General features: G+C 43.8%; 1 protein-coding gene and 1 long non-coding RNA gene across 3 annotated transcripts; one reads left to right on the top strand and one right to left on the bottom strand.

Annotated features, from left to right (window-relative positions):
* Positions 1 to 60,521: 60,521 nt before the first annotated feature.
* LOC128331673 (collagen alpha-6(VI) chain-like) lies at positions 60,522 to 141,087 on the top strand. 2 transcript variants are annotated; one of them, XM_053265378.1, is made up of 38 exons: positions 60,522 to 60,789; positions 68,011 to 68,106; positions 71,338 to 71,982; positions 73,121 to 73,735; positions 76,286 to 76,843; positions 79,812 to 80,369; positions 81,329 to 81,904; positions 83,897 to 84,460; positions 85,585 to 85,910; positions 86,238 to 86,316; positions 91,522 to 91,667; positions 91,918 to 92,010; positions 94,812 to 94,865; positions 95,444 to 95,515; positions 95,652 to 95,678; positions 98,003 to 98,047; positions 98,132 to 98,185; positions 99,350 to 99,412; positions 101,518 to 101,583; positions 102,916 to 102,969; positions 104,610 to 104,645; positions 106,836 to 106,898; positions 109,615 to 109,677; positions 110,223 to 110,285; positions 111,232 to 111,294; positions 113,420 to 113,470; positions 115,129 to 115,164; positions 116,878 to 116,940; positions 120,199 to 120,261; positions 121,933 to 121,968; positions 122,075 to 122,111; positions 123,705 to 123,716; positions 125,827 to 126,320; positions 128,206 to 128,302; positions 128,400 to 129,071; positions 130,944 to 131,040; positions 135,296 to 135,383; positions 138,868 to 141,087. In XM_053265378.1, exons 1-38 carry the CDS (start codon positions 60,771 to 60,773, stop codon positions 138,880 to 138,882), a joined length of 6,759 nt encoding a protein of 2,252 aa, XP_053121353.1. In that variant the 5' UTR covers positions 60,522 to 60,770; the 3' UTR covers positions 138,883 to 141,087. The 2 variants fall into 2 exon arrangements, with proteins under 2 accessions (XP_053121353.1, XP_053121354.1); XM_053265379.1 differs by lacking the exon at positions 60,522 to 60,789 and adding an exon at positions 62,495 to 62,573.
* Positions 71,225 to 72,807, bottom strand: LOC128331677 (uncharacterized). Its single transcript, XR_008310397.1, has 2 exons — positions 72,731 to 72,807; positions 71,225 to 71,717 (listed from the first exon to the last, which is right to left on the bottom strand). It is a non-coding gene; the product is annotated as an uncharacterized LOC128331677 (long non-coding RNA).
* Positions 141,088 to 144,179: the final 3,092 nt, after the last annotated feature.

The raw sequence follows: 144,179 nt of genomic DNA, 5'->3' as shown, positions 1-144,179 counted from the left end.
CAGCATGGAGGGTCAGGGGCTGGAATGCGTTGTTGCCCTGGAACTCCCATAATGCACTGCATGAGTGCATGGTATATTGTGGGTATCCCCTGGTGCTGGCAGGAGCAAGCAGCCAGGGCTGGTGGATGATCAGAAAAATGGGGCTAAGGGAGCGCTTGCTCCCTTAACCACATTTAAGCTGTGGGCTCCGCAGGTAGGTTTGCCGCTGCAGCAGCACCAGCAGCCGCTTGCCTCCCGCTGCTTCTCACAAGCCGCCAAGAGCAGGTTTGGCTGCCTTAGCCTGCTCTTGGCTGCTCGTGAGAACAGCCTCCTAATACAATAAGGAACTAGGCTGATTCTTAAAAGGGAATTGAACAGAAAGAGAAAAGAGGAAAATAAATGGAAATAAAGATGAACACCGTTTCCTGTCAGTCTTCATAACCTTATACATATAGTATCTTATTCTCTCTCATTCTTCGCAAGGCACCTCTGTTTTTATGTACTTAATTTCTATGTATGAATGTATGTACACATTGCATTGCATTGTGACACTCTATTCTAACTGCAGGTGGGCCAGCCGAAGCTTCCTCACAGTTTTCAAGGGCCGCTGGGCCAAACAGTTGAACCCAGTGGCCTCTCCCGCTCCACCCACTGATGCTGCCACCACAGGTGTGGGGGAGGCCTGCTAGGCTCACCCCCACACTCCCCACACCCCGACCGCACATATGGCACAGCTAGAATTCTTTAAGCTCTCAGTGCCGCGGGGCAGCAGCAGTGTGGGGTTGCAGCAGGAGGCCCCTCTGGGCCTTTGCATGCCCCCTGGATCTTTCAGCAGGTTTAACTTAATTTTTTTTTTTTTTACATTTTAACTTGCGGCGTGTGTGTGTGTGTGTGTGTGTGTGTGTGTGTGTGTGCGCGCCTCCAAAGCCCTTCAGGTCCAGGCACCAAAATTACCTAGGTGTGCCTCTGCCAGATGCTGTAGCCCTGCCTCATAGGAAAGATGTTTCAGGTCCCTGATCATCTTGGTCGCCCTCTTCTGCTCCTTTTCCAATTCTACAATATCCTTAAGATATGGTGACCAGAACTATGCGCAATACTCCAAATGTGGCCATACCATAGATTTGTATAAAGGCATTATAATACTAGTAGTTCTGAATCTCATTGATAGGGAACCAGAGGAACTGTGGAATGAAATAAGCTAGGTTTTTAAGGACGAATGTGAAAAGAGACTGCCAAAGACCAAGAAACAGAAGAAAGCAAGTCAGAACAGATGGTGGAAATTGGCAAGAAGAGGAGAGAAGCCAAAGTCAAGAAAGATAAAGACCTCAGGAAGGAACTTAATAGGGAATTTCAGAAAGCTGTTAGAAGAGACAAAGAACAGTACTACAATGACATCTGTAAGGACCTTGAGGATGGAAATAGACATGGAAAAACAAGGCAAGTTTTCCAAAAGATCTTTGAACTCAGAAGGGTTCCAACCTCGAATTGGTACGTTAAAGGATGCCAAAGGACAGATAGTAACTGATTCAGAGAAGATCAAACAGAGATGGAAGGAGTATACTGAAAATCTGTACAGCAGGGACGTCAACATCCAAGATACTCTAGAAGATATTCTCTACTTGCAAGAAACTCCAGTATGGGAAGATGAAGTTAGATCAGCACTCTGGTCATTACCAAGTTGGAAGGCTACAGGAATTGATGGCATAGCTACAGAAATATGGCAAGCAACAGAAGAAGAATCAGTCCAGACTCTAACCAAACTATGCCAGCATATTTGGAGAACAACACCGTGGCCAACAGACTGGAAGAGGTCAATATACATACCCATACCAAAGAAAGGAGACTTAACAGATTGCACAAACCATCGCACAACATCCTTAATTTCACATGCTAGCAAAATAATGCTCAGGATCATCCAATGCAGATTAGAACCCTACGTGGTAAGGGAAATGTCGGATGTTCAAGCTGGTTTCAGAAAAGGCAGAGGAACAAGAGACATCATTGCTGATGCATGCTGGATAATTGAGAAAGCCAAAGAATACCAGAAAGAAGTCAATAGGTGCTTTATTGACTAAAGAAAAGCCTTTGATTGTGTCGACCATGTTAAATTGTGGAATATCCTTAGGAAAATGGGTGTCCCAGAACATCTCATTGTTCTCATGAGAAACCAATACACAGGACAGGAAGCCACAGTCCAGATGGAACGTGGTGAAACAGAGTGGTTCCAGATAGGCAGAGTAAGACAAGGTTTTATACTCTCTCCTTATTTATTCAATTTATATGCTGAAGCTGGATTGGAAGAAGATGAGCGTAGTTTTAAAGCTGGAGGAAGAAACATCAATAGCCTGTGCGACACTGATGACACCACTCTGATAGCTGAGAATGCAGATGATCTGCAAGCTCTAGTAATGAAAATCAAGGAGCACAATGAAAAAATGGGACCACTACAACTAAATGTAAAGAAGACTAAACTAATGACACCAGGTACAGCAACCAGACTCAGAACTGATAATGAAGACACTGAAGAGGTGGATAGCTTCTGACTTTTAGGATCGACCATCAACAGTAAAGGCTCCAGCAGTCAAGAAATACACCGCAGGCTAGCACTTGGTAGGGTTGCAATGAAAGCCTTGGAAAGGATATTTAGATGCTGTGACATGTCTATACCTACAAATTTTAGAATCATTCAGACAATTGTTTTCCCCGTGACACTCTATGGATGTGAAAGCTGGTCTTTCTTGAAGAAGCAAGATAGAAAAAGTATTGACACTTTTGAAGTTTGGTGCTGGAGAAGACTTTTGAGGATACCATGGACAGCCAGAAAAACAAACAAATGGATCATAGAACAAATCATTCTAGAATTTTCACTCGAGGCACAAATGACCAGGCTCAAACTATCATACTTCGGATACATTATAGGAAAACCCAGCTGCCTTGAGAAGGCCATAATGTTGGAAAAAGTTGAAGGAAAGAGAAGAAGAGGACGACCAGCAGCAAGGTAGATGGACTAGATTATGACAGCAATGAATGCACCAATGAGAGACTTTAAAGGCCACATTGAAGACAGATAATCCTGGAGAGAATCTGTCTATGTGGTCGCTAAGAGTTGACACCGACCTGATGACACTTAATCTATCAATCAATCAATTTGAACAAAAGTTTTCAAAGCAGTTGACATAGAAAATAAATAAATAAATAAATAAATAAATAAGATGGCTCCCTGTCCCCAAAGGCCTCACAATCTAAAAAGAAACATAAGATAGACACCAGCAACAGTCACTGGAGGTACAGTGCTGGGGCTGGATAGGGCCAGTTACTCTCTCCCTGTTAAATAAAGAGAATCTCTTTTTCCCCCCTCTCGTTTAAATTTTTTATTGATTTTAACAATATCTTAACATTCACATCACATTAAACAAATATTGACTTCCCGCTCACACCTCCTCGTGAATCACCAACTATAGAATTAACCCTTGCTATAATAATAATTCAAAACATATATCTTAAACCTTACAAACTCGATTTTGATCTACCCAACCTGCTATATTACTAAATTTCAAACCCTGTTGTAAAATCAATATTAGGAAAATAGTTCTTTAAGTATAATAAGAATGGTTTACAATCTTCTTTAAAGCATTCCAAATTTTGGTCTCTTATCAGTACTGTAAGTTTTGCCATCTCCTCATATTCCAAAATTTTTATCAGCCAATCTTCTTTTGAGGGCAGTTCATTACTCTTCCATTTCTGCGCATATACTATTCTGGCCACCGTGGTGTGTGGTCACTATCTGTGTGGTCACTAAGAGTCAACACCGACTTGATGGTACTCAATCAATCAATCAATCAATCAATCCCAGCATTTTTATTTTCAATCCCCTTCACCATGCCCCGTAGTTCTGAGTGTGAGAGAGGAGGGCAGTGCCCGCACCAGGAAACTGCTGAGCAGTGCCTTATTGGCTGTGCCATCAAAGGTGGAACACTCTGCCTTGTAGGGAGTGAGCTCCTTCACTAGAGATTTACAAATAATTTGGGCCATTTGCTGGGGATGCTGTTGCAAATTCCTGCACTGAGTGGGGCGGGTGGTGGTGGACTAGAAGATTTCAAGGTACCTTCCATCCTTAACATGCCATGATGCCCCTTTTATCCACACAATAACCCTGCAAGGTAGATCAGTGCATGTCACTGGTAAAAGACTGCCTGCTGGTTAGCTTCGTGACTGAGAAGCAAATATGGTCTCGGGTTCTCCTCCCATCAGTCTCTTCCTATCAGTCCTATGCTCTAACCACTACACTACACTTCTAACTCCTGCACATGGACAAAGGTGTGGCTTCAAAAACTCTGGATGTGCTCAGGAACTCTGGCCATGCTCAAATTCGTAAAAACAGATTGGGGTCTTACTCCTGAATAGGTAGGGATGCTGGGGTTGGACTAGATGACCTCCAAGGTACTTCCCAACTCTAAAATTCGATTATTTTCCTTCCAGCCTCACAAATACCCTGCCAGGTAGCTTAAGGTGAGAATGCATGATGGGTACAAGGTCACATGCTTTGCTCCATGGCCGAGATGGGCATTTGAACTGGGGTTCCTCCTTTGAATCTTATTCTTCAACTAGTAATTTGAAGCCAGTTATAATAACGGGCGCTAGCCCATGTATTTCCCCCCGCCGCTGCCGCCGACCGGCCGCACACCCTCCCAGCTGCTTTTTCATCCAACCCCCCTCCCCCCCCACGTTTAAGGGCCAAATCGGCCCATGCACTTACCCCCGCCCTCCACAACGCAGAGAAAAGGGGCCTAACGGGTCCAGAGCGCCGCCGCCTCGCCCATACTCCCGTGGCGGTGGCCGCCGCCATCGGAATCGGCCCATTCACTTACCCCCACCCGCCGCAGCGCAGAGAAAAGGGGCCTGACGGGGCCAGAGCGCCGCCGCCTCGCTCGCACTCCCGCTAGATTTTTTTCTATTTCTTTTTCTTCTATTCTGCTATCCCCTGGTATTGCTATGTCGATTATTTTAACTTCTTTTTCTTTCTTCTCAACTACAGTTATATCTGCTGTATTGTGTGGCAGATGTTTGTCTGTTTGTAGTCGGAAGTCCCATAATATTTTTACATCTTCATTTTCTTCAACTTTTTCAGTTTTATGGTCCCACCAATCTTTGGCTACAGGTAGCTTGTATTTTTTGCAGATGTTCCAGTGTATCATCCCTGCTACCTTGTCATGCCTTTGTTTGTATTCAATCTGTGCGATCTTCTTACAACAGCTGATCAGGTGGTCCACTGTTTCATCTGCTTCTTTACAAAGGCGGCACTTGCTGTTTGTTGTTGATTTTTTACTTTAGCTCTTATTGCATTTGTTCTTAGTGCCTGTTCTTGTGCAGCCAGTATTAAACCCTCTGTTTCTTTCTTCAAGTTGCCATTCTTAAGCCATTGCCAGGTCTTGGTGATGTCTGATTTTCCACTTATATTGTGTAAATATTGACCATGCAGGGGCTTATTTCTCCATTTTTCTGCTCGGTTCTTGACTTGTTCTTTCTTGTAGGCCTGCTTTGTTTCATTGGTGTTGAATAGTTTCTCGTTCTTGACCATTTTAAGTGCATCTTCTTCACTGTCCTTGATATATTCTTCAAGGCCTCTTTTGCTGTTTGATGGACTTGCAGCATTCCTCTTCCACCTGAGCGCCGAGGGAGGTATAGCCTATCTACATAACTGCGGGAGTGGAGAGCATGGTTGATGGTCATGATTTTCCTGGTCTTACGATCTAGCGTCTCTAGCTCTGCCTGGGTCCAGTCTATTATTCCTGCAGTGTATCTGATAACAGGTATAGCCCAGGTGTTTATGGCTTGTATGGTGTTCCCGCCATTGAGTTTGGACTTGAGGATTTTTCTAACTCTCCTGATGTATTCACTTCCAATTTTTCTTTTAACTTCAGTGTGTGCAATGTTATCAGCCTGGAGAATGCCCAAGTATTTGTAAGGTTCTTTCTCTTCCAGGTTCTTGATCTTGCTTCCATTGGGCAGTTCTATTCCTTCTGTTTTTGTTATTTTTCCTCTGTTCATTATTAATGCAGCACACTTGTCTAGTCCAAACTCCATTGCTATATCGCTACTGAATATATGGACAGTGTTTAGCAGTGATTTGATTTCTGACTGGGACTTTCCATACAACTTCAGATCGTCCATGTACAGCAGATGGTTGATTTTACTTGATGTTTTAGATGTTTGGTATCCGAGGCCTGTTTTGTTTAGTATTTGTGAAAGTGGGGTCATGGCGATTACAAACAACAGAGGGGATAGTGAGTCCCCTTGGAAAATGCCTCTTCTAATGCTAACCTGTCCAAGTGTCTCGCCATTGATTGTTAACTGTGTACTCCACATGCTCATTGCTTTTTTAATAAATATCTGAATGTTTTTGCTGACACCAGTTGTTTCTAAACATTTTGGTATCCATGTGTGAGGCAATGAATTGAAGGCTTTCTTGTAGTCAATCCATGCAACACTTAGATTGGTTTTTCTTCTCTTGCAATTTTCTAAAATCATTTTGTTAATCAGCAGCTGCTCTTTTGTACCTCTGGTATTCAGGCAATTTCCTTTCTGTTCAACTGGAAGCTGTTTGTTAGTTAATAAGTGTTGCATCACTTTATCTGCTATTATTCCAGTTAATAATTTGAACATGGTTGGCAGGCAGGTTATCGGTCTATAATTACTTGGAACTGCACCTTTTGCTGGGTCTTTCATTGAGATGAGTTTTCCCAGTTGTTAGCCATTGTTCAAAATCACCTCCTTGCAAAATTTCATTGAATTGTTTTGATAGTTGTTTATGAAGACTTGTTAGCTGTTTAAGCCAAAAGCCATGCAGTTCATCGTCGTCTGGAGCAGTCCAATTTTTAATTTTCTTTGCTCTTTCACTTATTAATTCTGGTGTTATTATTAGATCTTGCATTTGTTGGTTACATTTTTTGACCTCTTTCATCCAGCCTGCTTTTTTATTATAATCTATTGGATTGCCCCATAATTTCCCCCCAGAGGCGTAACTAGGGAAAATGCTGCCTAGGGCAAACACTGAAATTGCGACACACACACACACCCCGCTCTCCCTTTCCAGACATCTGACACACATCTTTCAGAAAACTTGCCTTTTACCATAATATTAGCTCAAAAATGCAAAATACAAAATTACAAAAATACAAAGCTGCTATTTAGTAAACAAAAGCTAAGGGCATCAGAATCAAGGATGCACAACATAATGTGTAGTTACTTGGGGACCTCAAGAAGCACAAATGAAGTGAAACAATTCTGGTAATGAAAGAAATCACTTGGACTACAAGCTGTAATGTTTCCCAGCAGGGAAGAAAATAATATAAAACAAACAGATCAATCGAACAAATAAATAATAAATAAATATAGAGAAAAGAAGTTCATTTTGCCTCGCTGTGTCTTGTTTTAAAGTTCATGCTGAGCTAGTTAGAGCCAGCATAGTGTAGTGGTTAGAGTGCTGGACTAGGACTGGGGAGACCCGAGTTCAAATCCCCATTCAGCCATGATACTAGCTGGGTGACTTTGGGCCAGTCATTTCTCTCTCAGCCGAACCTACTTCACAGGGTTGTTGTGAGGAGAGACTTAAGTATGCACCGCTCTGGGCTCCTTGGAGGAAGAGCAGGATATAAAATGTAAAATAATAATAATAATTTGACCGTTTCTGGGGATGATGGGAGTTGTAGTCCAACATCATCTGAGGACCCAAGCTTGTTACATATAATATAGATTGAATCCATATAAAACACCAGATGAAGACTATGCCGTTATTAGGAGAAACACTGTTTCAATAAACTTTGAAGACGAAACAAAATATCATTTTTTAATTTCCCTCACTATTGCGCTTCCTTACGCTTAGGATTCTTACCCTTTCTTCGCTTTTCATATGCCTTTTAAGAACTGCGTGGCAGGTAAAAAACTAATTGATGGTACCTTTCTGGCATGAGTATGCAGTGATAGGGAAATCCAACTTGAACTACCTATTGGGAAGTCACAGGAAGAGCCTGCCCATCCCAAGGCAAAAGAGTATGAAAATAACTCCAAATGCTTTCAAGATGTGTGGACTGGGGACGAGAAGTCCAACCTAAAACCCCAAAGAGGACTGAGCCGTGAATTGTTTATTTCCCCCCGGCAGGTATTTATTAAACCTAAATGATTTATTTTGAAGGAAGTGATTGGACTGAACACAACTAATACACACGTTTTAAGAAGAACTCACTTCCCAGGAAACAGCCTCTCCCTCTCTCAGCGGAGCTCCCAAGATAACAAGGCTGCAGGTCGTCAGGAGACCCAAAGCGGTCACTCCCCACTCTTAGCCACATGCCCCTCCCTTTTCGAATGCTCGAGGAATCAGCCTCCCGTTCCTTAGCCACAGAAACAAATGCATTGGTTGGATCAACGCTGCCTGGAGGAAAAAGAAAATCCCCCTCGCCGCTCGACCCCCCCACCCCTCTTTGGCGTTCTCCTTTTTTTTTTTATTCCCTCAGGATACAGCCTGAGAGAGACCGAAGTCAGTGAAATCAGGCAGTTCAACGCACGGGGTGGGGGGGGGGAGAGGAGAAACTGCGAGGGGAGAGTTTTAAAAGAAACTTTTCCCTTCCCTCCCTTTGCTAATGAAATTGCTGCCAGGATAAGCAGCAACTCAGCAGGCGTGCTGCCTGGTGGTGCCTGCTCTGCTCTGCTCGTGAGAAGGGGAAGGCTCCTTGTGAGTGCCCGATTCTCTGTGTCTCTCTCACTCTCTGTGACAGCCTTGCCTTGCCCACTCAAGGTGGGGTTTGTTTGTTTTAAAATGGTGGGTTTACAAATAGGCACAGAGAGAGGGAGAGCAGCAAGGCAATGTCGGGCTCATCAGCAAGGTGCGGCGGAAGATCCAAGCTCCGGTCAATGCCCCAAGGATAGGAAAGGGGAAAGACTCTCCATCTCCAGTCTCTCTGCCGCCCACTTGCTTTTTTGTTCTTTGATTACTACAAGCTTAGCCCAGCCCGCATTACCTTTAAGGAATCCACATTAAGGGACTTCTGAGTCTGCATAGAGTAAGCACAAGGACTTTACTTCTAAGTAAACTTGCATAAGACTGAGCTATAAGAGAGGACCTCCCCCCACTGACTTCAAAAGAAAACCCGCTTCAGAGTAGATGCGGCCTCTTTCCTTTCCTCGTCATTCACTTGTTTTCTAATCCATTCTAATTCACTGGAGAGCAGTTTGCTTACTTTTAGTTGGGACTTGGGGGAAGTAAGACTCAAGAGAATGCTGGGCAGGCAGTAAAATTATTGCCCTTTTGGCTCGAGGGCAAAAACAGAAACAGTCGGGAACAACAATGAAAACAGCAGCCCAGCACATGAAGCGCACGCGGCCCAGCAGTTGCTGCTAGTCGCTCACTCTCTCTCCATCCCCTGCCTCAACCCACGTGGTCAGGTTGTGGGCATGCTCGCCGGCCCTCCACCCCGCCCAGACTCGGAGTTCTCACGTGTGCGCTGCTGCTGTGCCTGCGCGAGTGGAGGGGGTGCTGCCGGAGCCGGAGAGGAGATGCCATGCCAGCCACAGTGGCAGTGGTGAGCAGCGGGCTGCCCGGTGGTGCCCAAGGGGAATTAAAAAAAAAATTGGGGGTCGGGGGGGCATGGAATTGCACCCCCTTCAAGTGGCGCCTAGGGCACATGCCCTGCCTCCCCCCCCCCATGGCTACGCCTTTGTTTCCCCGAGAATTGCACTGTTTCTTCTTTATTTGGTGTTTCTACATTTCTTGCAGTTTCTCCTTCTATGCTTTGGTAGAAACGTCTCTGATTCGACTGGAATTGGAGATTCTGCCTGTGTTGTGTAATTCTGGCTTTGTATCTGCTAGTCTTCTTTGACACTGCTGTTATTTGCTACTTTATTATTTCCAGGACTTCTCTAATTTTCCTTGAATCTAGGTGGTATTTTTGGATCAGGTACTGTTTGGTGTTTTCATTTGTCAGCTTCTTGTCTTTCATATCTTTCAATTTACTAGCATCTGATCTGAGCCTGGCGATTTTATTTTCTAATCTAATCTTCCATTTAGGTGATGTACTACTTCCTTTTTTTACAGGTCCACTGATCTTATATCCGAGCTCTTGTGTTGTTATTGTTGCTGCACTGTACAAATTATTGGTTGTTATTACTGCAAGTGCAGCATTGGCATCTTTTAATGCCTGAGCAAGTTGTTTTTTTGGCAACTGTTTATAGAGCTGGAAGTCGAACCCTGGTGGTTGTTTGGTTCATGTGCTCAGTTATTTTTTGCTTTAGTTCTTGTTGCTTTTCTGTTAAACGGCATTCAGGTTTTTGAGGTGAAGGCAAAGGGGATGTTGCCTGGTTTTGATTTTGAAACAGTTCAGCAACAGTGGCATCCTCTATTTCCAGCGCCTCCTCCACCTGAGCAACTTCTTCAGTTGGTGGTCATTCTTCTTCCATATCCTGAGCCTGTGTTGCTCTTTGCCTTTGTTCTGTTATTTCTGTGTCTGGATGCTTCTCTTTCAAATCTGATACATTCTTTTAAAATAACCTCTTCTAGTTGGACTAGACTTGTAATAGCAGATCATTATTTCCTTGTTGGCATTTTTCGTATATTTTTTTCAGTTAAGCGACGTTTCTTCCAGTAACCTTGCAGTCTCCAGCTCTGGTTGCTCAACTGAAGATCCTGAGTCCTGTTGCCCACTTGCCACCAGATGTCCAGGGACTCCAGCACCTGGCGCGGTCCTTGTTGACCCGGGCGACGACCAATCCGGTATAGATTTATTAAAGTTACATCTCACCATATTGTTGATGGGAGAGGCACTCTTTGTCTGGCTCCTCTGGTGAGACCTGTCCAGTATGGTTGGACCTCTGGCATAGCTCTCACCTTCCTCAGAGCACATAAGCCCCACAACCACGCCAAGGTAGTGCCTCACTGGGGGATGATGATGATGATGATGATGATGATGAATTCATTTTCTATACCGCCCTTCCAAAAATGGCTCAGGGCGGTTTACACAGAGAAATAATAAATAAGTAAGATGGCACCCTGTCCCCAAACGGCTCAGAATATAAAAGAAACATAAGATAGATGCCAGCAACAGTCACTGGAGGTACTGTGCTGGGGGTGGAACATAGGGGGCTCTACAAATTTATAGGGGGCTCTACAAACTATTCCTGCCCTGGGCCCCACAAAATCTAGAGGCAGTCCTGAAAATACACATGTGAAGGTATTTTATTTCTTATGATATTTATATCCTTCTCTTCCTCCAAGGAACTCAGGGCAGTATATGGGAGTCTTCCTCTCCACTTTTATCCTCACAACAATCCTGTGAGGTATCTTCAGGCTGAAAAGAGAGTAACTGGCCTAAAGTATCCCAATGAGTTTCATGGCTGATCAAGAAAGGACCTGAAGCTAGGTTTTCCTAATCCTAGTCCAACACTCTAACCACTATACCCCACTGCCTCTCAAGCGTTCCACTGAATGGAGTATTTATTGAAGAAACAGGAAATTCAGAGCCCCATTTTAGGGAGGACCATGATCTCTTCCAGTTAGATTTAAGCTTTTTCACTGCAATGTTTTGTTAATCGGGCCCACAATCACTCATTTTCCAGTAAGTCCCATTGACCATAATGGGGGTTTACTTCCAAGCAAATACATATAGGATAGCATTGTATTATAAAAAGAGAGATATTTTAAAAACACCTAATTATTCTGGGTGGATGGGAGTTATGACTGAGTTTAATTTGAAAGGTGGGGGCTACGGTTCTCTTATGTACCTATCAATGCCTCTGATCTTTTGGGAAAAGAAAAACCTGCAGGATTGAGGCAGGGCTGCTCACATATTTCTTTTTCGAAGAAGAGATCTCGGCTTCCCCCCACCCCCACCCCATCAAAGCACCCCAAAAAGGGTGCAATGATTCCCACATACTGCAGACCCTTCCACAATGGGTGTCTCTTCCTTCCCCATATCTCAAGCAGAAGCAGCCATCCCAAAATTGTTTTTCCCTATTACTTGCTCACCCCCACAGCACCTTCACACTTCCTGGGGGCTAGCTATGGCCAATCAGCAAAAGAAGCTCAAGTGGTTTCCTCCGCACCCCCCACCCTAGTCTTATTCTTTAATTCTGTAACCACTACACCACACTTCTCGCTCACCCCTGTGTGTAGCGGAGCGTAACAGAGAGGAAATAAATCGAGACCTCTAAAGTTGATTGAACAAAGTTACTAAGATTTATTACTTAACTATTACCAAATCATAAACAACAGTCCTATTCTGAGTGAAAGATCATCCTAATAGAAAAATAACACTCAAGCGTACAGTAAGAAATACAAACTGACCAATCAGTCTACAGAACTGATGATTGACACAAACATGCTAAACTCTACTACAAGATATACACAGAGATACATACAATAATCAGTGGCAAGAACAAAGAGAATGTATAAACACACTTCAGCTTACAAGAAGGGTCTCTCTTCTGAGTCATTTACGTCTGTTTGGGAGCCTTTTATAAATTACAACATCCAACAAGGTCTCCATTTGTTCCCAGTGTCGGGATTTGATTTATGATCTTCTGTGTACACAAGGTAAACAAGGTAAGCAAAAATGTGTGTTTTCAGGTGCTTGGAACAAATCTATAGAATTGCTAATGAATCTTTTGTGGCACAAAAAATGTCTAGGCTATGAGGAACTTTCTTTCTCTGATTCTGGAAAGAAAATTGATTTTGTTCATAAACTTGGTATTATATCTAAACAGATTCTATCAGCTGCCTGTGGAGACAAAAATCCAAGAAGTCTCAGTTCTTCCGGTTTTCTTTTTTCTGCTGTTGTTTGTTTTTCATCTTCATTCTCCTGAATGAGGGTAATGCTGGATTTCATTTCCAGAAAGCCAGCTGCTGTGCTGAAGACCCTCATGAGAATTTCAGAGGATATCCAGTAGTTCATCAAAAATTCATCAGAACTTTGCCCCCTCATTTTCTCCCCCTGATAAATTTCAGAGAATATTTGCGGGCCATATTCGCCCCAAGTCTAGTCCTAATCTTAAGGGAGAGGCTAAGATCCCTGCTCCTTTTCCCCGTGGAACTGGATTTCCTTCAGTCAACTTTGTCTTTTATTTATTTGTCTGACTTCTGTTTATTTGTCTGATAAACAGCAATATTCAATCCCAACCCCCGGCTAGAAATACTTATGAAAAACTATGTTTATGAGGAGGCAAAACTGATGATTATTCCTAAAAAGGCCCTGCTGGAACAGGCCCAAGGCTTATCTGGTCCAGCATCCTGTTTCCCATGGTGCCCCACCATATGCTTTGGGAAGCTCACAAGCAGGCGATGGAAGCATGCCCCCAAGGTGGATAACAAGGTTGGAGTGGGCCTAGGAACAAGAAGTGAAGATGGACCCTTCTCCACCTTCTTTGCTTCCCTGCCCCCTTCCTGTATCTTTCCTGTAGAAGAACTATAAGGACATGTTTAAAAAAAAACCCACAAAAAACATTCTCGACATGCTCTTTCTCTCACTCTTGTGCATATAATATCAAATATGCTCCATGCATACATACACTTTTACACACACACACTTGCACACACATATACTGTACCCCCAGCTCAGAAACAGTTAAAACATATATACCTACTTCAGGGACCTCATATATTCATACCTCCCGGGGTGTAGCTAGGGGAGAGGGGGCCTGTTTTTGCCCCTCTCACCAGCAGCTCCTCAGAGTGAGGGAGATAATGATGAAAAAAGGGAGGGGTGAAGCTGGGGGGCCCTCAGGAGCTGGGGAGGGCGCTGGGTTCTTTGAACCCCTCCATATAGTTGCACCCCTGCAAACAACCTCAACAATGCTTCTATCTTTCTTATTTGCCCATTTGTGCGCTCTCTCTCTCTCTCTCTCTCTCTCTCTCTCTCTCATTACAGTTTAGAGCTGCCAGACCTCTGAAAGGGAGCCTGAACTACCAGGGTTACTCTGAGAATTCTGGATATAACATGGGGAGCGTAAAGAAAGGGGAGCTGTTGGGAACTCACAAAGAATGTGCACCAAGGACTACAAAATTAGCCATGGTTGAAGGTAGCCCTGTGTTTCCTAAGACCAGTCTCAAGAAATAAGAAGCACTGAGAATAATGCATACTTCTGAGAGATTTCTAACATCATTTCTTTTGTACAAAAGGAATAATATAGGATAAACTGCTGGAAAACTGAACAGTTACTGAAATAATAATGAAGAAGCCCATGCCCACCTACATGTCTGACAACTCATATTTAGCTTGCTCTTGTAGTCTCTGAAAGCCGAGCCATATCCCTTGCTATCACAAAATCAGTGGCTATTAATCAGGATGAAGCTAGCAGATGAGAAGAAAACACATTCCAAATTATGCAAATAAATGTGCAGTCAGTGCTGCAAATGAGATATGGTGTGTGTGTGTGTGTGTGTGTGTGTGTGTGTGTGTGTCCAAATGAAGAGAACAGAAAGGAACATAAACTCTAGCAAAAGAAATGCAAGGAGACAATAAAGGTAAAGGTAAATTGTGCCGTTGAGTCGGTGTCAATTCCTGATGACCACAGAGCCCTGTGGTTTTATTTTGGTAGAATCCAGAAGGGGTTTACCATTGCCTCCTCCCAGGCAGTATGAGATGATGCCTTTCAGCATCTTCCTATATCGCTGTTGCCCGATATAGGTGTTTCCCTTAGTATGGGAAACATACCAGTGGGGATTCGAACCGGCAACCTCATGCTTGCTAAGCAAGTCATTTTCCCACGGCACCATTAGGTGGCTAAGGAGACAATAAGGGATTCAAAAAGAGAGTCTGAGGAGCATATAGCTACAAGTGTCAAAGGGGAATAACAAAAACTTCTTCAAATATATCAGAAGTAGAAAACCTGCCAGGGAGGCGGTTGGCCCCTTAGATGATAAGCTTGTGAAAGGGATTATTAAGGAGGATAAGGAGATTGCAGAGGAGCTGAATGAATTCTTTGCATCTGTCTTCATGACTAAGGATACTGACCATATACTCTCTCCGGAACTTAGCTTTTGAGGTTTAGTGGCTGAAGAACTGGGCCAATTTAAGGTTACAAGGGAAGATGTTCTAAATTGTCTTTACTCTTTGTGTATCATGGGGAGGGCAAATGGCAATTAAAAAGTGAATGAATGCAGAACCAGCAAGATGTAGTGGTTAGAGCGCTGGACTAGGACTGGGGAGACCCGAGCCCAAATCCCCACTCAATCAATCAATCAATCTTTATTATGGTCACAGACCAGCATAGAAATCCCCACTCGGCCATGACACCCACTGGGTGACTCTGTGCCAGCCACCTCTCCCCCAGCCCACCCCACCCCCACAGGGCCACTGTGAGAAGAAATCCAACCATGTACACCGCTCTGGGCTTCCTGGGGGAAGAGCGGAATATAAATGTAATAAAGAAGAAAAAGAATAATGCCCCCACTTAATGAAATAAAAAGGTCTCCCCAATCACAAAGGCCATAAATACTCCTGATCACAGAAATAAGAATACTCCAAAGTAGTAATTAATGGATTGAAGTAATGAATGGATTAAACTACCCAATTAAAAACCTTAAGGAAATCTCTAATTAATTAAGTAAGTAAGTAATTCCCACTGCATAAGTGAAGTCCACAAACCAGGAAGCAGTGCTCCCACTTAAGGAATTACAAGAGACAACCAGCTCCTAGGGAGGGAGAGGGGGATACTTGTCCAAACCAAAGGGCCCTCGGAGCCCTGCTGCGTTCCTCCTCCCATTGCAGCCACCACTGCTGGGCTACTGCTCGCCCCAGCACAGCTTGCCTGATCCAGCTGCCTCGTAGCCGATGGCTCTGCTGCTGTGCTCGCTGCTCACTCTGCAACCAGGCCCAGTCGCTTCCAGGTGGAAGCTAAGGAGCACTCCCAACAGCAACCCTCCCTGCTGCCAAGCTTGGGCGCAACTGATGAAATGGAGGCAGCTGGTGCCCAATTGACACATCTCCTTCCCTTATTTATCCCGGCCATGTGGAGGGGGAGGCAAGATGGAGGCCTGTGCCTGCCTCATGTAATAGGGGCACAACCCCGCCCCCTGTCTCATCACTCTGGTGCGGCAGCAGGATTTTAAGACAGCTAACACTGGTAACTTTCTTTTTCCCTAAATCAAGCAATTGACTCACATTTTTCATTTTGGGGGGAAAATATCTTATCCTTCCTAATAAATATATGTCCTATTTGACTTTTTAACTCTAGTCTCTGAAGAGTTACAGAGAGGAGAGCTGGTCTTGTGGTAGCAAGCATGACTTGCCCCCTTAGCTAAGCAGGGTCTGTCCTTGTTGCATATGAATAGGAGACTAGAAGTGTGAGCCCTGTAAGATATTCCCCACAGGGAATGGAGCCGATCTGGGAAGAGGAGAAGGTTTCAAGTTCCCTCCCTGGCTTCTCCAAGATAGGGCTGAGAGAGATTCCTGCCTGCAACTTTGGAGAAGCCGCTACCAGTCTGTGAAGACAATACTGAGCTAGATAGACCAATGGTCTGACTCAGTATATGGCAGCTTCCTATGTTCCTATGTACATTATGTGATTTTGTTTGTTTGATGGAAATAGAGACTGATAAGAAATTCTATGTGGATGCTTTCAACTTGTGGTAGAATTAGCTTCTCATTGAACCATGACAATGTATGAGTCATGGATTTCCTGAGAAAATTCTATAAAACTTCTTTTAAAAAAAGACTTAATCCCTCCAATGACCATATTGTATTCCAAAGAGACACTAAAGTTCACAGGAGCAAGTAATAAAGAAGAAATAATAAATAGATTAGATTCAGGGGTGAATTTCTTGTGCATGTACATTACTTGACTTTTCATCCAATGACATTTTCCATACAGTGATTTATTGCTGCTTCACTATGGTCACCCTTGTAAAGTATTCATACAGGAAACAGCCGTTCCTAGCTTTTTGCCCTTGATTATTACCCTCCAGTGCACATAACTTGTTACCAGAACTGCCCCAGAGTGCAGGCTAGACACTCTGATTGTGCTCTTAGCTTAGCGTGGGGAATTAGCTTGGATTGAGGGAGCAATTTTGTTACTGTGTCAATTTGAGCATGTTTGGGGTTTTGGAGATGAAGAGGAGACAGAAATGCAATTCAACAGATTTATTTAGAGATAAAGGGGTACAGAAAAACAAAAAAAATTGGTTATGCAGGCAAAGAAATCTTAACTGATAGTCTTAACAAGAATCTCACTGGGAGAAATTTAGCATAAGGTCCAAATTGCAGGTAAATCAGCTTAAGGCTTGCCGTAGAAAGGGCTTGGATGCAGAAATGGAAAGGAAAGGAAAGAGGGCGAGGAGATTTAGAGGGGCAGAAGGCTAGTCTTACCTATCCTTATCTGGTGTGTGCACTTGTAGATGTGCACAAGAGCAGATCTCCTTGCATGGGGAGGGCAGCAGAAAAGCAGGAAGAGGAAAGGGCAAGTGGCACAGATCTACCACTCGCAAGCTTGAGAACCAGTATGGTAAAGGTCCCGTTGGACTCCCATGAAGATTCCAGTTCTGATTCCAAGGCCATGTGCCTTGGCCAGAAGTACTTATACTCCAAAACATGGATGGGGGCAATGCATAGGCCATGCTCTCTCCCTGGAGGGGCTGAAACAGGTTAAAACAACAAAGTTCATGGTTGCATGAACTGATCAGTTTTGGGTGCAACCCACCAAACAAAAGTGTACTTGTGGAAGTGTGTGGGTAGCTATGAATAGCTGGTGGACTTAAGCCTTCTCTGGAAATGCAGATGCTACTCCAGATGCAAAGATATATGTTTTTAGATTGTAATGAACTGCCTCCACTCTAGTAACTTACCAACTAATTGAGCTGTTAATGGTGGGTTGGGAAATGTCACTTCTTAACTGAGTTGCAGCAGAGAATGTTTGCCAGCTCTTGTGAAACTGGAGTATTCCCTTAAGGTATACCCTTTGAATAAGGTCTACTTGCTGGCTGATTACCTTCTATTGGGATAACATGAGAGAGGTTCGGGGATGACCCTTTGCAGTCTTAGTGATTATGACATCAGGATATATTGCCCCATGCTTTGTTCATACCAGGTGACCAGCTGTGAGCTTTTGTCAAATATGGGCAGGTGAAAAGTTCACACTCTCATGAACTGAAGTATCCAAAATGGAGACTCTGTGTCCACAGTTCCAACTGCATAGGGGAGTGTGCTCTTTGCTCCCCAAAATTAGGCTTTCTAGCAACAAACTGTCAGAAAAAAAGTTGTACCTACAAACTGTTCTAAAAACAGCAGTCCAAGATATAGCACGAGTGTATGTGGAAAAGATAAGAACATAAGAACTAGAGATGTGCACTGAATTGCTGAAGGGCAGCAAGGGGATCCCTTAAGAGGAAATGGACAGGTCCTACCTGCCTGTCCCCCAGGCCTCTGCAGCAACAGCATGCTGGCCCTGCAAATGGCATTGACACATCATCATCATCATCATCATCATCATCACTTGTCGTTAATAATTAACTGCTGTTAATAACTAACTGCTCACTGCTGTTCTCCACCCCCATCCCCAGTTCAATCACATTTAAAACACAGGGCGACCATGTGGTGTCATTCACTACAACTGTACCTAATGTGGTTCAAATAAGTTAGACAGTCCATAAGTTAGCCCACTTGCGCCTCAAATGTTCACGCATCCTCCATCTTGGATTGGGGAAAATGACATCATCACAACCTACGCCATTGAGGTGTCACTGTGTGTCACTCACTGCAGTTGTACCCAATTTGGTTCAAATGGGTTAGGCAGTCTTCAAATTACCCTGCTTGTTGCTCAGATGTTCATGTGGCCACCATCTTGAATTGGAGTGGATGACATCATCACACACCACGCCGTTTGGGCATCCCTATATGCCCCTATAGCTGTGGCAAATTTGGTTCAAATCAGTTAGGCAATTAACAAGTTAGCCTACTTGCACCTCAAAAGTTTATGCATCCGCCATCTTGGACTGGGGTAGATGACATCACCACAAACTATGCCATTGAGGTGTCCCTATGCGTCTCTACAACTGTACCCAATTTGGTTCATATTGGTCCAGGTGTTGCCAAGTTGATAGGTGGGGACACACACGAGACGCACACACGGAATGCCGGGTGATTTCATAAGCCTACTGGAAAGTAGGTTAATAAAAAGTAGAGGTTTAGCTATTTAAAAATCTGTTTTTAAAACTATAGAGAATGTTGATCAATTAAACAGCATCACAAAAAGTTTTTTGAAATTAAAAATATATATTTGTCATCTGTCTGAACATGGAAAGAGAGGAAACCTGTCTAATCTCCTGGGGAAGGAAATTCCATGGTTATTATCTCTTGCCTACCAATGAAAGCCTCCTCCCACCACCCAATTCATTTTTAGCTTGCTTTTCAAAGGCAAATAGTTTTACGCGATCACCCTGTCTGTGTGTCCCTCTAATATAGTTCAATACAAACCAAATTCACAGCACATGGGAAGGGATCCAATGGGAACCCCCACTTTTTAAAACCAGTCCATCGTCTTGTTTTAAGATGATGACCATTCAAAGTATAGACAACACCTCTTTGTGACCTATGAGTTGGCAGTTAGATACAAACCAAATTCACAGCACAACAGAGGGGATCTTAGGGTACCCCAATGAGGAGAGAGAGAGAGAGAGATCTGCCATCTTGGTTCAAGATGATGGCCACTGAACATATAGGCAACATCCCTTTGTAACTCATGAGCTGACAATCAGATACAAACCAAATTCCTAGCACATTACAGGGGAGTCCCACTCTTGGCTGCTCGTGAGAAGCAGCAGGAGGCAAGTGGTGGTCGCTGCTGCGGCAGCAACAAACCTGCCTGCAGAGCCCTCCCCTAAAATGAAGTTAAGAGAGCGAGTGCTGTTTTGGGAGACTATGGGGTGCCTGGCTGGCGTTGGGGGAATCCCTACAATGCACAGTGCATTAGGGGAGTTTCAGGGGGCACCACTTCTCATCTCCCGACCCTCCGCTCTGCTGGCAGCTACAGGCAATGGTGTGGGCAGGGAATCCACCTGCCCAGGAAGAGAAGAGGGATTGTCTGTGGGGAGGTCAGTGCTAGCAGCCTTCCTCCCCACTTTCCCTCAAGCCGTTTCTCACCGATCGTGAGAAAGGGCTCAGAGTCTCATTCCCATGGCAAACACACAGGGTTACAGAAATGGAAGGGTCTCAAGACTGGGGAGAATGCTGGCAAACGAACCTGTAGGAATTGAAGCTGGGTAAAGTACAGTCCGAGCTGGAAGTGAGTGCCATGGAGAGAGACAAGCTGCCACCTAAAGAGAAAATGCAGGAAGAAAAGCCGGAAGCATGTGGAGTCAGAAAGAGATCAGCCACGACCTGCAGACATGATCGAGGGGAAATCCCATATAGGATTTTGTTGCCCTGTGCATCCCATGTGAAGGCCTTAATGGCTAGGATCAGGCCCCTATGATTGGTGACCTGTCATGCTGGCTCACATGTGTTGCTATATATGTGTGCAGCTATATTATGAGATCAAAATGGGGGAAACCCAAATGTGTGAACAAACAGATTGCAGTCCAGACTGTGGCAAGTCACATTAGTGTACCCCAGAGGAGCAAACAAACTCAGAGGCAAGACTTTTGTGTGTATGGGGGGGGGCAGAGAAATATTTTATTACAGAGCAGAGGCATAATGTGCAAATATTTTTATGTGTGTTTTATTTACATCATTTTATTCTATTCTATTATGTAAATTTTATTTACATAAATTATTTACATCATTTTTATTATGTGTGTTTTAACTTTTGTAAACCGCCTTAGAATTGTTTTTAATGGAAGGTGGTATATAAATTTAACAATCAATCAATCAATCAATCAATCAAAATATGGCAACCTCAGTAATGGTGAGACTGAAGAGATCTCCCAGAGAGAAAAAGGATGGGTGGTGGAAAGGGAAAATAAGGCAAAAGAGGGGAAGAGAGAGTAAAGGCCAGATTATACCTGTCATTTAGTTTGCTATCTTGTGAACAAAGCCAAGGGGGTGGATCTCATTGAGAAGATCCAAAAAGTCCTATCCACAAAGGTGCTGCCAAAGTGGCAGGTGAGGAAAGAGAGCAGGGAGCCAGTTTGGCACCAAGTTCCAAATAGCTATGACACTTTGTGGGCCAACAGCCAAACTGGGGAGCATTGGGGTTTTCCAAGGCACTCAGGTACAGAGATTAGCTCATAGCAAACCCACACAAGAATGGCGTAGCCTCAGCAGCTCCATTCCACATTCCAATGATTCAGAGCTAAATTCCAGGGGCTTCCCAGACTGTCAGGTACAGGGATTAGCAAGTCCACACAGGAATGGTCTGTGAGCAGTGATTTCTACTCTAAATTCCAAGGATGTCCAGGGGAGGCTTATGAAGGTATCTCCACAAGAAGCTCACCTAAAGATAGTGATTTCCACTCAGGATTGGGACTCAGCGGTCCAGTATTTTAGCTTAGGAAAAGTCAGGCAAGGCTTCAGAGCAGTAAAGGGCACACCATGCCACCATGGTCCCATGCAGGAACATATCTTACACATGTGTCTAAAAGCAAATAGTATTTACATAATTTTTCCTTCTAGGATTTCCTTGCAGGGGATTCAAGGAGTGGGAAGATTCAAGAGATAGAGGGAATAATAAGCAATTTCTATTGCCAAATTACAGAGAAGTGCATGGGTGAAGATGGATTTAGCGCTATCTACTGACAAAGGTAGCGCTAAATCTGTCCAAACACTATTTCTCCCCCTGCTTTATTTTGAAGGTTCAGAGTGAAGTTTGGCGAGGGAAACCATGGGCCATTTCCCCCTGCAAACTCAATTTCCTCGAGTTCGGGCATTCGGGTTAGGAAACCAGAGGTGGAGGGACCTCCAATTTCCTATTTCTTCTGAACTTGGCCACAGTCTCACCCAGCACCGTTCCTGTCCAGGAAGGAAACAAAAGGGTTGGTCTGGCACCTGGGAGGCGGGAGGAGGCTCCCACCTACCTGGTTGCACTGGCTTCTGCTGCTTATTCTAGAGGAGCATCTGTTCCAGATCTGCTTTAAACAGCAGAGGCCTTTAAAATGGTTAATTCAAGCCACAGGACTGTAATATGCTATGACTGTATAGTCTGACACTTTGCTGTAAAGTTCCAGTCTGCTGCATGAGGGAAAGGGAAATATTTGTAGGCTGGGGAGCATCTGCTACGCCTTGCTACCACTTGGAGCATTCCTGACTCCTTCTAATGTTCAGTGTTTGTAATTAAACCAAATATTACAAAGACGGCAGTGCTCTGTATTCAAAAGGACACCAGAATCTTAGTAGCATTGCATTGCTGGACTGTCTCACTGCTAGGGTTGTGTGTTTTGTTTTTGGCCCGAATCTGAAACACCCCCATTATGTTCTTTGTTCGAAATCAGCCAATCTGAAACACCCACATTTTGTTCTTTGTTCAAAATTGCAAAATCTGAATCTGAAATGTTTTGGATTTTAAAAAATGGCCCTGGGGCAAAACTAGTGGGTGGGGGTGGTAGTCCCCAATGGGTGGAAGCTACTACCCACATTTTAGAGGAATTGGACAAAGGACTGATTCTTGGTGAATTTTTGAAGTGTAAGATTTTCCCCACAGAGAATAATGAAGGTTTCAGCAAAAGTATAGCTTCACGTCGGGGGGAAAGGGGTGACCCAGAGCAGAGTAGGGTGGGTGGTTGTGCCCAGTGGGAGCAAGGAAGCTGCCAGAATTATTTCAAAGGATTTGGGCAGAGGGCTGATTTTTAAAGTAATACATGTCTTTAAGGTTCTTCCCTATAGGGACTTATGGAGGTTTCTGCAGCCCCATAACTGCACTTGAGGAGCACCAGGGTGGCCCAGAGCGAGTGGTGGTGTAGAGCACATAGGGTACCCACCACCCCAATTGGTTGCTAATCCTTGTGGTACTGGGTACTGTCGTTTCTGAGATGTTTGGGGTATAGATTCTCTGGTAGCATATGAGAGTGGATTCATGGTTTGTCTTTGAAAATCTCATATTCTACCAGAGAATCTACACTCAGAACAATTCAGAAACAACAGAACCCAGCACCCCATGGGTTAGCAACCCATGGGGGTGGTTGGCACCCTAGGTGCACTACACCACCACTCGCTACTGGCCACCACAGTGCCCCCCAGGTGGAGCTATGGGTCTGCTGAAACCTCCATTATCGCCTAGGGCGGAAAACCTTAAAGATGAGTAAACTTCAACAATTCCTAAGAAATCAGCCCTTTTCCCTATTCCTTTGGAATCTGGGTTGTGGCAGGCACCCCTTGGGGCACTGCCACCCAACCCACTGTTTTGCTCCTCAGGCCCCCTTTCTGTCCTGAATCTGCCCTAAAGACATGTAAACTTCAGAAATTCTTTAAAAATCAGCCCTTTTCCCAATTCCTTTGGAATCTAGAAGCCTATTGGGGCACTACCACCTGACCCACTCTTCTGCCCCCAAAGCCCCCTTTCTGCCCTGAATCCACCCCAATTAACATCAACATCACACATCATCAACAACAACAACAGAGCTTTGCAAAGAACCTAGCAGATTTCCAAAGGTCATGCACATCCCCATCCCCCCCCCCGAAATGTAATTGTTGTTTCACACAACAGTGTGAAACAACAACAATGAAATGTACACTGCCCCGCACTGTGAGCACACTGCCCCACTGGCTAATGAGGGTAAATTTTACCCTTAAATTTCCTTAAAAGGAATAAGGAGGCAATTGCCAGCAGATCAGCCCATGCTTTCATTGGCCAATCTCCTGGCTGGAAGGGCCAGAAATTCAAACAAATGTCAAAACTCAAAATGGAGACTGAAGGAGAAAGACTTTTCGTGATTGCAAAATGGAGTTCCAAAACAGCCGAAACAACAAAACGTTTTGTATCTGAAACAGGGACATTTTGTTTTGGCTCCAAAATTTTCTGTTTTGAGCAATGGGTATTTTGTTTCGGCTACAAAACAGCCGAAATGGCCTTTTTGGGCACAACATATTTTGTTTCCAAAATGAAATGCACACCCATCTGAACATATCCATCTTTATTTTTGTCCAGAACAGCGACCCCACTCTCCTGGAGTCACAGACCACTGGGGCTCCCCTCTCCCATTATTCCCTATGGCATCTGATCTGCATACGGTGCAAGACTGGTTTGAACCCAGGAAATTTGAGTGAGAGTAAAGATCAGTCCCTGGTCCTGGTGTTCCCCCAGTCTGCCTACCCGGCAACACCCAGACACATGGAGCATCAAATTCTCCTTGGGTGCATCAAAGTCTTCCCTGGAGAGCAGAGGGTACTACATAAAAAGTTCTATCATTAACCAAGGGCCCAACACAAGCAGAGTACCCATTTTTTGGATGGCTCAAGTCATGAGCGCAGAGTGCAATGGAAGACCAAAGGTTGATCCTCCCTAGTAGGCTGGCCCTCTCATGAGTGCTAATCCCCTGGCAGCAAGTGGCCAGGGGGAAGGAGTATGGTTTGCTCTACATGGACTGCTTTGCCTGGCATCACAAGAACATCCTTGATCACAGCAGGCCAAACCCCAGGATCCTTTGCCCTTCCTCATATACATTTCTCCTCCTAGGAAATAATTATGTTCCCTGCCCTTTCCTGAATCACAGAAGAATAATGTCCCTCAGCATCCCTCTGCTACCAGAAATTGTGTTTGTGCAAGAGTGTTCTGTCACAGGGTTCTTATGAGGGTGGCATGCAATCACTGTCAGATGAAGGGCTTGCATGGCATTTCAAGGGATTTGAATTTCCTTGTTTAGGGTGGGCAATCCATTCTGAAAAGGCACGACCATGCTCAACACGCCGCCTTGAAGATCATGGCTAGTGGCTGTTGCCCTCAAGACATTCTGATGCATTACCCACAGTCTGGCGATGTAAGTGCTACAATACTTGCTGGGATGTGGACATGGCAGACCAGGAAAAGGGAGTGACTTCCCTGCCCTGAAACCAGAGGTTGATGGGCTAAGGTTGGACTAACATCTGCAATGAGATTCATGGTCAGAAATGTTAATCGTGGATTCTGCAACCTCTGATTTCATATTACGTGTGAATTTTACGATAATGAAAAGAAGGACTTTCTTCCTTGCATTTGTTCTCTGGGTTTGTAGGGGTTTCTGGATGTTCCTGTTTCTCTTCTTCCTGTTCCTGTCTCTGGAATATGTGAAGCTGCACATTTTGTACTGTCTTCTACCTAGCCAACCTGGTAACCAGAAGAATTGCCTTATTATGTGCTTAGTGAAGCTCTGTTTCAGTTCCCACTCGTTTGTGTTCTTTGGTCTGTTAAGACAGAACACTCTGCAGTACCTCTGATGTTTCCTTTGAGCCCTCATCTTCTTATGTGAATGGCTGTAGAGAGCCATATTCCCCCAGCATACAATCCCCAAACACAAAAAACTCCAGTAAAAACAGAGGCTGCATTTGCATGTAATGCAGAACCTGCGGATCCACACACACCCTGCCCCCACTCTCCTGCCTGCATTCGGACATTCAGGAGATCAGCCTCTCTGCAGTCGATGAGACTGAAGAGGGGGCAGAGGAGCTGGCTTTGCAAGCTTCCTTCTTGCTTGAAGGACAACCCACACAGCCAATCAGAGAGGGACAGAGGGAGGAGCTTCCTTCATCAACGGCAATCTGGCCAAATGCAGCATCCAGTGCTGCAACTGGATGAAAAGGAGGCTCCCTGGATCCTCGATTTGGAGCCGCGAAACTCACTACAAACCAAGGTTTAAACCGGAGTCTCGTCAGTGCAACCTTGGGTCGTGTTATGGACGAGAATGGAGTTGGCTGGGTTTGGACCCAACAGTAAGGAAAACCGCGGGCCCTTCCAACTCTGGTCCCCTGTTACATATGAATGTGGCCAGTGTTTGGCTTGGTGGCTTATGGCAGCACAAAGTTACTCAAGAATCTATTCAGTAACTGCATGCAATTGCTACTGTTGTCCATGCCTTCCACTAGGCAGTTAATAATACTTTCTCAGGAGCTCCCAGTCTGAGGAAACACAAGGCAATCACAGTTATAACTGCTGAAGAGAGAAGTCAGTGGGATAAAGAAGTGTTTTTTAAAATGTCTCTTCTTGTTCCAGTATCTAATAAATAATTGCTGCATAATGTTTATATAAATAATCTATGTAGTGTGGGTGTGTGTGCGTGCATGCATGCGCGTACCTCACAGCCAAGTGAAAGGATATGCTCTGTTAGTACTTCCTTTGGGACACAGAATTGAAGGAGCTGATAAGCCTACTTATTGCTATGTTATTGTCAAAATCGTTCATGCCTATGTATACATGCCTTTCCAAATTATTTTTAAAAATTGGTTTGGGTTGTGTGTTTTTAGTCACAGTAAATTACTTTTACTTATTTCAAACCAGACAATTTATATTTAGCAGGGGGGGGATTTTTGAATTTTCTCATGAATATTATTAATTGTTATTGTTTGTTAATCTGGTCTGTGACCGCAATATTATTATTATTATTATTATTATTATTACATTTATATCCCGCTCTTCCTCCAAGGAGCCCAGAAACTACATACTTGAGTTTCTCTTTCACAACCACCCTGTGAAGTAGGTTGGGCTGAGAGAGAAGTGACTGGCCCAGAGTCACCCAGCTAGTTTTATGGCTGAATGGGGATTTGAACTCGGGTCTCCCCAGTCCTAGTCCAGCACTCTAACCACTACACCACGCTGGCTACTAAATAAACATACTACTGCTAGCAGGGGAAGAACAACTGTCCCTATCCATTCCCAGCACTTAGATGGTGAGCCCTTTGGAAAGCCTTGTTTGTTTGTTTGCTTGCTTGCTTGCCTGCTTGCTTGCTTGCTATGTATTCCTCTTTGAGGTTTGTTGAAAATTGGTATATAAATATTCACAGTAGCTGCTGTGACCTTCCTGTCATTCCTCCACTTCACATTACGTACTGGAGAAAATTGAGTTTCCATGTTGCCCACTTCCTTGGAAGGCTTCAACAAGCCTAGAAGTTTCCAGCCCCTGAACTCCTGGGGCCTTCAGGCTGCCAATGGTGTTCTTCCAGCCAGCCATGTGATCTGTAGTAAGTACTACGAAGTGCAGGGATGAGCATTCATGGCAGGAAGACTGCCGCAGGGTCTTCCGTCAAGGCTCATGAGCAGAGCAATGACAGCGCTGCCATGCACCTGGGCCACTCGCACTGTATTTAATATAAGGTCTCGATTATCTTTTCAGATGTCCAGCAGAAATGTATCTCCTTCCACTGCATTACTTCTGGAACAGAAAGTTCTGCACATCCTCAGTTAACATGCTACTACAGCAGGATTGGGGCTAGTGCCAAGGAAGTACTAAGAGAGAAGCTATCTTCTATATATTTATTTCACTAAGACGGTCCCTGCGTCACAGAAATCTCACGAGAGCCGCAGAACTCTCACAAGGAGCGGAGAGGCAGGAAGAGAAGCAAACTAGCCCAGAAGGTTGCGGGGCGGGTGGCGAGGGGTTAGAGTGAGGAGGAAGTGGCCGCCAGCCTGAGGAGGAGGAGGAGGCGGGCCCTGGCCTGGCTGCCGGGAGGAGGGGGGAGAAAGTGGGGGGGGGAGAAGCGCCCGGTGGGGAAGGAAAGCTCTGCTTGCAGCCAGGGATGGAAAGTTGAGAGGAGGCGGGTGGCGGAGCCGCGTCATCGAGAGGAGCCCAGCCGGGCAGGCAGCAGAGCCTGGCGGGGAAGGAAAGCACTGCTGGGCTGGTGGGAGGGGAGGGAAAGGTGAGAACAGGCGAGCAGCAGCAGGGGAAGGAAAGTATGGCGGCAAACTAGCGGCGTGCGCCGAGTCTGCTAGTCCATGCTTATTGCTCCTAAAAGTAATTCTCTATAGAAGGTGTTATGTGACCTAGCATTTGAAAAAAAAAACTAAAACAAAAGGAAAAATATATATAATAGTTTCAGCTGGGGAAAATCTACACAACTTATTTGGTTCCATATATATACCGAGTGTTCTTTTCCCCTCCCTTGGGTAATAGAATTTCTAGCTACTTTTGAAGACAGTGTTACACTGTTCACTGTTCACTATAACAGTGAAGTGCAGTGTTCCCGAGATGCAGTGTTTTGCCCAGGGGCTGCTGCAGACTCCTGAGCCAGTCCTGACACTGCTCAGAAGCTTCTGCAGCACTTCTGAAGCTTCCCCTATTTGCTGCAGTGGGGCAAACTGAGATAATGCTGCTTCTGTAAATGCTGCTTCTGACCAGCATCAGGGCTGGTTTAGGAGGCTGCAGCAGCTCCAGCACTCACTGTGCATCATGTAAGCCAATGTCTTGTGGCTCCTTAAAGACCCACAGTTTTATTCTAATGCATCTGTTGCACCTGATGAAGTAGGCTTTTGTCTATGGAGGCTTATGCCACTATCTGACTGTTAGTCTTTAGGGCGCTGACTGATGAGCATTTTAAGCACTGTGTAGATGTACTTCTCCATATGTTTTATTCATTCATCCATCCGTTCATTTTCTATACCGCCCTTCCAAAAATGGCCCAGGGCGGTTTACACAGAGAAATAACAAATAAATAAGATGGATCTCTGTCCCCAAAGGGCTCACAGTCAAAAAATGTTGTTGAGGGGGGTAGTGATTTGCAATACTGGCCTCACCCCTTCTATTCTCCCAGCCTCCACACAATGATCAGAATATGGGTATAGTGGCCCGTAGGAATGTGCAAGCCTACTTTAGTTTGACTCCAAACCAGCCAAACTATGCTAAATAAATATAAATAAATCTGGACCGAATTCGAAGTCCAGTTTCAGGCTTGGCCAAACTGGGTCCATTTCTATTAGAACAGCATTTTGAATCAAGCTGGCTTGCACACCCCTAGTGACCTGTGCACAAAGACAGGAACCATGTGAACAGTACATCCCATTTTTTGATTTACCACTCATATGATTGTCATCTACATGCATGGTCTTCTGTGCACACACTTCAATGAACATGTGCAGGCCAGTTGTGTGGAGGGGAATGATCTGCTGCCACCATTATGACAGTAAATTCAATAGCAAAAGGCTGTGCATTTTAAGCATTTGTTATGATTATTTCACAATAGTCAGATGTGTGCAAGTAATTTCAAAGAGTGATGAAGAGAACTCTGTGCTTACAAAGAGTTATGAAGAATTATAAACTGAGAAATGAGCGACTAGCTTCCCTAAATGGCAACCCTCCAAACAAATCTTGTTTTTCACTTCAGCAGATGTTGAGGCAAGTCCAGCTTTGAATGTTTCAGTGCCTTCAATGTCCATGTTTGCTCTTGTGAGATTAAAGATGAAAGTGAAAACGTTGGAAAGACTCCTAAAGCAATTGGAAAGCATTATAGCACCTATTTCCAAATTGTGTACACTACTGTGTTCTGCTGTCACAACAGACGCCATCAACAGCAGTCCAGTAGCTGAACTTCAAGCACAATGTAATAAAATCACAGCTTGAAAACCAAGATACACTTGAGTCTGAGTCTCGAGAAAGTCCATCTAATCAATATTATATTAATAACACTGTAGGTAGCAAAACAGTTATTGTTGTGAGAAAAATATGTCCTGGGAGTAGGGAGGGCTTGAACAGTTCAGCAACTGTATTTTATTTGATGTGTTCTGGTGCCCTTTTCAGCTGGACAAACTGAACTTCAGTGGATATAGCATTTTTCAGAATGGAAAAGTTATTATGGGAAAAGCTTGGCCTGTTTAATCTCTACGTGTATTGTGCATTGAAGGTCATTAAATCCATTCTAGAGGAAAAAATACTACCTTTGTCCTAGGGAAGAGAGTCTTCTAGAAATACATGAAGAGTTCCTCATTCATTGGGTTTTCTGTGAAATTCAGTGCAATAGCTCAGAAAAGATTCATACTTCCATTTCCTAGTATTGCTGGGTTTTTCTTTTATTTGTTGCTTTTTGTTTTGCTATGTGCAAGCGGACCTAGAGGACAAGTGAGATGGAGACTTCTGAGAGGGACTGGTTTTCTGGCTTGTAGAGTGGAGATATGCTGATCAAATCTGGTCTTCTCAAGAAAATGTGGTCTGACCTGAAAACAATTGACTTTTTCAAAGTCTCACAGGGGTTTTCCATTCTATTCTAATAGTTGAGAGTGCCTCATAGATTATGAGGCCTTTAAGTATATTACTTTAATATGAAACTCAATTATTGCTAATCTGGTTTCATTTTATGAGTCTGCAATGAATGGGGTACTAAATGTCAAAGACAGAATAGGGCTGGGTTCTTTCTTTCTTTCTTTCTTTCTTTCTTTCTTTCTTTCTTTCTTTCTTTCTTTCTTTCTTTCTTTCACAGTATAACATTACATAAAGCAACTGTCACATTTGGTCATATTAAAATAAAATTTTTTAAAGGACAATGTTTTATAAAAATTGAAGTGAAATAAATATAATCATGTAAGAAAAGAGAGAGATGTAACAGATGTAACACATGCCTTGGATTATATTAGATTTCTGCTAACGCAGAAATAGACATAGTGGGCATAACAGAAACATGGTGGAACAGTGAGAACCGGTGGGACACTGTTATCCCTGGGTATAAACTCTATAGAAAGGACAGGGAGGGGCGCCTTGGAGGAGGGGTAGCACTGTATGTTAAAGAAGGGATAGAATCTAACAAGCTAGAAAACCTAAGTGGATGGAGTCCTCCACAGAAACCCTGTGGGTGACTATACAAGGCCGGAAAGGAAACGTGCTACTGGGGATGTGCTATTGCCCTCCGGATCCAAATGCTGACAGTGACTGGGAGTTGCAGGAGGAAATCAGGGAGGCATCAAGGAGAGGCAGGGCTGTAATTATCGGTGATTTCAACTACCCACACATAGACTGGATAAATTCACATTCAAGTCAGGACAAAGAGGTCAGATTTCTAGATACGCTAAATGACTGTGCCCTAGAACAGTTGGTCATGGAACTGACCAGAGAAAAGGCGACCTTGGATCTAATTCTGAGTGACACCCAGGACCTGGTGTGTGATGTCAGTGTCATTGACCCTTTAGGGAACAGTGACCACAGTGCCATCAAATTCAGCATACATGCGGGGAGAGAATCACCAAGGATGTCAAACACAGACATTTTGAATTTCAGAAGAGGAAACTTCTCCAAAATGAGGAATATGGTGAAAAGAAAGCTGAGGGGGGAAATCAGGAGAGTCACTTTGCTCCAGAGTGCATGGAGTTTACTCAAAACCACAATACTAGAAGCCCAGTTAGATTGTATACCCAAAAGGAGGAAAGGTACCACTAAGTCCAGGAGGATGCCAGCATGGCTAACGGGTACCATCAAGGAAGCCATAAAAGGGAAGAAGACTTCCTTCTGAAATTGGAAGGCCTGTCCAAACGAAGAGAACAGAAAGGAACACAAACTCTGGCAAAAGAAATGCAAGGTGACAATAAGGGAGGCAAAAAGAGAGTTTGAGGAAAGTACATCAGAAGCAGGAAACCTGCCAGGGAGGCGGTTGGGCCATTAGACAATGAGGGAGTGAAAGGGATTATTAAGGAGGATATGGAGGTTGCAGAGAAACTGAATGAGTTCTTTGCATCTGTCCTCACAGCAGAGGATACTGAGCATATACCTATTCCTGAACCAGGCTTTTTAGGGATGGAGGCTAGAGAGCTGGGTCAGATAGAAGTGACAAGGGATGATGTTCTAAACTGTCTGGAAAAACTGAAAGTTAACAAATCACCAGGGCCAGATGGCATCCATTCAAGAGTCCTCAAAGAACTCAAATGTGAAATTGCCGACCTCCTTGCTAGAATATTTAACTTAACCCTGAAATCGGGCTCTGTACCAGAGGACTGGAGAGTTGCAAATGTAACACCGATTTTCAAAAAGGGATCCATGGGCAATCCGGGATATTACAGGCCATTTAGCCTAATGTCCGTTCCAGGCAAATTGATGGAAAGCATCCTCAAGGATAAAATTGTAAAGCACCTAGAAGAACAGGCCCTGCTGGGAGTGAGCCAGCATGGCTTCCGCAAAGGTAAATCTTGCCTCACCAACCTTTTGGACTTCTTTGAGAGTGTCAACGAGTGTGTGGATCAAGGTGATCCAGTTGACATAGTCTACCTGGACTGCCAAAAAGCTTTTGACAAAGTTCCTCATCAAAGACTCCTGAGGAAACTTAGCTGTATTGGGATAAAGGGACAAGTACATGTGTGGATTGCTAACTGGTTGAAAGACAGGAAACAGAGGGTAGGTATAAATGGAGAGTTTTCACAATGGAGGGAAGTAAGAAGTGGGGTCCCCCAGGGATCTGTTCTGGGACCGGTGCTTTTTAATTTATTCATAAATGATCTAGAAGCAGGGGTAAGCAGCGATGTGGCCAAATTTGCAGATGATACCAAACTCTTCCGGGTAGTGAAATCCAAAACAGATTGTGAGCAGCTCCAAAAGGATCTCTCCAAACTGGGGGAGTGGGCGACAAAATGGCAAATGCGGTTCAGTGTTAGCAAGTGTAAAGTGATGCACATTGGGACGAAAAACCCCAACTTCAAGTATATGCTGATGGGATCCGAGCTGTCAGTGACGGACCAGGAGAGGGATCTTGGGGTTGTGGTGGACAGCTCGTTGAAAGTGTCTATTCAATGTGCAGCAGCTGTGAAAAAGGCAAATTCCATGCTAGGGATCATTAGAAAGGGGATTGAAAATAAAACGGCTAACATTATAATGCCCTTATACAAAACTATGGTGCGACCACACCTGGAGTACTGCATACAATTCTGGTCACCACATCTTAAAAAGGACATTGTTGAACTAGAGAAGGTACAGAAGAGGGCAACCAAGATGATCAGGGGCCTAGAGCACCTTTCTTATGAGGCAAGACTACAACACCTGGGGCTTTTTAGTTTAGAAAAAAGACGACTGCAGGGAGACATGATAGAGGTCTATAAAATCATGCATGGTGTGGAGAAAGTGGAGACAGAGAGATTCTTTTCCCTCTCACACAACACTAGAACCAGGGGTCACTCCATGAAATTGATTGCCAGGAGGTCTAGGACCAACAAACGGAAGTACTTTTTTCACACAACGCGTGATCCACTTGTGGAACTCTCTGCCTCAGGATGTGGTGACAGCCAACAACCTGGATGGCTTTAAGAGGGGTTTGGATGACTTCATGGAGGAGAGGTCTATCAATGGCTACTAGTTGGAGGGCTGTGGGCCACCTCCAGCCTCAAGGGCAGGGTGCCTCTGAGTATCAGTTGCAGGGGAGTAACAGCAGGAGAGAGGGCACGCCCTCAACTCCTGTCTGTGGCTTCCAGCAGCATCTGGTGGGCCACTGTGCAAAACAGGATGCTGGACTAGATGGGCCTTGGGCCTGATCCAGCAGGGCTGTTCTTATGTTCTTATATTTAATTTCTTTCAAATAATAGAAAGGAATTTTGATCTTTGGTGCTCCAATATGAAATAAATAAACTTAATTGTTGAACAACATATAAACATTCTCTGGCATCTTTCTCGGACTTGGATTAGTCAGTTTGATCATGTAAGCAGTGTTGCATACACATGTAAACCATTCCCTATTAACCGGAGTATTTGGACTGAATAAGGCTGTTCTTCACCCTTACATAAAACCTTAGAAAATCTGTGCAAAATGTTTTTTAAAAATAAACAAATTAAAAGTGCCACTGAACATTTTTTAAAGCGTATATAAAATCATTCATTAAAGGTGGTTTTTCATCACCCATGAGGGCATCCTGGGTATCGTCCATTCCTTAAGTGCCTGAAAAGTCTCATCAATCCTAGAATACTCCAGCATTCAGCTGCAGCTTTCATAATGGGGCTACTTCTCCTGCTTATTGTAGAATCCAGAGGAAAGAGTTGTCATTTGCAAGGACAAGACAGTGTAAAACAAATTATTAAAATTCTAATTAAAAGCTTGAGAAAACAGGAAAGTCTTGAGGGTCTTCCTGAAAACAAACAGAGAAGGAGATGCTCTTACTTCAGCAGGGAGCATATTCCAAAGCCCTGGGGCAACCACAGAGATAGCCCGGAGGAGCTGGTGGCAACCATAACTGGACCTCTCCAGAAGATCGTAAAAGGCTGGAGGGTTCATGACAAAGTAGGTGCTCTCTTAAATAACCTGGTCCCAAGCCATTAAGGGCTTTATAGGTAATAACTTTGGAATGCTCTCCCGGTGGCCATTCGCTCCTCAGACTCCATCACGGTTTTTAGAAAGCTTTTTAAATCTTGGCTTTTTATCCAGGCTTTTACATGACTGTTTCTATTGCTGCTTCTATGTGTTTTTACCCATTTATAGTTTTTATGCTTGTATTTTATAGTTTTTAAATTAGATTTGTTTTATATTTTTAGCTTAATGTTTTTATTGTCATTCTATTGTATGTTTTTTAACTTTTGTAAACCGCCTTGGGGTTGTTTTTAATGAAAGGCGGTATATAAATTCAACAATAAATAAATAAATAACCAGCACTTTGTATTTCACCTGGAAATATATCAGCAGTAGGGATAAATCCACACTCTCACTCTCATTTGCTACCAGAGAATATACACTCAGAATACCTCAGAAACAACAAAACCCAGTAGCCCATGGGCTTGTGGGTATAGGAGTGGTTGGCACCCTATGTGCACTATGCCAGCACTCATTCTGGGCTACCCCGGTGCCCCCCAAGTGGAGTTAGAGGGCTGCTGAAACCCCCATTATTTCCTATGAGGAAAAGGCTTAAAGACTCACAAACTTCACAAATTCTTTAAAAATCACTCCTTTGCCCAATTTCTTTGGAATATGGGTGGTGGCAAGCACCCATTGGGGCATTACCACCTGATCCACTTTTCTGCCCCCTGAAACTCCCTTTCTGCCCCAAAGACATGCAAACAAAAATTCTTTAAAAATCAGTCCTTTGCCCAATCACTCTGAAATCTGGGTGGTAGCTTTCTTGCACCCATTGGGCACTGCCACCCACCACACCCCACTCTGGGCCACCCCGCTGCCCCCAATGTGAAGCTATAAGTTTGCTGGAATCCCCATTATTCCTTATGGGAAAAATCTTAAAGACGTGAAAACTTCAAAAATTCATTAAAAATCAGCCCTTTGCCCAATTTCTTTGAACTTTGGGTGGTAGCTTCCACACATTGGGCACTACCCCCCCCCCCATTCCTTTTGCCCCAAGACCCTTTTTTGATCCAAATTGATTTGGATTCAGAAGATTTGGGTCCAAATAGAATCAGGGGTGATGGGGGTCAAATTCGAACCCAAAACAAATCGGGGGTGTTTCAATTTGGGTACAAATCAAAACAAAAAAATTGATTCGTGTACACCCCTAATCAGCAGCCAGTGCAGTTCTTTCAAAACCATTGTTATATGGCCCCTTCATGTTGTCCCAGAGACCAATTTGGCTGCTGCATTCTATACCAATTGTAGTTTCCGGACTATGTAAAAAGGCAGCCCCACGTAGAGCGCATTGCAGTAGTCAAGTCTGGAGATTACCATCATATGTACCACTGTTTTAAGATCATTCACCTCTAGAAATGGATGTAGCTGAAACTGATAAAAAGCACTCCTGGCCACTGCCTTATCCTGAGAAACCAGGGAGAGCTTGGGGTCCAGGAGCACTTCCAAAGTATGTACCTGATCTTTCAGGGGGAATGTAACCCCATCCAGAACAGGCAGATCTACACCATCTCTCAGGTCCCCCCCCCCAGTCAGTACTTCCGTCTTATTTGGATTCAACCTCAGTTTGTTATCCCACATCCAGCCCACTACCACCTCCAAGCAGGCATTTAGGGAAGATGTGCCATTTCCTGATAAGGTCAACATGGAGAAGTAAACCTGGGTGTAATCAGAATATTGATAACCACCAGCTCCAAACCTCCTGATCTCTCCCAGCGGTTTCATTTAGATGTTTAAGAGCATTGGAGACAATATGGAGCCTTTTGGAACTCCATTCTTCAGTTCTCACTTTTAAGAGCAACAGTCTCTAAGCGACACCATCTGGAATCTACCAGAGAGGTAGGAGTGGAACCACTGTAAAACAGTGCCACCCAATCCTACCCATCAAGCGGTCCAGAAGGATACCATGGTCGATGGTATCAAAAGCTGCAGAGAGATCCAAGAGGATGAGAAGAGTCACACTCCCTCTGTCGATAGCCAATTGGAGATCATCCATCAGGCCGACCAAGGCAGTCTCAACCCTATAGTCCATACAAAAGCCAGTTTGAAATGGGTCTATATAATCTGTATCATCCAGAACTGTCTGGAGCTGAGAAGCCACCACCCGCTCAATCACCTTGCCCAACCATGGAAGGTTAGAAACAGGTCTGTAATTAGCTAACTCCAAGGGATCCAGTGCAGGTTTCTTCAAAAGTAGTCTAATAATAGCCTCCTTAAGACAAAGAGGCATCCTGCCCTCCCTCAGAGAAGCATTTATAGTATTTACTATAATTATCAGATGAGATAAGCCAAGTTGGCTATGGGTCAAGAGAACAGATTGTAGGGCACAAAGTCTGAAGCAGTTTTTCCACTTCCTCAGGAGTCAGAAACTGAAAATGATCCAATCTAATCCTATAAGAGGAGTTGCTGGATACCTCCACAGTAGACCCTGCAATAACCGTGGAACCCAGCTCGGCCCGAATGTGAGAAATTTTATCTGGAAAAAAGTTGTTAAAAATGTCACAGCGAGTAACCGATGGTTCCAAGTTTAAATCCAAGGGGAAGGGGTACATACTAGTCCCCTCACAACTCTAGTCAACTCAGCTGGATGTGAATTTGTGGAAGCAATGCGGACAGAAAAGAACTGCTTCTTTGCCACCTGCACTGCCAGAGCATAGATCTTCAAACGTGCTCTGTGTTGTACCTGATCAGACTTGCACCGAGTCTTCCTCCATTTGCGCTCAGGGGCATAACGATAGGGGGGGCAGGCAGGGCACGTGCCCTGGGCGCCACCCCGGCAGGTCACGTGGGGGGGGCGCCAAAAATTGGCATCCCCCCACCCACCCCGGATCGCCCGCCAAGTGTGGCGGCGGGCAGGCGGCGGCGGCCGGTCACCCGCCGAGTGCAGCGGTGGTTGGTGGCTGACGGTGATTGACTGTAGTGGCCCGAGCGGCGGCGGATCACCCGCCGAGGAGTGCAGGCAGAACGACACCGAGGCCTGCTGTCTGGCCCGGCGTCGCTTCCCAACTGCGCAGCGCCATCCGCTGCCGCTCGGGCCGCTACAGCCAATCGCTGCCAGCCACCGCCGTACTTGGCGGGCGACCCGCTGCTGCCACCCACCGCAGCCGAATCGCCGCCACCACCGCCGCACTCGGCGGGCGACCCGCCGCCGCCTGCCACCACTGGTGATCTGCCTCCTGGGGCGCCACCGCGCCGGCACAGGTATGTGGGGGCGGGGGGCGGGGGGGAGCCATTTCAGGGCCAGAGCTTGCCCTGGGTGCCATTTCCCCCTGATACGCCACTGTTTGCGCTCTAGTCTACCTTGCTGCTTCAGCTCCCATAACTCATCTGAATACCACGGGGCTGTCTTTAAAGCAGGTTGGAGAGGACGCTTAGGAGTGATTGTGTCTACTGCTCTAGTGAGTTCGTTATTCCACGTTTGCACCAGAGAATCAACAGGATCACTAGTAGAGCCAACACTAAGCCCTTCCAAGCCTTCTTGGAACCCTATTGGATCCAATAACCTCCTTGAGCAGACCAACCTAATAGGTCCTTCACCCCTACAGAGGTGGGCTGAGGCTGTAACTTCTACCTTAACCAGATGGTGATCCGCCCATGACAATGGGGAGATGACAGGAGTCCCCACCCACGGAACCCCACCCTGATCACAGCAAAAGACTAAATCAAGTGTGTGACCAGCATCATGTGTCGGTCCAGAGACCAATTTGGATAGGCCCACAGTCATCATGGCCGCTATGAACTCTTGAGCTACTCCCGACAACCCGGTCTCAAAGTGAACACTGAAGTCCTCCATCAACAACAACCTGGGCGACTCCAATGCCAACTCAGCAACCAGGTCCATCAGCTCAATTAGGGACTCCACTTGGCAGCAGGGTGATCAGTACACCAGCAGAAGTCCCAATTTATTCCTGGTCCCTAGACTTAGGTACACACGTTCAACATAGGCCAAAACTCTGACAGGGATCTTGGTAAGGGAGATGGTATTTTTATAGACCACAGATACCCCACCTCCCCATTCACATCCTCTCACCTGCTCCACCATGGAGTAACCCTCTGGGAGAAGCTGGGACCAGACTGAACTACTAACCTCTCCATACCAGGTCTCTGTGATACATACCAAGTCAGCTCCTTCATCCATGATCAAGTCATGCATTATCTCAGATTTATTGTGAACTGGCCTGGCATTACAGAGTAATAAGGTGGGGTTCTTTGGGTGGTTGTTATTGCTCTCCAAGGTCACAGAGGTGGTAGGCCTGCTGGAAGGGGCAATAGCAATTAAATTTCTAAATTCCCTTCCCCTATAATGACCCACTGGCCTACCAACGACATATCTCCGTCGATTACCCACCACCACTGGTTCAGCTGCCCCATGGTCATCCCCCACCTGCCCATCTCTGCTCAACCCAAGACACATACCTCTATCAAGCCTAACAAAAAATTAAGCAGCAATGAAGTGAGCAGGACTCTTCTTTCCAATGATCCTGAACAATAAGTTAGCCCCAGCCCTCAGTCCCACCCCAAAGCTGTCACCAAAGGCTGGGGGGTCATCCTTTTAGGGGGCCAATCTTTTTAGCCCCACCTCTACCCCAGGGATAGAATAAAAGTAACTAAAGCACCATTCAAAAGCTGGCCTGGATCAATGAATGGATTAACAAAACAAAAAACCCCACTTATAACTGCTGGAAAGGGTGTATTGCAGAGGAGACCTTACAGAAAGGACAAATTGTGGGCAGTAATCCTTTTAACTGATTGGTCAAGAGTTAGATCAGTGTCTGTCATGAGAGAGTGGGCTGATAGTAGGAAGCTGGCTTGGATAAGAGATGGACTGTGCTGATGAGCAGGACATGGACACAAATCTCAGGGTGGGAGCACAGCCGTGTGTTTTGTGTCAAGATTGGGATTGGAAAGCAGCTGATAGGAATCCATACATGTGACTGCTGGGAGGTTTTGCTTGTAAGAGTGGTGGGTTTGCAGTGCTGGAGCTGGTGAGCTTTGAGTAGTGGTTGTAGAGTGAAAATTGCAAATGTTCTGATTGGGGTTTGGAAGGTGCTTCGTCAGAGCATCATGCCAACTGAAAGGAATGGGGTATGCCCCTGGGAGGGGTGCCATCCTGGAAGTTGGTTATGGGGCTGCTAAGGGTGATAAGCAAGTGAGGGAGCCCCTGGAGGCCACTTTGGCCTCCATGAGGGAACCCCTGGAGGCCATTTGGCAGATTGGAGGAACAGGTCATGGCTGGAAGACTTCTGGGGTTAAGGGGTCATCCTTCTTCATAAGCACTTAAGAACAGTCCTGCTGGATCAGGCCCAAGGCCCATCCAGTCCAGCATCCTGTTTCACACAGTGGCCCACCAGATGCTGCCGGAAGCCTACAGGCAGGAGTTGAGGGCATGCCCTCCCTCCTGCTGTTACTCTCCTGCAACTGATACTCAGAGGCATCCTGCCTTTGAGGCTGGAGGTGGTCCATAGCCCTCTATCTAGTAGCCATTGCTAGACCTCTCCTCCATGAAGTTATCCAAATCCCTCTTAAAGCCATTCAGGTCGTTGGCTGTCACTACATCTTGTGCAAGAGAATTCCACAAGTTGTGTGAAAAAGTACTTCCATTTGTTGGTCCTAAATTTCCTGGCAATCAATTTCATGGGATGATCCGTGGATCTATTGTTATAATGTGAGAGGGAGAAGAATTTTTCTCTATCCACTTTCTCCACACTGTGCATGATTTTATAGACCTCTATCATGTCCCCCCGCAGTTGTGCTTTTTTCTAAACTGAAAAACCCCAGGTGTTGTAGCCTTGCCTCATAAGAAAGGTGCTCTAGGCCCCTGATCATCTTGGTTGCCCTCTTCTGCACCTTTTCCAGTTCTACAATGTCCTTTTTTAGATGTACGCTGCTGCCCCAAGAAGTTTTTTTTTTAAGTAGCACTGGCGGGGGGAAAGCGGCGGAAGGGGTAAGTGCACCCCCATCCTTAAAAAACCACCTCCCTGGTGCCGGACTGCATAGGTGCAATTCCGTGCACACCACTACCCCAAGCTCCCTCTCCTGGTCCATCAATGACAGCTCAGATCCCCTCAACGTATATTTGAAGTTGGGGTTTTGTCCCAATGTGGTTGGCACTGTCCATAGGGGTGATAAGTGCGACTGCCCATAGGGTGGCAACTTTTCATATGTTGAAGGATGTTGAGCGTAGACTTGGTATCTTGGAACATGGAGGCCAGGGACAGGACAATGTGATAAACCCAGTAGCCCGGAGAGAGATTTCTGATTGCCTGGGCAACTTTGGTCCAGTTGATCCAGGTATTTAGTTTGTGTCCCCAATGAGGTTTGCAAATGTGGCCCTTATAATTTATAATTCTTTCTTTGTATACTACCAAAGCATGCCCTTCAAACAAGTTGAGAGACCTGGCTCCCCAGCACCACAGAGAGATTGGGCACTCTGTCTCCACAGCACCAAAACAGAAACTCCTAAGGAGCCCATTTGTTTTGCTAAAAGCAGGCATTATCGGTGCTTGGAAGAACTTGGCATTGCAAATTAACAAAGTTGTGAGTCCAGATCTTCTTCTTCCTCCTCCTCCTCTCCTTCCAAAATGTTATTTTGTTCACTTATGCAGCTTAAAAAAGAAATAAATAATTCTCTGTTTATTGCGCCCCGCCCCCCGCCCCTTTATGGTCTTTTAAGTATTCTGGAGCTCTAAATTCTTTGTTAAAATGCCCCCAAGGAGTCATCTATGGATAGATATGCAAATTTGAATTATTCCTGTGTGGAAAAATTCAAAAGGTGAGAATAATTCTCTGAAATATTCTCATCCCCTCTAGGTGAAGAATAATCAAATAAATTCAAATAAACTCTCCATCACCACCACACACACAAACCCAGACTCTCTCTCCAGGATCCAAACAGATGCATAGGTGAGAGTTCCTGAACTCTCCCCTCATCTCTGGTTTATTTCCCCTCAGCTGGACACTGATTCTGGAAGCTGCTTAATTTTATTTTTGTAAAATCATTTTGCATCTATAAAAATACAAAATATTGAAGAGTTTTGAGGTGAACAGAATACTATAAATGCTGATGAGAGAACAAGGCAGCAAATAAATTTGGTAATTAGATTTTTTTTTTTTAAAAAAAGAAGCATCTGAGTCACTAAACCTCAAGTATTTTCAAGCAGTTTGTGTATCATGAGGTTTCTTATAATGCTTCTTATAATGCTGAGAGCCAAACGCATTCATTCTTAGACATGTAATAAAACTGAAACCGCTTCTCTTTTTTCATAAGTCGTCCCTTATAGAATGCTGCAAATCAAATGTTTTGTTAACATCTGCCACAACATTATGAGTGATGAGTCCCCTCATTACCAGCAGGCCTGACCCCAACGAGGAGCCCAATAGGTGGGAATTCTGGAGAATTTCTACTGAACTTTGGAATATTCTCCAAAATTCTCATGAGTGTCTTTTTCTTTAACATAGCAGCTGACTTTCCAGAAATGGCATTTCCCCACTAGCATTACCCTCATCCAGGAGAAGAAAAGAAAGGGGGGGGGGATAGTAGCCATCATTGAAGAGGACAGAAACAATGGAGATTTCTTGGATTGTTGCTTGCTTTCTACAAAAGGGCAAGAGAATAACTTCACAAGTGGCTGACAGCATCTAACCAAGTTTATGGTTCCGCACATGCTCAGAAACTGTGGATAAATTTAGATTCATACAAACCAGGGCACTTTGCAGACTAGACCCTGCAACGGGGTCAGGACGTATCTTGGAAGTGTGCTTCCACACTTCCTGCATTGTGACACTGCAGTCCCTACGCAGAGAGCAGGGTGCCGTTCACATTTCCAAAGCCTTGTTGCAAATTTAATCGCTGCAATATAGAGCAAAGACCTCATATATCTGATGTGGAAAAGTTGCTGTTTTTTCGGGTTGTTAGTTGCTGTGAGACTGCTCCCCCTGCTGTTTACGTTCTGGATGCAACTTCTCTGAATGGAGGCATTTTGCTGCTGCTGAGCAGCTAGTTTGGAAAGTGCCCAGATTGCGGTCTTATACCCAGAACATGCTCACAGTGGACAGCATGCATAATTCAGTAACAGGTCTTCTTGAATGAAGGGAGAGACCCAAGCCGGGATTGATGGTGTACTGAATGACCCTTGCCTTTAATTTGCAAAATAAGTTCAGCTGTTCAGGTGCCTTTAGAATGGCAAATTAACATTTTCTGACTCTAGCCCACAGAAAGCTCTGTCAAGACAAGGAGGGATTCTGATCTTGAAAAAATATGATTTTGTTCCTAAACTAGGTTATAACATTAAATAGATTATGAGACTGTTCTCACAAGCAGCCAAGACCGGGCTAGGGTAGCTAAGGCTGCCTGGCAACACCTCAGCAGTAAACCCAGCTAAGAAGCCAGGCCCTTAAATGAGGTTAAGGGAGGGAGTGCTCCTTAACCCCACTCAATTGACCATGTGTCAGCACTGGCTGCTTCCAGCCAGTGATGAAACACTGACGGGGGCCTGCCCATTACTAGGGGGTTCCCCACACTGCACTATGCATTTGTGTGGTGCATTGTGGGATTTCTGGGGGGCGGGACAATGCATCCTGACCCCTGCACCTCCGCGCTGCCCATGGTAGCCACGGACCATCTGGGTGTGTGATTCACGCGCCCAGTAATTCCACGTTGCTCATCCGCAGGGAAGGCAAGGTTCTGCTGCCTTCCCCACTGCCCGCCCTCAAACCCTCTCACTTAATCGTGAGAAAGGGCTCTTAATCAGCCACTAGTGTGCCCCTTTTTAAAACATCAGAAATGAACCCCCCCCCAAAAAAATATATGCTCCTAAATATTCTGGAGGTCTGCTTCCTCTGTTAGTCATGTCCCCAAGAAGCCATCTATGGATATGCAAATTATTCCTGTGTGAAGAAATCCATGAGACGAGAATTGTTATTTTAAGTTAAAATCTTGATTAAGTAATGATAAAGGCCTCATTTCTTTCATTTCTACCCATGCTTGCAGCAAGGACACAGGGAATAGGGGAGAAGGCGGCAAAGGGCCCAGTGGCACATCTTCACTTCTTGTCCCAGGGCCTCTTCAACCTTGTTATGCCCCTGAATATAAGAATAGAGGAAACCCAATGAGGCAATGATGATGCCACTGCATAGAGTATTATGGAGTTTCTGTTATACTTCCAGAAAAACAGGCTGCTTCCAAATTTTTAAAAAGACTAGTTGTTGGATGACAGTTGAAGGAAACCATGTTTGAAACACATTAAATAGCAAATATTTACTGAGTAGAAGGCAATGATCTGTAGGCTAGGTTCAAAGGCCCTTGGCTTGAGTTTCTTGTTGATTTTTCAAGGTTCCAGAACATTCTGGCTTCTATTTCAGTATTTTCTGGTTCTTCTTTTATGGTTTCATTCACTATCTTTCATTTCCCCAAGCCATATCCCAAGGGAGCAGAAAACACATTCTTCAGAATGTAACTTCTATTTTAGTGTTCATTCCAACTTCTTATCTTCAGAAATGTGTTCCAAGAATTGAAGGTTTGCAGTATGCAGCATCCAAATCTAGCTTAGTTGCAGTGCAGATTTTATAAACCTCTCTTTGTACATTGGTTGGATCTAGCCAGGGAACTTTTCCTTTTTGTGATACAATTATCTCCATGAAAATAATGTTCTTTATTTGCCCTGATGGGCTTTATGAATGTGAGGAATATTTGATCAAAAATGACTCCAAAGTTAAGCCCATAAAAGTCTAAAAGCTACAAGAAATAAATATTCATATCTCCTGATCTTTGCTGCTTGATATCCTTTGGGAGACTTCAGGAAAAGGAAGTCTCTGAGAGATCATCCATGGAAAAATAGTCCACGTTAATAGAAGTTAGGTTGTTTTAGAAAAGGAGAGAGTGGGAAAATATCAAAAATCCCAACAGATAGTCGACAAAGCTCGTGAAAAGAATAATAAAATATAAAATAACCTCCAATAATGTAGGTAAAATGAAATTAAAATCAGAAGCTATAAACTTTACTTTTAAAAAGTAATTATAAAATAATGTGAATAAGGCAGAGGTATTGTATAAAAAGGATGAGAAACATAAGAGTTCCTTGAGAGAAAGATGAAAGAATAAATGAATTAAAAGGTATCCTTAAAAATTAATTTTTAACTAATTTTAATTGTAATTTAACTGATTTTAATATAACTAAGCAGAGGCTGGAGCTAATTAAAGTAATTCCTACAGAAAATAACTAGAAAAGGCAAGAAGGAAAGAAGGAATAAAAGAAAAGAGGGAAAGGCTAACTTAAGATGGGCTTTGTTTTTCTTCACATACTGAAAACTCAAAAGAGCTGTGTGTCTTGAGAAATCATCTCCGGCTTAAAATAAAGCTAAAAAAAATAGACATTGCATCGGAGAGATAGATGTTTTGTATTAGAGAAGTCTTAGGAAATCCAAGGGTACATAGTTTAGCAAGAAGATAAGGCGGGGGGCTGGGACACAATAGTCCCCAAAGACAGTTTCTGTGCTTCAGTTCCAAAAAGCAGAAAATGTGTAAGATCTCAGACCCGAAGCAAATTCTCTGCCATGTTTTTTTTTTACCTCAAAAGCACTCTACTCTTTCCAAAAATTTTAACTAGTTGTTCATTTCTTTTCCTTAATATTTTTTGTAAAAATTAGTGAGGCGGGGGGAGACATCTATATTGATTAATGGAAACCCAGGATCGTTTATATTATAAATACTTCATCAATGCATATACTCCTTTCTTTGCCTTTGAATTTAGTTTGGGGAGAACTGTCAGTTCTGCATTTTACACTGGTGGCTTTTATCAGGAATATTCCATCCTTGTTACTGATCTGTGCAAAATGGTGCAATCACATTTGTGTGATCCCATGACCATTGGAAATAATAACTGTAGTGCCACGCAAGCACAATTGCACAATTTGACCCAATCTGAGAACTGCAACACCGTTTGCACAACAGTGCTGGTGATGTTTTAGATGCCCGCAGCAGCAGGAGTGGTACAGAACTGCCTGCAGAAAGACTGCATGTCATATCTGCCATTACAGCGTAACCCTTTACACCAGGGCTGCTCAAATTTGGCCCTTCGAGAGATGTTGGCCTACAGTTCCCATAATCCCTGGCTATTGGCCACTGTGGCTGGGGATTATGGGAGTTGTAATTCAAAAACAGCCAGGGAGCCTAATTTGAGGAGGCCTGCTTTATCCTGGCTGAGGACTTTTCTAAATGATCAAGCATGCTTCCACTGTATTATACAATTCTCTCTTCCCCAAGTGGGGAGGAGTCAGAAGTAGCACATGGAAATATTCCATTTCTTCTGAATGAGAGGGCCCTTCAGACTATGGTGTCATCATAGTATCTGTAAATTTACAAATATACCAGCATCATATAGTGGAAGCTAATTGACTTTCACTTCAAGCAGTACAATTGCTAATCTTACATCAAGTCTCCAAAAAGAACAAAGTCATTCCAAAGTGCTTCATCTTCAGCAGCACACACCTCTCTCAGCTTTTGGTCTGCTCTCTCTTTGCCCAAATTCAAACTACAAAAAGTCTTCATAGTTGTCTCTCTGAGCTTTGCAACCGAATTGGATGGGCATTACTCTCCAAAAACTGCAGCAGAGGTTGGCAACCTTTCAGAAATAGGATGCCAGGTCTTCAGGAACAGCTTGAGGAGGAATACTGCTTGAAGCAAAGCTGGCATCTCCACCTCACTAGCCACATCCCCTGCATCAGCTGGGCTGTGATGCTGCCCAACCTCCCCCCCCCCACGTCATTGGCCACACCCCCAGCCATCAGATTCACTGTTGGGCTGGACGTCCTGCACTGATCGCTGTTATTCTTCTCAACAGGATTCTGTGCTATTCTCCAGGCAGCATTAAGCATCACCAACTGGACTGTCTCTTTCCTTCAGCAAAATCTTGTCCTCCTCATCAGAAAGAGGGCCATGCAGATTCATGTGGGGGCTGGCCAGGGGTGCAGCAAGTTTGGAGTGGGGCAAGGGACAAGATTTCAAAATGGGCCCCTTCCTCTCCTTCTCCTAGCCCCATGTCCTAAGCATGTTGTAACAGAAGTAGTAGCAGTAGTAGTAATAATAATAAACTCAGAACCAGAAGCAAATTCAAATAGCCCTTTTTACACCTATCACAGCAGAAAAAAGCAGTCCAGTTTGATCTTCTACTACTACTACAAATATGTATATACCGCTTTTTAACAAAAGTTTCCAAAGTGGTTTATGTTGGGAATTCTCTGTGGTAAGAGAAACCCTTTTTCATTATAGCAGAGTGCACAGAGGCACAACACACCAGAATTTGGTTAGGCATGTGTGTATGCTGAGAGTAAAATAACTTGGAGCCAGTTCATAGTTTCAAATCAATATAAGTAGTATTTATTAGAGAATTCCATTCTAGATAGGAAAGTGAGGAGATAGGATCTCTAATCTGTCTATCTAGCTGGATGCAGATGGATTCTGCATCTCTGCACACATGGTGCAGGGGAGAGGAGCTAGCATGTTGCAAGGTAGAAGGAAGGGAAGAAAAAAGGGAGAGGGGAAGTGACAAGGCAGGCAGGAAGGAAGTCCCTGAGATTAGCAATCTACATTCCAAAGGCATAGTGTCAGAGCAGTAGAGAAGGGATGACCAGTGTCTTGACCCTCTAGCCCTCTGATTCACTAGTCTGTCCTCCTATGTCATTGAGACAAGAGACAGCACATAGTCCTTCACTTCCAACACCCCCTCTCGATGTCTCATGACTCAATTCAGAAGATTCATTTTCTCTCTCAATTTTTCAAAGCAGGGTCTTTGTAGTGGCTTAGTGAGTAGATCTGCAAGCATTTCATTTGTTGGGCAGTGGATCAGCTTGATTAGTCCATCCTTTTGCAGACTCCTCACTACATGGTACTTCACATCAATATGCTTGGTATGCCTCTTTACATCTTCCTGTTTGGAGAGTTGAATGCAGCCTTGGTTGTCTTCATACAATGGTATGGGCTGTGGTACATCTATACCTAGATCTGTCAGTAGTTGACACAGCCATTGTATCTTGTGACAGCCCTGTGCAACTGATACATATTCTGTCTCAGTGATTGATGATGCAGTTATGTCTTGCTTGGTGCTTGACGAGCTTATGGCTCCATCTCCATAGAAAATTATGTGACTGCTGGTCGATTTCCTTTCTGTTAGGTCTCCACCCTAGTCTGCATCTACGTATGCTTCTAGTTTTGGTTCACTGTTAGCTGGCAGCTTGAGCTTAAAGTGTGCAGTACCCTTTAGATACTTAACAAGTCTCTTAATCGCATTCCAGTCCTTGACTGTTGGTGATGCAGTCTTTCTGCAAAGTAAGCCAACTGCTGTACTAAAATCTGGCCTTGTGAGTGTACTAATGTATAGAAGCTTACGCAATGCTTCACGATATCTATGGTTGTCAGATAGTGGCTCAGTTTGATCTTCTTGCTTTATGTAGTTCACTTCCATTGGAGTTGGTGTAGGATTTGCATTTTCCAGTCTGAGCAGGTTTATCAGGTCTTTAAATTTCTTTTCTTGGTTAGCAATAGCAATAGCACTTACATTTATATACCGCTCTATAGCTGGAAGCTCTCTAAGCGGTTTACAATGATTTAGCATATTGCCCCCAACATTCTGGGTACTCATTTTACCGACCTTGGAAGGATGGAAGGCTGAGTCAACCTTGAGCCCCTGGTCAGGATTGAACTTGCAACCTTCTGATTACAGGGCAGCTGTTTTACCACTGCGCCACCAGGGGCTCCTGGTTGATGAGGAAACTTCCATCTTTCTCTCTTTGTACTTGAATGCACAAGGAGTGTGCAATGTTGCCAAGTCGCTTGGTTTCCACATCTCTGTTCAGATGATGCATTATTTCCTTGCTGTCATCTGGATTCTCATAGGCAAAAATCAAATCATCAGCATACGCCAAAATGTAAGTCCATTTGCCTTCTCTGTATTTCGTGTACAGGCAGGGATCAACTTCACTTCTTTTGAAGTTTGCTTGAAGCAGTATATCATTTAGTTTTGTCTTCCACACTCTGGCAGCCTGTTTTAAACCATAAATACTCTTTTGCAGTTTGTATACAAGGTCCTCTTTTCCTTTCTCTAAGAAACCTGGTGGTTGTTGCATGTAAATGTCCTCTTCTAGTTCACCATGCAAGAATGCAGTTTTCACATCTAAGTGTTCAACATGCATTCCTTTGCTAGCAGCAATACTTAACAGAGTCCTTGCTGTGGTTTGTTTGACTACTGGTACAAATGTTTCATCGTAGTCCTCTCCATATTTTTGTGAATATCCTTTCACTACTAATCTGGCTTTGTAGCGCTGAATCTCACCATCAGCATCATGTTTGAGTTTGAAAACCGATTTGCAGCCTATAACTTTCCTCCCTTGAGGTAACTCTTACTGAGTCCAGGTTTTGTTTTTCTGTAGAGCCTCAAGCTCTTCAATTGCAGCTTGTTTCCACTTCTGGGCTTCTGGTTGTGGTAGCTGGGATATTTCCTCCCATGATGAGGGTTCTGGTTGTTCTGCCATTCCTGCAAGGTAGGACAGTCTCGGGCCTGGAACACCTCTGTTTGAGCGTGTTGATTGCCTCACCTCACCCTCTGTGGTCCCTTCCATTATCTCAGGTGCGTCTGGTGGATCGCTGGAGGTCTCTGTGTCAAGCGTGGTTGGATCTGGATCTGCTGTCTCCTCCTCTTCAATTCCGCTGAGATCAGGAAGCATAATCCAGTTGTCAGGGTGTTTGGTCTGGTTGCTTGCTTTGGTGTAGGCCCCCTCTGAAGATGTAGCTCTTTCATTCTCATCAAAATACCCCTATCTGCTTATGGTTATCTTGTTGATGTCAGGATCCAGGATTCTGTAGCCTTTGGATTGCGCTAAGTAGCCTACAAAAATCCCTTTTGTGGCCCTAGCCCCTAACTTAGTCCTTTTTTCCTTTGGGATGTATGAGTAAGCTGTGCTTCCAAAGACACGCAAATGTGTCATGGATGGCTTATGACCATGCCAAAGTTCATATGGTGTTGTTCCTATAGGCTTTGTGTGCATTCTGTTTTGTATGTATGTAGCAGTCATGATGCATTCTCCCCAGAATTTCTGTGGGAGGTGTGCATAAGCAAGCATGCATCTTACCATATCCAGGAGGGTTCTGTTCTTTCTTTCTGAGACTCCATTTTGTGATGGATTGTAAGCTACTGTGGTTTGATGAACGATTCCATGTTCTCTCAGGAACTGCTGTGTGGTGCTATACATATACTCTCCTCCATTGTCTGTGCACAGGTTCTTTGGCTTCCACTCCAATTTGTTGCTTGCCATGGCCACGTAGTCCTGGAGTTTCTCAAGAATCTGTGATTTCTCCTTTAGTAGAAAGACAACTGTGTATCATGAGAAATCACAGATGAATGTGATAAAATATCTGAAATTGCCTATGGTTGCTGGTAGTGGTTCAGATATATCGCTGTGGATCAGCTCCAGGGGTCTTCTGGTCTTCCTTTCACTCTGCTTAGGAAATAGTTTGTTAACTGCTTTGGACTCAAGACAACAAACACAGTTAGTCACAATGTCACATGGTACAAAAGCAATGCCATCAGCTAATCCCCTTTCCTTCATGTTCTGGATTGACTCATAGTTCCTGTGTCCTAGGCATCTATGCCACAGTTGCAAGCAGTTTTCATGCGAGCATGACTGAGCAAGGTTCACTTCATTGGGCTGGTACGCTTCAGGTTTGGACTAGGCTGGTCTTTCTCTGTCTGTCTTTGACACAGGTTGCTCCTGCACACTGTACAGGCCTTTGCATTCAGAGCCTACAAGGCAAACTTATCCATTCTGGGTAACAACACATTGTCCATTTCTAATATAGAGCTCATATCCTTGTTTCTCTAGCTTGGATATTGAAAGCAAGGAGATTGAGAAGTCAGGGATATACAAAACATCCTTCACACCAAAAAATGTTTAATTGATCCACCTGGTAACTCACAATACAAAATTCTTTCACCTTTCTTCTTTGCTTTAATTGTAGTATTATTGCCCAAAAGAACAATCTCTTCAGGAATATTAAACAATTCAGTATAGAAATCTAAGTGGTTTGAGATATGAACCAAGGAACCAGTGTCTAATATGAATTTTCCATCTCTTTGAAACAGGGAAACACTGAAATTCTTATTTGAATCAGCACGCTTAAAGTCCTTATTTAAATCGCTCTCAGTAAAATCAGCTTTCCTTGTCTGATTCTTGGGACAGTTCACCACCTTGTGGCCAAATTGGTTACACAGAAAACATCTAAAGGCATTAGTCCCAGTTGGCCTCATTCCAGGAGCAGTCTCCCTGCTGGCGGTCATGTGACCTCTTTCTCTGGACTGAGTTCCCTTGGCAAAGGAGCCAGACCTCTTTGTATGCAAATGTGGGGGGCCCATGCGGTTTCCTCTTGCAGCATTCCCTCCCCACCTTGGGTTTCCTCTGGAATGGCCAAGTGTTGCCTTAAGAGCAAAGTTATTTGCCAATTCACCTTCATACCGAGAATTCAAAACTTGTCTTCTGCTTGCTTCAGCAGAGATAGTTTCCACTGCTCTCTCAAAGGATAGAGCGGTGTGGGTTTCCAATTGGCCAATTATATTGCTATAGCTGGGGGGCATGCTTAGGAACAGAGCTTCCAGCTTCTGATTCTCTGTAAATTCCTCCTTTGCAGCTTTAAATTCAGCAAAAAAAGTCCCAAAGCAGTCCCACATGCGTGGCAAAACAGCCTCCGTCTTTATACTGGAGATTCTACATTTTCTTTCTCAAGTTAAAGGTGTATGCCCACCTCTTTTTCATATGCAAGGAATCTAGCTTGCTTAGCACTTCCTTTGAGGTCTCAAGATCACATATGGTAGACAGATAATTTTTACTCACAGAAGCAGTGATCAAAGCTTGAGCTTTTGCATCCTTGAGTTGCCACACCTCTTTAGCAGTTTTCTCAGCAGCTGAGGTTCCATCTGTGGGGGATCTTCTTCAGTGACTTTCTGTAGTCCTTCAGCTCATAATGCAAGCCTCAGTCGAGTTTTTCATTCCAGGTAATTGTCTGGGTTCAGGATAGTCAGCCTGAGCTTTCCCTCTAGATAAGTGGCCATCCTCACTGAGCTGCGTAAAAGGGCAGTTGCTGTAGATTAGCAATTCAAAGTGTCCACGGATAGATCTCACTGGATCTCCTGGAACAAACCTAACTCTTTAGTTGCAGTACACGCAGTTCAAAATACTGGGCCCATAACCTGTTGGGAATTTTCTCTGGTGAGAGAAACCCTTTTTCATTATAGCAGAGTACACAGAGGCACAACACACCGGAATTTGGTTAGGCATGCGTGTATGCTGAGAGTAAAATAACTTGGAGCCAGTTCATAGTTTCAAATCAATATAAGTAGTATTTATTAGAGAATTCCATTCTAGATAGGAAAGTGAGGAGACAGGATCTCTAATCTATCGATCTAGCTAGATGCAGATGGATTCTGCATCTCTGCACACATGGTGCAGGGGAGAGGAGCTTGTATGTTGCAAGGTAGAAGTAAGGGAAGAAAAAAGGGAGAGAGGAAGTGACAAGGAAGGAAGGAAGGAAGTCCCTGAGATTAGCAATCTACATTCCAAAGGGATAGTGTCAGAGCAGTATTTATTTATTTATTTATTACTTTTATATCCCGCTCTTCCTCCAAGGAGCCCAGAGCGGTATACTACATACTTGAGTTTCTTCTCACAACAACCCTGTGAAGTAGGTTAGGCTGAGAGAGAAGTGACTGGCCCAGAGTCACCCAGCTAGTATCATGGCTGAATGGGGATTTTAACTTGGGTCTCCCCAGTCCTAGTCCAGCACTCTAACCACTACACCACACTGGCTCTCAGTAGTAGAGAAGGGATGACCAACGGCTCTCAGCAGTAGAGAAGGATGACCAATGTCTTGACCCTCTAGCCCTCTGACTCACTAGTCTGTCCTGCTATGTCATTGAGACAAGAGATAGTGCATAGTCCTTCATTTCCAACAGTTTACATAGAAAAATAATAAAGAAAGATGGATCCTTGTCCCCAAGGGGCAGGGATCTTTCTTTCCTCTTATTTTTCTAGATCTCTTCTATGAACTACATTTAGTGTATGTCTATCCACTACAGAAGGAAAAGCCACCAATTTTATTTCAAACAGGGAAGCAGAATTTAATACATGGAGCTACCACAATTTTTTAGCATTTAAAAACAAGTCAGCATTTAAAGGGCTTTTAAAAATGAGTTTCCTGAGATGGAGCAAGTGTATATAAATAAGACTTTTGGTGGGGCAGGGGGAAATGCTTAATGTTCATTTTAGCAATTTGTGAAGACACTTTCAATACGTTGGGGTATTTTAGTCCATTACAAGCTTATTAAAAAGACAATATATGAACTACTGTTACATGCACAAAGCTAAATAAAGTATTATAAGGAGAAACATATTGTGAAATAACCATTTTCTCATATATTTTGCTATTTAAGACATTGTGAGAACTTTGTTGCTTAAAAAAGCAGCACACAGTATAAATATTCTTCATATAAAACCAACAGCACATGCTAAACCAAAAGGCAGAACCAACAACACACAGATCTATTTTGTTAAAGCATCCCCCCCGCCACACTTATTTTTCAAAACGTTAAAAACCTTTACTGACTAATTTCCTCACAAGAATGCCCCTCCCCTTGGCCTCGTGCAGAGGGGAGGGCAATTTGTGCCAGCCAACCCTGAACGAGGCCAAAAAAGCAGCCTCATTGGCTGAATTAAAGAAAAGGGGCGGGGCTTCCGCCGCGGTCTGGCGGTGCCCACACCAGTGCATTCAGTTTGGGCCCGGCTTTCAACGAGGAAGGAGCTCTTTTCAGTGCTCCTCCTCATCGGGTGCTATAGGGCCGCGTGGGCAGCAGTGGGTTTCGGCCTTCGGGCCTTGAGCGGCAGTGTCGGCGCTAGCCATGGGAGGTCGCCGGGGTGGCTTTGGTGGCCTTAGAGGTGGCGGCCTTGGATTTCGGCCGGCGGGCGGCTCTTTCGGTGGCTAACCTCCCTGTGTGGCAGGAACAGTGTGTGTTGGGGGTAATTTCAGGAATAATCTTTGGTGAGCACCTTTGAATAATTATCAGGTTGATTGGTCAATCGCTCCCTTGTGGTTTGTGTGGCCCAGGGAGATTGATTCACCATGACACCAGCTTCAGGAATTCACCAGCCCTTGGGCTGCGCGGTCCGGGACTGGCGAACACCTAGAAGTATTCAGGCCCCCCCAGGAGAGGGGGTTGGCCTTGAAGGCGGAAGATAGGTTGTACCTGCTTCTTGCCTGAGCCAAGGTGTGTCGCCCTTACAGGTTTGGGTAAAGGATGCTGGAATCCTAACCCAACCTTAGCAGACCCGCACTGTTAATTTAGGGTGATTGATCACCTATTGGTTTGCCAGTCCTCTTTACTTTAATTAAATAAAGTCGTGGCCCTTTACCCAAATAAATATGTGTCCGTGTCTTTTTTGGGCTTGGGGTCTGGGCACAAGATATATTGTTGGGCTGAGGGGAGGATTTTTATTACAAGTTTGTAATGCAGAGAAAGACAGAGAGTTTCAAACCAGGGAAGGAAGCTGGGGAGAAAAAACACAAGCAGCCTGGCTTTTCAAATGCAGGCACACACACAGTGGCTTAATCAAAGGGAGCAATAAAACAAACAGATATGGGATCGGGAATGGGGTTTTTGTTTTACTGTGCTTGAGAGATGAGCCTAGGAGCAGCTACATAGAAGGCCTGTCTCTGAGTCACCACCAGACGTGCTGGTGGTAACTGGAGACAAATCTCTTCAGGTGACCTTAACATGCCGTAGGGATCATGCAGAAGAAGGCTGCCAGCCACCATTAAGAAGTATCTTAGCCACTATTCACAAAATGGGATTGCTGAAGTGTTAGCCTTTCTGTTGTTCTCAATTCCTATTTAAAACAACAACATGACTAGATGTGCCTTCCATGCTAGAGTTGAACAGTAGTGAAGTACAACCTCCAAAAACCTGTTTTAAAAATAAAACCTTAAAAAAAGATGGATAGTTTTTATTTATGGTCCATGACCAACACATAGCACACAAACAGTTAAATACAGAATACATTTGTTGAAACAATACAATCTCGTGTTAAACAAGAAAATTCAAGCTCATCTGTTCACATCTTATTTTGCAAGCCACTGCACAAAATCTTGCCATTCTACCAGTAATCTCCACATGACGATCCATTAAGGAATAAGCCACATAAAAGTCATCTGAATGACCCGGGGACTCTCTTGAATCTTCCCTCTAAAACCGCAGAGGGCAAAACATTGAACCAAACTTGCAAAAAGGCTCTCCTCTGGCTTAGGGCTGGCAAGTGCATAAGATATGCTGCTGAACAAGGAAAATTTAAGAAACTGTCACAGCTATTTCTAGGAGAGACCAAACTTAGGTCCATTTGCTTCTCTATGTCCAAAACTCTCTGCTTGATAATCTTTTTGGCTCCATCAGGACCCAAAGATTGCAAATACTGGTCGGAAAGATCACAATTACCCAGAATAGTCTGGACTTGCTTTTCCCAAGATGACTGGAATTCATCCTCTAAAACTAATAGAACAAGGCCTAAACTGGAAGTATGGAGTTTAAGCCTATAATTGACCGTAAGTGTCCATGCCTGAGCCACAATCGTAATTATTCCCGCTTCCAAGCGTAAGGCCATGTGCAGAAAGCATTGCGGAAGCTTGAAAATGGCCCGCAAGAATCTCATCTGGACGGCTTCAAGTGGTTGTAAATTTCCTGTTAGAAATATCTGAATTCCATCTAGCATCTGTGTCAAAATTTTGGCCTGGAAGACCCTGAGCATAGCATAGCAGGTATGTAATAAGCTTCTTCGGTATAAAATCTTTTTAATACAGCTGATACTGTATTCTGGGCGCTTGCTGCCGCATACTCACAATGAGATGAAAATACTTTTTCACACAACGCGTGATCCACTTGTGGAACTCTCTGCCACAGGATGTGGTGACAGCCAACAACCTGGATGGCTTTAAGAGGGGTTTGGATGACTTCATGGAGGAGAGGTCTATCAATGGCTACTAGTCAGAGGGCTGTGTCAGGGTGCCTCTGTGTCAGGGTGCCTCTAGAGTCAGGGTGCCTCTGAGTACCAGTTGCAGGGCAGTAATGGCAGGAGAGAGGGCACACCCTCAACTCCTGTCCGTGGCTTCCAGCGGCATCTGGTGGGCCACTGTGTGAAACAGGATGCTGGACTAGATGGGCCGTGGGCCTGATCCAGCAGGGATGTTCTTATGTAGATCTCCATAAGCTCCATTCATGAAATACAAGGCCGAGATATTTATAAATTTTAACCAGTTGGACACTACTACCATTGATCGTCCATTTGTGATTTTCCATTTTCTTACTAAAGATCATTACCTTTGATTTCTGTATGTTAATAAACGAAGACTCCTCTACACAGAATTGCATGAGAGTTCTCAAAGCTCTCCGCATGCCAGTGAGTGTGGTAGATATTATAGCCGCATCATCGGCATACAAAAGGATGGAAATAGGTCTACCTGCTAATTTAGGCTGGTGAAAAGTAGGGTTGTCAAAACAGGAAACCTTAAAAAAAATATTACTAAATGGATTGGGGAGGAGCGACTTGAATGATATCTCGTGATGTCACAATACCCAGTAGGAGCCCAAGACATTGACATTGCAGCATTACGAGACATGTCAGGCTGCCACCCAAAGCAGTGGACTTGCTTTGCTTGCATCTCTCTTGTTCAGGGCTATTTCAAAATGCATGAACAATCAGCTGTGATCAGAGGTGCTCTTACCTCTGGACTTTGGGGCTGAAGTCCAGGGCCTCTACAGTCGGAACATGATGATGCTTAATTTGTGGGGGGGGGGCCCTCCAAAGGCCTTTAGGTCCAGGCAACAACATTACTTAGGTACACCTCTGGCTCTGATTGTTGTAGGGTGTTCCTCACCCCTGCAAGCAGTACCCAATGAAGGTGAGTGAGACTGATGAAAATTCAGAATGCAATGATGTCACGTTACATGTTTTGCAGTAATAGATGTTACAGGAAAGAAAGTGGGAGAAACAAGGCTGCAGATGTGGAGGGAGCCAGGTGTGCTCTTCAATGTCTTCTTTTAGCCTCACCCCACCACCTTCCACAACAGTTATAAGAGCAAGGAACACACTAGGCTTGTTCACATGATGATTATTAGGGTTGGACAAGTGTCTTACCCTAGTTCGTGAGCTGTTTTGTGTACCCCTCTTTTGAGATCATGGGTGGGGGGAAAGTAAAGTTGGAGGAGGAGGAAGTAATCATCTGGGAGAGAGGAGTTAGGTAGGAAGACATTTCCACCTACCTCGTTAAGTGCTGGGTACAAGAGCTGGGTGGGACAGTACCATCCGACCCAGCACCTGTCTCCCGGAAGATCATTTCCTCCCCTTCTACATTATTTTTCCCGTCATGCACAATCACAAAAGTTCTTGAACTAGACCTACACTAATAATAATCATGTAAATGAATCTACTATCTGGGGTGACTATTGAATTTTCTAAGCTGTAAAATATTCCTTTAGTGCAAGGAAAATACAAGAGAAGTACAGCCATGAGGCAATTTGAGCAGACAATGTGCAGCCAGGAAAGAAGGATGCATGATCAAAGAATCTGATCATGCAGAAAAGTTCTGAATCTTGCATCTTTCAGTGTCTGTTTAACCTACAATTCTATGAACACATGTTCTTTGTTTTGCTTTTCTTATAGTACTAAATGAACCCGTGCAGAGCATCTGTGCGGTAGTTCACTTCCTTTTGGGGTTTAGTTGGGAGAATTCGTTTGGCTGGTCCCCATCCCCCACAACAGCTCTCTCGCTCGCTCTGTCCCCCCCACAGCGCCTCTCTGGCTTGCTCTGTCTCTCCCCCCTCCTCGACTCTCTCGCTCGCTCTGTCTCTCCCCCGCGCGCCTCTCTCGCTCGCTCTGTCTCCCCCCGCACGGGCCTCGCTCGCTTGCTCTGTCTCTCCCCACACGCACCTCTTTCGCTAGATCTGTCTCGCCCCGTGCGCGCCTCTCTCGGTCGCTCTGTCTCTCCCCCCACGCTGCTCTCTCACTCGCTCTGTCTCTCCCCCTATGCTACTCTCTTGCTCACTGTCCCCCCAGCGCCTCTCTCGCTCGCTCTGTCTCCCACCCATGTGACTCTCTTGCTCGCTCTGTCCCCCCACAGCGCCTCTCTTGCTCGCTCTGTTCCCCCCCGCGACTCTCTCACTCACTCTGTCTCTCCCCCAGCACACCTCTCGCTTACTCTGTCTCTCCCCCCGCGCGCCTCTCTCGCTCGCTCTGTCTCTCGCCCGCGCACCTCTCTCGCTCGCTCTGTCTCTCCCCCCGCATGCCTCTCTCGCTCACTCTGTCTCTCCACTCTACGCAACTCTCTTGCTCGCTCTGTCCCCCCCACATCGCCTCTCTCGCTCGCTGTCTCTCCCCCCGCACGCCTCTCTTGCTCACTCTGTCTCTCCCCCTTACGCGACTCTCTTGCTCGCTGTCCCCCCCACAGCGCCTCTCTTGCTCGCTCTGTCTCCCCCCCACACTCCTCTCTCGCTCGCTCTGTCTCTCCCCGCGCGCCTCTCTCTCTCACTCTGTCTCTCCCCCCTACGCGTCTCTCTCGCTCGCTCTGTCTGTCCCCCCTACACGGCTCTCTTGCTCGCTGTCTGTCCCCCCGCACACCTCTCTCGCTCGCTCTGTCTCTCCCCCCTACGCGACTCTCTTACTCGCTCTGTTTCTTGTTCTGTCCCCCCACAGCACCTCTCTCGCTCGCTCTGTCTCCCCCCCGTGCGCCTCTCTCTCGCTCTGTCTCCCCCGCACGCCTCTCTCACTCGCTCTCTCTCCCCCACACGCGACTCTCTTGCTTGCTCTGTCCCCCCCACAGTGCCTCTCTCGCTCGCTCTGTACACTCCCACACCTTCTGCCCTACTCCCCTCCCCCCAAGCCTTCTGCCTCAGTCCCCTCCCCCCAATCCTTCTGCCCCAGCTTGCTCCCTCCTCCGTTTCCACCTCTTTCTCTCTCTTTTTCTCTCCCTCATTCGTGCTCCCCCACCCCCCCACCCCGCCTCCGCTTTTTAGCCTGCTTGCATCCTCCTTCCTCCAGTCCCTGGTGTCGGGCTGCCAAGTGTTCAGCCAGCTCCTTCCTGCAGCCCTCCCTCTAGAGAGCATCTTCTGAAGCAACCAACTGTTTGTCTCTGCCCAGCCAGGCTCCCCCGCTTTCTCTTCCCTCAGCTTCCCCCCTCCCTTCTGCCCCAGTCCGTTCAGTTCTCCTCTCCACTTGCCCGCTTTCTTTCCTTTCCTTTCCTCCCCAAACGGCCACTTCCCTACGCAGCTGCCCAGCCAATCCGGCATCTCCACTGCCCAGCCAATCCGCTGGGTTGCCGGGACGCATCCCCACAAAGGCACGTCTATGAGAATTAATATAATAGACTAGATGAACCCGTGCAGAGCATCTGTGCGGTAGTTCACTTCCTTTTTGGGTTTAGTTGGGAGAATTCGTTTGGCTGGTCCTCCCACAGCTCTCTCACTCGCTCTGTCCCCCCCCACACACACAACAGCTCTCTCGCTCGCTCTGTCCCCCCAGCGCCTCTCTCGCTTGCTCTGTCTCCCCACCACGCGACTCTCTTGCTCGCTCTGTCCCCCCCCACAGCGCCTCTCTCGCTTGCTGCTTCCTCCCCCCGTGACTCTCTCGCTCGCTCTGTCTTCCCCCCTCCGCAACTCTCTCGTTCGCGCCGTCTCTCCCCCCGCGCCTCTCTCGCTCGCTCTGTCTCTCCCCCCGCGCCTCTCTCACTCGCTCTGTCTCTCCCCCCACGCGGCTCTCTCGCTCGCTCTGTCTCTCTCCCCACGCGCCTCTCTCGCTCGCTCTGTCTCTCCCCCAGGCGACTCTCTTGCTCGCTCTGTCCCCCCTACAGCGCCTCTCTCGTTCACTCTGTCTCTCCCCCCACGCGCCTCTCTCGCTCGCTCTGTCTCTCCCCCGCATGCCTCTCTCGCTCGCTCTGTCTCACCCCCCTACGAGACTCTTTTGCTCGCTCTGTCCCCACACAGTGCCTCTCTCACTCGCTCTGTCTCTCCCCCCTACACGACTCTATTGTTTGCTCTGTCCCCCCCACAGCGCCTCTCTCGCTCGCTCTGTTTCCTCCCCCCACGACTCTCTTGCTCGCTCTGTCTCTCCCCCTCCGTGACTCTCTCGCTCTGTCTCTCCCCCGCGTGCCTCTCTCGCTCGCTCTGTCTCTCCCCCGTGCGCCTCTCTCACTCTCTCTGTCTCTCCCCCCTACGTGACTCGCTCGCTCGCTCTGTCCCCCCAGTGCCTCTCTTGCTCACTCTGTCTCTCCCCCCGCACACCTCTCTCGCTTGCTCTGTCTCTCCCCCCGCGCGCCTCTCTCATTCGCTCTGTCTCTCCCCCCGCACACCTCTCTCTCTCGCTCTGTCTCCCCCCCGCGCGCCTCTCTCATTCGCTCTGTCTCTCCCCCCGCGCGCCTCTCTCGTTCGCTCTGCCTCTCCCCCCGCGCGCCTCTCTCTCTCGCTCTGTCTCTCCCCCCACGCGCCTCTCTCGCTCACTCTGTCTCTCCCCCCTACGCGACTCTCTTGCTTGCTCTGTCCCCCCCACAGTGCCTCTCTCGCTCACTCTGTACACTCCCCCCACCTTCGGCCCTACTCCCCTCCCCCCAAGCCTTCTGCCTCAGTCCCCTCCCCCAATCCTTCTGCCCCAGCTTGCTCCCTCCTCCGTTTCCACCTCTTTCTCTCTCTCATTCGTGCTCCCCCACCCTCCCCCCCGCCTCCGCTTTTTAGCCTGCTTGTGTTTTCCCTGCTGGCCATTGCCGCATCCTCCTTCCTCCAGTCCCTGGTGTTAGGCCGCCAAGCGTTCAGCCAGCTCCTTCCTGCAGCCCTCCCTCTAGAGAGCATCTTCCGAAGTGGCCAACTGTTTGTCTCTGCCCAGCCAGGCTCCCCCGCTTTCTCTCCCCTCAGCTTCCCCCCTCCCTTCTGCCCCAGTCCGTTCAGTTCTCCTCTCCACTTGCCCGCTTTCTTTCCTTTCCTTTCCTCCCCAAACGGCCACTTCCCTACACAGCTGCCCAGCCAATCCAGCGTCTCCACCGCCCAGCCAATCCGCTGGGTTGCCGGGACGGGACGCATGAGCTGCCAGTTTCCACAGATGCTCTTCAGGGAAGAACTGTTGCCAGTTTGTTGCTGTATTAATATTGAGCTTGTGATAAGGAACATGGGGAAAGCTACCAAAAGTAAGAGAGGGAAAGAGAAAGAGAAACATAGACACACATACACACAGAGAGAGAGATCCAAATCCTAACCAGCATTTTAAATTTTTTTCACAGAGAACAAAGTCCTCTTCTGAATAATTGTAAACTTCACAATTTTGGGGGAAAGTCACTCCTGGAAATTGATTTTTTTTTTTTTAAAGAGGAACAAGGAAAAGAGGATTCCATAGAATGAATGTGATAAAAGCACAAGCTCCACTTTTGCTACACTGGCATTGCATTCAGCACTGATGATGTAATGGAAAGTAGGCTGTGTCGGCATTTTGGGTAACTTGGGACCTTTGGCTAGGAAATGATGCTAATTGCTGCCTGTGAAAAATATTATGGGATGCTTCTGACAGAGCTGCTCATAAGGGAGCTAGTCTTTCTTGAGCCACTTTGGAGGAGATGAGGTTATGAGCATCTTGCTACATGGTAAGTGTCTTCATTTGTTGCTTATCAAAGGCTCTTGACATTGCTCAATTTGCTATTGCTTGATCAGAAACCTTTCCTGGAATGTAAATGCTAAAAAAAGATTTTTCCCCCCAAAAAGAAGGATTTGTTACATTGCATGCAAAGATATGAAGGTATCACTTCTTTCTAATGTTAACATCCATGCGCACTCCGTGTGTTTGTACACTCACACATATATTTGAATCTAATCTTAGTTCGTAATTTTACACTGCCAATTTTTATTTTAAGGATAAATATATTGGATGACATCTAGACTAGTTAGTCATGACTAAGTACCACTGAAATCAATTACACAAGTTAGTCATGACTAACTAAACATCTATTAATTTCAATGGGATTTAGTCGTGATTAATTTAGTATGGGATGTTGTCCATCTTTATTCTGGTATGCCAACCCTATTCTGCTACCATCCCTTGTCTCCATTTTTGTTCCTCTACTACTTTTCAATATGCTTTCACTGTTAAAAGAAAAATACCAGAAAAAGAAACTCAATTACAATGATTACTTAGTAATCCTCTCAAAGTTAAGTACCCTTTAAGTCCTATTGATTTCATTACAAGATTTAAGCACATGTTTAAGTCTCTCTTTGATATTAATATGATTTAAAAGTGCCAACCTTTGGCTGCATTGCGCTCAAAGTATCAGTAACTTCTGCATTGTAGTGGCAGAGTAGAATTACATTCTGTGGACTCTTTTTTAAAAGTCAGAAACTTGCAGTTCTAGCATAAGTGTGAAAAAACTTGGGTTTCTTTTTGTACACAACTGAAAGTGATGCACTGTTACTGAAAGTGATGCAAAAGATTTACTGAATCCTGGAGATTTTCCTCTTAACCTCTCATTGCAATTTGTTTAAATAAATGTGAGAAAATTAGGCAGACAGCAAAACATTCTTATAATTAGAAACATATTATCTCCTGAAATGTTTTTCATTCCAATGTGTCCTGAAAGTTTATTAGAGCAAGGATTCCCAATGAAACATGAATGTTAAAGATATGGATTCAAAGGATACAGCTGAAGAGAACTCATTTCAAAGCAAGCATGATTTGTCCCCTTGGCTAAGCAGGGTCCACCCTGGTTTGCATTTGAATGGGAGACTACATGCGGGAGCACTGTAAGATATTCCCCTTAGGGGATGGGGCTGCTCTAAGAAGAGCATCTGCATACTTGTATGCAGAAATTTACAAGTTCCCTCCGTGACATCTCCAAGATAGGGCTGAGAGAGACTCCAGTCTGCAACCTTGGAGAAGCTGCTGTCAGTCTGTGTAGTCAATACTGAACTAGAGAAACCAATGGTCTGATTCAGAATAAGATAGGGGTGTGCACAGAACCGACTGGTCTGGTTTGGTTCAAGTCCAGACCGGACCCAAACCAGACCGGGTCAGTTCAGTCTGGCACCCCCTCAAACCACCCCCCCGGTTCAGTTCAGTCGGGGGGGGGGGGTTGCGAACATTTTTTTTAACACACTTTTTAAAACTTATCCCCTCTGGGGGAATTGTTGGAGACAGCAGGGGAGTCTGCAGAGGTTCCCCCTCCCCCCGCCAGCCTCCCTTGATACCCATACTGGCCTGTGGCCATGCAGAGGTCAACTGCGCAGGCGCAAGGCAGCCTTCAAAATCTCCAGTGCTCCAGATGGGCTGAAGAGTTGGCCGATCGGCTGGTACGGGCATCAAGGGAGACTGGAGGGGGGAGGAGCAACCTCTGCGGGACCCCCACCCCCACCGCCTCCAACAACTCCCCCAGAGGGGGTAAGTAAAATTTATTTATTTATTTATTTATTTATTTATTTAGAATGTCCTCGACCCCCCGCCTCAACGGTTGGGGGGTGTTCGGTCCGGGGTGGGACTGAACAAGGGATGGTTTGACGTTTGCACATCCCTAGTATATCTTCCTCTGTTCCTAAGCCTCCTATCATTTTATCCCAGGATGATTGCTAAGCAAATACTTTACATTTTGTATCAGAAGCTGAACATGCATATGGCTTTCACTATATGTCAAATGTGAGCATGTTAATAGCAACATAAAAGTGTTTGATTGTGTTATAGTTTGATATTCCCAAATGTTGCTTTCTGGAGGATTCAAGTACAGATGAAAGTCTCTGATGCATTAGGCTTAAGTTCCATCTAGTCTAGCAGCCTGCTTTCCATAATTGTTAGCAGACAGCCTGTACGCCCACCTCAGCCCTGCTTTTTCATTCTTTCAGTGTCTCTTATTGGAACCAAAGCTTGCCATGGGAGCAGGTCCAGTAGTGAGAGTTGCCATTTTAATGCCTGAGAAATGAAATCTCAGAAAGGATTAGAGATGGCCATCAGAGCAACAGCCTAACCAGGGGGAGAACCCACCTGGAAAAGGGAGGCTCCCTCTGCTGGGATTGCTACATCCTTGAAGAAGCATTATGTTTCATAAGCATGTTGATATTTGGAGAGCATTCAAAGCCATGCAAGCTGCCTGCCACAGAAACACTTCTTAATGCAACCGACTAGCAGGAGCACCTTTTGAGAATACAGTCTGGAGGCAATAGTGCTCCATTGCTCTGGTCATGAGCACCAGAGCCAAAGCCTCTTCCAGCCCCGATGGCTGGAGAATGTTTCCTCAAGCTTTCCTAGATTTGCCCCAAGACTAAAAAATCCCCCAAAGAACTCTATAAGCAGTCTTTGCTCCCTCTTGGTTTCTGGAATAGAGTCAAGTTTTTGGGACAGGAAAGAAAAAAGAACAGACAAGACTGAATCAGTACATACTGAGACTGCAGAGAGCTGCAGGAGCTGGCTGTGAGATATAGGTATTTCCCATAATAACAACATACCAGCAGGGATTCTAACCAGCAACCTACATACCATAATAATACAATTATTAATAATAATTAATGCAACACTAACAAGATTATTTCAAAGTTATAAAATGTTCCTTTACCATATTCTATAACATATATAATAATCAATATTTCAAATACAAGTAACCAACGTGTACAAAATAAAACCAAATAGGTCCCCACGCTTTAAAGACCTAAAATCCAGAACGATTGTTCATAGATTCCAAAGGCAAGAAGTCTGTGTAGTGTAGTCATTTGGGACCTATTTAGAGGAGAGCTGGTCTTGTGGTACCAAGCATGACTTGTCCCCTTAGCTAAGCAGGGTCCACCCTGGTTGCCTATGAATGGGAGACTACATGTATGAGCACAGTAAGGTATTCCCCTCAGGGGCCACTCTGGGAAGAGCAGAAGGTTCCAAGTTCCCTTCCTGGCTTCTCCAAGATAGGGCTGAGAGAGGTTGCTGCCTGCAACCTTGGAGGAGCCGCTGCCAGTCTGTGAAGACAATACTGAGCTAGATAGACCTATGGTCTGACTCAGTATATGGCAGCTTCCTATGTTCCTATGTTTTATTTTGTACTAGCTGACCTGGCGCAGAGCATCTGTGCCCCTAGTCCTCCCTGTGTCTCCTCCCTCCCTCCAGTCCCAGTCCATTCTCCCCCTCCCAGCCGATTTTCTCTTCCCTCCCCACCTGCTGGCCTGGCTGGCACCCAGCACTTTTCTTCCCTGCCTGCAGGCCTGGCCAGTGCTTTCGCTCCCTGGCTGGCCTGGCGGGCACTTTCCCTCGCTGCCCGCCAGCCCAGCAGTGCTGCTTTCCCTCACCACCCGGCCATCCCGGTGGTGGCACTTTCCCTTGTCATCCAGCGGCAGCGCTTTCTCTCGCTTCCCACTAGTGGCACTTTCCCTCATTGCCCGCAACTGGCGGTGGCATACCCATGGCTAGCTGGCAGATGCTTGCAAACTCTCGCAAGAGCTGCCACACGTGGGATTAGCCACGGATATGCTTTAGAGAATTAAATATATAGATTACAGATTATAGATTAGAGGATTAAATATATAGATTAATCAATATATGTTGATAATTTGAATCTGAAATGCTTTATTTATATTGTTTGGTTTTATTCCACTGTGGTGATTTTTTTTAAAGCAACAGTTTTATGATCTGACATGAATACATAGTAAAGGAATACTTTATAACTTTGGAATACTCTTTTTAGTGGATATAGGGTTCTGGTTTTTGTAAAGCTATCACTTGGAGAACCCTTCTAAGTGTTCTTTGTTGTTTCTGACCTATCAAGATGTGATTACAATGCATTATTTTTGCAGTCAGTGTGCCCAGTTTATAGGAATCAGCAAAAGGCAGTATTAATCTGAAGGAACATTTTAGGCTTGTTTTCACCTCTCAGGACTTTTCTGCAGCAGAATGAAAAATGCTTTTGCTACTTGCTTCTGTTTCAAAGAAATTTAATGAGCGGCACATGAAAAAAAAAATCCTCATATCTGGGACAGAATCATGCTTAGGAACTTATTATCGAGTTACTCTAACAAAAATGTTTATGGATGGATTTCAAACTGAACTATGTGTATGAACCAGCTGTGTAAAATATAGTTTTTGAAGGGGGGAAAGAACATGAGAGATTAGCAAAGTCAAAAGAATGCTAGAGTAAATAGAGTTTAAGCCTCAAGGGTGAAAGAAACAGAGGACATGACATGTTTCTTTAAAATCATGGGAGAAATTCTGTTTCGCTTATGCTGCCATAATGGACATGAATGTGCCTTCATACATTCTTAGGAGGGTGGGAAGAAGTACAGCCAAAATAAGTATGTCTCATTCCTATAACCAGGGCCAATCAGAGATGGAGCCAGAAGGGCCATTTGGCTTCAGGCTCAAGGGGGCCTCAGATTTAGACACTTGTTGATTTTTTGACATTTGATACATTTCACAACTGGATTTTATGCACATCCCTATTAGACTAATTGTGACACACTCAGTTTAGAGCTGCAAATTTAAGCAAATAAGAGATGTGGTAAAATGCATGAATTTGTTTTGGTTAATGTATAGATTTGGTCACATTAAAGAGTTTAAAATGCTCATAAAGATTAATAAAATATTTTGGTTCTGATGGCACATGATTAGATGATGATGAATGTGTCTTCTCAAGCTGATTATATAAGAAAGTCACGACTAGTGGCTGGTCCTGGATCAAGTGCATATTGAAAGGCAGAAAATTGTTACATTTTAGTGTCCTTCCAGTTTTACTTTTAGTTGACTAAGGAATTATTTGTGTGTGAGAATTCCTAATTATTATCTTCATGTGGTAGCTAAAAGAGGTGACGGTTGGTTGGTTGAGTCCTAACTTGGTAGCTTGGACATCATCACAAGTTTTTGTAGTCTATGGGCCCAGATTCAAGGTAAAAATTTGTGAGGATAATCTTGTTCAGTGAGTTTTGTGAGGATACATGTTTGAATTTTGGGGCATTGTTTTTATTATAGATAATGACCTGAAACACTGGAAGTGGCCCATGCTTCTCTGGACCTTTGAGAGGGCCTGCCTATAACTCCCATTTTAGAGGAAATTGTGATAGCTGCTAAAGATGGCTGCTACCCCTAGTGTATGGTAGGGATGTGCGAACAGGTTCGATGTCGAACTTTGGGTGTGTGCAGTCATGACCCAGGCCATGCAGAGGCCCACTGGGCATGTGCCGCAGCCTCCAAAATGGCCACTGCAATGGAGGGCAGGCCCAGAATGGACTGAAGATCGCACGAACCGGGTGATTTGGACATGAATGGAGGAAGGTGGGGGGAGGGGAAACTTATGGAGACACCCTCTTGCGGCTGAATCTAAGCCCCTGGACCGGGTGGCAGTAAGTAAAATTTAATTTTTTAAAGTTTTTTTTTTAATTGTGAAGCCCCCCCCGAACCAAACCAAACTGGGGGGGGGGGGCTGTTTGGGGGCGTACCAAAACTGAATATGCCCCGTCCAGTTCAAGTCTGGTCCAGACTCTATCCAAATCCGGCAACCCAGTTTTGTGCACACCCCTAGTGTATGGCAATATATGTATCTTATCTGCAAAGGAGTCTGTAACCCTAGTTATAGCTGTAATCAGGGTAGGAGCAGTGGTGGTATGAAGGTAGAGAAGCAATCCTGTTGTGACCAGGAAGTAGCATCTTAGCTCCATCCGGAGATTGAAACTGAGGGACAATATTAGTTGCTACCATACGGAAGGGAGCAGAACACCCGTAGTAGTCAGAGGTGGTGGCAGAGAAGCAAGACTGTCAAGGCCAAGAAAATGGGCAGGAGTCTCCAAGTAGAAAGGATAGAAAGAGTGGGAAAGATGCAATGGTACCATGTTCCAGGGTCTCCATAGTTTATATTCCGCTAAAAATATATTCCCATATAATCAGTGACTTTACTATACACTCTTGGGTCCCAGCTGTCCACAATCATTTCACAAGCACTAAACCTTGATGCAATGGTACCATGTTCCAGGGTCTCCATAGTTTATATTCTGCTAAAAATATATTCCCATATAATCAGTGACTTTACTATACACTCTTGGGTCCAGCTGTCCACAATCATTTCACAAGCACTAAACCTTGACAGAAAGTTGTATCTGATCTCATATACTAAAGCTTCATCCTTTTCATCAGCCAAATGGACCAATTGATTGTGTTTGTCTTTTATTCTATTTTTTAATTATAGCTAAGTGCTGGTAAGTAGTTGCACATACCATGTAACTGTACTCGCTCCACTGGTTTTTTATATATTTATTGTTTCTTCCCTCTGCACCATTATATCATAAAGTAAAAGCACAAAAGGAGTGATTAAAAATATGCCAGATAATAGTTGGGACCAAAGAACTGCACAATTAGTTCTGCACGGTGAAGGGCTTGTGTTTCCTGGTCTATACCATAGGGCAGATGGCTTTTGAAAGTTAAAAAAGAAAAACTGATATAAATGGTGGGGAGTGGAGCTGATGCTGAAAGGAAAAAATATATATCTGGAAAACACTGGTCAAATCCATGCCCTTGAGACTGCCGGAAGTGGCTCTTTGGGTCCTGCTTATGCTGTCTCTTTAGCTTTAACAGGCATGCATACTTCGATGTCTAAATGTCCCTTTGATTAATTCTCCATTGTGGCATAGAGTAGGACCTGTCTGCTAAATGCCATTTTAGCCTCTGACCTCATTTTAGACATACATTTATAAGTACTGGTGATATCTCTTCCTGTGTGTTCAAAATGCTGATAGCCATTGGATTTAACTTTCAGCACTGGTTTCCTCAGCCATTTGTAGACTGGAGGACGGATTTCATGTGAATGGTTTGAAAAGTTGTGATATTGGCAACATGTAATGTATTTTTATTCTTGTATTACTAGATCTGTGTCTTGAATCATCTGTTCACAATCTGAAGATGTTTCTGACTTTGCTTCTCGTTATTCTTGGAGCACAGACTTCTGTAACACAGAATCCTGGTATTTCAGTATCCTTAATACAAGTTATTTTTTAATCATAACATTAATATGAGTAATTCCATGGATGTGACAACAATTTAGTTTGGAAGCTCTGTTGGAACACACACTTGTGAATGTGTCTAAAATGCCATGCACATTAGTGATATTTTGGGATGATGATGATTTCAACTGTGACTATGAATATTTTTGTAGTTGTAGTTATTATTTTCATTCATAGCTTATCTTCAACGGAGGGTACAGGCAGGTGTCTGGAGGCTATAAGCAATGCTTCCTTTTGAGAGGGTAGGATGCCATCGTGCCTCAAGGAGGCAGTGGTAAGTCCACTATTCAAAAAGCCCTCCCCTCCAACCTGAACAATTTCAGATTGTTCCTAACCTTCCATTTTGGGCAAGGTGATAAAGCGTGTGGTGGCATCTCAGCTGCAGAGGGTCTTGGATGACACAGATTATCTAGATCTCTTTCAATCTGGCTTCCGTCCTGGGTATGGGACTGAAACTGCCTTGGTCACCCTAGTGAATGACCTATGCGGGGAGCTTGGCAGGGGGAGTGCGTCCCTGTTTGGTTCTACAGGACCACTCAGTGGCATTCGATACCATGGTATCCTCCTGGACTGCATCTCAAGTGTGGGGATTGGAGGCAGTGCTTTGGAGTGGCTTTGGTCCTTTCTTGGTGGGGAGGGTCCAAAAAGTGGTGCTAGGAGACTACTGCTCAGCTCTCTGGCCATTGGGCTGTGGGGTCCCACACAGTTCAGTTTTGTTCCCCATGCTGTTTAATATCTACATGAAACTGCTGGGAGAGGTCATCCAAGGACTTGGTCTATGTTGTCAACAATATGCAAATGACACTCAGCTCGATCTCTCCTTATCACCAGATCCTAGGGGATGTCCTAAACTGGGGGCTGCAGTTAGTGATGGGCTGGATGTGGGCTAGTAAACTAAGACCAGGGGCATATCTAGGGTAGGGCAGGCAGGGCACATGCCCCGGGCGCCACTTGAAAGGGGGGCGCCATTTTGTAAAATAAAAATAAAAAATGGCTGCCAAAACCAAAATGGCCACCGTGCATGCTCAAATGGCCTCTGTGAGGCCCTAGGTCATGCCAGGCCTTGCAGAGGCCATTTGAGCATGCACGGTGGCCATTTTGTTTTCAGCAGCCATTTTTAAAAAAAGATTATTTTTTAAAATGGCCACCGCACATGCTCAAATGGTACCTGCAAGGCCCTAGAGGCCAGCAGGGTGAGGGGGAACCTTTGCAAACCCCCCCCCCCAGCCTTTAGGAAGCCCCCCAAAGGGGCTACAGGTAAAAAAATTAAAATATATATAATATAAGACACTGTACACATATTCACATTGGCACTACGTACAGAGAATCAGGGCTTGTGAATACTGAGCTGATGCTTATGAGCTAGGATGGTATTCATTTGCTCTTACTTTGCTTCTTGTGATAAGTGAGTTAAATGTGATGTCTTGCTAATATGGCTATTAATGGTGAGTTTGTCTTTGACTCAGTGTGAAATCCTTAATATTAACGCCCACAGGGAGTTTCTTGCTCTCTCTCTCTCATTTTAACTGTCTTTCTGAAATACTAGAATATATTCCAAGCAGTGACACAGTTTACTCTGCATATCCTTTAATTATTTTCAGAGTATCTGGGAAAAGTCAAATTCTCCATTTATTTCTAAAACTTATGCAATAGTGATGCTACAATGCATAGCAGAGAATTAGACAGGCACTTCTGTTTAGTTTTCCAAGTACATCTCCACATAGTATTTGGGTATTTCATGAGCCCCAGCATACTGAGATTTGTAGTTTTCCAGCATTTTTTGGTCTGGCTAAGTCCACTGCTAAATCGTTTTTGAAATATTAGAAGATTAACGAGCCTGACTTGTATTTTTCAGCTGATATTATGGTAAAGTTATCTGAAAGATGGGTGTCAGATGCTTGGACAGGGGGGCGCAATTTCAGTGTTTGCCCTGGGCGCTATTTTCCCTAGATACGCCTCTGACTGAGACTAAATCCAAACAAGATGGAGGTGCTTTTGGTCAGTAAGAGAGCCAGTCGGGATGAAGGGATTCAACCAGTTCTGGGTGGGATTGCACTCCCCTTGAAAGAACAAGTGCACAGCTTGGGGGTACTGCTGGACCTGGCTCTGCTTTTGGATGCTCAGGTGGAGGCAGTGGCCAGAAGTGCCTTTTCACAGCTTCAGCTAGTGAGCCAGCTACACCCCTTTCTCGAGAAGGCAGATCCGGCCACAGTTATCCATGCCTTAGTCACGCCATGGCTGGAATACTGTAATGTACTCTACATGGGGCTGCCCTTGAAGAATATTCAGATACTACAGCTTGTGCAAAATGCAGCAGCAATGATTTTATCTGGAGCTGCCTGTTGGGATCATATTACACCCATTCTGAAAGAGTTCCACTGGCTAGCAATTTGTTTCTGGGTCTAATTGAAGGTGCTGGTTTTGACCTTTAAAGCTCTTAACAGTTTGGGCCCTGGATATCTGAAAGTCTGCCTGATCCCAAGAGTTTCTGCCCACTTGACAAGATAATTGGAGGAGGCTCTGTTCTGTTTGCTGATGGTGAAGGCGTCTCGGCTGTCGAGCATGGGGGACAGGGCCTTTTAAGTCATTGCCCCCAGGCTTTGGAATGCTTTCCTGGCTGGCATCCACTCCTCAGTCTCCATTACAGTTTTTAGGAAACCAGTAAAAACGGGGCTCTTCACCCAGGCTTTTATATGAGAAAATGTCTTTTATTTGAGAGAACTGTTTTTTTTTTATGTTGCTGCACTTTGTTTTGGGTTTTACTGTTTTATATATGTTTTAAAACTTTTAAAATAGAGATGTATTTTTATATTTAATTTTGTATTTTTGTGTACTGTTTCTAATTGTGCATTTTAATTATACTGTAAACCGCCTCGGGATTATTTTAATGAACGGTATGTATGTAATGAGTGGTGTGTGTATAAATTATCAAGGGTGATTTCAGATGCAGAAGAAACCAGTTTTAATTGCCAGTTACATAAAATGGTGTGTCATCATGGGGAAGTGTGATGGAAGCTGTATGATAAATGCATATTTCTGTATCTCTGACCCCACAGAAACAAGTGACTCTAAACCAGAAACAAATCAAAGAGAATTTATGATAGTCTATGCTATTTTTGTCTTCAATTTTTTATAGGAATATCTTTGGTAAAGCACTAATATGAACTAACTTTAGTTTTCTGCTTTTGCAGCCTCCGGATCTGCAGATGTTGTACTTTTGATTGATAGCTCTGATGTAATTGGAAAAAAGGCATTCTCTGCTATGAAGAATTTTGTTCAAAAGATGATTAATGGTCTCCCAATAGGCCCAGACAGATATCATGTTGCACTTGTGCAATACAGTGATGATGTGCATGTTGAATTTCAGCTGCATAAGTTCAGAGGAAAGAATCCCATGCTGACCCATCTTAAGAAGCAATTTTTATTCAGGGGTGGATCTTTAAACACTGGGAATGCCATACAAAAGGTCCATGAGACTTTTTTCAAAACTCCAAGAAGGGACAGGAACAAGATTTTGGTGGTTGTAACTTCAGGAGCATCAGAAGATGATGTGGAAGGACCCGCAAGAAGACTGAAGGATGATGGGATAAAAATAATAGCTTTAGGAACACAGACTGCATCTCCTCAGGAGCTGCAGTCAGTGGCTACAGGCCCATTCTACTATAGTTTTAATACAACAAAGGATCTTGTGGCATTTTCTCAACGTATGCCCCAAGTCATTGATGATGCTATACAAAGAGATGATTCCATTATCACTTTAACACCTATTCCACTAAGCCCAACACTAAGTCCAACACTAAGTCCAACAGTAAGTCAACGCAATGAATCCATAAAAGGTAAGAAATGCCATGCCATAGGAATATGGGTAGATGAGTTGGCCAAAAGGCCCCTCATAACTCACATCTGCACATCAGGTTATTGTGTATTTGATTGTGATTGTATCTTTACCACAGCAGCCAGTTGATCAATTGCCACAGCCCTGGTATAGCCATCATGAATCAAATATGAACAAGTTAGGACATTCTCACATGGCCCCACTTTAAGAGGCCAAGAGTGTTGTTTCAGTGCATTTGATCTCCTTTATACATACACTCAGTGATATGGTGAAAAGCAGGCTCATGACTCAAAGTCCTTTCTCACAATTACCTTTGTGGTGCTGCGGAGTGGTTGTGTCCTGTACTATGAAGGTAACATCATCAGATGTCCTTGTAAGACACAAATGCCATGACATTTCATGCATGTACTTTTGCACTCCCCTTGATATTCTAGTTACCCATGATAAAATTCATCATTTTCCTCTTGTCCAGCTGTGTGCCAACTGGATGCTAAATCAAGCCCTGATTAGCACTTTCTCCTGCATTATATGAACACTAGCAAGATGCCCATTGAATGTCCCTCCTCCATCCTGGCCCTCCATCCTCCTCCTCGGCTCCCTCCCCGCCATTTTCAGGAGCCCCGTCCTCCTCTTACCTCATCCTCTTCTTGCCTCTGCCCTCTAAAGCCCCAAAGCCTCCAAAGCCCCACCGCCCGTCCCCGTCCTCCTCCATCCCGGCCCTCCGTCCTCCTCCTCAGCTCCCTCCCCACCATTTTCTGGAGCCCCGTCCTTCTCTTCCCTTGTCCTCCTCTTCAGTCGTCACCCTCGTTCTGGCCGTTACCAAGCAGAGTGGTGGAATGCTCATGGAATCTCACGAGAGTTCCATCAAGCATCTCCACGCATCCCCATGCATTCTCTCAGCCTATTGGCTTAGAGAATTAAGTATGTAGATATTTTTGGTTTTGATTGTTGGTTTTATTGACTTAATGTATTGTTCTGAATGTAGGAAGGAGGTATAGAAATTGTATTATAAATAATAAATAAATAAGGTGGATGCACAGTTACAAATGTGGAGCATTGTTTAGATACTTGCAAAGCTTTATCCAAGAAATTACCCCCAAAGTTTTCTAATATTGTGTCATGTTTCCTCCCAACTGCAGAATGTTTTAACGATTCCATTGCAGACGTTGCTTTCGTGGTGGATGAGGGTATTTCACTTGAGAACTCTAAAAATATTGCAGAATTCTTGAAAAACACAGTAAATGCTCTTGATGTGCATGAGGACTGTATAAGAATTGCTCTAGTGAAATACAGCACTGAGCCTCAAGAAATATCTTTACTGAAGAATGAAACAGATAGATATGCTCTTCTGCAGAAAATTAAGAGCTTTCCCCCCAGAGAAGGAAAAGCTAATTTGGGTGCTGCCATTAATTTTACCAGGACAAGAGTTTTTGGTAAAAGTGCTGGAAGCAGAAGAACTCAAGGAGTTGAACAAGTAGCCACCATAATCACCCACAGACAAGCTGATGATAGTTTACATGAGGCAGCTGCTGCTCTTAGCCGTGCTGGTGTGACAGTTTTTGCCATAGGCATTGAAGGGGCTAATTACACCCAATTATCTCAGATAGCATCATATCCACCAGAAGGCAATGTCTTAAAACTAAAGACATTTTCTGAATTGCCAAGACAGGAGAAGATTTTCCAAAAGAAACTCTTCAATCAAATACAGCACACGCTCTATGTCGAATCCGAAAGGAAAAAGAAGCTCAAAACAGGTGAAATGTTGGATATAATCTCATTAGCATAGCCCCTGTTTAAATATTTTGGCTCCTTGATATCTTTTTAAAAGACTGAGTCTGACTGACTAATTCCAGCCTGTGTGTATATAAATATTTGCTTCATTTTATATAGATTTACTTTCATTGTTAACAACCAGAAAAGTTCAGGCAACTCAATCAGCCAATCAGCTCTATATTTTTAGCCTACTTTCCCTAAGGAAAATAAGTTTATGAGATCACCCAGCATTGTTTGTGTTCCTATCAACTTCGCAATGCCGGGACCAATATGAAACAAATTGGATACGGTTGTAGGGACATATAGGGACACCTCAACATTTGTGATGATGTCATCCACCAAATTCAAAATGGTGGATGCTTGAATGTTTCAGTGCAAGTGGGCTAACTTGTGAACTGCCTGATTGGACCAAACTTTGTACTGCTGTAGGGACATATAGGGACACCTCAATGGCATAGTTTGTGATGGTGACATACAACCCAATTCAAGATGGCAGATGCATGAATGTTTGAGGTGGAAGTGGGTTAACTTGTGAAGATGGTAATTATCAATTAAGATTATAGTGAAAGGAAAGGAAATTAGTTCTTACCAGAACGTCTTGTTTCAGTTCATCATAGCAACTAAGTGAAACTAGTGTCATGTCTCTGTCATTCTTGTCTAAAAGAGAAATCTCAGTGTTTCCTCAACTCTATCCATATCAACATTAGGGGTGTGCATGAACCAAAAATCACAATTTGGTTCAAATTCAAATCACATTCAAACCAAATTACATGTTTCCGAACTGATTAGGTTGAACCGATTGGCCAGTCCAATCCATTTGACCAGACTGATTTGGTGGTTTGAGCAGATATACTTGTAAGGGGAAATCTGGCGAGGAAGCATGCATGCAGCAGTCCGCCAGTCACCAGTGTGGCCACACAAAATGCTCAGCCACACAAATGGCCTCCATGCATGTGCAGAGGTCACACAAATGGCCTGCACACATGCACGGAGACTGGAACTGCACTGTGTGGGCGGCTTGATAAACAGGGATTGCTGCATACTGTTAGTTTGTTGGTTTTTACCCACAATAGGTAAAACAGCAGAGCACTAAGGAATGAGCACACACTCCAGTTACAGAGTAGGTAGCAGAGGATGGTTTGGATATTGCAGTTATTTAGAGAAAACACATGGAGATCCTTGTATGACTAAACACTAAATATTTATTGGTTAAATACACTTAGATAGGAAAGACCTATATCTAATCTAAAGGACTACATACTGGATAGGTAAGGAGAGAGAGAGATGTTGTTCCATCTGCTCTCTAAGAGGAAAGGAAGGATTGTGACTCAGCACAGGAAGTGCTGCAGAGTCAGTTCAGGGGTCATAGAGTAGGGACAGATAGGGAGACCCCGACTCACTGTCTCTACTCCCAATGCCCCTAGTGGTCATTAGGACAGTTGGTGCAAAAGGTCGATGCACTGGAAGTTCATCTCCAACACATACTTGGGCTGCGCTGGTGGGGTGTGTGTGTGCGGCAGCACTAACACCCATGCCTAAGCACTTTAAACTACTTTTTTCACCACCCCCTGGAGCGGCCATGACCAGCAAGTGTGCCCAGCAGATGGCTGACTGCAAATGGTGTCCGCAAACAGCAGGTGGGCCCGGAGTGGCTGCAGCAGCTGTGACCGGCGAGCGGGCCTAGGCGGGTAGCCGGAGCGGCTGCGAATGGCAAGTGGGCCTGGCAGGCACGTGGATGGACGCAGCGGCTGCGGGCGGGGGGAGAAGAAGAGGGGCAGCTGGGAAGAATACATTGGGGGTGGCAAGCAAAAAAGCGGCAGGGGTGGGGGGACTAGGGGTGCCAGCTAGTCTGTTTTATTTTATAAAGCAGTCTGTACAAACACATATTTTTCCAGAGAGGAGAAGCATGATATTGCAGGTCACTTTTTAGGACTGGGTTACCTGGGAGAGCACCTTCTTCTGCATGATCCTAACTGCACATTAAGGTCGAGAGAGGTCTGTCTCTGGATGCAGCCAGCCTATCTGGCAGGGCCTTCTGTGGGCTGTGGAATGCACTCCCTATATAGACGTTATATCTTTACCAGCCCTCAAAAGAGCCCCTAAGACACTTTTTTTAAAGCCAGGCTTTTAGTAATGGTTGAATGTTTTTTGTTTTAAATTGTTGTTTTAACAGTTTGATTTATTTTATCTTTATTGTGTTTATTTTTGTGAACTGCCTAGAGCCTTTGGAGTCAGAGGGCATATAATTAAAATAATAAAATAAAATAAAAATAAATCTGCAAACCATTGCCAGATAAAACTTTCAGTCCTTTTCACAGTTTCTTTGATTGCCTTGTTTTATTACTCCTTTTCAGCAACATATTTATGTCAAACTCTCTTTGTTCTGTAATTACTAACATTCTATTCAGATGCTTTTGAAAATGAGCTCTGTCTGCATATAACTGGTGCTCAACCTGTATATCTGAATAATCCTATGCATTGTTTGGAACTCAGTAGGCCTACTGCCATGTAAAATATTTCTGTTTCTGTAGGCTGTGAGGAGACAGAAGAGGCTGATGTTTATTTTCTCATTGATGGTTCTTCAAGCATTCATCCGGATGATTTCAGAGACATGAAAACATTTCTGATGGGAGTGATTGAGCTTTTTACTGTAGGACCGGATGCTGTTCGATTTGGAGTTGTACAGTATTCAACAGGCAGAAAGACAGAGTTCGAACTTGATGAAAACCCTAACAAAAATGATTTAGAGAAAGCCATTAATAATATCAAACAATCAACAGGTGATACTTATACTGGAGGAGCTCTAAATGCCATGCAGCCATTGTTTGAAAAGGCAAGAAAGCAACGGGGCAAGAAAGTGCCCTGCTATCTCATTGTGATGACGGATGGAGAGGCACATGACAATGTTGCAATCCCTGCAAAGAAGCTGAGGAATGCCGAGGTCGACATATATGCCATTGGCGTGGGAAAAGCAGTCCAAGCACAGTTGCTTGAGATGACAGATTCACCGTCAAGGGTTTACTTTGTTCATCAGTTTGATTCCTTGAAAGTGATTAAAAATAATGTTGTTCGAGACATATGCTCAGAAGGTAAGAGAAACAACCCAACTATTTCTATCATTCTACAGAACTTTAGTTTCAGATGGGTCAACTCTGTCAAGCAAATCCAGGTGCTGGCCTCAGGGCCAACCACCAGTGAGGGTCAGTGAGGTAGTTGCCTCAGGTGGCAGATCAGTGGAGGTGGCAGTACTGGGGGAATGCGCTGCGCCCATGCCACATTCATTCACCATGTACCTCATCAAGCCACCCCACCCCATCCGATCCAACCTGGTGGCAGCAGCCACTTGTGCTGCTGCTGAGGTCATTTGTGAGGTTACATGCTTTGCTGTGGTGGCTTTTCAAAAGGCAGGGAATTTTGGAGATGGGCAGGTCAGGAACAGCACAAGCAACAGCAGGTGCCACCACAACCACCAGGTAAGTAGAGACTGGGGGAAATTGGTGGAGCTCATACTTGCCAACATGTCCCTATTTTCCCATTCACCCATGGTGTAGTGGTTAGAGTGCTGGACTAGGACCGGGGAGACCTGAGTTCAAATCCCCATTCAGCCATGATACTAGCTGGGTGACTCTGGGCCAGTCACTTCTCTCTCAGCCTAAACTACTTCACAATGTTGTTGTGAAAGAGAAACTCAAGTATGTAGTACACCGTGGCTCCGTGGAGGAAAAGCGGGATATAAATGTAAAAATAAAAATAATAATAATAATCCCCATACCTGCCAGCATGCCCCTATTTTACCATTCAGGTGAATGGTGGGGAGACTGTGGGGAGAGGAGGGAAATTGTTCCATGGTATTCTCTGCACACCACAGGGATGATACTGTGGGGCTGGTATGGAGAAGAGACAGATTTTGGGGATGTGTGAAGAGGAAAATGGTTGTGCTAGGGCTGAGGAGAGGAGGAAAATGATTCTGTGGTATGCTCTCCATGTCATGGGGAATGAGGATGGAGGCAGCACCTCACCAAGCCATCTTAGTTGTGGAACTCAGGTGGGGCCTACCTAGCCTCTTTCTTTCCATTAAAATCTAATGATTTTGGTGCCCATTCCCAGGGGAAGAACAGAACACGATTATGGAAATATGGGGTTCCCATCTCTGTATTTCCCTAGTAATATTAATGTGGATGTGAGGAGGGCATTTGCAGTAAATAATTGGTGGGCAAGAGAGGAATATTTAACCCTGAGCTAAGACTTGGGGCTATAGCTCAGTGGCAGAGCATCTGCTTTGCATGCAGGAGGTCCCAGTTTCAATCTCATGCCTCTCCAGGTATTGCTGAGGGAAAGACTCTGCCTGAAACTTCAGACAGCCAATGCCAATCAGTGTAGACAATACTGGACCAGATGGTTCCATGGTCTGATTCAGGATCAGGAAGCTTCCAATGTTTCTCCAGTCATCCACTTATTCTGCCTTACAAATGCCCCCACCCCCCACCCCACAAGTGAGCTGTTTTAAATTGTTATGTCAGCCAAGACTGGAAACAGGAAGTGTGTTGTAATACGTAAACTGTAAGAAACAGGTAAAAAGGAAGGTGAGAGGGCTAGCGGAGGGTGGGATTCAGAGCTGTTTCAGATATTATATTTCCCCTGCCCAGGTGTACATGGACATGGTGGAGAACTTGTACACCACTTCATCACTTCATGCCCGAAGAACGCATACATGTCTTTTTTTTTAACTGCATGTGCCTGTGTAACATGACTGTAAGTTCTTATTTCATGTATATGCCGTGCAGAAGATACATTTACGTTTTTAAAGCAGTATATAGACTAACGCTTCATATATAAACATACATTTATTGATACAGATTCTAGATCCATTTTCTGTAGAGAAGCCCATGAAATTGGTGTGGAAGAGCTGAGGCGAGGAAAGGGATTCCAGGAAAGGTTGGGTTCGCTGGTGCAAATGATGGCTGTCAATAGCTTGAAATGCTTTTTAATCAATCCTCTCTCTCCCTCATATATATATATATATATATATATATATATATATATATATATATATTCTCATTCATTCATTCATTCAGATATTACTTGATTACACACATACATATATGCAGATATTACTTGATTATATATATAATCAAATGTATATACTTGAATATATACTTCAAGTATATAGTTAGCAGTAATTGAGCAGAGACAGCTTTTAAAGTGGTGATTCTCTTATATTTAGCAGGGCAAGAGCAACTGGCCCTATCCAGCCCCAGCACAGCATCCCTCCAGTGGTTGTTGCTGGTATCTGCCTTGTGTTCCTTTTTAGATGTGAGCCCTTTGAGGACAGGGGGCTACTTTATTTATGTCTTATTTATTTTTCTACATAAACCGCTTTGTGAACTTTGGTTGAAGAGTGGTATATAAATATTTGTAGAGATAGATAGATAGATATCACACACACACACACACACGTAACTCACACAACATATAGACACACACATACACAGATATTACTTGATTACATAGATATATGTTATATATTCCCCCAGATATTACTTTAAGGCTATTCATTAATGGTATCCACTGAGTAAATAATCCTGAGTACACTCCAGCCAATATTAAGACTTTCAAATCCGATTGATTTCTATTGGCGTGCAGATGCTTCTCTTTTCCATTGAAATCAATGGGACTTCAAAAGGATTTGGTTTTCACTGGATTGTGCTCAGCGTTTGTTTGCAAAATAATCTTTAAAAGATTGCCTGAATGACAGCATGTATTTAAATAACTTGCGACAATGCAGTTTGTATCAGTGTACACACTTTAATAGGGGATAATTAAGATAGATTAGATTTTACATCCCTGTTGTGAATAATAGATTTAAAGAAACAATAACTTCAGCCTGAGTGAAAGTTCAGAATGTATCTAATGGTTGAGGTTTTACAAGACACATCTTGATGAAATGTGGTACTTCATTTCTTTTGTTGAAACAGTTATAATGATTTCTGGTTTACTTGAGTGCATTTCTTCAAAGTGAAACATCTGATCAATGGTTTCCCCTTCCCCCTCCTGCAGCATGTAAAGTAATGAAAGCTGACATCATGTTCCTAGTGGACAGCTCTGGTAGCATAGGTTCTGAGAACTTTGGCAAAATGAAGACCTTCATGAGTGGATTGGTTAACAAATCTAACATTGGCTTAGACCAAGTGCGCATTGGCGTTGTCCAGTTCAGTGGCACAAACAAAGAAGAATTTCCACTGGACCGATACTCAGCAAAAATGGACATCATTGAGGCTATTGAGAGAATGTCTCTCATAGGAGATTACACGCTCACTGGAGGAGCATTGCAATTTGTTTCTGCTTATTTCAAGACTGACAAGGGGGCAAGGCCTTCTGTCCACAAAATTCTTATCCTGATCACCGATGGGGAAGCACAAGATGAAGTAAAAGGTCCAGCTGAAAACCTGAGAAACAGCGGCATCATTATCTATTCAGTTGGGGTGTTTAATGCCAATAAACAACAGCTAGAAGAGATAAGTGGGAAACCTGAAAGGGTGTTTTATGTGGAAAACTTTGATATTCTGAAGCAGCTAGAAAGCAACATTATTTTTGGCACCTGCAATCCTGATGAAGGTTAGTACTGCCTCTTATTTTTGGGTACCTGTGTATGTGGGGATATGGATATGGGAGGCTTCTGCTTAATGAGAGAATGCTGTTCCCTTGGAAAGCTCTCCTGTCTTACAGATGTTTCCATCAGGGCGTTGTCAATTCTGTACTCAAAAAGGACTATATTCCACAAGAAAACTGAAATCTCACTGTCAGGAAGGTTATGCCATTCTTGTAGGATTATTGTACCACCGGACCAGAGGTGCTCTAAGAGGCGCTCTATGTGAACTTGCCCTTTATTGTATCTGTTGGCAGGGCTTATTAGGGAATGTGCCGTGTGGGAAGGAGAATACATGCAGCCTTCTGCCGAAATTGGGTATTTTAGAGTGTCAGGAACTTCTGTAAAATTTAGCATTGTTACGAAGGACATTAAGGGCATGGCTGCACAACGTTGGCCCTCCATCTGTTGCTGGACTACAACTCCCATTACTCCCAGCCACAATGGCCAGTGGTTGGGGATGATGGGAGAGTTGTAACAACAGCTTGAGGGCCAAGGTTGTGCAGCCCTGGTTTAGGTGATCATGCTTATGGTGTAAGTGGCAGAGAATCATAGACTAGAGGCAAACAATACTCTTTTTGGCAGCATGATGATCAATACAAATAGATAGATAGATATAGATAGATAGATATATTTATATATATAAATTTTCACAACGTACACTCATGAAAGCTTGCAATAATATTAAAATCACAACAAATAAACAATACAATAAAACAGTAACAATGCGGCAATAAAACCAACCACAGTAAGGCTCGGCCATAAAAACCAGTAATTAGAAGACACAAAGACAGCAGGGGGGGGGGAACCACCTATACTATTGTGTTAATGAGAATTTTGTCGCTTTTATTTTGGAGTGTGTGTGTGTGTGTATAATGAACAATTTGATGAATAATGCTTATATCTTCTTTTCTTGTTTGCTTTTCAGACTGCAAAAGGATAGGACATTTAGATGTTGTATTTATTATAGATAGTTCTGGCAGCATATTCGATAGAGACTATAGTCTTATGAAGGACTTCATGATTGGCTTGGTGAACAAATCTACCATTGGCAAGGACCAAGTTCAATTTGGAGCTGTGAAGTATTCTGATGATCCACAGACTATATTCCACCTTAATACCTACACTACAAAATCAGCTATTGTTGAAGCTATCCAGAGGGACACACAACTAGGTGGAAATACATACACAGCCAAGGCTCTTAGACACACAGAAGCTCTGTTCACTGCACAGCATGGCAGCCGCATACACAGCAATGTCCCGCAAATTCTTATAGTCCTCACTGATGGTGACTCCCATGATGCACCAGAACTTGAAGAAGTGTCAAAGAGACTCAGAGCCCGCGGCATTGTTATCTATGCTGTTGGAATCAAAGGAGCAAAGACTGAAGAACTTCAGACTATGGCAGGACCAAATAAGGCCTATTACTTTGTGGACACATTTGAGGAGCTAAAAAATCTATCTACAATAATATCAGATGATGCATGCAATAAATCAAATCCAGGTAAAGTATTTATTTATCCACTGTTCTGTTGACTTCATGCCCTTCTTCAATATTAGGATTAGAGCAATCTGCTACAATATCTATGGTGTGGGTAAAGTTGCCAGTTCTGGGGAAATGAAATAATTCTCCCAGACAAGCTCCCAGTTCTCTTTGTCTATCATAAAGCTGTTCTTTTAAAATAATGGCACAAAATATCACTACATCAATTTCTAATATCACTGTATTGTAGTCCAACCCACAGCCATGTTCTCCTGCTTTTCATTAGAGCTGTCAAACTCAGTCATGTCATACTATGCTATTTGAAAAAGCACTTTAAAGAAGGGTTACTTTCCTTACTTAGTTCTACTAGCCATAAGAGTTAAGGATACATCTGTTTAGCTGAAGTACAAGCTTGTGAATCCTTTTGAAACCCAGCAAGTAAAAACTACTCACAGAATAATGAAAACATACCAAAATATAACCCTACCATATATATGTGCAAACTAATAATATCCCATAATATGTCTTTTACTTTAACTATTAATTAATTTCCCATTAACCATACTGTTCTATATTCTTCATAACCAAAATGGCATGAAGAGCTCTTGTCTGCCAGCTGTTTGCCTGAAAAAGCTTAGGACCAGACAAATACAAATATGATGAATATTTATAAACCACTTTTCAACAGAAGTTCCCAAAGCAGTTTACATAGATATAAATAAATAAAATGCCACCCTGTCCCCAAAGGGCTCACACATGAGATAGTACATGAAAATCATTTACATCTTTTGTCCCACCGGTGAAAAAGCAGACTTTAGCTGAGAGCAAATAATGGGGAAGGGGTTAAGAAGATTATTCTTGCCTGCTCTTCTATTCAGAATAGTCTGCTGCTTCTGATTGTAAAAAATGCGGAGGAAAATAACACAAAGCTAATAGCAGCATCTAGCTTGGCTCTCAGTAGCCATTAGATGCAATAAGAACTAAATTGTAGCCACGGTGATGGGCAGGAAGTGGGTATTTAATCCCTTCCTCTTGCATTGAGGTCCCAGAAAAATCGGGGACAACAGCTTCCAAAACTGCTATTAGCCTCAGAAGGGAAGTTTCCATTGGGACCAATTCAATTTTGGGAGCAACCCACAATCTCTATGCGTGAAGAACATAAGAATATAAGAATAGCCCTGCTGAATCAGGCCCAAGGCCTATCTAGTCTAGCATCCTGTGTCACACAGTGGCCCACCAGATGCCTCTGGGGAGCCCACAGACAAGAGGTGAGGGCATGCCCTCTCTCCTGCTGTTGCTCCCCTGCAACTGGTAGGGGAGCAACAGCAAAATGGTGCCCAAAGATCACTACTTCCTAGCAGTCTGTTCTTTCACTCAGTTTGGTACTGGGTCATTTTAGTCGCACTGGAGGTAGGCCAAAGGGTGAAGGGAAGAGATAAAGAGCTCTTATTCAAAAGAATCTTTAATATTCCTTTGCTATACTACAAATGCACATGCACAGCTATAAGCTGCACATATATGCCTCCACTGGACTGATGGAGGGCAGATTACATATAGAAAGTGGCCTACCAAAAAAAAATGCTTGGGGAAAAAGGACTAGTCCTATTTCCACAATGCTAAGTGTTGCATATAATGCCGTATCAAGAAAAAGCAGGCAGAACTGCCATAGCAAAGTCACAATCCTAAAGCCATCAACGTTGTACACTTGTCTCCTCTTTGTGTGACTATTGGCAGTGTTCCCTCTAACAGGGATTCCCAATTCCCATTTGTTGCTGAGTATAACTCCCAGCATCCCCAGCTGCAAAAGCCTTTGCTTGGGGATTATGGGAGTTGTAGTCAACAATGTCTGGGAATCTCTGTTAGAGGGAACACTGACCATTGGACCCAATTTTTCATATCTGACTTCAGGTGGATTGGAACTTATAACCTCTATGGAACAAGCACTTGTCTGTACTTCTCTGAACTTTGGAACAATACTGCATTAATGATAAATGTTTTATTTTATACTTGCAGAATGCAAAATCAGAGGACAGCTTGTTGTGTTGCTTGATAGCTCCCCTAGTGTACCCGAAGAAGATTTTAAGAAAATACAAGTGTTTTTGGAAGAATTCCTTAATGCTGTTGTTTATAACGGCAACATACAAGTTGGTATGGCTCAATTTAGTGATCATTATCAAGAAAAACTCCAGCTGGGTGATTATCAGAGCAAATCAGAACTGATAGGTAAAATTGCTAATTTTTCAAGAATGCAAAGTAAGGAAACTAATATTGGAGCCGCTCTCAAAGAAGTTACATTCCTCTTCAAATCACCAAAAAGGAGAGTAGCTAGAAATGTTCCGCAAAGGTTGCTAATTATCACCGATGGAAGATCCCGTGACAAGATTTCTCAACCAGCAGAGAAACTGAGAATAGAAGGTGTGGATATATATGCAGTAGGAGTGGGGAAAATTGATCAGGCAAAACTTCAACAAATAACTGATTCCCCAGACAGAAAATTCACAGCAGGTGATTTCAGCGAGCTGCCGGATATTAAAAAACAGCTTATTACTCACATGTGTGATGAAAAAGTTAAAGCAGGTAAGTTCAATTCAATAAAAACTATGTTAAATCATCTTTATCCTTTCTATCCACTATTGATACTATGGATAAAAATATACTTATTTATTCCTTCCAATTCCAAGTCAGTCTTGCTGCCTCCCAGGGGTGTCGCTATAATTGAGAGGATGGGTTCAAAGAACCTGCCCCCCCCCACCTGCCCGCCAGTGTTCTCTCTAATTTTTTCCATCTGTGTGCGGAATGAATTTTGTTCTGAGTGGCAGTATCAAGACAGTATGTATGCATGTGCGTTCAGAATGGAGCCTTCCTGATTTAACCTGAGCAGGATCTAAAATTAACTGAGCGGACATAAAAAAAACTTGTGAGCTAAGACGTGTGCACGCCTTAGAAGGAACACTGCCCCCAGCTCCTGAGTGCCCCCCAGATCCACCTTTCCTTATTTTCTTCATTATCTCCTTTACTCCAAGGGGCTGCTGGGGAGAGGGGTGAACACGGGCCCTCTCTCCCCTAGCTACACCCCTGCTGCCTCCTACAGTTTCATTGTCTTCTCATCACATCGATCCACCTCCTTCCTGTGTTTCTTCTCCTGTCCCCCCATGCCCCGTGATCACTGTTGGATTTGGAGTTCTTCACCATTTTATTCTAATTACATGACCACACCATCATAGCAACTTTTGTTGCTGTTTTATTGGCACATGAAGTCCATTGGCCACAATCCAGATACCCATAAAACTCCTTTAAAAAAAAAATTACACATAGCATAATTATATATACAACTGTTCTTGGATTGTAATAAGAGTTCTTGGGCTAGCCTTCTCATCACATGATTCTGTTGTGTGAATAGATTGCTCAAAGTGTTCTCCCCCTTGTTCTGTGTTTTTACTCCATGATACCAACATGGCTACCGAGATCTGGTAAATCTAATTCTATAATGTCTATTCTGAATTATGTATCATGGACTAGGGAAACTTACATATACAGTGGTTCAGCCAAGCATCATTCAAGAAACCTAAAAGTAACCAAACTTGAGGGGTAAACAGAGCAGCAACTTTGCCAGAACGTGCTTGATTTTCATCACTATCTTCCTTCCTTCCATTATAACTTCCTTATACCTTCTTCTTTGTTTTTCCCCACCCCTATAACAGAGTGTTTTGTGGATGTTGTTATGGGATTTGACATCTCATCTCAAAAGTCGGGTGAACTATTACTCCAGGGGCAGTTGGAAAAATACCTTCCTGGTATAATAAAAAAACTTACATCCGTACATCCTGTGAGCTGCAGTAAAGGAACACAAACACAGTTCAATGTGGCAATGCCACCTTTCCTGTCAGACTTTCAAGCTAACTATGACAGCATTCTAGAGAAACTCAGCAAAGCTGTGATTGACAGCCCATTTCGTCTTAATACCAATTTTTTGGACATACTTTGGAAAGAATTTCAAAAGCAGGCTGGCAATCAAAAGCGAAGCAAGGTGATTTATTCTCATACCCAACAGATTGTAATAAAATATTGCATATGCATAATATGGAGCTTAATATTGAATTGCATTTCTCCTTTGGCGTATCATGTCAGTGTTATCTGTAAGCAGTTTATCCAACTATCTGATTACCCCTTTGGTAAATGTCCATCAAAGCATTTTATGAATGGACCTTTACTGTTTTTATCTATCTATCTATCTATCTATCTATCTATCTATCTATCTTACTGCTATTTTAATCATATATTGTCGCTGCTTTAGTCTCATCTACTTTTTCCTGTTTGTTTGTTTGTTTGTTTGTCTGTTGGTTGGTTTGTAAAGGTGATACTTCTTTTTTCTGATGGCTTGGATGAAGATGCAGAAGCACTTGAACAAAAATCTGATGAACTTAGGAAAAATGGTATGTAAATTAGCAGATCAAAATGTGGTTATTTTATTCCAAGTAAGTCAGAACTATGAATTGTCCTTCTATCTCTTGATTATGCCATGATTCAACTCAGTGCAGCATGCATAGGATTCAGAAGCAGTCTACCATACAGGCATTGACCAAACTGAAACCTGCTTAGCTTCAGCAAGTTAGCTATATGATGCACCCTTGGACCATATCCAGGGTGCTAGAATGGCTCAGCTGAGAAAGCTCTTCAGGGAGAAATTCCTTAAAATTCAAAGGACAGCAAACAGAAAACAGGTGGTCCTTTTATGAGGCAAGACAAGACTTTACTGCTACAGGGGGACCTTTTACCCCACTTGCAGGTCCTTTGAGTGAGGTTATAAAATAGGCAGTCTTCCCAAAAAGTCACCATGTAGTGACCAGCCTCTCCTCCCTCTAAAGAGTTAACCGGAAGTGAACTCTGTCTTGACTGACAGACTAGTGAACTCCAGGGAAACCAATCAGTACACCAGATGGGTGGGACCTAGAGAGCAGTTGCTGGGAATTCTGGGAACAAGAAGGGCAGTCTCTGTTGGAGAGAAGCTTGTGCAGAAAGGCTTAGAGAGGGGCAATGGAGTTTGCTCCCTTATGGTCAAAGCCAGCATGGAGGTTTCTCTAATGGAATAACTCTGTAGATCCTTAAAAGAAAGGATTGCAGGAAGCTTATTTCTCCTCAGGAATTGGATGAGTTCAAGGAAAAGGGAATTCAGCATAGGGAACAGTTAGCCAGATTGCACATTCGAAACTTATATTTCTTTGGTGTGTGTGCTTCTGCATATTCCTGATACTGTTCTATTAGTGTTACCTGTAACCCAATTAAAAATAAGAAACACTAGCGTATACCCATCCTACCTAAGGTGTTGCAAAAGACTCTATAAACATTTCAGCGTGCATTGAAACAATCTATTTTTGTAATCCTACTAAGTATTCTTAACTGTATATAAAAGCTGAGAAAGCCTCAGATTGAAGCAATCTGTAGTAACTGAATAAAACTGGGGTGGTTTTTTTAGTTCTTCTCTTTTTACAAGCCTCTCTAAGTTGGTTTTTAACTCAAGAAAAGGCCTGCAAAGGGGGATTTTCTCTAATGCAAACACATCCTCAGACATTCAGCAGCTATCAGTTTTTTCACCACTTGTAAGCTTGCATGTGGAAGATTTATGTACTTATCCACTAGCAAAATAAAGAGAGTTTTCTCTGGGATTCCACCCCAAGTCCAGGGAGGTTCAAGCTCTGTTGATAAGAGGGGTGGCGGCAACAGCCATTTGAACCTACCAATAATACAGAAGAGTTTTCGGAGAAGCCTAGCCAGGTGATTGGTAAGGTAAATCAGGTAAATTCTGGTAAATCAGGGATGATTTAGCATTTCTTTCCCTCACGTGAGCTTGCTCTGAAACAAAGGTTTTAATTTGCTACACACCATGATAGGCTTAAAATTCAATTAAAATAAATTGTTTTATTTAGTACAAAATTACAGGCTTGACTTTAGTATTAGCGAGGGGATTCCCACGTTATGTAGACATGCAAGAAGTACACATACCTCTGCTGTGTCTGGTTGATGTTTATTGCTACTGGAGATGAGGAGGAGGAAAGTGGTGATGTGTGATCTGGTGAGTGGGAAAACTTGGTTGAAGAGCAGGGAGAGAGCGGGGAGAAGGAGTGAGAGAATCAGAATGAAGATGGTAGTGGAGTGATTGGAGGAAATGGAAAAGGAGCTGGGGAAAGAGAGGGAGGGGGCCTACTCTGAAGCAGGGGAGGACTGGAGAAGAAGGAGAGATAGAAGCCAGTCAAAGGACCAGTGGAAGGGAAGGGAGAGATTTGGACCAGAGGAGGGAAGATCCTGGGGGAAATCCAGGAAGAAAACGAGAGAAAAGCTGGTAAAAGGACCAGCAAAAGAACTGTGGATAGAGAGGGGAAATTACCAGGAGAAACCTGAGGAGAGAAGGGGAGAGGAGTTGGTAAAGGAGCCAGTGGAAGAGAAGGGAGCAAAGGGTGGACAATACCAAAAGACACTTGCGGGGGGGGGGGGAGAAGAGAGAGCTGGTGAAAGAATTCCTGGAGGAAGCAGGAGCAGATTAGAACAACCACTGGGAGAAACCTCGGTGGAAGGACAGGGAGAGGAACTGGCAAAGGGTCCAGTGAAAGAGAAGAAACAGGCCTGGGGAGGGAATGGGGGGAAAGTGGGGTAAAGCCAGTAGGAGGGAGAGGAGGGAAGTGATTTGTTTTATTGTAGAAGGAGAGTTGGCAGCCAGCTCTCCAGTGAAGGATGGATCAAGTGGCTGAGCTATGCAAATGCTGGGAGACTGCTGTGAACCAGGAAGTCAAAACCTGAGAGAAGGGTGGTTCCCCATGCTGCTGGGGACCATGGTGGGAGGAGGACAACTGTTTTGAAGCTGCTTGGGTTTTATTGTAAGGAAAGAATGTGCAAGCAGGACCACTCAGGAACACCTGACAGATGCCCCAGCTTGAAAAATAGCTGGAAATTATCCAGCTCTGGGCTTTGCCCTAGGCTATTTGTGCCCTCCCTGTGGATGGCCACAGCCTCCATCAGTGTTGCTTATGTCTGAACACAGTGATCTGTGGCCCTGATCCTATGAGATTAGTTGTCCCCAGTGCCTCCCAGAGGGAAGAGTTGACTGCTCTCCCCAGCTTTACTGGTAAAAGACAGAATTTCCTAGCCTAATTTGTTGGTCATTCAAGCGTGCGCGCGAACACACACACACACACAAACACGGAAGGGGGAATCAGGGAGAGAAGGGGAAATTCCTGGGAGCAGAGGAAGGAAAGGGAGGCTTCCTGTACTGTCTGTCTGATATGAAGGAATGGAGATCTTGGGTCCTCAGCAGGGTGCTATGGTGAAAAAGCAGGGGTTTACAACCCCTGAGATGACTCCTAGAGGCTGCACAAGTTGGAGGCGTTTTGGCTGGCTATTTTGATAGAGTAAAAAGGTGCTTTGTGTACTGGTGCTATGTGTAGAAGAGGAACTGCTCTCGTTAATCGTAAGTGGGGGTGATCTTTAGCGGAGAACAATGGGTTTCAGAATAGTTACCTATTACCTGGAGGTTTTAGCCTCCTGAGAAGGTTGTAAATATTGACTCTGAGGATTAAGGGAGTATCCAGGAGGCATGACCAAGCTGACATCAGTACAGAGATCAGGAATGCAGAGACATGAGTGAGAAGAGAGGGAGTCATGGCTGCCCTGCCTGGGATCTCACTCAGGATCTCCATGAAGGGAAGCCCTTTTTGGGGTGTCAGGGTGCCCGGCTCAGTCTCCTAGAAGGCGGGAAGCACCCCTTCCTTTTGATGCCCTAGCTGCAGTGGTGGACACTGTCTCTTTCTCAGACCCTCCTGGGGGCTGGCAGATCCAGACTGTGTGTCTCTTTAGGAGTGCAGGAGAGTGTACATGGGGCCCCAATTATGGGCTTCCTAACAGTACCTCAGGCAGCAGATTACTAGGCTGCTAGCAAGGTAGCACGATGCACCCTGCCACTGCCATCAGAGCAGCTCTACAGAACATATCTGTCCCATGCAAACTTTGTCTACTTTGTCTACAAAAAGCATGAGGAGAGAGGAGGAGGCTGCTGGGAGCCTTCCCTCCTTTCTGTTTCCTGCACTACTTTCAAAATTTGCAAGAGTCCATGCTGAAAAGGGGCTGATCCCCACCAAGGCAAGGCCACATTATGGTGCTTTGCCTCAGGTGCCACAATACCGTTGGTTCCCCAACAGAAGAGCTTTCAGTTGAAGCTTCCATGTCGCTAGGGTTGCCATCTTCAAACTTACCAAATCTGGGTGACCTAATTTGCATATTATGCAAATTATGCAGCAGCTAATTTGCATTTTATTTATTTATTTGTTTATTTGACAGATTTGTATACATTCCCCTCCTTCTCTGCCCTCCTATGTGTTTGGATCCAGAGTAAAATCCGGGCAGCACATTTGAAATCTGTGTAAATCCCGGTGGAATTTAGCAGCTGGGTGGAGGAGCCAAAATCCGGGGGCTACCCTAAATTCTGGGGAACAGGGCAGCCCTACATGTCACTCATCAGATAATAATACCTTTTCAGATGGTAGCAGATAGAGAGGAAGCATAATGAGAACCCAAATTCTAACTTCAGCTTTGGGAACTGCAAGGTCTTATGAAGGGATTGGACTTGATATGTAGCATAGCAAGATAAAAGGAGACTTCTGTAGCTCTATCAACAGAAGCCATAGTATGTTGGCACATTTATGCATATTTGTAACCTAATCAATTGTGGTTTTGCATCAAGTGAGACCTGAGCTGTTTGGCAATGCTTGGCTCAAATTGTAAGTGCTAAAGTACTTGGGACAAGTTCAAAAAGCTCGGTGATTTTGTTGCCTTTATCCCTTAGGGAAGTGGTGTCCAGCTCTTTATTCCAGGCTAGAGCTGTGCAAAAATAAAATGTGAAAACTGATATATTCTTCACCTCTTTCGTTTTATTAACCTACTTTCCGGTAGACTTATGAGATCACCAAGGATTCTATGTGTGTTTCCATGTGTCTGGCCGTGTGTGCCCCCCCCCACCAACGTTGCGACGTCTGGACCAATATGAACCAAATTGGGCACAGTTGTAGGGATTCATAGGGACACCTCAATGGCGTAGTTTGTTATGATGTCAGCATAAACATTTGAGGTGCAAGTGGGCTTACTTGTGAACCGCCTAACCGATTTGAACCAAATTTGCTACAGCTGTAGGGACACATAGAGACACCTTAATGGCATAGTCTGTGATGATGTCATCCATCCCGATTCAAGATAGCAGACATGTAAATGTTTGAGGAACAAGTGGGCTAACTTGTGGACCACCTAACCAATATGAACCAAATTTGGTACAGTTGTAGTGAGTGAAACATAGGGACAACTCAATGGTGTATTTTGTAATACAATGGTGTATTTTGGGTGTCATCCACCCAATCCAAGATGGCAGACGTGTGAACGTTTGAGGCACAAGAGCTCTAACTTGTGGGCCACCTAACTGATTTGAACAAATTTAGTCCAAATTTAGTCCATTTGTAGGGATAGTGAAAGGAAAGTAGGCAGATTAGTTCTTACTAGAACTTGTTTTCTGTATAATAATCCTACATTGTAAGGAAGTGAAAAATTATGGTCAGAAAAAATGATATTTAAAACATGTTTATAATGATCAATGTTTTCAATAGGACTGGATGGACTTATAACTGTTGCTCTGAGAGGAGCCACCAATGTTAAGGATCTTCTCAACATTGAATTTGGAAAAGGATTCAAATATGCAACTCAGTTAACTATTGATATGCATAATATTGCCAACAGGCTGTTTGAGTATGCGGTAAGTTCATCAGAGATGGACCAATAGATTAAGAACCAAGACTTTATTCCATTATTTGGATCAATACATCAGCAAGTAAGTGATCAGTATGGGGTGCAGTGGTTTACTTATTAACTACATTTACGTATATCCCTCTTCTCTGCAAATTTGCTCTCAATGTGGCAGTGCTGGTTATGATGCTTAATAGTGCCAGAGCTCCAACCATATTCCAGGCACAGGTTTTCATCTATGGTGATTTCCTCTATTCAAGGATGACATTGCTGAGAGAACATGCTGCTGTATATTCTGCAAGTGCATTGGGGAGGAAGGCTACATTGGACTAAGAGGAGCTGTTGGACCTAAGGTAAGGATTCTTGCTTCATTTTGCACCATTTGATTTCAATCACAGTTAGAGTAGTCTGGGTAGAAAAATGCACTACTTACAATTTCATAGTACATTTAAGCACCTGTTTTTCTTTTTAATTTAATCCACCCCCAGCACAGTACCTCCACTGACTGTTGCTGGTGTCTATCTTGTGTTTTTTTAGAATGTGAGCCCTTTGTGGACAGGGAGCCATCTGATTTATTTATTATTTCTCTGTGTAAACCGCCCTGAGCCATTTTTGGAAGGGCAGTATAGAAATCGAATTATTATTAATAATAATAATTATTATTATTATTATTATTATACAGTATACAGAATTTGAGAGTCTTATAAGTTATTCTAAAATTATTTCCAGATGTTGCAGACACTTTGGGTCCCCCCCTTTTTTTAAATCAGCAATCTTTCTAAAATGTCTGTCTGTATTTATTTATTTATTTATTTATTTATTTAACTAACATATGTATATACCACCCAAAACCTGCGTCTCTGGGTGGTGTACAACAAAAACAATACCAATTAAACAAAATTAAAAATGATTAAAAAATTAAAATCATTTTAAACCCAACAATAAAAACTATCTAATTAAAATCTAATAAATCTAATTAAAAGCCTGGGTGAACAAATGTGTCCTCAGTACCTTTTTTTAAAGTTGCCAAAGATGGGGAGGCTCTTATTCCAAGAGGGAACACATTTCAAAGCCCAGCATTTTGTGTGAATGTTTTCCATCTCATTCTTTCTCTGTTTGTGCTCAATTTTGTTCTGAAACTTCTCAAAAATGAGTTGACTGGTAAAAAGGTTGCTGAAAGGGAAAGTCGGGAAGGTCAAATCACTCCAGAAAGCATGGAACTTATACAATAATAATAGAAGCCTAGTTGGAATGGTTACCAAGAAGGAGGAAAGGTACCACCAGGAGTATGCAAGCATGGCTAACAAATCACTCCAGAAAGCATGGAACTTATTTAAAATCACAATCATAGGGTCAGGGAAGCTATAAGATGGAAGAAGACTTCCTTCAGAAAATAGAAGTCCTGCCCAAATGAAGAGAACAGAAAATAACAAACTCTGGCAAAAAAAAATGCAAGGAGACAATAAGGGATGCAAAAAGACAGTTTGAGGGGCATATAGCTAGAAGTGTCGAGGGGAATAACAAAAATTTCTTTAAATATATCAGAAGCAGAAAACCTGCCAGGGATGCTGTTGAACCCTTAGATGAGGAGGGTGTGAAAGGGACTATTAAGGAGGATAAGGAGATTTCAGAGACGCTAATGTAACTCCAATTTTCAAAAAGGGATCCAGGGGGAATCTGGGGAACTACAGACCAATTGCTTAACTTGTGCTGCAAGTTTCTATGATGAAAAGCATAGATAAGGACCAAATTTTAAAACATATAGAAGTACAGGACTTACTGAAGGAGGACCAGCATGGATTCTGCAAGGGCAAGTCTTATATCACCTTCTGGAGTTCTTTGAGAATGCCAACAGGCATGTGAATAAAGGTGATCTGGTTGACATAGTATACATGGAGTTCCAAAAGGCTTCTGACAAAGTTCCCCACCAAAGGGTCTAGAGTAAACTTAGAAGTCATGGGCTAAGGGGACAGGTTCGTGTGTTGATTGGTAACTGGTTGATGGACAGGAAACAGAGGGTTGGAATCAATGAAGTTTTCACAATGTATGGAAGTAAGAAGTGGGGTCCCTCTAGGATCTGTATTGGATCAGTGCTGTTTAACTTATTCATAAATCATCTAGAAGCAGGGGTAAGCAGCAGTGGCCAAATTTATAGATGACACTAAACTATTTAGGGTAGTGAATTTCAAAACAGATTGAGGGGAGCTCCAGAAGGCTCTCTCCAAACTGGGTGAGTAGGCAACAAAATGGCAAATGTGGTTCAATGTAAGCAAGTGTAAAGTGATGCATTTACAAACAAACCCAGCTTCACATATACACTGATGGGGTCTGAGCTGTCGGTGATTGACCAGGAGAGAGATCTTGGAGTCATGATAGAAAGTTCACTGAAAGTGTCAGTGTGTGGCAGCTTGAAAAGGGCAAATTCTATGCTAGGGATCATCTGGAAGGGGACTGAAAAGTAAAATGCTAATTTTATAAAGCCCTTATACAAATCTATGGTGCGGCCACATTTGGAGTACAGTTGTCCCTCACCAACTGTGACAGTTACGTTCCTGCGGTTGGCAAGGCATTGCAACCAATGGAAAACAGAGGGTTAGGGGGATCATGTCCATGAAATCACCTAAAAATCAAGGGGGTGGGGTGCTCAAAAAACTTGCTCATGTCCTGCTGTACTGTTCCTTGTACAAGGATTCTAGGCAGAAACTTATATCACTTCTAATTGCAAAATTTCATGAACATGCTTTGGGGCTACTAATGTATCTTTTGCTGAACTATGTCAACTACTCTACCACATTAAGCACAAGAACATTTATTGCTGGTGCCATCCAAATTAGGAGTTGATTCATCAAGCTGCAGGGTAACCATTCTGTTTAGTTTACTATTTTAAACGTACTTTTTGATTCCTTTCTGAGTTATTGTGGTGAATTCAAAGATATACTATTTTTTTCATCAGCATTGCTACTCTATAATGGTCTTGCTTTATGACTAATGAGCTGAAATAAAAATGTATTTGAAAAATAAAAGACGTTGGCAGCTATCAAATACACCTTTTAGTAAATCTCTAGCAACTCCTGCTTAAGGCTCTCTGACTGAATGCCTCTAAATTCTGCACAGCATTTCAATCTTCTTATTTGCGTTTCAATTTTCTTTTCAGGGAACTAATGGGACGTATGGGCTTCGGGGCCCTTCAGGGGAAGACGGACTGCCAGTAAGTTATATAACCTTCCAATTAATTCATCAGTAGCAATTGTACAGTTCCATACTGTATATTTGCAACATGCTAATTAAGGTTGTTCACACAACCAGCTAGAACAGGGCTGCATCAGGTAAGGCTGCTCATGTGCAGCACCAGGATTGCTTCCAATTGCACCATTCCTCCTCTGGGCAGCCCTGTTTTGAAACCCGGGCTAAAGGTGAGTTAAGAGAATGAGTGTGTGTGCCTCCTACTTCATTCCCCGGTTGTGTGAGTGCTCAGACTGCCAGCAGCTGCTCCCAAGCTGCTGGCAGCCATCTTAACTATAGAGGCCTGGCAGCAGGCAGATTTCCCAACGCACCATGCAGTTTGTGTGGTGCATTGTTTGCTGACTGACAACCCAAATTCCCTCCCTCCACCTCCCACCCGCCACACCACTCGCTGCCATGCTGCTCATCTGGACACATGGATGGCGGAGCTCTGTTCAGGTTTAGATCATGTGGAGGAAAGCAGGCAGGCTCCTGCCTTCCCCCCAGCCCCAACCACTTTGTGTGAATGATCTTAGTATGTTGACCCTCCGTATTCTGTCTTAGGGTCCTGATGGAGGGAGAGGAGAACGGGGAAAGCAAGGCTATATAGGATGCCATGGCAGTCAGGGGATGAAGGTAAGAATACTCCCATATCATTGACTTGAACCTCATTAATATACTATGTTTTTGTTTTGTTTTTTCATTTTTGTTGCATTATTGCATAATATTGTATCTGTTGTTTCAAATATTTCTTTTGTTTCAAATATTTCAGGGGATACGAGGAGAAGCAGGAGAAAAGGTACAGCATGAAAGTATTTACTTTAACAAGTTCTTGGTTATTGCTTTGTGTTACAGGATTTATGAATTCTGTTCCCAGGATAAGGGAATGGAAAGAACAGGGGGAGAAATGTTAGTAAGGAGCAAACTACGCATTATATGCAAATCAATGTAATGAAGCCCTGCCATTTGCTGTTGGGCTTGTTTGTTTTATTTGTGTGGATGTGAAAAATAGTCTTAGGAGACTGAGATTTTGAGCTGAGTGGAAAGGGGAGCACTTAACCCTCTTTTCAGAACTACTTGAATTCTCTTCTCCAGTGCACCTCTCATTTTGGGATTCCAGATATATGTATACTGCAGGCATAATAACCACCAGAAGCCTGTGGTAAAATCCAATCAAAGATATAGAAATTCAATCTGATTTCAGGGTGGCATAACTTTCTTAATTGTCATAATTTCTTCATTATGGCCACATACTCATAAGCAGTAAGAATGCTTCATCAGTTTGAAAATTAATGAGTTAAGGATGGCTTTCCTGGCTTTAAAATTTCAAATAATGCTGTCCATGATTTTGGGGGCTTTGAATCCAGGATTCCCATATATGGTGAAATATCATAGATGATCTGACCTAGAACCTTCTTGTCTTGCCAGAAGTGAGTTATTGTCAACGAGCAAGAATTCCCCAATGATTAGTAATTTAGAAAACTAGATTCCTACTTAATGGAAGATATATTTTAGATTTTGAACCACCCAGGGACATGCGTATGGGCCTGTATAAAAATGCTTTCCATATAGTACCCATATTTTTATTGTTGTTATTATTATTATTATTATTATTATTATTTTATTTTATTTTACACAGTCAGACAGGTGTTATCGACTGGTTTGTTTTATCCAGACATCGAGTCCTTCCCAAGGACCTGGGATGGCTGAATTTTATTGTCAATGTTGTTGCTGTTGTTATAGATATCGTTGCAGAATATAGGCTGCTCTCAGTAAAGTTGCTTTTTGTAATTAGCTGATGGTGATTTCTGTGGCCCCTATGGTGTTGAGGTGCTCTTCAAGGTCTTTTGGAACTGTACCTAGGGTGCCAATTACCACTGGGATTATTTTGGTCTTTTTCTGCCACAGCCTTTCAATTTCAATTTGTAGATCTTTGTATTTTGTGATTTTTTCTATTTCTTTTTCTTCTATTCTGCTATCCCCTGGTATTGCTATGTCGATTATTTTGACTTGTTTTTCTTTCTTCTCGACTACAGTTATATCTGGTGTATTGTGTGGCAGATGTTTGTCTGTTTGTAGTCAGAAGTCCCATAATATTTTTACATCTTGATTTTCTTCAACTTTTTCAATTTGATGGTCCCACCAATTTTTGGCTACAGGTAGCTTGTATTTTTTGCAGATGCTCCAGTGTATCATCCCTGCTACCTTGTTATGCCTTTGTTTGTAGTCAGTCCGTGTGATCTTTTTACAACAGCTGATTAGGTGGTCCACTGTTTCATCTGCTTCTTTACAAAGGCGGCACTTGCTGTTTGTGGTGGATTTTTCGACTTTTGCTCTTATTGCATTTGTTCTTAGTGCCTGTTCTTGTGCAGCCAGTATTAAACCCTCAGTTTCTTTCTTCAAGTTGCCATTCTTAAGCCATTGCCAGGTCTTGGTGATGTCTGATTTTCCACTTATATTGTGCAAATATTGACCATAATAATAATTATAATTATTATTATTATTACATTTATATCCCGCTCTTCCTCCAAGGAGCCCAGAGCAGTGTGCTACATACTTAAGTTTCTCTTTCACAACAACCCTGTGAAGTAGGCTAGGCTGAGAGAAGTGACTGGCCCAGAGTCACCCAGCTAGTATCATAGATGAATGGGGATTTGAACTCGGGTCTCCCCGGTCCTAGTCCAGCACTCCAGCACATATTTAGTTTCTTGGTTACTTAACCAATTTTAAGCTAATATAATTATTACACAGATGGTGGAATGATGTAAACAGTTTTCTTAGGTGTATATTTCAAATGTCATTGTTTTGGTCTAAGCTCTAAGGCAGTGAAAATAGGTGTTTATGATGGTAAGATGAAAGGACTTGTGATGGTAAGATGAAGACACCGAAGATGAGATGAAGACAACCAAAAACATCTCTAAATAGGTTATGAGGGAGATACTGAGCCAAGGTGGAGGGAGAACCCTAAAACATAATTTGCATTGTTACTGAATATCCTTACTTCATCTTTAGTAAGTATGGTAAGCTTGAGTTGCCACAGACTTTACTTTTGTTGGACTGTTTATGCAGAATTATTGTACTGTTTAACAATGGAACTCATATTTCCTGATTTTGTTCTCTCAGGGAGAGAATGGGATTGATGGAGTTAGTGGAATTAATGGAGAAGAGGTAAGTCATTTTGCAGCTTCTCGGTTTCTCCCTTCTTCCTCACTTAAATATTTAAAATAACTTTTCTTTTTAATCTTCTTCAAGGGGTCACATGGACTGCCAGGACTTAAAGGAGAAAAGGGGGACCCAGGCCAGCAAGTATGATTTTACTTTGCTTCAGGTTTGAACTAAGTGGAACTGCAAAGGCAGCATATGAAAGAGAAATGTATTACATAAATGCTCAGAAGACAGGAATGGCTTAGCGGTATTGGCTAGTATTCACAGAGTTTTAGAGTAGGAAGGGACCTTGAAGATCTCCTAGTCCCTATTCAGAGCAGAAAACTATTATAATATCCTTGACAGATGGCCATTGAGCCTCTGAAAACATCTAGTGAAGGAAGCCCATCACTACATGAGGCAGAAAGTTCCACTGTTGAACGGTTCTTACAGCTGTACCTCCCAAATCTGTTTCCTTAACTATAAATAATTGGTTCTAGTCCTGCCCTTAGGAGCCACAGAGAACAAGTCTACTCCCTCTTCTGTGTGACAGCCCTTCAGATATCTGAAGATGGCTATCATATCTCCCCTTAGTTTTTTCTTCTCCAGGCTAAACCTATCCGCTCCTTCAACCATTCTTCTTAGGACTCAATTCCCATATTTCTCGCCATCTTTGTTGTCCTCTTCTGAACTTATTCCAATTTTTCACTGTGCTGAGCTCTGTGCTTCCTGGCCATGCCTTCTCCCCAGTAAAGATGGCTGCCAGCACCATGGGAGCAGATGCCAGCTGTGCGACACTCCAGACAGCCAGCGAGTGAGATGGAGGCAGACACTTGTCCTTCTACCTCACTTGAAGCCTGGATTTAAAATCAGGGCTACTCGGGGGAGGAGCAGTGGGAATGGGAGTGATCCCATGGCTTCACATGGCCAGCCCTACCTGGGTAGGACAGGGCTAGCCCAAGTAGGGCTGTTTGTGAGAATGGGCTCCTTCTATAATACTATTTTTACATGATATTGATACCTTTACTCATTACCCATGTCAAGCTGACCTGCATTTCTAATATGTTCTCATTTTCCCATATTCATTAGAAGGCAAATCAAAAAAAATTCTGCACTGGCGACGACTTCTGAGTCATTTCCAAGGGCATTCCTACATAGTGCATTATGGCAGTCAATCTCAAGCTTACACAAGCATGGATAAGCAAACCAAGTCCCCAATCTTTGGCTGTCAAAATAACCAGGAACCCAAATAACCATGAAATCTAAGAATTGAGGGGGCCCTTTGGGTGATTTTTAGAGTCTCACATGGGTATTTTATGTCTTCAGGGCAGCACGGGAACAAGAGGACTTCCTGGTGACCCTGGTCAGAAAGGCCTTCAAGGAAATCCTGTAAGTTTTATCTGGGATATCTTTACTATGCCATGTGTGTGTGTATGTGTATGATATTTCTGTACCTCCTGATGTACATCTATTCCACCTGATGTATATCTCTTATGCCTTAAGAACATGGATATTGCTTCTAATCTAATTTAGAATGCTCTAAAAAAGTCTCACATCAATATGTCCTCTTCACCAGTGGGCCATCATTTTTAAAAGACACAAGGAGGAGTAAGATTAGCAGATCCTTTCCTTGACTGGGATCTGGTAGTCACCTTAAGGGCACTGCTACTGCCACCTGATCTGTCCCATATTTCCACCACTCCAGTGCCATCATGATTCTGCTCTAGTTTGCTCACTTCTCACTACCTGATGAGGTATGGAGGTGGATCTAGAGACTTCCCGCTGTAAACCAGAGCAAGTGGTGGAGAGAGTAGAGCATAGCAGTAGCAGATTGGTCTGCAGGTTCTTTGGGCCAATGCTAGAGCTTCACCAAGAAGGATCTTCTTTTAACTTCCAGAGTTCCACATGGGGAAACCCCTTAGTTAAGATGCATATCTGCTGCTGCATTGAGACCATGGTGTACTATTTATTTATTTATTTATTTGTCAAATTTGTACACCACCCCAAACTTTTGTCTCTGGACGATTAACAATAACATACACAACAAGTTAAAACATACATAAAACTTAAAAACAATTTAAACAATTTTAAAAGTCAAAACAGATTAAAACCTAAAAATTTAAAAAGCCAAAAAAGCTTGGGTAAAGGTAGGTTTTCAAATGCTTTTTAAAAATTGCCAGAGATGGGGAGGATCATATTTCAGTAGGGAGCACATTCCACAATCTTGGGGCAGCAACCGGGAAGGCCCATCCCCGTGTGGCCACCAGCCGAGCTGGCAGCAACTGCAGATGGACCTCTCCAGATGATCTCAATGGGCGGTTAATATATCTCCTACTATAGGAGATATATTAAAAGTGGCCACCATCTTGGGTGGCCACTTCACAAGTCTATAGGTAGCTCTTCAGAATATACGTTGCCATTGTAAACTTGCCACATGCAACAGGGGAAGGCCAAATCAACAAAAAATAGCCAGCCAATGAGACCCAATAAGAGTATATGGTACCCAATGAGAGTATATGGTACTCAAAATTCTGAATGTGCCACAAAATATTTCTATTGGCCCTGCTAAGATATTAGTGGAATTATGAAAAGGAACAACCTCTTCTTTTATTTTCTTACATAGATAAACAAGCAGCATGCTGCTGGTTTTGGATGATAGTTTGTCACCTAACCACAGTCAGACCAAACCACAGTTATGTGAGCTTGGAGGTAATGGGGAACCGTGAGTTTGTTCAAAAGTGATAGCAGAAGCTTTCAATCATCTCCCCTCAATCCATGAGGAGAGTGGCGGGGGGACATGCAAGCCTGACTCTTGGTTCTCTTAGGCTCTACTTGTCCTTAACAACAAACCATGGTTTGTCGTGACATATACACGAGGCCAATGGTGGCTAGTATGAATGGAGTGGGGTGGTGGTGAAAAATGAACCACAAGGTGCAGCTCCTTCTTATTCTTCTCATCGCTGCCCCAGCTGCCTCGTTTTCTTCTTTCTCACCCCACTATGGCATTTACCCAAGGCACACAGGCTGGTATTTGCCATGTTGGGGGTTGTACCCACAGCTCATTTTCTGTCCCACCCCCAGCCACCTCTGCATGAGGCCAAAAAAACCCCCAAACAACCACATGGGTACAAATATTTCAAAAGTGCACAGGAGGGAAAAGCACCACACCAATAAATGGGAAGGAAGGAATCAGGAACAGTGCAGTAGAAGTGTGTTTAAGGAATAGCTCCTGCTAAGCTCTTACGAGTTGAGTATTCTGCTTTGTAAACCACTTCCCCTGAAGAAGAGTTTTCATTCAAAATGCATTGGAATCTACTCTTTAATAAACTTCTACTGCATTGATCCTGTTTCCTTTCTACAGATATCTCAAATAGTTAGCATGTGATGAACTACACCTTTTACTTATCCAGCATATTATTAAATTGTTTGAATGAGACTTGACATTGTTTTTAATTAAAACAATCTTATCTTACTTTCCCCATTTAAAAAATTAGGGTAGTCCTGGAGAGGACAATCAGATACGAGGAGAACCTGGCCCCAACGGGGCAAAAGGCTTCAAGGTAACTATTGCTAATTATGACTTTGTTTAAGGCCTTTCCCCACTCCAATGATTAGAAGTACAATCATTATAATAAAGGAACTGATGGCATATGAACAACATTGAAAGCATAGCAGATAAATTGCACAGATTTAAATGTGAATTTTCATGATTTAATTTGCAATATATCTGGTAAATACATCTGATGACAATGGTGTCAGTAATTTCTTGATTCATGACATTCATGTAACATAATTCCCTAAAGATTTGTACAATCATCAACAAAAATGCTTCTCTTTCCCCGTCACCTTGGACAGGTGCTTTTCGGGAGATAGGATAGGAAAGCGGCAAACAAAGCTAAAATATGCCACTTAATATAATCAGTTGAGGAGGCATTATCAAGTGAGAACACTTGTCACTCGATTCATTTGCTTCCTGTGGTTGGAGCTTTGATCATATAGCTGAAAATGTCCCAGTACTGAATCCTGATGTGTGATAGTTGTTCTCTGTTCCTGTTTTTTACTCATACTATTTTTCACACATGTGCACACACATTTTTTAAAGTGTAATTTGTTTGTTGTGTTTTTATTGGATGTTTTTAATGTTGTGTTGTGAGCCATCCAGAAAACAGTTTGTTTTCGGGCGGATATCAAATAAAGTTTGTTTATACTTGTCCGGCTACACGTCCCTGCTGCCACTACCCAGCCTGGCTAGGCTTATCAGTACCGGCCTCAGAGCAGGGACGGGGAGGGGGTTGAGCATCACCCTTTGCCTCCTCTCTCCCAGGCTGCTTGTTCCTTGTGTCTGCCCCTTGCTGGGGGGCCCCTGGCACTCTCCACCAGCCTCCTTCTCATCCCTGGCTGTTTCCTTATATGCCTCCTCACAGGCTATGCACTGCCCACCCCCAGTTACAGGGCCAACGCCCCTCTTTATTACCTGTAATTGATTACCCCTTTCAGCTGTTGCCACAGCCTCTCCCCCTTCTCCTTTCTCCTGCTCAGATCTCCTCCTTTCAGGAGGCATGCTGCTGATGTTAGCCTTGCATGCCTCCCCTTCAGTCTTATCAGGGCTCTGCTCCTCCTCCACCGGAGCTCAGTCCCTGCCTGTTGGCAGTCTTTCCTCCGTCTCTTCTGGCTGCCACCCATCCCTGTCACCTTAGGTCCTCTCACCACTCCGTTCTCAGAGGTAAGGACAGCTGGCCATGCCAGACAATATTGTTGTTATTATTTCCCCAAAGTGGCTTATATGATTATCTATATTGGTTCTGAGAGAATTGGGCAGTGTGAAACAGTGAAAGCTTAAGAACTGTAATAATTATTGAATTACAACATGAAATTAAATGTTTCATTCACAGGGAGAACCAGGACTAAAAGGTTCTACAGGCCTGGCAAGCTCCCAAGGAAATAAAGTAAGAAATAATACAAATAAGAGAAACAAGTAAGAAAGCTGGCTATTCTTATTAAAATATATTGGGAGAATGACAAGCAAGACAGGGACTTCAGAATCCATAACTTCTGTCTAATTGCAGAAAAGAGATTGTTTTCTAATTGACCAGTTGTAAAATATTACATCCCAAAGCCATCTGGTTGGAAAGAAACTCTTTATTCCAAGTTGTCTGTTTGTATTGGCAACATCTGTTAGTAAATGGGGAAACCCTAGGAAGATAAGTTTGTTTCTGCATGTTTAACTGCTTTTGAGATGTTTGCTCATAAGTTTGTTTTGGACAAGTCCTCTTTTTCTTCCTCAACTGTTCCAATCCTTGGAGAGAGAAATCCTCAGAGGTCAGGATTAAACAATGCAGACATACAGGGTTTTTTTTGGTACAGCAGTAATTGAGGAAGACGGAGTGAAGAGGATGGAGCCTTGCCCAGGGCATTTGGTTTTTAGGCAGTTTTGCCAAGATCCTTTCCCAAGCATGTACATCTGTTTGTGCTACTCTAGAGTAGGAAGGCCAGATTTTAGAAACACAGATAATAGGAATCTGCCTTATACTGAGTCAGACCATTGGTCCAACCAACCCAGTGTCATCTACACTGACTGGTAGCAGCTGTCAAATGTTTTAGGAAGCAGTCTTTTCCAGCCCTGCCTGAAGAGGCCAGGGATTGGATCTGGAACCTTCTGCATGCAAAACAGATCTATTACTTTTTCTATTTACTTTCCCTTTCACACAGCAAAATGATGCTCCTATGCAGTGTGGGAAAAGCAAAAGCAAATTTGAATTTCTCCGAAGTTTCATGTTATGATATCCTATACTACTGGGTAGAAATATTTGCCTTTTCTGTTGTTTTATATTCTAATAGTAGGTGAGGCCCTTCGTTGTCGGAGCAAAATCATTCTGCATATATTACACCTTTTAGGAAAGTTCAAGAAATTAAATATACAGGCAGACCTTGATATATGTGGGAGTTCCATTCCTGGCTGCAGCTGTGGGTACTGAAACCGCGAATATTGGGGCACTGGGGGCTATGGGATAGTGGGGGTTAGGTTCCCAGTCAGCTCAAAAATGGCTAAAAATTGGCAAAAACTGGCCAAATTTCAGGGGGGTGAGGGGGATGGGGGCTCCTTAGCATGCTTTGCTGCTCCCCACGAGTCGTGCTGTGCCCTAGAATGCCCCCAAACTGGCTGGAAATCAGCTGAAAATATCAGATTTTTATTTTTTCCTTAAACAGGGCCATTTTGAGGCTCTGAGAAACAAAATAACACCCAGAAGTGTCCTCCACAGTCATTTCTGGCCACCCACAACCCACGGTTACGTGGGATGACACAAAGGATTGTGCACAGAACTCTAAAGCAATAAAATAACACTCCAGTAAATATTGACTTCTTCTCAGTTAGGCACTGCTGTATAAATACATGGGGCTTTTTGCAACCTGTTACTATAACTGCATAAATTGCCCACAGTTCTGCAGTGTATAGAAAGTGAAATGCATAGGAAACGGCGGTGACAGATCTGTCAATTGCTGGAAACCAATAAAAGCATCGTGAGTGTTATTTACAGCATGAAGCATAACAAGCACCTATAGGTGACGAATATTTCTTTTATCACAGGGAAGTGAAGGACGAAGAGGACGACCAGGCGCATCTGTATGTTTTTTATATTCCCACCAGTTTACAATGATCTATTATGTCATATTCTATTGACCTGACTCTTTGGTCAATATGACCATTCTGGTGGCAGAAAGTTAATGGGAAACACAACAGTAGTAGTGTGCACAGAACCGGCGCCTGCCGGTTTGAAATGGGGGGCTAGCTTTAAGGACTGGGGAGGGTGCACTTCCCCTCCCCACCACATTTCCCCCACCAGTGTTGTGTTTAAAAACCTTCCTGCGGGGCAGCAGCAACATGTGCACGCGTACTGAGCACTTTCAGCCACTTCCAGTCCAATGTAAAAGGGCCTCCGAACCGGTTTGTTCACATCCCTACACACCAGTACAATTTTGGCTCAAAGTTTATAGAGGGTGAGTCACCATCTGCAACTCAGGGAAATCTGGGTGAACAGAGGCCTCTGCAGAATGGGTGGTGGTGGCTGGCCTGTCTTCTGGCAGAAGCAGAAAAAAAGGGGTTCAGAAGAAGCTTGAGCAAAAGAGGGAGTTTCAAGAATTTTAAATATTTCTTACCATTTTGTGATAAATATATCCTGCTCATGCTGATAAATATGCTTTATTTAAATATTCTTCTGATTAATATAATTACTGAAAAATGTCCAATTCAAATACAAATTAAAAATATGGTTGGGAGGACTTGATGATGGTGATGATGATCATTGTTGTTATTATGGCATGATCTACTAGTCCTCCAGTTGCATTACCGATATGTGGAGAATTCCAACAGAGTTCAACAAAGCCCTATTTCCCACCCCTCCTACATATGCACAATGGCATGGCCATAGGAAGCATGGTGGAACATTAAGGGAAATGGGAAGTCTGTTCACACCTTGCAAATCTTCATCCAGTCCTCTCTCCATGCCTTGAAAGTTACTTCTGTTGCACCCAGACCAATGAAGATACAAGGCATAGCAGGAGGAAAGGGCCACAACTTCACTGATTAGCAGCCAATTAAACAAGAATGAAGGGATTGGCTCTCCATACCCCCACAGTGGAGAAACGAGTGACCCAGTGACGTGCAACCACAGCTGTGAGTCTTTGCCTACATTGCATGGGGGTCAGGGGACACCCTGACTCAGAAGAGCATCGTGGCCCTTTGGCAAAATGCTGCTCCTTTTAGCCGACCAAGTGGTCAAGGCATCTGCAGGAGACGTCACCCCCACCCCCAAGCCATGCAGCGTTTAAGGTTGGCAGTGGCCTTGTAGCCTAGAGAAAGCCCCCCAGTGAGCATTTCCCAAGCTGTAAAGCATTTCGGGCAGGACTGCACAACTGCAGCCCTCTTGCAGATGTTGGCCTACAACTCCCATCATCACTGTAGCTGGGGTGATGGGAGTCGTAATCCAAAAACAACTGGAGGACTGAAGTTGTGCAACCCTGATATAGGGACTTGCCAAGAACTTCAGCTGCAATGGCTTTTGCTTGAGGATTATGGGAGTTGTTGTAAACAACATCTGGGAATCCCTATTAGAGGGAACACTGCTCCCCACTGTGGGGAGCAGTGGTCACATCTGCAGTTGTGTCCGAGGAAGGAACCTAACTAACTATAGCGCATAGTGTGAGGTAGGCAAGGACCTCAATCACTGGCCAATTCGCCAAAGGCCCAAAAATTCATACTGCCCCCCCTGCCAAAGAGTGACCAGCTAAAACCCACACTATGGTCAGAGATAGTGGGGAGGAGGCTGCCTCTCCAACAGTGAATGGAGACCTGGGCAAGCTAAAGCCACGTTTATCCAAACCCCACCCACCTGGATCCCCATCCAAACAAAGAGTTCTCAACACCTTGTGCTTCATTAGAAGCAAGGCTGGGGCATGCAAGCCACGGCCGATATGGACCAAGATATGTCTGGGTGATGAGCTAGATTCCAAGCAAAAGCAGCTTTCACCAGGCAGAGAGGACCAACTAGATCGGGCTATGGGAGGCAAACACAAACAAACCTCCCACTCCGCACCATATCCCATCATGATGTCTGTGCCTGTGCTACTGTGTGGGGGTGAGGGGCAGTACTCATCGGGGTCCTGTTGGAATCTTACACAGGCATGGATCGTGTTCAGTGATATTTGATCTAAATTGTACAATTCTGGACAATTTTTTTTAAAAAAAAAATCATTGTAGTTAAGTATTGTAAAGCAATAGAAAATCATTACCTATAAGAAATATGTCTTCATGCAGGGGGTGATGGGAATACCTGGTCCAGAAGGTTTACAAGGAAAAGAAGGATTTCGGGGCCCACAGGTGGATATTTGTGTGTGTGTGTGTGTGTGTGTGTGTGTGTGTGTGTGTGTGTGTCACAGAAGAATCAAAGAACTGAAATTCAGAGATGTTTTCTGGATTATTGCATAGGAACATAGGAAGCTGCCATATACTGAGTCAAGCCATTGGTCCATCTAGCTCAGTATTGTCTAATCTACACAGACTGGCAGCAGCTTCTCCAAGGTTGTAGGCAGGAGTCTCTCTCAGCCCTATCTTGGAGATGCCAGGGAGAGAACTTGGAACCCAAGCATGTAGATGCTCTTCCCTGAGCAGCCCCAAAAGGGGAATTTCTTACAGTGCTCACATGTAGTCTCCCATTCAAATGCAATCCAGGGCAGACCCTTCTCAGCAAATGGAACAATTCATGTTTGCTACAGCTCTCCTCCTCTGTTAACATGAACTGGTTTTTAAAAATGAAGTATGCTTTAGGCCTGTTCCCACATGTGAACCAGCAGCTCCCATATATTGTCTGTAGTAACTTCTACAATCTGCTTTGCTCAAAAATATGCATTCAATATCTCAAAAGTTGCTGTGAGCAACATAAGTAAAGTACCAGCTCACACATTACCTTCTTTCTTTGTTATAAAAATGACAGCTCTGTGTAGACAATTGTTCCCTCACCTGGCAAAGATTTTGCTTGTATTATATACAAGCAAATGTATATAACTGTGCATTTTAAAATCATATGGAGAACTTCATTGCACAGAATTGACACAGTAATTGGCCACAGCAAAACAAGTGTGTACAGAACATGTCACTCCCTCACAGTCTCAGCCCCTCATGTGCAATATTGGGATAATAATACTCCCTTAACTTAGAGTTATTGTAAGGATTTGAACAAGATAATACATGATAAACACTTCCAGCACTTCAAAGCACTATACTTTATTTATTTTTATTATTATTATTTTTACATTTCTATACCGCCTTTCGTTAAAAGAAAACCCCAAGGCGGTTTACAGAAATTAAAACATACAATAAAAGCAGTAAAAACATCAAGCAATAAAAACATCAAGCTAAAAACATATAAACAAGCATAAAAACACGACGCACATGCATGTGCTTTTTCCTGAAGTTCTGCCCTTTAAAAAGCTCTCACATTAAATCACCATATTTGCTTTTTGCACCAGGGGCATGCAAAGAGTAGTGAGGGATGGGGTGGGTGGGGTGGAGGCTGTGGAAACAGCTTCTGAAAGGCTAACCCGGAGACATCCCTCTGGACTGTTGCCTTTTTCCAAATGGGTACATTAAATATGTTTTTGATTAGTAACGTGAAGTAGCCCAGGCTTTGCGGTAGGGGTGTAAGATTCCACGCAGACAAACTGGAAAATTTGATTTGTTCAAATTTTTTGTTCATTTTTGATATTTGTACCAAGCTGAACACAATAGAAGCAAACAAGTCCTGAACTGAGCAGTGGTCCATTCAGTTCCTTTCAGGTCCCATTTGTTCCTTTCAATTTTGTTTCCTGTAACCAGCCACAGCTGGGTGGGTGGGAGGGACTTAGAGAAGGCAGAACTTTGACAACATAAACTTTCCAGTTGGAAACTCTGATACATTTTTCTCCACCGTGTCCAAGAATCTGATAGGGCTTCTTGAAACACAAAAATCACAGACCATAGACTGTACAAGGGGAAGGATGTGCAGGAATATAAACCACCCAGATGACACTTGTTTTTTCATCTTGCTGTTGTTGCTCTGTCAGGAGGGAGGTAGAAAGGTTGATGATGTGTGATGTATGCTTTCACTGCTTTTTTGCAAAAAAACCACTATTTTGAGTTCTGTTTAGGAATTTAATTCCAGCAGTTTTTCTCCGAGTTTGTTTGGGGATTGCTTCATCTGCAGCCAGAACATTTTGTTGTAATTCATAAAGTCTTTGTTCAGTAAGAGAAGTGAGAGAAGTATCTGTCTGGCTGTGAATCTCTCCAAGTTTGGCTTCCTGCCTGCTCCTCTGGCATGCCTATAGTTGCCATTTCTACTTACAGTTAATTTAGATAGCAGTTAGGCTATGTTCCTATGCTATTTCAATGGCCTCTGAGATGTCCCTTTGTCTGAAAATGGGCAAGTCTGTTTCCATGGAGGAGTGTTAGAATGCCTGCAAATTTCATGCTGATTAGCTGAAAAATAGAAGCAGAAATACTGCCAATTCTTCCACTGAAATCAATGAGAAGTATATAGACCAGGAGTAAACAATGTGTGACTCTCCAGATGTTGCTGAATTACAACTTCCATCATCGCCAGCAGTAACAAATATTTGCTGGGGGTGATGGGAGTTATAGTTCAGCAACATCTGGATAGCCACAAGTTACCTATCCCAGTTTAGATCTTTTTAATGGGCTCCAAAACAGGTGCCCTTTGTCCTGTCTGTCTGAAATGTGGCAGCTTGGATTCCTTGGAGGGTATCTTAAAAATCCATACTGACTGGCTAGAAAACAGTGAAGTTGAAGGCAGGAGAACTGCCCTGGTTGCCCCATTGAAACCAATGGAAATGACAGATGAATGAATGGATGAATGAATTTTATGGCAATAATATGACTGAAATTTAAATGAACCAATATAAACATGAATGAACATTCACATAAATGAAGGTTTTAGCAATGAAAATAAACAGTTATATGAAACTTTTTTGTTATTGTGTACTGCTTTCAAGTATATATTTGAGTGAATTAACTTGATTTGTTTGATTTAATGTACTTTTAGGGAACACTGGGAATTGCTGGTGTGAAAGGACAGAAAGGAAATTCAGGAAATAAAGGTCCTCAGGTAAATTAATTCATAAAGCTTTCGCTTAGATCTCAGATATGCATTGTCTTAATGAAGAAGAGGGAATGCCACAGAGGCTGAAGAGAGGTATAGCACAGAAAATAATGAGCACTATTGAAAAGCTCTCCTATATTTCCTCACATTTCAGAAAATAAGGGGAGTGTTTGGTTTATGTTTGTCAAAATCGAAGTGTTCATTATTATTGCGTATTGCCTCTTTAACAGGCTAGTTCAAAAGGCCTCAGGTCCAGGATGAGAAATGTATTTGAGAAAACTAGGGGAACAGTTTCCATGTTAGCAGAAAACGGTGTCAGTGATTGGGCCTGTATGGTTCCCTCATGAGTCTGAGCAGCCCTAGATTTATATGGAATAGAAACTAGAGATGATCCTCAGCAAATTTGTGCTTGATTTTTCTTTCACAACCTAAGTTTATTCACTGAGCTTTTTCAGTGAATTGTAAGAATAAATTGTTGGGTTATTAGAAGAGGTCTCTTTTGTGCTGCTGTTCTTAATATTCAATCATTTTTATGTTCATTTTGTTTTCAGGGAAACCTGGGAGTCAGAGGCCCTAAAGGAAATATAGGGAAACCTGGAACAAGTAGAAATAAAGTATGCTCCCAACCTTCTGTCCATACCTTTCCCCCCCACAAAGTAGAAATGTGACCAAGGCTGGTAAATGAAGAGAACATCTTACTACTCAGATTAGGATCATCATCTCTTTATTTGGGGAGGGGGGCAATCAAACAGGTGCTGCTTTTCCTACCACTGGGAAAACAGCACCTATTTATTATTTCCTTTTATGGAGATATAGAATGCAGAGGCTGACATCCAGGCCAGTACTGCATGGGTGCAGCAGGAATGAGGTCAAGAAGACTACTTAGCTGTCACGTGACTGGGAAAAGGGGCAATTTCCCCCAATCTCCTCTTCCTATTGAGGCCCACTGTGTGTCATGAAAATATGTCCCTGTAGGTTTTGCAAACCCCAGGGACATATTTTCATGGCACATAGTAGACTTCAGAGGCAAACGGAGATAGGTGAAAATTTATCCTTCCCCCACTCACACAATAGCATAGCAGTAGTCTGTAACTCAACACTGCTACACTCACACAGTGCTAGTCTGCATCTTAGCCAGAGAGGAGTTCTCCATAAACATGGGGCAACCCTAATTTATGCTCATAAAAAGAGTGTAAACCATGCAACCATGAACAGGACAGACTATATAGTAATATTTGGGCTTCTTCCGCTCATGCCAATTTCTGCTTAATTTAAAGTTAATTCAAAAACAATTATTTGTTAATAGTAAACAAACAAACAAACAAACAAACAACCAGTGAATTTACTCTCAGGTTGAAAAGGCCTAAAACACTTTAACTACAGGCCAGAGTGAAATCCAGGCCAGATGTCCTGAAAGATGTCCACAACACCCTTTCATTAACTGCATGTTTGTAGGACATGTATCTGTATTTGCAAACAGTGTCAAGTGGGAATTTTCCATGATGGTGCATTCATTTTTTTTTTAATCACATCTAAAATCATACTTGTTTCATTGAACAGGGAGAATCTGGAGATCCTGGACAGAAAGGAGAAAGAGGCTCTCGTGGTCCCCGAGGAAGGATGGTTTGTTATTTGTGCTCATTTAACTCTTGCTTGCAATGTGCTGACCGAAAGCAGCCATTTCTATGGGCTCAATGGATGATGTGAACTGGCCCTTTTTCACAGGGCTCTATGTATTCTGAGTTTACAAAGAATCTATACCTGAAAAAGTGAATTCTGTGGCTTCCTCTGCAGCCCTGTCCGAAAAGTAATATAAATTCTTTTCAGACTACCTCCCTGCCATCTAGGTTCTGATAATTTACCAGGAACTCACCACATGCTTTGACTCCTATCTTTATGGTCATCTGGAACTAGAAATTCACTTTTCCCCCTAAAACGAGTCTCCGTGTGCTGCATTCTGTGGCCAGTTCTAAATTCAGCCCCTTTTTTGCACTTGCATAGAGTCACAGAATGCATGCAATACTACACTATGGACTCGTTATCATCAGAGGTTACAAAAATGCATTGATAACCTCTATAGGAACCACGAGTTCCCCTCCAACAAGTTTTGACAGAGAGAGGCATGAATGCATGCTGCTCCATTAAAACTCTGGAATAGGTTGTAAATGGAATCTGCAGCTATTGCCACTATAGGCAAGCCACTATAGGCAAGTCCTGAAGCCTGAAGAAATCACTGCCCTCTCAGCATGCCAAAGCCTTGGAACATAAAAGGTTTTGGTCCAGGGAGCTCTTGAAGCCGTGCTAGGCATTGAAACTATTCACATTCACAGGCAAAATGGGGCTAAGGAAGGCCAGCCTGGTTTTGCCTGCGTGTGTTCACTCTGGGAAGAGCAGAAGGTTTCAAGTTCCCTCCCTGGCTTCTCCAAGATAGGGCTGAGAGAGATTCCTGCCTGCAACCTTGGAGAAGCTGTTGCCAGTCTGTGAAGTTTTAGGCGCTTTTAGCGCTTTCTCTAGCGCTTTCTTTAGCGCTTTCTCTCCGCTAACCCTCTCGCCCTTTTTCACTGCTCATGAGGAAGGGCTCATTATCTCATACGGCTTTAGGACTCCACTGGGCTAATGGTACAGCAATATTGCTCCCCCCTTGGCATGCTAGAGGCCTTGGAACATAGGAGGTGAGATCCAATTGTGAAAAAAATGGATCTTTGAAATCTCCAGCACATGCAGTGGAGGCAAGGCTATTATCCCTGTGCCTTGCTTGGCCCACATCCCATTTATTTCTAAAACAAGCCTGAAACCTAGCAGAAAACAGTGGTTCCTGAAGTTCCTGAATTCATTCTGAAAATGCTTCTGCCCTTGATTCTGGCCTAAATTTTCAGTTGGAATGGACCTCCTTGCATCCCTACATGGGTTCTGAACATCACTCTCGTTTGTCCCTTCTCCTTCTCCTTCCGGTGTGAATCTCTTTTGTGGACCACAGCCCCTTCTACAAATGCCTGTTGTTTCTACTTACCAAACGGCCATCCAATAGTCCTGTTCACCCTCTTTCATTGCTTTCCCAAGAGGTTGGACTTTTCTACCCACAAGAACTCTTCTTTGGAGCCCTTCTGCCACCATTTCTCTCCACTCAGGGCTCGCTTATACATAAAGCTTCCCCTGCACACATAAGCAGCTGTAGTGTCATAAATGCAGGTGGAAACAAATTTCCTGAGCTATGCTATAGATGACAGCCAGCAGTTTTTATACTTATGGCTACACCTAATTATAGCCTTCACTGATACTGTGGACATGAGTCTGGGGCCAAATTAATACAGGTCACAAGAATGTTGTAGAAGTAGAAAAGGGTTGTTTTGGCTCAAAAGCTTAATGTTCCCATCCCTAGGTAGAAGCAAATTGCAAGGTTTATTTGATGAGGAGGAACTCTACATAATGAGCAACTCCACATAATGTATAACTGAGTGGGGTGTGGCCTTAGCTCTGTGCTAAAGCATCTGCTTTGCACGCAAAAGGTCCCAGGGTCAGTCCTTGGCATCTCCAGGCCGTGCTAGGAAAGATTTCTGTCAAAAGCTCTGGAGAGCTGTCTGCCACCAATCAGAGCAAAAAATACTATGTTAGATAGGCCAATGGTCTTGTTCATAATAAGGCCGCTCCATATGTTCAAAACCAAAGTACTATAAACCAAACTAAAATGAATGACCACTGAAATGCAGTGGGTTCAAAATGATAAAATGAAGTTGCTTGTTTCTTAAAGGGGGAAGACGGACTTCCTGGTCCCGCCATACCGGGACCTAAAGGATCAAAGGTAATTCGATACAAAGGATTATAACCGAACATTTGACTTGCATTTATGCGAATGCGATATAGAAATTGTTCTGTTAGTTACAAGAGATGCATATCTGTCTGCAACTGTATGAATGTATAGACCCCAAATCAACAAGACCTACGGGGTGCATAACTGTGCCCAGGACTGCCACCTTGTGCTATAATTCCTTGTACAAAAATCCTATTTTGATAAGGCTCCCTCACTCTGATCTCAAAGGGTGGAAATCTGAGTTCCATTGGTTTGCAAATGGACATGTAAATCGCAGATGTTTAGTGAATGACTGATATCTAAAGGAGACCTTTCAATGCAAGTAAGGGAATTGCATGCCGGGGTGTAGCAAGGTTGGAAGGGGTTCTGGGACAAAGAGTAGACCCCCCTGCCCCTGCTTCTTCAGAGAGGCACAAGAGGGAGAACAAAAAATAATTTCACTCAGCTGCCCCCCCCCCCACCAAGAGGACCAGGGACATTTGTCTGGCGAGGCGAGGGGAGGTGAAGTGAGGCAAGAAGTGCAGTGAGAGAGATCTGGGGCACCTCCCAAAACATTTGGGGCCTGTGCCCCTGCCCCCACCCCCATGACGCCACTGCAGGTGGCCATACAGCCACTATTTGAAAGCTTCCAGTGAAGGACAGTCCATCACTATGCAAAGCAGACTGTTCCGGCATCAAACAAAATGCTGAGGGCCGCTGAGCATCATAGTATTTGTCAACCGTTTTTATTGCACGTGAACTGCCTTGTGGATATCTTTGCTGAAAGGCTGCCTTGAACTGTTGTAAATAAACAAATAAGGCTTGCTTAGGCTGTATTACTGTATCACTATAAAAACTGTACTTCACCTTCTGTTGCTTTTTAACATTTTAGCTAAGAGTGGTGGTGAACCTATTGTGTTTAATGTTTATTTTATATAACCGTGAATTTTCTGATTATAATATGCTTCCCCACTTTAATAACAGCCTCAGTCTACGTTGTGTGTAATATATTGAGATATATACATTTTAGGGGGAAAGGGGACATTTTTACAAGTAATGCCTGCTTCATAGAGATGCTTCTTTCTTTGCTCCTCAGCCATGCTTGGTATCTTGTTTTTCACTGGATTTCTTTTCAGCCGAACTCAGGTATCTACTTCTTCCACTCCCACCCTCTCCTCTCCCTGAATCAATGGGCTCAAATCAGCTCAGAATGATTTGACAATCATTTCAATCAGTGATCTGCCTCCCCATTTCAATGTACCATGTACTGTACAATATGTGCAAGCAGCAGTTCCTACCCCGGCCAGCAAGAAAACTGCTTCCTGTTTCCCTCTTCCTGCCAAGGCAAATTACAGAATTTGTACTAACTAGCAGAGACTCTGCTACTCCAGGCAACTCAGGGGCAAATAAAGGATGAAGAGAAACAAGTCCATTTGTTGGTGCAAACAACAAATGAAACCATGACTTTCCTGCATTTTCTTTTAAAAGTTAGTACTGTACTGTGTACAGTACATGGGAGCATATTATAACTGAAAAATTGCAGGTATGCCCAGTTTTATATCTGTCTTTGTTTCCCCTAAAGTAAACTTTTCCTGTTAGAAATTAGCAAAAGAGCTGAAATATCAATTAAGTATTTGTGATGGTAATTATAACATGTTGCTCACTTATAGGGACAAGATGGTTTCCTTGGAGACTTTGGAATTCAGGTATCCATGTACGAATATTCGGAGGGCCACATCCCATCTAGGGGATACAGCCTCTGTGCAGTCCCTGTTAGCTTTTCTGGTAATAAATTGGACTGTTTGTGTGCTGCTCTTAAACCTCACATGCAGCATATGAGCTTTTCATCACAGAGACCAGTGATCAAATAATGCCAGTCTCTGCATTCATAGGGAATTGTGGCTAATGCTGTGTTTAACAACAGAAATATAAGCTGCGTATGATTCTAGTCTTTTTCTATCTCATTGCTTTCCACGTGACTTTTAAACACTTCTGCCATTTTGCTCCAGTAGGGAATGGTTGGAAATCACATTTGTCTATTGCAAATTGCAAGCATATAATGCTTGGAAGTCTAGTACTATTTATTATGGAGACTCAAAAGCAATCTCATTTGCTTGTACTGCACTGTACTGTGATGTAAGTTGACTGAAAGTTTGAATTACATTTGCTAAACCACCTGGACTAGATTGTTAATATACAGATAGTGACTATCTAAAATAACTCCAGTTTTAAGAAATAATCTGGCTGTTTGTTCAACATCCTGAAAATGCTGATTTGAGGCTTTAAAACAATTTTCTTGCTGTATGTAAAAACTTTTTAAAAATTGTACCTAGCATATGCTGAAGTCTCAAATAGATGACCTTGTGTAAGGTCTGGTAGGTGGAGGTCATCAGGATCTCCTAAAGCTGGCCATCTGATTCTTTGCTCTTACACAGCTCAAATAGAAAAGGCAAGGTTACCCAGCATTCCCTACTTGGTTCCCTTTTACTGATCCTGCCAATGCCCTGAAAGTCTAGCTTCTGCAAACCAGCAGAATATACAAGCAGAATAAATGACACACATCAAGAAAGGGTGCAAGTGCATCTATTTTATAGCAGGGCTGCTAAATCAGTTATGCTTTAGCTGATAAATGGGAAGATTTAAGGTTTAAGTTGTGCAGTTGAGTCGGTATCAGCTCCTGGCGACCACAGAGCCTATGGTTTTCTTTGGTAGAATACAGGAAGGGTTTACCATTGCCATCTCCCATGCAGTATGAAATGATGCCTTTCAGCATTTTCCTATATTGCCTGATATAGGTGTTTCCCATAGTCTGGGAAACATACCAGCAGGGATTTGAACCAGCAACCTCTTGCTCTCTAGGCAAGTTACTTCCCCGCTGTGCCATTAGGTGGGGCTACTATTAATTGGTGAGGGCAAATCATAGTCAGTCAATGGAGCTGCAAGTTATGGGCCTGTTTTGTCCCACCTCAGATCTAAGATTTTGCACCGGGATTTCTCTCCAGATGATTTTAGTTGCAAGTTCTAGGCTTTAAAACACAAATTTGCAAACATGCATATACATCTACATAGACAAAAATGCATCTGGTGTTATGCTGAGTGGGTAAGTGTTCAGGGAGATATATTGACAGTAATAAGATTAAAAGAAGGATGTCAGGTATTCAAAGACAATGGCAGTAGAAGTCCAAATGGCAGTATGTGACGCTATTCTCTGCCAAGCAGTGGATGGCAGTGGGTGTGCCCTTCTTCTAGTAGGTGCCATCTTAATTAATCTATGGTTGCAAACTTTCATTTTGAACAATATTCTTGTGCAGCTGGCTGTCATGCATCATCACAGAACTGGCTAGTATGGAAGGCTGAATGAGCAGATATTTTACTTTTCAGGTGACTTTTATTTCTTTGCTTTATATTCAATTCAACAGGGTATACCTGGCAATCCTGGTATTCTGGGTGAACCTGGACCAAAAGGGAATAGAGGAATAACGGTATGGTGCACAGCAATTTGTTTGGGGGCTGTTTGGGTGTTGTTGGTTTCGTTATGAGCTACTATTTCTACAGTGTGTTATTTGTTTTTCATTTTCTTTGGTACCTGAATTATACTTATATTTCAATTTTGCATTCTCTGCACATGGGATTCCCAAGATTAGATTGGCATGGCTCCTTGTCACTTAGGTTTCTAGTACCAACAGATTTTATTTATTATTAGCAATAGCAATAGCACTTACATTTATATACCGCTCTATAGCCGAAGCTCTCTAAGCGGTTTACAATGATTTAGCATATTGCCCCCCACATTCTGGGTACTCATTTTACCGACCTCGGAAGGATGGAAGGCTGAGTCAACCTTGAGCCCCTGGTCAGGATTGAACTTGTAACCTTCTGGTTACAGGGCGGCAGTTTACCACTGCGCCACCAGGGGTTCGGAGTATGGTGAAAAGAAAGCTGAGGGGGGAAATCAGGAGAGTCACTTCACTCCAGAATGCATGGAATTTACTTAAAGCCACAATACTAAAAGCCCAGTTAGATTGTATACCCCAAAGGAGGAAAGGTACCACTAAGTCCAGGAGGATGCCAGCATGGCTTTACTACTATTACTATTATTATTATTTTATTGCTCAAGACAGCTTACACACATCTAAAGATCATAACATAAAATATATAAAGCAATTAACAGTCAGCTGCAGTTATATAATAATTGAATGAGGAATGTAGATACTGTGGTCAAACTGTGGGGTTTTTTATATCCATATATATAATTCTCTAAGGCATACCTGTGGCTAATCCCATGCATGGCAGCTCTCATGAGATTTTGCGAGTGGAAGTATCGTGGTGATTGGGCAGTGGAGATTCCATATGTAGATAGCGAGGAGGAGCCTGTGAGAACAGAAGCACCATGGTGATTGGGCAGTGGGGGTTCTATATGCAGATAGGGAGGAGGAGCCTGTGATGGTTAAGGTCAGTTGGAATGCAACTGTTACTGGTTGCAAGATGTTCTTGATTGTAGAGGAGAGGAATCTATCTATCTATAAAAGGAGCAGGGATCTGTGAAAAGAGGGGGGTCATGAGGGAGGAAAGAGCCCCTTCAGGAGAAGGAGGCTGTCATTGTGTGAATTAGATGAGGAAACAAGATTAACAAGGCCTGTTAACTCAGGAAGGGAAAGAGAGAGAGAAAGAGAGGAAAAAGAACCGAGGAGAAGAGAGAAAGAAGGAAGGGCAAGGGATGGGTGCGAGCCTGTCAGCGGCCTGAGGAGAACAAGCGGCCATGGCAGTGCCTACTGGCAGCAAGGAAGGGCCCAGTCAAACACTGCTGCTGTTTGGGCTACCGAGGCAATTGGTGGAGGGAGGCAAGCAGGCAGGCAAGGGATGGGCCTGGGCCTGTCAGTGGCCTGAGGGGAATGAGGGTTGTTGTGACAGCGAGGAAGGGCCCGGTCAACCGCTGCTGCTGCTCCTGTGGGGAGGAGCAGGAGAGGGTGGGGAGGTCTCTGGGGATAAGGGGCTGCAGCCTGGCCAATAGGCACCATCAATGCTGCAGCCATGACCAAGAAGGGTGATGGGGATTGAAGCAGCCTGTCCAGATAGAGGAGGAGGAGCAGGAGTGCAGCTCAGGTGAGGGTGGAGAGATCTCTGAGGTGAGGGGGGCTGTAGCAGGGAGTGAGGGGAGCAATCAAGTACTAGCGCATAGATGCTCTGTGCAGATTAAGCTAGTATTGTTTTAAAGCCTTTTGAAGAAGAAACTTCATACACTGCTTTCTAAAAATTAGAAGATCAGGAAGAGATGCATATTCCATAAGCCTGGGGCCACCACTGTAAACTCCCTGCTTTGGTCCATCACTGTTCTGAAATATTTCATTACAATCTTCCCCCAGATGATTTCAACTGATATGAAGACATAAAATCAACAGCCAGCTATAGGAATCTCTCTCCAGTTTCTTAGAGATATTTCCATTGACCCAAATGCAAAACAGATAATAAGGCCGTTAATAACAACAACAACATAATAATAACAACAGATAATAACCGAAATCCGTGGTGGCTAGAGAGGGCTGGGGGGAAGGCAGGAGTATACCTACCTTCCCCAACACAATCTTCTGTAGTCTTGTGCTGTGCTGCAATCTGCTGCCGTGCACAAGATCATTTCTGGTCTGAGCGGCATGGAGTTCTGGAGGCCGGGGAAATGCAGCCCAGCCACCAGAAATCCCACAGTGCACCACATCAGGAGCCAGGTGTATTGGGGGATCCCCCCCGGTACAACTGGGATCCCCAGTAAAAGGGTGCACTTGTGCCCTTCTATCTGGGTAATAGCCTGGGGGTGGGGGAGAAGCCCAGGCTACCTGGCAAGGCAGCACCAGGATCGGCCCTGATCCCAGTGCTTCACATGAGCAGCCCTACCCCAGTAGGGCTGTGCAAGCCCAGGGTAGGGCTGCTCATATGGATAGCCTCATTGAGGCTGCCTCAATATGTCTACACTCTATTGAGCTGAGATTGCTGTTACAGGAAACACCACAGGGATGTACAAAAGGAAATGCCATTGTGTGCAGCTACTGCTTAGTACCTCCCACTTGTGGTTGAAGTCAACTTGGCCTGGACTGCAGTCACCATATGTCCAAGCAACTTAATATTCATGGCTATCCTGCTCTAGCCCAGGAGAGCATTACAGGTAGACAGTGCCAGCTTGAGTGCCTGCGCTACCTGAGGTGCCACTAGGATGCCACCAGCCACATCCCTGACACTCACCACCATACCACTGACGCTGATGCATTGATGTCAGGGGGCATGACCAGGCCATCACCCCACCTGTATTTCCTGGCTAGCATGCGTTTCACTAGCCCCTTGGATAGCTTCCTAGAGAAAGGAAGCTTTCTAAGCAGTTAATGAAACACTTGCTAGCCAGGAAATGTGGCAGGGTGACCGTGCATGTCCCAGCGTTGGCCATCCCCCTGGCACCAGCATGCCGGCATCAGGGCACCCACCCACATTTCCTGACTAGCCAGTATTTTGTTAACCATCTGAATGGCTTCCTTTTTCTACAAAGTCAATTAGGAAGGAAAATGGTTTTGCCGGTGTGTGATCTATAACAGTATTTTCTCAGTCGCTTTTCTTACCAGTGTTCTCTCCTGAATATTTCTTATTGCATCATGTTGACTGGTCATCATTTTGGCTGCTAAGAGGCTGTATTTTCAGGGGATATATAGATTCATTATTTTATGCTGTAACTGAAACAAATTATCTGTGTAATTTTCCAGGGTGGTGCGGGACCAATTGGTTCAACAGGTACTCCAGGTGACCGGGGTCGGCCAGGACGTCCGGTATGTCTTAATTTGAGCTAACGTTTCATATTTTCTGCATCAGAAGAGACTCTCTTTAATTAGATTTCTAATGTGGTTGTCTTTCCATCCCATACAAGAAGCATATGAACTAGTCTGAGCTGTTTGTGAAATCACGTTCTCATCTGTGGCCAAGCTGGGGATCCTTCATGCAACAATTAGCTCCCTCACAAGGAATCGTAGATGCTTAAGGTGGTCAGATACAAAAGAGTACAGGGCTCTTGTAACTTTACTAGTTGTGTAGGATGGAACGTTAACAGGTGCGGACTTCAAAGGAGAGGTGAGGAAAAGCTGAACGTCCTGCTTCTACATAACCATTAAAGGAGCCCAACCCTTTTCTATTTGGTCATTCTGTTAGTACTGAAAGGTCTTCAGCCAGTCATTTTGCTTATTCTAGAAGAAGAATGGAAAGAATGGGAAAGGAGGGATTTCAAGAGAGTGTGCAAGCCTATGGGGCATTCCTGAGCTCTTAACCAAGGTTAAGAGATTGGGAGATTCTAGCTTCCTTGCCTGTCCACGAAGGGAGGTGATCTGGTGATGATGGAAGTGCTGGCGGCTGGTTGGCTCCTCAGGCACAAAGTGCCTTTGGTCCTATGCTAAACAGGACTCAGTGGAGAGGGTAATGGGCAGGGGTGTAGATATAATTGAGCAAATGGTGGCAAAATAATTGCAAAAGAACAAACAGAACAGAAAAGTTGATTGGTGAGATGCAAATGCATAGTAACCCCACACCACCCCAGCTGCTAAATTTCATAGAGTGGCAAAGTCATCACAAAAAGTGATTGCAAAGGGGAGGAAAATTTGAAAATAAAGCAGTTCCTGTGGGCCAGGACCCTATCCTAATAGGACACAAGCCATGTCCCTGTCCAGAACACACCAAATAGAACAAGGATGTACTGGTGATTAATGACTTCAAAAATGGGAAAGGAGTTTTGGATTCATTTAAGGAACATGAAACGGATTTGCTATCAAAATGGGGGGAGTCTGTAGACCTGATCCAAGTTTTATAGGTCTGGATCTTTTAAGAAACTAGCAATGCCCTAGGCACTGAGCCTGTAATCTAGATAACAAAGGCTAATTTGTTAAGATACCATGGATGAAGAAGATCTTGAAATTATGTATGAATACTCAAAAAACTGTAATTGGGGATCATGGTGGTCAGGATAATAGGGGTACCCTAGGAAGTGAAGTACTCATTCCTGCTCACTTTACATGAAGATCAACAAACGGGCTGTTTATTGCTGGGTGGGCGGGACTGAGCAGAAACTGAAAGCAGAGTCTATAAGTAGAATCTTGTTCCAGTCTATAATAAGAGGTTCTGTATTAAATCCCATAATAATCAGATTACTACTAAGAAGAAGGAAGATTTCATTGCTTCCCTTATGTAGATATGACTCTGTTAACTGGCTAGAATAAAGAACATGTGTTTCATGAAAAGTTTGATCAGAATATGGCTCACACAGTTTGCCTTGTATCTCTGGATCTGCCAAAGTAGGGGGAGGGGAGCTGGGAAGGAATCTGGATCAGTGAATGGCCTAAATGGCACCAGGTGTCAGACCTAGATTCTGGGCAAATCCTGGCCTGTGAGGCCACATGGCAACCCTACCTTCATTTCAAGTTTACAGATATCTGATTCCAATCTTGTTCTTCTAGGGTGCAAAAGGACCAAGGGGTCCAGGCCCATTTTCGGTATGTATCTCTGGATTATACACTTCCCAATGAGAAATGGACAACTTCATTGACTGACAAGTAATATCTCTCGTTTTATTATTATTATTTTTAATTTTTTTTACAGTCTTGTCAACTACTTGAGTATGTGCGTGAACACAGCCGTAAGTATCTAATTTTGAGTTTTGACACTGAAAGGCCAGAAGTGTCCACAGGAAAAGGGGTCAAGGAAGGAGGTGTCATGGCCCTTTCTGTCACAGACTTCGCTCATAGTAGCAGCTCTAAGTTAGATGCTCAGAAGGCAGGAGCAGTGCTAGTTCCAGCCCTGGATCATGCTGTATAATAATTCCTGCTATACTTCTCTACTCTGTAATCTTCAGAAACCTTTGGAGATTAAGAAGTGGAGGGAAACTTTGTTGTTCACACACACATGGCATGATAGAAAACAGTATTCCTGGGTTGTTTCTAGACTGTGAGCTCTACAGTGGTTGGAGGTGGTATAAATTGCTTTGGCTTGGCAGGATCGTATTCAAAACATAAATAAAGGGTGGAAGCGGTTTGCTGCATAGTTTGTGATACAGCTGTGGCCGTTAGTATTGCCACCCATAACGAAGTGTTTTCCAAGTAGGGACTGTTCATATTGTTTCTAAGACTTGCTCTCTGTGCTCTCCTACTGCCCCACTTTGGGCCAATGGGGTTGCAGAGGAGGCAGGGGACGATGACATGCTGAGGCTTTTTAAAAAAAAACACCTTTTTTTTCTTAGTGGCTTTGTACAAAGCCACTTACAGGGCAAGCAGTCTTTTCTAGCTTGCACAAGCTTACCGATTCTTTGCCATGGCTGACGATTAGATTTTTAAACTAATTTAAAAACTCACTGGCAGAGGCTGAAAGAGGAAAGGAAGAACAGAAAGAAACATCAAGTTCAAGTTCTTTAATGTTACAGCCACAAGCCAAAACAGAAGAGAAAGATTACAGCTATATAACAATAAATTGATTTTATATAATTAAAACAGGATGAAATTAGAATTAGTTAAACAATTTTGACAAAATTGAAAACATAGTGATAATAAAAATTTAAAACAGTAAAATATCCTTATTAACCATCTGGTGACGTATATTTATGGCAGCAGCACAGAATTTAGAAAGAAACATAATGACAGAAATATAAAAAGAAATGTAATCGTAATCGGTTTAACATTAGCAGAGGAGGGAGAGGAGCGAAAAGCAAATAAAAAAGAAATTGCACAGATGCAGCTTTGCACAAGAGCACCCAGGGATTTTTTAAAAAAGGGTTATTTCAAAAGCTGGGAGGAGATTAAGATATTGAAACGTCAAATTGCTGAATGAACCCTTCACATTACATCACATTAAACCGCAGCAACAGCGGGAGAGCCCTCCTAAAACAGGAAAATACAGCTTTTTTATTGAATGCACATGCAACGTGGTAATACTAAAACGTAAAGATAAAATCCGGTGAAGAAAGCTTCTAATTAGAATTAGAAGAAGGCTTCTAATGTGTGAACAGCACCTTGCTGTCATCGCACACACAATGGTGTCAAAACACCGTTAGTACAGATACACACTAGCAGATATGTAGTGAAACAATTATAACGTGTAATCTGGAAAATGCCCTGGTGGAAGCTGTATAGGATAATTATTAATGCTAGCCACTAATAATAGCACTTTTTCTATTTTAGAGCTTTCAAAACAATATAGTTTGGAATAATACACCTTTTTCTCTCTCCTTTCTGTTTAGCCTGTTGGAAAGGTGAGTATTGCTCTTGATTTTGATTCCTGCTTGTCCTGCAGACTTCTCCAAATCTTAGTAAAAGAAACTGGGGATACCCAATATAGTGTAGCCAGTGTCAACTTGGTTCTGATAGATGAATGTAATTAGAGGAAGATGTGATTCATAAAGTGGGTATCCTTGCATACCGGGCTCCAAATAAGGGGAACGGAGGAGGCTGGTGTTCCCTACAGACTGGAGGAATCTGGTTTGGGGTTTTTTTGCCGGGGGGTGGTGGTGATGGAATCCTTGACCCAACCAAAGTCACACAAAGATCGCAGGAACAGATAGCTGAACATACATGCTGCTCTCATGCTACCAGCCATGTTGGCAGAAAAGAGCAACACAAAGGGATGAGCCCTCACCAGTCATACTTGGGAATTTGGCTGATGCGACTTTCTTCCATTTAGCTTAAGGCATAAAGGGAGGAGAGAGTGTATCCCCTCAGAATAATTGTGTTGGTTCTCACCACAAAAATTTTTGAACAGCAAGTGAGAATGCCTCCTCCCGTGACATCATTTGGATGTGCATCTAAACGCATACCTGAGTGCAGAATTTGTCTTGAATATACATCTGGATATGCATCAGAATGTATATCTTCATCCACATTGGGATGCCCATATGGATGAGCACCCAGTTTAGTACCACAGTAAGTCTTGGGATGTTTTAATACAAATTACCACCTGCTAGATGCAAATACTGCCCTTCAGCTGTAGAAAAAACATTCATGGAAAGCACATATTTTCTCATCCCCTTAGGGGTCTCAGTATTTGAGGGAGCGGGGAGGCTTCTTGACACTCCTGTCCTCCTCCTGAGCAGCAGCATCATGGGGCTGACTCGTGACCTCCTCTCCTCAGCCTCTCTAATTTGACCTGACTCCTGCGTCACCAGTAATACCAGGAGGATGGGCCATTTCTGCCTCACCAGCTGGCATTCAGCTGTCACCGCAGTTCAATCTGCTCCCAGATCCTTTGCTAGATCCTGCTGCTGCTGCTGTTCTCTTCCTCCCTGGAGAGTCACCATCCCTTGGAGGGTCGCTCTCTGAGAGACCCTTTAAAACAAAAACAAAAAACCTCTGGGTATTGTTGGAGTTGAGTAAGTGCCCTGCTTCCTGACGGTGAGCAAGAACGGGTACAACTGAGTGGCAGTGCAGAACCTGGAGTTATTATCTAAGATTTGGGACACACAAATCAAAATTCTGTTCTTTATGACCTAAGACTAAACCTCGGCTCTAGGTTATGGTCCCATATTTTATTTTATTTTTATTTTTACATTTATATCCCGCTCTTCCTCCAAGGAGCCCAGAGCAGTGTACTACATACTTAGGTTTCTCCTCACAACAACCCTGTGAAGTAGGTTAGGCTGAGAGAGAAGTGATTGGCCCAGAGTCAGCCAGCTAGTATCATGGCTGAATGGGGATTTGAACTCAGGTCTCCCCGGTCCTAGTTGAGCGCTCTAACCACTACACCACACTGATGGGATATGCATTCCCATCTCACTAAAATGGTCACAAGGATAAGTTCTAGCTAAATGGGCCTGAAAGGAAGTTTAGGCCCCCAGTAAGGATGCAGATGAGGCAGTGGGCAGATGTGCATGCCTCAAGGGGCAGAGGAAAGGAGGAAGCAGAAGGCAAAAGGGGTGGGGGGGGAGGAAGGCAAAGTCAGCTAGGAAGAGAAGTTGAGGATGACACACACCAACACAGCTACAGTCCATCTTATGTCCCCTTTTCGATATATTATTGACTCACCGTTTGGCATTTTAACTGTAATAGTACCTCTGTAAGAATAAATACCTCTGATGTTATACCTCTTTTTACCATGATTGATTAATTTCCAGTGCAAGTAAGAAAGGAACAATACAATATCAATAGATTTACATCATTGCCACGTTCCTAGCAATACTTTTGTTTGGCATTACTCTACATCGTAATGTTTACATTTGCAGCACCAGGATTCATTGGTTACCGTTTTAAAATGAAGAATATAATCCAGCCTAAATTAAGTGACAGAACTTAATGGAATATGCCCTTAATAAATTGTTTTGTTTTAAAATTATTTTAATGTTTTGCAAATTACCTTGTTTTGCATTTTAGGCACACGAGAATGCCCACTATATCCCACTGAATTAGTCTTTGCCTTGGATGTGTCTGAAGATGTCACACTCCAGATATTTGAACGAATGAGACAGTTTGTCATAGAAATTGTGAACAATACCAAAATCAGAGAGAGCAATTGCCCCGTGGGAGCCAGAGTGGCCATTGTGTTCTACAACTCCAGTACCTACTATCTGATCCGTTTCTCAGATTTCCAAAGCAAAAAGCGGTTGCTCCAGGAACTTAATGCTCTTGCTTACCAGAGATCCTCAGGCAGACGGGATATTGGCGAATCTATGAGATTTGTGGCCAGGAATATTTTCAAACGAATACCCCAAGGTCCAAATGTGAGAAAAATTGCAGTGTTTTTCAGCAATGGCCAGTCTAGCAATCCAGTTTCTATCAACACAGCAGTTCTGGAGTTCAGCGCATTAGATATTCTTCCTGCTGTCATTACTTTTAAGAACATCCCTGAGATCAACCGTGCTTTTGCGGTAAGAAACTATTGGCTTTTTCTTTTTAGCATTCAGGAGTATCTTTTCAAAGGCTTTAGGGTGCATTGAGACCGATATATTCTAAACATCAATGAAGGGACTTTACAGATTAATTAGTGTAACTGATTATCTTATTTAGTGAAACATCAATGGGATTCTTCAACATTTGGGGCAATTCTACCCTTTGTGACCAAACTGAGCGAAGAAATGCTACCGAAGAGGGCACTGCTGAGCCCTCATTAACATTCAACAACTGAACATGGCTCAGAAGTTCCTGGCTGGGAAGGCTGATACGCACAGTATCTAACAATGTTCAGACTGATATTATTATCTGATGTGGCTACCCTGCAAATATGCATATTGAAGGGCAGGATCTATCATCTATAAAATAAATATCATGGTTGTGCAATTATTCTGTGCCACATAATGTACATATCCCTCCTGGCCACATGTGGAGGCAGCTGTTACCACTGCTCACCTCCACATGGAGTAGTGTTGCACACAGTGCTGGGGAGGGCCCTTAAGGACAATTGGACCAGCCAGGCCCCAGCGCCTTCTTGGAAGTTATGCATGGAGCATTGAAAAGTATAGCCCTTCCTAGCACTTCCCCGCTAGCGCTCAATGGAGAAAATGCTGGGAAGGATTATAGTACATTTCCCAATTAGTCAAATAATTGCACAGTGGCTTTGTTAACGGTTGGGGATTATGTTGGCTGCACTGCCCACTATCTTACATGTGTTGTTTCTGGTAAATAAATGGGCTATCATGCTCCCCACCCCAAGCACACACACCAGTTTAAGACACACAACTTGCAATATCCTTCATCCACACAGAACAAAGCCTGACAGTTTGAACTTCCAGGCTGTGATCATGTAGAATTCCCATGCATTCTAGACCAGGGTTTCTTAACCTTGGGCCCACAGATGTTGTTAGACTACAACTCCCAGAATCCCCAGACATGGCCTTTGTGGCTGGGGATTCTGGGAGTTGTAGTCCAACAACTTCTGGGGGCCCAATGTTAAGAAACCCTGTTCTAGACAAAAGGAAATTCAAGGGTGTGTGTGAGAGGGGGTGTCTCTTTGCCTTGCTGGCACACTGTGGCACAGTCAAGGATAGACTGGGTAATGATGAAAAGCTGTCCTTACATGGCTTCTAGTGTGCTGAGGCATCCAAAGGTGCCTTGGCAAGTGTTCCCATGTACACTGGAACATGGAAAGCTGCCTTATAGCAAGTCAGACCATTGGTCCATCTAGCTCAGTATTGTTCTCACTGATAGAGTCTCCCCAAGGTTTGAGGCAGGAATCTTCCCCATTCTGGGAGATGCCAGGAATTTAACCTGGGACCTTCTGTATGCAAAGCAGATGCTCTGCCTCTGAACCATGGCCCAACTGAATGGCAGCTGATTCTGTCCCTTATGTCCATGTCCATATAAATTCTTTGTACATTCACTCTGATTACATTCAGTAAAACTATTGAGCCAGGACTGGTTTACTTAAAAAGAAAGTCAGATCCCTTTATGGCACTCAAATGAAGACAATAGACTATCTGGAACCATTTTTGAATAATTTGCTACAATTAAAAATGGCTGTAGATTTGTCACTGAGGAGGTCAGGTGCTTTGATGCCATTTGAATGGGTTATTACTTAAATTGCTTGCTTTGTTGAGTAAGAATACTCAGACTTTATACATATTCAGACTGTATGTAACAGCTGGAGAGTATACAATTTTATACATTTCACAAGTCAAGTATCAATTTCTGGCAAGTTTTTCTTCTTTAAAAAGCCACACGTACACAAATTGGATTCACCAGCTATATAACTAAGATAAAAAATCTTCTCATCTACCTGCTCAGTTAAAAGTTTTAAAAAATTGTTTATTCTTTTAGATTGATGAATCAGAACTGTTTCAAGTTATTAATATCCATGAAGAGAGAGATTATATTCCAGCCTTACAAAGATTTCGGGAATGTGTACTTTGCTATGGTAAGAGCACATGAAAATAACGTGAGAAGCAGCCCTAAAATCACAATTTATTTTTCCTCACATTGTGTTTTTAAAATCATTTTGTATCCTTTTGCAGACAAATGTGACCCAAGTGAGTCTTGCCTACGTTCTGGATCCCCCCAGACTTTAGCCTACATGGATGCTGCTTTCATTTTGGAAAGCTCAAGGAAAATAAGTCCTGTGGAGTTTGAGAAGCTGAAAGATTTCCTAAGCACTGCAGTTGACAACTTTGACATTTCTGCCAATCCAAGGAGCTCTTTGACAGGTGACAGGGTGGCACTGGTGAGTCACGCACCACTGGAATTCAGACCCCAAACACAGCAGAGTCCAGGTAGAACCGAGTTTGATCTTCTGACCTATAGCAACAGCAGACGAATGAAGAGACATATCCAAGAGTCTGTCCGGCAACTGAATGGATCAACTGCTGTTGGCCATGCCATACAATGGACAATCAAAAACATATTTTCTGACGTGCCAAACCAGAGAAAATACAAGCTTATTTTTGTCATATCGGTTGGAGAAACAAGTTGGTGGGACAAGGAAGTGCTGCGTGATGCAGCCCTGAGAGCCCAGTGCCAAGGCTATACTGTGTTTGTACTCTCACTAGGGCACGGGTATGCTCATGTAGAACTTGAGGAGCTGGCAAGCACTCCACTGGAACATCACCTGGTGCAGCTCGGCAGAATACACAAGCCCGAACTCGAATATGCAGTGAACTTTCTGAAGCCGTTTCTATATCTCCTCAGGAGTAAGTTATTCCACCAAAGCTGACTCTGTTTTGCTTTTACAGAGCTCAGATAGTATATTGAGATACGTGTGTATTTTGCATATCTGCAAATGTAGCCATCATAGGAAAGACAGCAAGGGCTTCCAAGGAAGCCCTTTAGGATAACAGGAGGACAGTTCAGTTCGGCATTTATTCCTGCTCCTTTGTGTTGTGAGAAATGTAAACAAGAAAAAGAATGCATTCTTTAAAAGATAAACAAAACCAGTGGGCAACATTCAGATGTGTTTTCCACTGTTCATGATTAAGCCCCAGTGAAATCAATGAGACAACTAAGTAATGACTACCTTAAGTCTTATTAATGTCAATGAGACTTAGTCATGACTCACTCAGTCTGGATGTTGCCCAGTGTCTTCCACAAAATATTGTGAATACAGGGAGTGTAACATTAGATTGATATCAAAATATAGTTGGCTTTCGGATCTCTCGGCTAAACTGAATTGTGACAACTATTAAGATAAGAGAAGATAAATTTAAGATTTAAGATTACAGCATGTATGTTATTGCTAACCATGATTCTAGGGTCAAACAAAACTGAAGCATTGACTTGCAGACTGTGTTAATAGCATTTCTACCAGTCCCAGTGGAATCGGAGTGATATGATTCATGAAACACTGCAGTGAGTGGGCTTGTTTTGGTATGGATATGAGTATAATTTAAAGCTCGTAACAATTCCAAAATTTCCTTCCATCTGACACTGGGATGACTGAGGGATGGAAAAAGATCAAGCCCGTATTCAGGCCACAAGTTAACAATAATTCAGCAATTTAGGCTGCGATCAAAACACATTTCAGATTACATATTAAATAGCCATTTGTATATCCCAATTCACAGAACATCCTAGGAGACAAAGCAGGTGTGTGGATATAAGAAGTTGGTTTATTTCATTTTGGTTTCCAGTAGCATTAAATTACATAGCACCTCATCATAGTTGGAAGGAGTGGTTAGTAGGGCTGTGCATGGTTGCAAATTCTGGATAGGATCCGATCTAATCCAATCCAATCTGGAGCCACATATATGGATACCTGCTGAGTCCTTTGGGCCCTTCAGAATTCTGGTATCAGCTTCTGAATTTTTATTGTGGGGGGTGGTGGAAATTGTCAGGGGAAAAGTGGCTAGAGGGAGCTCTGAAAGTTGGCGCACAAGTAGGTGAGGATGGCGAGATTCTGTGTATTTAATTACAAGTGAGTCCAACCATCCATTGTTATTTAATTATTTTTTTAAGTAACCCAGAAATTGTACTTTCAGAGAATCATAGAAAAAAAGTGATGTAACAAAACTGAAGCCTGATGGGCCAAAACAGGATCGAACTGGGTGAAAGCTGGCCTGGGAGACTAGTAGGGAGGCCAGCAGTGGGAGCAGGAGCCATCTAGTTTGGCATTACCGTGGACCAAACCAGACCTGGTTCGGCCCGAGGTCGAGCCTTCAAGCTGTCTCGGTTTCAAGCCAGTTCACACACTTCTATGGTGCAGTACATGCTGCACGTGCAGAAAGTCCCTTTTGAACCCCTGACATCTCTACTGAAAGGCTCTTGGAAGCAAGGGCTGAGAAAGTCCTCTGCCGCTTGACACTGGAGAATTGTCCCATTGCAGCGCACCGTATGAGCTGCACCAACCTGTATAGACAACTCCTTGTATCTAGTCACGGGCTGCAGAGGTGGCCCTGGGTGTCACAGTCACAGCAAAGTCTACATCTGGCAAAGGAAAGAAGACTATCCACTCTTCCACCCTGGATTGCCAAGAATTTGTAGGAAAGAAGTGCAGTTATTTCACCCACAAATAGTGTTGTTCCATTTGGAGATACAGTCTGTTATAATTATATCCTTTGTCTTGACAGATGAAATCAACAAATATCCACCAGCACAGCTCAGGAGAACATGTGCAAACATCAGCACTCAGAGGCCTCTGTATACCCCACAAAGCCAAAGAGCCATGTGAGGTTTTTTTCTAAGTCATTATTTTCTCCTATGAGAAGCTGCTACCGTTGAGCAAATATGTGAAGACAAAACTTCATGGTTTCTGAAAGTATAAATGATGCATTAACTACCAATTTATAGGAGCTAGTACACTATTTTGACCTTGGGTCTAGGGCCCTGGAAATCAGCTAGGTCCTTATTCTTAGGAACATAGGAAGCTGCCTTATACCGAGTCAGACCATAGGTCCATTCTTGTGCATGTTGTTTCTTCAATAGTTTATGGGTGTGTAGGATGCAACTTGCCCAGGGAGCAAGAGGTTGCTGGTTCGAATCCCCGCTGGTATGTTCCCCAGACTATGGGAAACACCTATATCGGGCAGCAGCGATATAGGAAGATGCTGGAAGGCATCATCTCATACTGTGTGGGAGGAGGCAATGGTAAGCCCCTCCTGTATTTTACCAAAAAAACCCACAGCGTTCTTTAGTCACCAAGAGTCGACACTGACTTGACAGCATAACTTTACTTTACTTAAATTGCTTTAAATAGCTGAGACACAGTACTCCAGCCCGATTAATAGTCAAAACAAATGAAAAGTATTGGTTTGTTCTCTACCCTGTTTCAAAGCAAAGTATTTCAAGCAGGCTCCACATCTTCATATGACACCCTCACTTTGATGCTCAGGGCTCAGCACCCACGCATAGATGCAAGGGCCTCAGCATCTTAGCAGTCCCAACTGCTTCACTTGCCTTGGGCCTTCTTTTTTTCTGGCACTTCTCTAGTGCTTGGTGGATTTTTAACTGCTGTTAAATACCTTTCACCACTATCATAGGCCGTGGTGGAAGCAGAGCTCTTAACAACTTCTGGCCACCATCTTGGTTTCTCCACAATGCCACAGTGGGGAACCAATATGGTGGTCAGCAGCTACCAAAAACTCTGCTTCCTCCACTGTGGTAGGAACAAAAAGGGGTTTGGTTTTGTTCTTTAACGCACAAGCCATGAAGTACTGAGAGGAGCAATCAAAAAGGGGGACTCTTGTCTCTACGTTAAAAGCAACGGCCATCAGCCAAAGAGAGGGGGGTGGGGGAGGCACCTATGAAGGAGGGGTCACCAGCCAGCACTCTGCTGAGATCTCCTCACACTTGGAGCCAGCATTGATCCCAAAATAGCTATCTGTTCTGGGGATTGCCTTGAGCCTGAATGTTTGGTCAAGATGGCTACTTTTTGTGCAGATGACCTGGCTGAAAATCCACACAGATCCTGAAAATGCAGACCACTAACCCTAAGTGCAATTTTACACAATGTGGTTACATAGAGCAAGTATCTTCCAATCATCCAAAATTGTTTGTAGCTCATCTGCATGCTTTCTGACAAGTTTAGTTTCAGGTTTCAGTGCTGGGTTTCAATGAGTATCCTGGGACTTTAAGGTGGGAGATAAATATTATCTGAAATGGTCAACAAGGTTTTATGAATAGACCACAAGGATTCTGCCTAATTACTCCCACTTTCTAAGGCCTTGACTGTGAAATAAATTATACTAGAGGAGACAGAAAGACCACTTGCTAGATCAATAAAGGCTTGTTTTAAGAAAGGAAACAAGAAGCTTTCCTTGTTTCCACAAAAAAACCCGCTCTTTTAGCTTTTTAGTTGAACTGATGGGGAACACAGGGTAAGTATTTCAAATATGGTTTCTCCTTTGTTAATTCATCCTTATTATATAGTTTGTTACTTGTTAGGGATCATTCAGATTTATGGAGAGCATTCTCAGGCTTCAATGCCAAAATTTTCCAGTCTCCATTCCCCAACTTGAACAACTGTACAAGAGGCTTCACATGGTCCACCACAACTTTGATTCCTAGAACCTCCCATTCCCGAGGAGGGCATGCTCCCCAGTGGGCATGTCATCTGAACCTACCAAAGTCTGGTTCCTGAACTAGATTGCTGACATTCACCCGGCATTCCCACCCCCCCGCCAACTTAAAATGTAGGTTACAAATGTCGGGCGAATATCTAGCTCAGGAACCAGAATTTGGCAGGTTCAGACCACACACCCACTAGATAGTACCCAGGAGGTCTCTTCCTCCCCCCAGTCCTGTTTTTTAATATTTTGATGAGGCCATATTAATAATACTTAATTTTCCCAGAAGTACATGAGTCTACTACATAAAATTAAAATGAATATATCAATCCAAAATGTCCATTTATTTATTTATCATGTGTTTATACCACCTGATATGTAAATTTCTAGGCGGTGTACAAATCCCAACATTAAAATCACAGGTTAAAATACATAAAACACGATAAACAATATAAAAAATTATTAAAATTCTAACAGCTTGCGAGAATAGGAAAGTCTTGAGGGTCTTCCTGGAAACAAGCAGAAATGGAGATGCTCTTATTTCAGCAGGGAGCATATTCCAAAGCTCTGGGGCAGCCACAGAGAAAGCTCGGTCCTGAGTTGCCACCAGACAAGCTGGTGGCACCCATAACCGCACCTCTCTAGAAGATCATAAGAAGCAGGAGGGTTCATGACAAAGGAGGTGCTCTCTTAAATAAAGTGGTCCCAAGCTGTTAAGGGCTTTATAGGTAATAACCAGCATTTTGTATTTCACCCAGAAACATATCGGCAGCCAGTACTGTTCTTTCAAAAACAGTGTTATATGGTCCCTTCATGTTGTCCCAGAGACCAGTCTGGCTGCCGCATTCTGTACCAATTGTAGTTTCCAGACTACATACAAAGGTAGCCCCACGTAGAGTGCATTAGTCAAGTCTGGAGGTTACCAGCATATGTACCATTTAAGGTCATTCACCTCTAGAAATGGACATAGCTGACACATAAGCCAAAGCTGATAAAATGTGCTCCTGGCCACCACCTCAACCTGAGAAACCAGGAAGAGCTTTGGTTCCAGGAGCACTCCCAAGCTACGTACCTGATCTTTCAGGGGGAGTGTTACCCCATCCAGAACAGGCAGATCTAAACCATCTCTCGGGTCCCAACCCCCCCCCCCCATCAGTACTTCCATCTTATTTGGATTCAACTTCAGTTTGTTATCTCTCATCCAGCCCATTACCACCTCCAAGCAGGCATTTAGGGAAGATATGCCATTTCCTGATGAGGTTGACATGGAGAAGTAAATCTGGGTGTCATCAGCATATTGATAACACCCAGCACCAGACCTCCTGATGTTCTCTCCCAGCGGTTTCATGTAGATGTTAAAGAGCATTGGAGACAGTATGGAGCCTTGTGGAACTCCATACTTCAGTTCTAGCTTTGCAGAGCAACAGTCTCCAAGTGACATCATCTGGAATATAGCATATATTCCAATATTTCAATACGCTTCCCAAGTGATTTGAAATACTAGGGGTATCAGTAACCTGGCATGGCTTTCTTTGAAGGTGAGATCACTGTTGACTTATGATGTATTTAACCATACACAAAATGAGCATCAGATTCCTAAAGAGTGGCTGTGCACCTGAATCAATTGTCTGCTCTCTCTTACAGTTCTTCCAGAAGAACCCAGTCTGTCCATGTCTGAAACTATAAGAACTGCCTTCTCTTAAGTTTAGAGCTGAATCAAAATCCCCTTCCCATTTTTGCTCCCATTTTCATGGAGGGTGAAATTGAGTGGCAGGAGATTTGGCAGTATCATGAGGACTCCCAAAAGTTTATTTGAAATTTGCCTGTGGGGCAAAGAGGACTTACTTAGAGTGGAGCAGTGGTGGCAGAACTGTGTTCTCTTCCTTAACACTTATGGGTTTGTTTGGTTTTTTGTTTGTTTGTTTTTTGCTTTAACAATACTGCAGGGAGTAGCAGCAGCATTAAGCATTGGCTTTGTCATTGGCACTAGCCATAGTGCCATTTTCCTTCCTGGAATATACCAAGGAATTATGCATCATGGCATTGCAGCATTCTGCAAAGGAAAACGGCACCTGCCAGGTGACAAAGCCAGAGCTTAACACTGCCGCCACTGCCTACAGTACTGTAAAAGCAAAAACAAAACAACAACAAAACCAAGTTGTTCTAGTAAGAACTAATCTTTATAAGTGGTCAGAATTGATCTGAATTGAATTGAATCAAATCCAAATTGATTCTGGGGTGATTCGAAGGGACAGATTTGGACACAAAACAAATCAGGGGTGATTCGATTTGGGCACAAAACAAATTAAAAAAATCTATTTGTGCACATCTCTACCAATCTTCTAATTATTTGCACTGCATCAGAACCTTTTGCAAACACATTGACCTCAGACTGTATTTTGTTATCTTATCCCTAGTGCTGCAGTTGATGAGTCTGTGTCAACTGGCATTAATCCCATGGACACTGAATCTGCTTTTCTCGTCCGCAATGCACAGCAGACCATTGTAAGTAGAACTCTTTTAAAAAAAACAGGAAACCTTCCAAAGATACATCAGTGGAAATATAGCAAAACATTCACATCGATTTCTAATCCCAACTGGGACTATAACTAGATGTGATGGGCAATGTATCATTACATTTCAGTTTTTCATTAAAAATAAAAATGCAAAGCATCTGCTGCCCTTAACCCCTTCAGACGGGGTTTACTCATTCTCTTCATCAGAATTCCCTAAGGCTTGGACTCTGCTCACCACTTCCCTTTGTGGTGACTTACTGCACTGCAGCAGCTTTCAGGTCTGTGGGTCTTATTTTGGCCCTGCCCTTTGAGTGTGATCTTAGCTTCCCTGTAGAAGGGAGGAGTATAAGAGGTTTTGCGCCCAGACCCAAGGAGACACGGAGACGTTACTGTGGTGGAATTGGTCACTTTTATTGAGGCTTAATTGTAACATGCCTACAAGGCATATCAGCTGGGATTGGCCCTCCTCCCCTTACAGTGCGGTCTCTATCAGGCAGGCCACAGCTGTGGCCGCCCTTGCCTAAATGACCGTGGTGATAGCACCTTGGCTCCAGGCGCCTCCTCTGCTCTAAAGTGGGAGCGCCCTTCTTCACTGACCTAAGGTCAGGTCTCCAATATCAAACGCCACCCCTCTGATGCTATACAGCCATATGGAAAGGACATCACCTGCAGAGAGGTAGGAGTTAAGCAGCATCCCTGATCTGTAAAGCCTCAAGGGATCCACCCCTCCTTGATGTACAAAGCTTACCTAAGGTGCCACACCCCTTTTCTTAGCTGTTCCCCACCGCATTGTACCTGCCATGGCGGGCGTTAGCCTAAATTAACGCCCCGCACCCCACAGACCCAGTAGAACCACTGTCAATCCCAGTTGCAAGTCATCAATGAACAGCCTCATGCCCACGGCCGACAGGTGAACCCTGTTACCTCGGTAAAGGGCGGGCTGAAAAAGCAAGATGTCATCATGCGGAATACAACCCCGCCTCCTTGCCCTTTGAGTGTGACCTTCACTTCCCTGTAGACAGGAGGAGTATAAGCAGCTTTCTGTCTGAAGCAGACCTTGCTTCATTATTAAGGTCTTGTTTTCATGTGTTTCTTTTCTGCTTGTGTCTTGAACTGTCTGCTTGGCTTGCCCTCTGGTGCATTCCTGGGCTTTGGCTACCAGCTTGACCCCTGATTCCCAATTGTCTGTTTGGCTTGACCTGTGGCATGTTTCAGCTCCTAGTGTGTGATTCTTGGCTGTCTCCTTGGCTTGATCTCTGACACATTCCTGACCTTCAGCTACCATTTTGACCTTTGATTCCTGACTACTGTTCAGCTTGACTTCTCATTACTGGTTTGGTCCATAAGCCATGAGTGGTTGCTTGGCTCTCCCAGTCTTGGCCTCTAGCTTTGCACAACAAAGCAGCTACTGCACAGCTCAAACCTGACACCTTTGCACCGTTTTCCTGCCCCCATTCCATGCATCTCCACTCTCACTCACCGACTGGAAAAATCTTCAGCCAGGCCCTCCCACTCACCCTATCTATAAGTGGTCGCAGTCCCCCCCCCCCCACCTCACCCGACACTCAAGGTGGCAGCTTCCCCATATCCCATAGGGAGAGCAGGAAGCAGCACCAGTGCAAGACTCGCACTACGGCTGCCATGCCATGAAGGTAGGTACTGGGTGGCTTCAGGGATCAACTAGGTTGGTCCTCTGATTGCACTTGGGTCCTGGGGCCAGCACCCAGCCTAGTCTACCCATTGTACTGGCCAGGAAAACTTATATGCATTAATTTTTTAAAGTTAATTTTTTTGTTTTACAATTTTTTATACTTAGCATAAGTACCAAACCTGTACCTTTTTTGTCATTCTAATAAAGTTAATTCTTTAAAAATACTTTAGCATTATTTGACCAGTCAGTACAACAGTTATTCTGTGATTAATCAAATGCCCAACCCGATTCAGCCTCTCCTCTTCAATCTTAAAAGACAGTGTGCATTGCTGAGAGACAATGAAAAGTTTGGGGGTGTGCACAGAACCGGTTTGGTCAATTCGGTTCGAATCCAGTCTGGATTCAAACCAGCCCGGTTCTAGGTCTGGCTGAACCAGTCTGCAAAGCGGTTTGGGGATATACTTGTGAAGGGAAAACCAGCAAGGATTCCCCTTTACAAGTAAAGAGGCCTTCCCTGTCCCAAGGCTGGGGGGCAGTGGAGAGAAAGGGTACTTGGTACCTTATCCAAGGCAGCAGTGGCAGAAACCTAGGTGGCAGGGGCTCCACCAAGCCCAGTGCTGGCCTCCTGAAGGGCAGCCCAATCCAGCTGCTCAACTGGAGCTTCCTCCTCCTTACATTATAATCATGAGAACTGGTTCCACTGATTTTAACAGGGCTTAAGTGAGGCTAACATCTGCATTATTATTGGTGGTGTGGTGGTGGTGGTAGGGTTTCTTTATATCCTGATCCAGCACTGGTGTGGGGAAGGCCGGGCAGATAGTGAGAATCCTGGGAGCATCCATGGAGGTTATCTAGGGAAAGTTTCTCCCATGGAGGAGCTCTGGGTGGAATTACCATCCCGTCCCCCTCCCCTGGCATCTCTACACTCTTTTCCAAGCATCTCCTAGGTGGCTCCATGCTTCCCTCTCGGACACTCCCAGCATTCTCCCCACCCACCCAGCCTTCCCCGCACGAGTGCTGAGTCAGGATTTAAAGAGTCCACTGCCACACTACCTCGGGCAATTACCCCATGATCAGTTGCCTCTCCGTGGTGGTGGTGGGGAATGGTGCTATCAGGAGTTCCAATACTCCCGACAGCACAAGCCTACTTTTTATAGTGCTGAATAGATGCATGCAAAGTTGTCTGTCTGTTGGCTGGTTTGGCTGTATCATTGTCAGTGGATGCCGGTCTTAATATATTTTGTAGAAGCACACTCTCTAACATGTCACCAATGAAAATAAGGACATGTTGTGAATGTGTAGCAGGCATGGCCAAGCAATCTGGGAGATGTGGTGTACAATTCTGACTATAAGTGCACCACAAATAGAAAGCAGGTAATAAAGTGCATACAAAGCACATTATTCCAGGTTAACCTAGCCCAGCCCATACCCTCCAACATTTTGCAGATGAAAAAGGGAAACACTTGTAATAACCAATTATCATACAAGGATTACTCTGCAAGTCACACAATACACACACACACTGTTGAAGACTGGATTTCATCCACTGTATGCTGTGCACTGCAGGATTCATCCTTCCACCCCCTTGTAGATTTAATTTCTAGAGCCATCGGGAGGGAGCTGAATTCTGAAGAATGACAACTCTAGCAACAGATATGAAATAAGGCATCTCTAAGAGTAAAAATTGGGATAAAATGGGGAGAATGACTTACCATAGGCAAATTCTGGGAACTATCCCTGGCAAATAGGAACAGTTGGCATCTGTGCAACAGTGAGATTAAGACTTTGCTCATTTTGTCCATTGTCTTCCATTCATTTCTAGGTACTTGGAAATTAACAAGATGTTCAAACTGGCAAATATGCTGAAGAAAGAAACTTCTGTACAACCTTATCAAGAAGTATTGTAGCCAGTTCTTTATCCCCATTGGTGCTGATACCACTAAAGAGTTTGATTCATTTGTTTAGAAAACTGGAAGTAAAACATCTCTCTATTAAAAAGGCAGAGAGATTTTTTAAAAATAAAAAACCCTTCTAAAATAGTGAAACAAACTCCTAGAGCTCTCATATAAAAAACAATCAATCAATCATCTTTATTACAGTCATAGACCAGCATAAAGAACAGGGGGTGATTACACGGTGCAAAGTATAGTACACAATGATACATTACAAGGCATAAGGAAACATTACAAAGCATTTAAAAGCATAAAGGGACATAAAATAGCATTTAAAAGGCATACAAAACATAAAAGGTATGAGAGGCATAAAAAGGGGGTAAAAGGCACAAAAAGGGGTAATTGCATAAAAGCCTAAGTGATAAATCTGTGTTACAGCAGGACTATATAGCTATAAAGAAAAAGCGTGAGGCTGTAGCGCAAAAGGTGAGAGGAGCACAAATTTTTCAGGTGGTTGGATGAGCACATTGTAGCACATAGGAGCCAAGCTGGAGGTGAGACTAAAGCTGATTGGACTCACTGCCTACCAGCATCCAATGGATTTTGAACATTGCCGCGCTGAACCTGCCAACACTGTATGTAATAGCAGGCTTGGGGTCAGAGAGCAGCATAGAGACATACAGTAGATATGACTCAAACGTCCCGAGTACTTGCATAGCAATGGGTGGATGAAGGAGGAGTGAATGTCTGTGTAATACAGACAGTGAAGTAAGACATGCTCAGTTGTTTCAATGTGCCCAGAACCACAGGGGCATTGTTGCTCTGCGAGTGGGATCTTCCTGAAACATCCTTCAAGCACAGCTGAAGGGAGGGTGTGACAACAAGCCAAGGTAAATGCATTCCTATGTTTTGGGACTTCCAATTGAGTGAGATAGGCTGCTGGGGAGGGTAAATGTGTAAGACCTTCACTGATGAAAAAGTTCGGGACCCTGCTTAAATTGCTTTGGTGCTCTATGTCCATTATTCACTGTTTGATAGGGGCTTTGGCCTGATCGTAGCCCATGTTAAGTAGAATCAAGGGGGAGGGGCTCAAGGACACTATTTTTCTCTCAATTGACCGTTTCCTGCATATGCCCATGACCTGAGGCCATGCCTGCCTGCTTCAACACCTAGCACAGCCTTAGGGCAGGGCAAGCCAGGTGACCATCCTGGGCCCTGCTCTTTTAACTTCCATTAAAATTAACTGGTAGGGGCTCCACACACTGGCTGATTTGCCCCAAGCCCTGCACCCCTCCAGGGATCTCTAAAGATAGTCCTGCAGCACAGCATTGAGGTGAGAGAGCCTTGAGGATGGAGTAGGGTGTCCGGTCAAGCATGTCAAACAGCTTTACCTGCCATGGATGGACAGGAAATGCAGCTGTCTTGGTCCTGAAGCCCACCCAAGAAGTCCTTGGTCCTTCTTCAAGTCCCTGGAGAGGAGAGGAGAGGAGAGGAGAGGAGAGGAGAGGAAAAGCCAAATCTTCCTCCATCACAATCAGAATCCCTGTCTCAGTTAAAAAATAATAATTTCACACACACACACCCATGTTCTCAGCCACATATTCCCTTCTTTCTTCATTTGTCACATTGACACATTGGTCAAACCAGTAGATCTCCCCTTGATGACTGGAGTGTGGTCATCCTTGCTCTTTTGCTCCCTGTTTTATGAATGGAGAACCCTCTCCCACAAAACTTCTGAATAATTCATTTCTTTTTCCACTCCTGGCAGAGAAACCTTATGTTATTTCCATCGACTCCCCAACTCACCCTCAAGCAGATCTGAAGGCACCTGCCTATTCCCCACACACTTGACCCCTTCCTTCCCTTTTCCCCTCTTCACTGCCCTGTTCTTCCTGCTTCTCCTTCCATAGCTTCTCATCACAAATCAATATAAAGTGTTATTACAGTCACAGACCAGCAATAACACACACACACACACACACACACACACACACACACACACACACACACACACACTCTTAAAGCAAACTTACAGATGACAGAGTTATGGACATCAGACAGTTGGTCTGCTCTTATCTTGATTGTACACACAAAGAAATTGAAATTGAATAAAGAATCCAATATATTTTTGAATAAAGCAAATCTCTTGACCACGTGTCTATTATCAGCAGTGATCATTCATGATGGAAACTCAGATGTATCTTGAGATCTTATAGTAACCAGACTAACCCCTTGAGTCATGTTATGGGGCAACCCCTTTTCCGTTTTCAACCACACCCCTTTACTCTTAGGATCTTGAGTTGTGCGTGTGGCCATCCCCATAAGATACACATCCTTTCCTCAATGGGGATCAACAGCATCTAATAAGGAACTAGCTTGAGGGGAAATGTAGAACATGTTGTTCAACAAAATGCCACTTATTGGGTTTTCTGAATGCTTTAGGCAGCCAAGTGGAGACAATTTAGCTTTATCTGCCCCTCTTTGCTGGTCCCTCCAGAATTTATTTACTATATTTTATATCCTGCTTCCCCCTGCCCCCCAGAGCTCAGATCGATGTACAAGTTTGCTTCTCCCACTCCATTTTAACCTCACAACCACCTTGTTAGGTGGCTAGACTGAGAGGCGGGTCTCATGATTGGTGAGTTGCCATAACGGGGTGAGCCTGCTCTCCCCGCAGACGATCGTCCAGTCTGCCCTGGGCAGCCGGATCGGCTGCCCACACGACTGCCAGCTCCATTACGGAGCCGGCGGAGGCTTGGGAGTTTAGGGTCCGCGCGGCCACCAAAAGTTCCAGCATGCTCTGTGCGAGTGCGCAGAGCATACTGGAGAGACCCATGAGCCGGGAGGCTGCTTTTTAACCTCCTGGGCAGGGGTTCTTCTCACGAGTTGCTGCAGCGCAGAGCTGCACCACAGCAACACACGATCTGGAAACCCCAGTTAGCGGAGCGCTCACTCTGCTAGCCTGAGCTAAGAGGAGGGCTTCACAAGCGGGTTACCTGCTTGTAAACCACAGGGCTCGCCTGCAAGCCCGGTGGTTTACACGACCAGGAAAAATCGGGCTAGGCTCTCCTAGCCCGATTTTTGCTGGTTGTGAGAATAGCCTCTGAGAGTTAATGAGTGGCCCAAGATCACCCAGTGAGACTCATGGCTGAATGGATTTGAACCTGGGTCTCTCAGTCCTTGTCCAATACACCACACCTCACTGAGGGTAGGGGCACTTGGATTCTTCTTTGCTTTCTGGTTTAAAGCAGAAGGCTATTTCAATGGGCAGCTTTCTTTAGCTGATCAGTTCTCTTATTGAACAACATTGGAGGAGGAGGATCTTCTGAACCCAACCCAGCCCTAAAGCAGTCCTCAGTGCTTCAGGAATAGCTCACCAAGAGGTCATTCACACAACCGTAAACTGGGTAGGACAAGAGTCCTACCCAGGTTTGGGAACTAATCCCTATACATCCAATGGAATTATAGGCATAAAGTACAAAAAAACACGAACGGCTCAATCTCTGCATCTGCCCTGTACCTCCACCAAGGGGTCAGTGTAGAAATAGCAAACAAATCCACAATGGATTCCTGGACTAGGGTTGCCAGGTCCAGGTGGTGAAAATAGGCAAAATAAGGAAGGTGCCCTAGGCCCCTGATCATCTTGGTTGCCCTCTTCTGCAACTATTCCAGTTCTAGAGTTTACGATGTGGGTAAAAGTCCACATCTGGGAACCCTATTCTTGTCTCTGGGATAAGACTATTCTCTGCATTTAATTTCCTTTCTCCCGAGAAACTGTGATGACAGAGGGATAAGGCAACAATTTCATTTCAGTATTACTGAAACTCGACTAAGAAGGGGCCCGTAGAATCTGCATGTCCTTCATCCTGCTCCTTCTGAAACTGACAATGCAGCTTGCACCGTTATGCATGCATTCCTGCCCGTCAATAGAAATACAGTGGGCACAAGAGTCACAAGCTTATTGGCCATTAACTGCAGCAGGGCAGAACCCAATAGGCTACAATTTATAGATCTGTCAAGACTGAATACCTGAGCAATGACAAAACCCATCCCAAAGAAAAATGCCAGAAGTCCTGTTCATATATTATATAAACTGGGGATGCTGTGTTCACATATAGTATCCCCAAGAGCACATCTGAAAGCCCTAACTCCACATTGACACTCTGAATTCCTGCACCCTTGCTCATCTAGAGAGACCAGCGATGTACTTGTGGCGAGATCTCCCCCCTGATCAGAATGCTGGGGCACCCCAGCATTCTGCATTGGAATAATCTCTCTATGAGTAGTGTTTGTATACATAAAGGTTGTATCAGTACAGAGTGGAGGTTGTGATTTCAGAGTGCATCAGTGTGAGATCAGGGCTTCCAAACATGCTCTCAGGGTTGCTGTACACAAGTGCAATATCCTGTTTTTAACACGCCTGGACAAGGCTACAGTCTGTCCTTATAGTGTGCTTTGCTGGCTAATATAAACCAGAAAAGGGAACCTTAAAATGCATTGGGCCTTATTGAGAGATAATTAAGCCCCATTTAAAATTAACAGTAGCTAATCACTTAAACAACAATTTTGGCAGAACTTAAACACGGCTGTCGACATTGCACCCCACACCTAGACACCCATCTGTTTTAGCAGTTAATACAGAAGCATCTTAAAGGCGTCAGATTCATCAAGTGTGGATGAGAACCAAGTAGGGCCTGTAATGCTAGCTACTGGGAGGGACAAGAAGGGTATTAAGGGCAGATATCCTGCTTCCTATCTGAACAGCTAGAAGAATCCCAGTTTTCTGTCAAGAGTTTCACCCTTACTGAAATGTGCCTATCCCATACTACTGTACACATTACTGCTTGTGCAGATCTGGATCCTATCACAACAAATAAAATAATCCTATGCACTGATAGATTGTGTGTTCATCTCTCTAATGGTCATGTAGCCTTTATACAATTAATCATTCATTTGCAATGACACAGCCCATTGTGTTTAGAAATCAAAGAGTGATACTTACTTCCCTTTTTCCCTTTCACTTCAGATTAGAAAGTAGTAGTGGTGGGCAATGAGGCAAAAGAATAACCTCTGCAGCATCTTGTCAAGAAGTACCATACCTCCATTGTCGATAGTCATTGTTGCCGAGACCTCTGAAGAGCTCATTGATTGCTTTCCTTAAAAAAACGCAGTCAAACAAGTTTCTGCTGAAGAGGCACAAGAATTATCTTTAAAAAGGAAGCCCCGAAGATGAAGAGGGATA

This window comes from Hemicordylus capensis, chromosome 6 (genome assembly GCF_027244095.1).
Source record: "Hemicordylus capensis ecotype Gifberg chromosome 6, rHemCap1.1.pri, whole genome shotgun sequence".
NCBI lineage: Eukaryota > Metazoa > Chordata > Lepidosauria > Squamata > Cordylidae > Hemicordylus > Hemicordylus capensis.
This window is presented reverse-complemented; position numbering and strand designations above follow the sequence as displayed.

What these genes read in the sequence shown, in the direction of transcription:
- LOC128331673 (XM_053265378.1), top strand. An exon ending in GAGGAGCTGTTGGACCTAAG is followed by an intron (nt 92,011 to 94,811) that starts GTAAGGATTCTT and finishes TTTTCTTTTCAG; the next exon opens with GGAACTAATGGGACGTATGG. An exon ending in GGAATGTGTACTTTGCTATG is followed by an intron (nt 128,303 to 128,399) that starts GTAAGAGCACAT and finishes ATCCTTTTGCAG; the next exon opens with ACAAATGTGACCCAAGTGAG.